This window comes from Dipteris shenzhenensis, chromosome 3 (genome assembly GCF_047967505.1).
Source record: "Dipteris shenzhenensis isolate YYH24624 ecotype China chromosome 3, Dip_SZ_1.0, whole genome shotgun sequence".
In the NCBI taxonomy this organism is placed as follows: domain Eukaryota; kingdom Viridiplantae; phylum Streptophyta; class Polypodiopsida; order Gleicheniales; family Dipteridaceae; genus Dipteris; species Dipteris shenzhenensis.
This window is the reverse complement of record NC_141598.1, coordinates 45,025,813-45,169,991: the sequence shown is the minus strand read 5'-3', so window position 1 is coordinate 45,169,991 and position 144,179 is coordinate 45,025,813. Positions and strand designations below refer to the sequence as shown.

The following is a 144,179-nucleotide window of genomic DNA, read 5'->3' as shown; positions in this document are numbered from 1 at the left end:
GCTCCATAGATCTTGAGGCACGCATGCTTTTGTCACTCATAATAGGTGCATATGAGGCTATATGGCTTAGAAAACTATTGTTAGAAACAGATTACTTTGACAAATCAAAGGCAACAACAATATACTGTGATAATCAATCGGCTCAAGCATTGGCCAAGAATCCAGTATATCACTCTAGGACAAAACACATTGATGTCACAGAGCACTTCATCAGAGAAAGAGTGTTACTTGGTGACATCACACTATAGCATTGTGATAGCAAAGATAATATTGCAAACATCTTCACCAAACCACTTGGCAAAGAGCTTTTCGAGAAGCACTGAAAAGCTCTTGGTTTGACACAGAGGAAGGACATTCCTATGAAAGGGGTGTCATGGAACATAATGCTCAGTCCTTCTTTGATTCCCTAGAATCATCATCTTGAGGGAAGGCGTACTTCATGATGTTGACCTTGAGGGAAGGTGTTGAGAAGCCATCTCAACATCATATATTGATATGTCCATTGCACTAACACATAGAGTGCTAAAAAGGCACAAGGGTTAGAAGCCCTAACTCTAATCCTAAAAGGGATGTATATATTGAAGTTTTTCAACTAATATAGTGTATAATTGGTCATTTGTGGTGTTCTCTCTAGCTGTACCCTCTCTTCTCATCTCCACTCTTCTCCTATCCTGACAAAACTAGTGTAATGCTCAAATCATGTTCACACCAAGACAAAATGTTAAAAGAAGCATCATGTCTTATATTCATTGATCTTGTTATGTTGCATTCACCATTTTACCTAAATGAAGGCAATGAGCTAGCAGATACTTCTTGTGTTTCTATCTATCCAAAGTCAAATTTTGTAATGCAAAGTCAAATTTTGCAAATGCAAGGCTGAATTTTGCAAATATAAGGAAAAAATTTTGCAATGCTCTTTCAAACTACGATGCTTAGTCATAAAACAACAAAACCAAAATGCAAGGACAAATTTCACAAGTTCTACTTTCTGAAAGAGAAATCTGAAGTGTTTTCCAGATTTCAAGAATTCAAAGCCATGATAGAAAACTAGAAAGGCAAAAAGATCAAAGTCATGAGATCAGATAGAGGAGGTGAATACATGGCTTTAGCATTCATGAACTTTTGCAAGAGTAACAACATTCGAAGACAATTCACATATGCAGATACTCCTCAGTAGGTTTGGCCATTTTGGTGCATCGGAGCCTTACAAAACTTCCTTCCTATGCCAAAACAACACCAAAATCGAGAGCATCCACAGAAATAGCCTTACTAGGATGACTGACCCTTGAATCAACACTAGATCCCGTAGTCTCCACAGAAACAATGTAACGAGGGTCATTAGCCACATCCTTGACACCCAAATTTCCATTTCCTGTATGGACCAAAGTCCACCCACCCTACATTAGATTCAATAGAGGGGGCACCTCTACCTTTCCATCACCTCGAGTTTCAACACTGGCACCTTGTGATGCACTACATGTCACTTGGGTAATTCTAGAAACACCAGTACCCTCAACATGTGAACTGGAACCCTCAACATGCAAGCCACCATTTGACAAAGATAGCTCCTAGATGGGCAACTTTTGGTGAAATGCTCTCTTTCTTTGCACACAAAACAAGCATCTCTCTGAATGCACCAAATCGAACCTATTGTCTGTGAACTAACCTATTTGACAACTAATCAAGTGTCTCCTAGACTTGATCCCATAAGATGCAAGCCTGTTTGACTTGAATACGGCTCTTGCAAACTGCAGAATGAGCAAGAGCCTGCCCAAAGCATAAGCAAGGTACTCAAGAGAATCCCTGACTTCATCAATAGAAAACAACCAACACATCTACTCCTGCAAACATGAAGCCTTTGAGGCACACGGCAAAAGGAAGAATCCCTAAGAGGCCGCCGCCCTAGGTTATCCAGCCTATTCATGAAGGCGGATTATGTTAGGTTAATATCTAACAAATCATGATACCCTAGACCAACTTTTGACAAGGGCATGGCATTTAATGGATCTGTCCCCATAGCAAGTGGTTTGCGACCTCTTCCAATCTTCTGAAGATGTTCTAGGGTGTGCTCGGGGGTACCCCTAGACCTTCTTCAAGATCTGTCATCATTGTTGTCCTCAATGCCACCCTTACCTCCACCATAGATGCGTCGACACAGCCGCAGCACACGGTCTTCCTGTCATTAGGCAAGGGGGTGCACAGTCTCCACATACGATTTGTCTGGCACAGACAAGGGGGTTTCAAGAGGGGTATGGGGAAACTGACCAGTAGCTTCGGTCTATCTGCTGGTAGCACCTTGCACAAGAGGGTGTACATCCTCGTAATTTGGGGTAGGGGGGTGGCCTCTTAGAGCCTATTCCCACGATACACCACCATAGCAAATATGCCATGGAATGCCAAGAAAAGGCTATGATTCACCCATCCCTGACTATGGCCCCACATATCTCGATGCCAAAAATGAGCATTTGCAATGCTTGGGAAACATCACTCTCTACCTGGGCATTATGGGAATCAGTCTAAAAAGGAGTCACTTACATCCAAAAAATCCTTAATAGAGAGCTTTTGAGCCACGTTGTGGGGATGGTTGCCTAGCTATGCATGGTCCTTGGGAAAGGCCTTGCCTCTCTATATAAAAGCTAGTGGGGATGGTGGTAGCATCACCACCAAGTACTCCCACAGGTATATAATCAAGGGTAGATGATGGATCATCTATTAGTGGAAATGATGAGCCAAATGTGGCTGATATGCAGGTGGGACAGCAAGCTGAAATGCCATTGAGAAGATCATCTAGAGTGCCTAGACCGCCTGATAGGTTTGTTCCAGGGGTAGACTATGTGATGCTTACTGATTGCGGGGAGCCTTCTTGCTATAGAGAGGCTATGATGCGTGAGGATGAACGCAAGTGGGAGTATGCTATGCAATCAAAGATGAGTTCACTTATGAAGAATAAGACTTGGGACTTGGTTTCTTTGCCACATGGAAAGAAAGCATTGCCATGTAAATGGGTCTACAAAATGAAGGTCACAGGTGATGATGTGCCTAGGTACAAGGCCCGTTTGGTTGCTAAAGGGTTCAAGCAAGAGAAGGGTGTGGACTTTGATGAGATATTCTCTCCGGTTGTGAAGATAACCACACTTAGATGCATGCTTGGACTAGTGGCATTAGAGGATATGGAGCTTATGCAAATGGATATCAAGACAGCTTTCATGCATGGGGATTTGCATGAGGAAATTTACATGGTGCAGCCGGAAGGCTTTGAAGAAAAGGGCAAAGAGCATTTAGTTTGCAAGCTGAAGAAGAGTCTCTATGGTCTTAAGCAAGCGCCTAGAGAATGGTATCAGAAGTTTGATGCTTTCATTCGGTCCCAGGGTTTTAGAAGGAGTGAAATTGATCACTGCCTTCACACTAAAAGGGCTAAGGATAGTAGCTAGATGATATGCTATTGGCTAGCAAGAATACTTATGAGCTAGATGCATTAAAGGCCAAGTTGCATGAGGCCTTTGATATGAAGGATTTGGGATTTGTAGGTCATATTCTTGGTATGCGCATCACGCGTGATTGGAGTAGGAAACTCCTTTGGCTTTCACAAAAAGAGTATGTTACAAAAGTATTGCAGCATTTCAATATGGAGGGGGGGAAGGTAGTGAGTACTCCATTGCCTCCATATGTGAAACTGAGTCATACAGATAGTCCCAAATCAGATGAGGAAAGGGCCATGATGGCCAAGGTTCCTTATGCATCAGCAGTTGGGAGTCTTATGTATGCTATGATAGCTACTAGACCAGACATTGCATTTGTAGTGGGAGTTGTTAGCCGGTATATGGCTAATCCAGGAAAGAGGCATTGGGAGGCAGTTAAGTGCATCATGAGGTACATGAAGGGTACCAAGGAGATGTGCATCTGCTTTGGTAAAGGAGACATGCGTGTACTTGGGTACACAGATTTAGACTATGCAGGGCATGTGGATAGTAGGAGATCCACTTCTGGTTATGTGTTCAACTTTGCAGGTGGTGCAGTGTCGTGGATGTATCGTGCACAGAAGTGCATTGCTTTGTCTACCACAGAGGCTGAGTATGTTGCAGCCATAGAGGGTTGCAAGGAGGCTATATGGCTTGATCGGCTAGTGGGAGATTTGGGGATTCATACAGGTGTACTGACATTGCATAGTGATTCCATGAGTGCTATTCAGCTAGCACGGAATCTGGTCTTTCATGCAAAGACTAAACACATTGAGGTCAGGTACCATTTCATCAGGGAGGTTGAGGACAAGCGCATAGAGCTTGTCAAGGTTCATACAGATGATAACCCTGCAGATATGCTAACGAAGAGTCTACCTAGTCAGCGGTTTGAGTATTGTCGTGTATTAATGGGCATTGGATAGTATGCTCACTGGTTGTTCTCCCTTAAGGGCACATTTTCCTTTAAGTGGGAGGTTGTGGGGGTTAAAGGTCATTGTGACTTTACCCCGGTTATGTACAATACTCAAACACATATATAAATGAATGAAAAAGAAGATTAGGGTGGTTCTGCACCCACCAAAACTTGTGTGGCTTTCTGTCTCTCTCTCTCGCTCTCTCTCCCTCTTCCGTTCTTGCTTCCGTTGAGAGCACTCTCATCTATAAGACCTTAAGTTAGATTAATTTAGATTGCCTTTTCATATTGTAGGAAAATGATACTCATATGGGTCATGAGAGTGTTGTTATGGGCACCTTTCTGAATCAGGTGCTTTGTGACTTCAAACATGTTAAATCCTTGACTTTTGATAGTTTAATTTAGTCATAATATATACGTTTTACTTAATTTTGTAAGATCATGAGAGTGTTGATGGGGATGATGACCCTAATGAACAACATGGAGAGATACGTGGATGGAAGGTATGAAAGCTCAATATTTTATGTCAAGATGTCTCATGATTAATACTAGTTTAATTTTGAAGTTTTATTAAATACTTAAATTGTGTAGGAGAAAGAATCAAGTATGTATCAAGTAAATATGAGTACCATGGAATACTCATTTCAGTTTCAGGTATAAGTATGTATTTTATTTTTAAAAAATTGGTATATTTTAAATTGACTCGAACAATATGAATATATTTAAAAACCTTGCTAATTGTAGGATGATTGTTGCTTAAGTGTGGAAAATGGGACACAATTTCCAAGTTGCGGATCTTTTTTACAACTTCTGCAAGGTGTCCGTAGTGATGGCATAGCTTTACAAGATGTTCCATATATGCATGTAAAGATTTAGTCTTTCTACATTAAGTCTACATTAAGTACACAACAAATTGTTAATAATTGACATAATGATTTCTTAAGGTATTGGTTGTTGTCATCTATTTTAGAAACAAATAACAAATCAGCAAATAGCTACGCTTCATACTTTTAATAGTAGTCAAAAGAGCCAAGGGCTATGCCAGGTGTTGTTGCCTTGACTAGTATTTTTTTGCAAGTCATGTTTGGTTACTTTTTACTAATTATTTGAAAGGTGTGTTGTTCAATATCAAAGTTCCATTCTAACATATGCTATGTTTATTCTCAGAATCATGCAGGAAAAGCAAAGCATGTCGAGATTGCTACTAGTTATGTCATTAGGAAGAGTGCACGTCCTCAAAAGGTATGAGTAACTTTTCAAATGATTTATATAAACCAAGAGAGGGGTGTTATATTTACTGAGCTATATTTTGGATTGCTAGGTAAGCATGAAATTAAAAAGAATAATGGGTGATGAAATGAAAAAGGATTCCAAGCAAAATGATTCCTACCTCTCAAAACTATGTATATTCTATCATACAAATGAATTCTCCAAATATTTGGCAATACATTTATGTAAATATTTTAACTTCCAAATAGATTGAGCATAAAAAGAGAGTTTGTCCATGACAAGGATTTTAACATTGGACCTACCAAAGAAAAAAGAAAGTTCAAGGTAGGTAATTGCTTTTAATTTCACTATAACTTTTTGGGATAATTATATTTTCAAATGTATTAATCAGTGTTTTTTTCAACTCAAATAGGATTTAAATCAGCTTGAAAGCTCCACTTTGCAAATTAATGAGTTGACACATCCAAACAAGGTGACATATATTCTTGTAGAGTTTTAAAAAGCTCTATAATGCTATTTGATACATTCATTTTTCATTAAGTGTATTTGATTTGGATTGATTTATATTTTAATTGTTGCAGGCAAGAGGTTGGAGTATAGTCAATCAAGAGACCATACTCATGAAATTCATTGGTGCTAAGACCATAGACGAAATGTATGGTTAGCTAAAAATCATTTGGAATTCCATAAAGGGCAAGTCCAAGAGTCTCTCCCATTCCTTTCAAAATTGCCTTAGTTTAAACTGTCTTCCCTCAAGTCTAGAAAAGCCTAATATCACTAGCATTCAAGGGGTAATAATATACCATACTTATTTTCAAATATGTTTCCTAAAGGAAAATATATATTTCAAAGTGAGTATATCCCTCAAATAAAAAAGTCTTGTTAGAACATTTTGGTTCACCCATAACCCCAACTTCACAATAGATTTTTCGTTTGCTGGAAAGTGAAGCTCAAAATACCTCGTACTTCCTCCCTCTCAAACTCTCCATCTATTCTCTGAAAATCAACCCGCTTAATTTTTTTGAGTATTTGAAAAAAGGAATTCATATGCGCACATTAAAATTCTTGTTACATTTCAAATCGAAGTTGCACTTCTAGTACCAGTTTTCAATTTCATATGTACATAATCAAAGGTGTGACAGGTTAATGCCATATATAACAAAAAAATTATATGTGGAAAAAGAATGGTTATATATAACAAAAAATTATGTGGAAAGAGAATGGTTAACTTTCAATAGTAACAAATTAAGAGGAAAAAATCATATGCACGAACCTACCAATTTTTATTTACACTTATCAAATCAATTATTGGCTTCCTCCATAAGCACACTTCGGATCAACCTAAAATCTATTGGAGCTTGAAAGCTCAACACAAATGTAATTCTTTATTGCTACTTTAAAGCTAGAAATATTCCAAAGGAAGGACCAAGTCTTAAAAAGCCATGGCCTGCTTCAAAAACAAAACTCGTTCAAACGTTTGGGAACCCACTTGATTAATCAAGGCATGCGGTTCTTTAATCCAAGATCTGCCTATTACTACCAGGTGGATTCCCGCGTCGAATGTGCAACTCCAGAATTGCCTTGAGGCCGGCTATCCCCCAATTCGAAAGGTGTTTCCTGTTGCAGCAATGCAAAAAGTCCTTAAAGTCTTTTATGTAGAAGTTTTTTAGTTTCTTAAGCAAGTTGACAGCAATTCCCTTGTTTGTTTCCCCTCTCCAACATTTTGAGCGAACTTATAACTACAGTGGAATCCAACCAAATAGAAGTCATGCACAATTAATCGGAATAAATACTTACCAAGTTCAAACCATGTGTCCTACCTGGAGAAAGTGATATCTTGGTTGATGTGCATTCATTATTCCATTGGTTGTAATTGAATTCGAGTTTTCCAGCCAATGTAGTGATAATCTATCTCCATCTATGAAAGAGTTTGATCGATCCTCTCCATATTCCATTGCATTGTTGCAATTAGCTTCCAAGCCCCTACATACTTTCTCACTTTTGCTTTCATCAAGCTGACATATCTTCAGTCCATTGAAAATATCAATATCGCAGCCATGATTTGAGCCTTCTATTTGCTTTTCATACGACATCAAACTGGCTTGCGAGCCTGGCATGTAGTTTGATACGTTGTGAGTACCCCTACAAGAAAAAAATAGAAAGTCGATTTATGGAGACGTGATGCATCTACCAAAAGCTAAGACTGAGTACTCAAGTTGCACTCTCGCAAGACATGCTGATAATTTGTGAATACACTTCCACTGGGAATAACACAGGACTATGCTCCTAGAGCCCAGACAGGCATGCCAGTCCAATAGAATTAAGCATCCTAAATATAAATTGCATCTCACTTTCTGCTAGCTTGCTTCCTGTTTAAAAGTAGAAGAACCAGTATTCATATACTGCTAAAATAGGTTCCAGTAAAACCCACCTCTGACTCATAGTTGAGTTGGATTCATGCTGGATTGCCAAAGGACTATGTTGCCGCAAGTGTGCTTCCCAGGTTGCTTGTGTTGATGCATCCAAGACTCCTGAATCGAATATACCCTCATGATAAGGCTGTCAAGTAAATCATCACAAAAGATTGTCATATTTAGATCCTCCCAAAAAAGCAAAAAAAAAATGAATCAGAATGTTAGACTGCACCTGTTGTCCTAGTGTTTGATTAAATGGAACCATCTGATGACCTGATTCAAGCAGTTTCTGTTCAAGAAAGAAAAATGTGTTATCAGATATTGTTTGTAAATGCCACTCCCTTATCTGTGCCATCCACATATAAAATAAGATCTATATCTGCAGGCCTGCTCACACAAAATCTGAATTCATACGGTAACCATATATGTGGAAGACACACATGTAATGACAACATACACAACCATGTCTACTTATAACAGCATAGAACTATGCTTCCATATATCGTGAGACCAAAAAAATTATCCAGCAAATGCATCGTCTGTCTTTAAAATTCAATTCCAGCATAGGAACTACTTATGAAAATAGTGTATACATATTATCCAAGAATTTATTATCCTTTCTGACACATACATAAAGGAGAACAAAACAAAGGTACACAGTTATCACCAATCAATAAAAAATTGGTGCGCACACACACACACACACACACAAGTGACACAATCCATCAGAAGTGAAGATTGAGAAAATAAATGATGCGACCAAAAATTATAAAACGAGACGTTTCCTTACATACCTTGTGTAATTGGAGCTTTTCTAGACGTTCTTGCAAGCTTGTTTTCAAGTAATCTGCCTGCTCAATTGTTTGAAAGACCTCATAGGACCTTCAAAAAGAATTAAGGCCGTCATTTACTAGAAAAGGTAACTTTTAGACTTAAACAGACTTACAAACATAACTCAGACTACTGGGGTAGTGCTTTCTATGTGCCAAAATCAGTGCCCAAGTAATGTGGAACGTATAGCTTATGAAGTGATAGCAGCAAGAGAACTGAAGAACAGCAGTTACGTATTAATAAATGGAAACAAATCGTAGCACCAAGCATGTAAAATGAAGAGTCATTAAAGCAAGTATCTCTAGAATCCAGAACTACAAGTACATAGAAAAACAAAGTCTTACTTCAAAGCACTTGCACATCAATACACAGAAGGTGGACTGTGTTGCAAAAAGGTTGTAACAACCAGGTTTTGAAAACTTTTTTCACGCATCTGCTTACAACAGCATGCCATAGATAAAGAGCACGAAATGCCCTTGAGCTCCATTCACAGACAGGCGACACACAGCCGAGTAGATCTGCCAGAATCCAAGGGAGAAATGAGCTCCAAAATCATCGCCGAGGAGCTGCCTTCAGATTCCAGAATTGGCACCTTGCATCACCAACTAATTCCATGCAACACTCAACGTGGCATTTCCTTGCAAATGGCCACATGTTTGAAGGACTCTCCAACGGGACCCTATCCACAGTTTGCTATCCACCCAACACCCCCCTCAAACTAAGGATGGGGTTGTCTTCAAGACCAGCTATGAGAAAGGACCTGCTGTCAACGAACCAATTAATGCCCAAAACAAAGAGCATTGCTTTAAAAGTTGATGCAGAAACACAAGTTAGTCAATACCAAACATTCTCACAAAAAGAAAAGTGAGATATCAAAGATATACCTTTGTAAGACTAGAATAAGTCCAATCATACAAATCTAGAGTTTTGGTTGTTCTAAAGATCAAAAATCTACACAGAAAATAAAAGAGAAAATGAAAGAGAAGAAAAAAGAGGTAAACAAAAACTTTTATGAAAAACAAAAGGAAGACATACTTAGCAAGCAAAGCAACACTTATGTCGTCATCAGTGCCCAAGCATAAGCTGCTAGACTGGGTTTCTAAAGACCTGCAGAGTCTCTTGGGCAAACCCAGTGCTTACTCGAATACGTCAAATAAACAAAAGAGAAAGAAAACAAGAAATTAAGAAGAAAGGAAGCAGGTGACTAAGCAAAAATAAACAAGCGAGTCAAGAAACAAAATCTTCCAAAACATACTCTCCAAAAGATATCCTGCCCACAAGACTATGTAAAGAAATCCTACCATCTTTTTAATGCTTGCCAAAAATAGACAGGTCGTAATGATGACAAAAGATTGCAGACCTGTAGTCTAAGTCGATTGAATTCTAACCAATAATCTAAAAGTTATTTGGGTTTGAATGTGGCATCCCTGCCTTGACTTATGGCAGCATGCTATGTGGCAGCTTGACACATGGCAGCAGTGGTTATGACGGCAGTGCCCCATGGCAGCCATGTAGCTATTCTTGCCAAATGGCAGCTCATCCATGATATATGGCATACATTAGGAGCATGAGAGGGCTTAGCTACATGTAGAAGTCCTTTGGGACACTTTGCGATGCATGCTTCAACCGCTTGTCGCGAGGAATAGACACTTGTCCCTCACTGCAACACTTAGCCCCACTACCACACACGTGTCTCCTTACCAACCACTTGGCCAGTTTCCTTCGGTTCTAAGTGGAGCTCTCGACCTCCTTCCATCTTGGGAGCCCCCATCCCTCTCCTATAAGAAGAGCACTCTTTTGCATGCTTCCACGAGCTCTTAAAAGGCTGCTCCTTCTTTCCTCATTTCTCTCTATACAAACATATCTACATTCATACATTCTATCTCTGTGTGTATATATATCTAGATGAATCCAGGGACATGCCCAAACATATCCTACGCTGTTTCAATTTCATGACAGTCATAACAAATGTGTATGTGTATGTTTGTTGGGGTGCGCAAACATCCACACACGTGGGTGTGGGTGTGGGTGCGTGCACATGCATCAGTGTGCATCGAGAGAGAGAGAGAGAGAGAGAGAGAGAGAGGAAGGGGGGGGGAGGGGGGGGACGGGACGTGTCTTCACACCTGAGGACCTATGACAAAGTACGCAGATCCAAAAGTTTCCTCCAATGATACCAATCTTTCAGGTGTTTTAATATTCTCTTCCAGATTGAATTCAAGATAATACCTTAACCTTTGTTGCAGATGGCTGTAGTCTGTTCGAAGGTCTTCGAGCTGCTTATGTAGTTCCTGTTTAGTCAATTGAAAAAAATCAGCATAAAAGTAATGGCAGTCCAGAACTCATCTCATGCATAATAAATTATAACAGCTGACTTAAAGCTATGCATATTTCATAAAACGCCAGGATGAGTGGTAAAGATAGCCCACCTCAATATTCTGATTAGTCATCCTGCTTTCAGAATATCCGTAACCCCATGAAACATAGGAATTTGTCACATCTCTGTAATTGATACAAGAATAAAGTCCTAGCATGTTCAACTACCGAACTTATTATACACCAAGTAAGGGTGTAGTTAGCATCACACGTTTTGAATCGCTCAGTTACGGTGTACAAAGTGCTGTAGTTCAACCATATATGCTAGAACACTTTAAGCTATAAAGTAAACATGAAGCATCATTCTTTGAAAGAGTGTTGTTATCTTTACCGTGTGTACTCCTCGACGTTGACTTCATGATCAAGCTTCTTAAACACTCGCTTGAGTTGCTGCAAACCATATAGGAGAAAATATTATACGTGAGGTTTGCGCCCTGAAGATTTGGAATTGAAATCGTTTACGATGAAAGCACGGTTAAGCAGACAGTAACAAGTAAGGTTGATTAAAGCGGCGTGATGTTACCTCCAAGGCCTCAAGTTTCCTGCAAAAGGAATAACAACACACACATGAGGTATACATTATGGCAAACATAAAAGCTCGTGCAAGAACCGTAAGCGAAACACGCTGAAGGTGAGTTACCTTTTAGCCCTCTCTTGAGGAGACAAATTTGCGAACCGCAAGATTACCTCCTCCGGAGGACTGCAAGGAAACAAAGCACGAGAGGTCAAACAGAGCAGCAATATGGCATCAGGTGAGTGGAGAAGAAGAAGAGGGGAGAGGGAGAAACCTTCGACTGCCATTGATCCAACTGAGCTTTCCGGCAGGCGAGAAAAGGATGAGGACGATATCGATGTCGCAAAGAGTGGCAAGTTCTCTGGCCTTCTTCTCGAGACCGTGTCGTCGTTTGGAATAAGTGACCTGCTTACCGACGGGGGTCTCGATTTTCTTGATTGCAAGCTTGACTCTCCCCATGGATGCAAGCAAACAAGCAAGCAAGCAAAGGCCCAAATCACCGCGGATATGTTTCAGAAAAAGCGACGATAAAATATGAATGCAATGTAGGTTCATCAGCAGCTTAAAAGCTTGCATGCAAAATTCTACTTTCTCATGAGAAGAAGAGAAATCGTTTTGCTTCTTCTTCTCTTCTTCTTCTTCTTCTTCTAAAGCAAAATGTATCTCCCAATTCTCATTCACAAGCTTCACCAAAACCCCTCTCTTGACCCTTTGGTTGACATTCTCATCCTCTTTTGTTATCGGGGTTGGCATTCGTTTCTATTTTTGGACCCCCCCTTCCTCTTCTCACACCCCTCTGTCACACACCCAACCACCCTCTCTTGGGCTCGTATTGACGCCCCCCCCCCTTGTACACCTAGCTACATTGCCTGTGGATGCACATCGGTTTGCGATGCTAGTTGAATTTCAGACTCATTTTAAGTGGTATCAATGGTCTTCCAAATGTTGACCTTGACAAGTGAACCAACTTTCTCAAAATTTTCAACTTTCAGCTAAGTGAAGTGGATGAATAAATTGGACGCGGGGGTGGAGATTCCGAAAGGCAGATTGTGCACAGGCTGCCAATGAGCATTGGTAGCCTCTACCTCCCGCCCTTACCTAGCCCATACCTTACATAGGCTAACAACTCTCTTGCCACCTAACCTTTGCCTCCTAATGTGTCCATCCAACGTGTAACCACACACCGCCCATCCATTGGGCAGGCACTGCACGGTGTCTAACCACCCTCATATCTTTTGCTCCTTTGAAGAGAGAGCACCTTCCACCTTTGACCACACCATTCTTGCCAATTTGCACAATCTAGACTTTGTATGGTCATATGTTATACCTTTCTCTAATGTTCCCATGCTTTTCAAACAATTCTATTATTCATCTATGGAATATGCACACCACTCATTCAGAAGAACATGGAAATTTTAGAGAAGGGGATAACTAGACAAAGTCTCTGTTGTGCTATCTTTCGTGAAGTGTTAACCTGGCTCATCAGGATTGACTTGAAGATGAAGGGCTTTTCCAGCCAAGAGAAATCTCAATCATATAAAAGTGTGCACAATGAGAGTGGATGAGAGCATTGTCAAAACAAGCATTGCAACTTTTAAAAATGAAATCAATGAGAAGCTTTACATATCAATATATTTACATATTTCATTGTTTTCTTTTTTTTCCTTTTTTTTTTGAAGCCAAGTGGCCCCCACCTGCCTATATCAAAGGTACACCCAAGAAGCCAAAAAAATCACTGTCTATCAAAGCTCTCCCTTGTCTAGTGCCTTGAGGAAGATCTCACCAGACAAAGCCTTCAGGGACTTAATGATGGCCTTAATGCATGGTACTTCATATGTGAAAATGGAAGTTTCTGTGGTCGATGGGGACTTGATCACTATGTCAAATTTCTCTTAATAGAGGACAAGCTTTTTTAATACTCCCTCAACAGCTCCTAGGAAGCAGAGCATCAACAGAAAGTGTAGCTAAGAAAGATGGGACTCTGCTCCACTAAGACCTAGCCCATGTTAGGGGACCTTGGATAGAGAAGGAAGAAACACCCCCCATAGATGGTGGCCTCTTGGATATGGTCACCCTCTAGTGCAAGGCTCACCTAGGTCCAATGATGCACTTGGTTCCTTGGGGATGTGAGGCCAATGATACACCCACTCATGCTCAATCCTAGAGGGACTAAATGGATGTCTTCACCTACTATTTTTCTTATGAGGGAAAAATTATCCAAACAATTGTGGGAGTCCAGGGATTTGCCATGAGAACCCCTTTGGCTAGAGACCAGAGAAAAGATTACCACAGGATTGTGAACCCCAAAAAATAACTTCATCTACTAGTTAAGGGAGGAAGAGGTAGAAAGGGATGGGAAAAACAAAAAAATAAAGCAGAGGGGAGGTACTGGCTGTATCCAAAGAAAAGAAACGAGAGAAGGAGGAGCTGTGAGATAGCAATATCTGGGGAAAAACTTGAGCCGGGGGCTTGAGCAAGAGAAACCTATGCACAAGTCACCACTCACACCCCTAAACCTAAGGGTTAGCCTCCAAGAAGCGCTCCTCAGGAAGCTACAATTAGATCAAGGGGAAAATACCTAGTGCAAGTGAAAACTCAATGAGGGGGCTCATTATAGGACCATCTACCTAGCACAATAGCACAGCAGGCAAGAGAGTAGGTGACTAAAGGAGCAAGATGGAGCATACAAAGGTGGAACAAGCCATGTGAATGAAGGCAGAGACACAGCAACAACGAGAGGGAAAAAAATACATGATGGACATTAAGGAAAAAAGGGAGCTCATTTTGGGACCTTTTCGCCAAAATGAAAAATCCCTCTCCACCAATCACAAGATGGCCAACGTAACGTTGAGAAAATAGAGAAAGTACAAAATAGTTTCACATAATAAGAAAAAGAGACAAAACTTTACGGATGTACAACTGTATAAACCTAACAAGGAGTCATTTTCAAAAAAGATCACGTACTCAAATATGATTTCCCTCCTAACAAGTTTTCTTGCTTGTACAAATCAAAGATTCAAATGTGCTTTCTTGAGTCTAGGATTGGGCCTATTCTCCCCCGCTAGTTCTCCTGCTTACACTTTCCATCCATGGCAATAGGCACCCCAAGGTGTCTTTCTTGCTTGCATTCCTACTTTTCGTCCTAGTTCTCTCACTTTCATTCCACCCATTGAAAGTTTGGTTCTGTTTCACGAATCATCCATGGCAATAAGCAACCCAAGGCATCACAATGTGAAGCAGTGTGTAACTCTGAGAATGCAGAAGACCAAGACATAGAGGTGAGAGTTGTTTCTCGGTGACCTACAACATGCATATCATCTATAGAGTTTGCCAATAGGGTGAATGCAGATGGTCACTGGCAAAAGATGGTTGTGTCAAAAGGAAGTTAGGTGCTAATGCAGCCAATGAGGAGGAAAAAACCATGGTCAAATAATATATTTCTGGCCTCTTAGAAAGGCAGGGTCAAAGATTTCAGAACAATAGATTGTAAGAAAGGTATTAAGGAAATACTACTTGAGCATGTATATATGCACAATGAACTTATGCTGCATGATTATCCTCATTATCTTCCACGGCACAGGCCCAATTGTGAGTTTTAAACCCTTTCAATTTCGGAATGGCAGTTTCGAACATTGCTATTTTTTGCATAAACTAAAACGTGTTTTGGTTTTCATATCTGTATCCATCATCATATGAAGAATGGTAGCCGGTGGAGTGCATTTTGGGATTCTTGGATGTCTTGCATAGAGCAATAAGAGAATTACAATATCAAGGTAGATCTGCAACTCAATTAGCGCAAACATATATCTTCTTCTATGACCATTTTTATGAATTGTTGGACAAAGCAAACACTCACGGTGTGTTGACAAAACAAGATCTTCTGCCATAGAATACAATAGACTGGCTAGTGCCCCCTAGTAGTGTGACAGAGACATACAGGGCTAAGCTATTTGTAGAAGTTCAATGATCTTTACATCCAGGCATTCTACAAGAATTGTAAAAATCAATGTATGCATGCCAATCACTGTTTTTGTTGACCTATTTAACAAGTATCCATTCAAGGTGTGCTCACCTACAAACCAACTGGAAATGAAGAGAACCTTGACTTCTTGGATGATGGTTGGGATAAATCATTATTGAGCAAGGTCTACTATGAGGTGGTGCCAAGTACAGTTACCATTAAGCATATGATTGCAAGCCATAATTTTATATTTTCTTTTTACTACAAATGTGGTAGGTTCATTGCAGATAAATTAGTTCCAATGGACCAAGACCTTATCTTGTTTGGCCTTGAAAACAAAGTATTGGAGATCAACGTCTATGAAGATGGAATATTGTAATCTCAATAGAAGAGTGTTGTACGCTAGCCCAATTGCGTCATGACATTCATGTGGAGATAGAGGACAGTATTTTGAAAGAATTCTCAGTCATTATCAACAACAAAAAAGTGCAGAGAATGTTTACAAATCGGTTCTTTATTATCTTCATTTGTTATGTTTACATGATTCATTCATTGTCTTCATTTGTTAGCACTACCCTGTTAGGGGCAGATCTCTAGCTACTAGAAAGATACTATTTTGGAAGCCCTTTGAAAGGGGGAAACAACAGTTTAGTACTCAGCCACTTAGCCACTTGGGGGCAGTGCTGTAGGCACATGTGCCACTTGTTACTAACAAAAATATTACAACAGCTCCTAATCACTCTTCGAAATTAAATTGAATTAATTAGTTTGTATCTCGCTCCTCAATTGATTAATTATGTTAATTAACCTAAGCTAACTCCCCGTCTCCCATCTCTCCCTCTGTGCCTCTCTGCTCACGCCTCTCCACTTCGCTTCTCTCTCCTCCCCTTCTCCGCCCATGCCTCCACTCTCCTTCTCTTCCTCCACTCATAGTCTCCACTCCCCTGCTCTCCTTCTCTCTGCTCCATCTATTTGCCCACGGTCTCCACTCCCTTGCTCCCCTTCTCTGCTCACGTCCTCTCTTCCTTTGCCCAGCCCCCTCTCCTATCCCACTGCCTCTCCCTCTCCTATGCCACTGCCTCTCTAGTTGCTCCCTCTTCTCTCTCTCCACTCAGCCCTCTGCCTCTCCACCCTCTCCTCTCCCTCTCCCACCTCTATCTCCCAGGACTCAGTATCTATAGACCCGATGCGATTTCTAGAGACTGCCTCTCGGGCAGCTTCTAGTAGAGACTTCCTCTCGCACACTCAAAAATATCAATTGATGTTAATCAGCACATACCTTTTATACCACTCCCCTCCCCCTATTGAATTTCCCTTTTTTCCTCATCACTAGGGGTCCCTATTGCATAGGAGGGGCACAATTCAATGCAAAAGCATCGCTAGAGAGACTATTTATATTGCTTCTCAATAACAATGTATAGGATTTCGCATGATTTTTGTACATGTATAGTACTTTTCAATGACTTAGTGACCAACAACCACACTGATCTTAGTGATTGTGTACATGTGTAGATATCTACCACAGTCCAACTCACATAGAAGACTAATCTGTAGGCTACTGCTTTTCTAGTTCTTGTTCTAAATGCAATTTTTATTGTTGGCGGCAATGAAGACTTTCAGCTTCTGCTATACCTGGACATTCCTTAGGAGGACTCTGATGCAGTTGGAGCATGTGATGCACCTGAACGAGATCCTTGATCTTGTCCTCGTGCACTAGCCCTCCTATATCATTTTCTCCTCTAATGTTTGATTCGACATCTAATCGTCATCTCTTCTTGATCTATTCAAGAAGCAACTAGAGAAGCTCTACTACTAGTCTAGCTTTGTACTCTCAATTATTGGGGGAACATACTAGAGAAGCTATCCTACTAGTCTAGCTCTAAAGCTGTATACATACTTTGAGTTGTAACATTCCTCCTTCAGTTGTAAAAAACAATAATGCAAACTGAATTTTTTAATCCTATATGAAACTTTTGTACATGAATTATTCATAATGGAAATATTATGGTTTTTACAAATGATTTGGTCTCTATCTTTGTTAATTTTACTAATTTTCCATATGCTATCTTTAAAGCCTTGTAAGAAGGTACCCTTGATTCTTGATTTGAATTCAATATTCATACCATAGACTAATGCTACATGTTATATGCACTGCAAATAAGAGAAAGAATAATTCTATGTAAAGAAATCATTGAGAGAAATCAAAACTCATATTACATGTCAATTGTATCAATACAAAATTCAATATGGGATTGTCGAGATAAATAAAAACTCATATTACAGGTATTGTATCAATACAATGAGTGAGTCATAATCAAAATCTAAAGTCCAACTATGATGACAATATGTAGCTACTCCTATGCAGATGAAGTTAGAGGCTACTATGAAGGCTACTCATCAGGCTGCTGTGAAGGATGCTGCTGATCGGGTTGAGGCCGCTCATCAGGATGCTATGAAGGCTGAGGCGGCTCATCAGGTGGCTGTGGATCCTCTGTATGTCAATGATGGGCCTCAATAAAATATTCTCTTCCACTTTGGGATTGTCCTCAGTTATGATGATTTCCTCGCCCCCCTGCTCCTCCATACAACTTATGGCGGTAGGCCCCTCTATACAACATCAGGCTCCTTGCTTTCCGAAGTAGTATCTCACTCTACGTCTCCCTCAAGGTACTTTATGAGCATAACTTAATAACTTTTCGACGACCATGGATCTATATCCATCCATACTGATGTAAAGCTATCCTCTGAAACCTGCAATCAAGAAAAATAATAATAAAGATTAGATTATATTTTGTTTCACAATGGCATTTGTACAAGAGTCATTATGAATAGATAGATTTATATACTTACCCTATCTGATTGCGGATTATATTTTGTTTCACAATGGCATTTGTACAAGAGTCATTATGAATAGATAGATTTATATACTTACCCTATCTGGTTGCGGATTTGCAAAGTAAGTATCTAGCAAATACTTGGCATTGATCATTGTCCTCCACCCACATGAATGGGGATCATCTTATTGTGGTGCCTACACAAACTTAACAACCTTAGGATATGATTTATATAATTGAGGAGGCCAAATACATCATTGAACATCCGAAAATGTCCTTACGTTTAAGTCAAAAATCGAAACAAACAAATTGTGTGGGATAGAATTTCAGTAATGTGCTTAAGAAAGCGATTTGGCCTGTTGGACAACTTCCAACCCTCCCAATCGCTTTCTTAAGCACAATTTTGCATATGTTTCTGGTTGCACATTTTGTCTTGCTCTTCTTCCTCTATAAGGCCAATAAGGACTACTTTTGATTTCTACATTGCTAGTTGTGTTATCTGGGTTGGGGACTTTGGATCAATTTAGTGGAATGTGAGAGAGAAACAGTTTATTTGGTATAGTTTTTCAATAATATGCTTAAGAAAGTGATTTGGCTTGTTGGAAAATTCCCAACCCTCCAAATCGCTTTCTTAAGCACATTTTTGCATATCCACTTGTTACAATTTTTGTCTTGCTCTTCTTCCTCTACAGGGCCAATAGGGACTACTTCTCTAATGAAGCTCTTGGTTGTAGGCTAAAAGACTATCATGGCAAGGACAAAGTAGACAATTAGGGGGTTTGGTAAGGGGCCTAAGCTACCACTGCCCCTATTGCTAGTGCTAGAGTCAAAGGATCTCATAAGAGGAAAGGAAAGTCCATGCATATCCTCAAACAGGCAAGGAAGAGGAGGGTTTCTCAAAATGTGTCAGTGCTTAGGGAGATAAGGAAGGCACAAAAGGCCATATGATATGCAATACCAAAGGCTCCCTTTCAAAGGCTTGTGAGAGAGATCTGTAATGACAATCGGTTAGGTTATTATAGATGGCATAGGCTTGCATTGTTTTCCCTTCAAGAGTCAGCTGAAGATTGGATGATAGAATGCTTCCAAGATAGCATGATTGTTGCTGCTCATACTCATAGGGTCATCTTAATGGTGAAGGATATTGAGACACTTAAGAGAGTTCGTTATAGATATGATAGACTCCTTCATCCTTGCGATTGGGTGGACCTCAAAATGAGGAATATACTATTTGTGCCACCAACAAGGAAACCAAAGGATGAAGGGATAAATATAGTGGAGGTAACACGCAACAAGGATACAAGGGGCAAGGCTGCTTATGATAAGGAGGCCATGATAGAGCAAAGGGATGCTTCCAACAGGCAATTCATCCAAGAGACTGCCCTAAGGGACATTAGAAATAATCAAAGGATAATGGAGTTGGGATCAAATATTATCCTCAAGTTTCAAGACCCAAGATTGTTTGTGAGCTTTGATGTCATGAGGAGAGTGGGTGACTGATACAATTCTTTTTTCTATTCTCAGGTTATTGATCTTCATGCTTAGGTGATGAATATGGGTTGAGTTTCTTGATTAATTGATGATATGGACTAAGTTTCTTATACACACTGATAAAACAATATTTTTACCAACATGTACAGAGTAGGGTTAAAAGAGCAGCAACAACTTGAGGTTCATGTACTTGATCCCTGCATGTCTCCATTACTAAGAAATCCAAAGTTTCTTACATGTGATCTTGTCAAGTGGTTTAAACACTATGTCTTCACCTTGATCACTCTCATCTTGTTACCTTATAACTCTAAGTGAATAATACATTTAATAAGAAGGCCAACACAGCTGAAAGATGACACAAACAACAATGTATAAAATCAACAGTATCTAAACAAATTTTAAAACATTGATTAACATAATCATATATGATTCCAACATAAATATATACTAAGAAATTGATGCCCCTACTTCAAAACAAATTGCCCTCATAACACAATTTATACATGTGCCTAAGAAAGCGATTCTAAGGCTTAGGAGAATGCCCAACATCCCAAATCAGTTTCTTGAGCACATTATACCTATTACTCCAGATTTTCACCTAGTGTTTCAATCGACAACGACCTTTTAGAAGCTTGAAGAGGATAGCATCACCAAAATTCCACATGAAAAAGTAGCTGATCCTGCTACTTCAAAACAAGCTATCCTTGGAACAAACTTTATTCATGTGCCTAAGAAAGTGATTTTGAGTGTTGAAGGGATGAGCACACTAGAGCTATGCCTCCAAATTTTCCCAAAGTGTTGCAATTTCCAAATACATTCAGAAGACTGCAGAGAATATCATGAGCAATAACCCAAAAAAAAAACTGTGTAGAAGTGTACCTAAGAAAGAGATTTGCAAAACTCATAATAGGACCAACGGACCAACATGAGCACATTTCCAATATTATCTATCAAATTCCAAATACATGTGCATTTTGTGCCCTATCCAAAGACATTTTTAATTTGTGCTAAAGAAAGCGATTTGGAGTGTTGGCCAACAGCTCAAATCGCTTTCTTGAGCACACTTTACTATTTGAGTATATTCAGAACGGGGGGGGGGGGGGACTTCATCATACCAAGCCTGTAGGTCAATCTCTGTAGCGTGGAGGGTTGACAGATGTGGAGCGCACACAGCGATGGACGAGATAGGATCAGAGAGAGCGGATTGGAGCGAGAGCAACCGCATGAGACAGTAGAGATCTTGAAAAGCAGACGACTGAGGTACCGAGAGAGTTATATGCACCCACCTCCAAAAATGGTCAGACCACTTTGGAATGCGTGTACACATGTGTGATGTAAATAGGACTCCCTATTTAGCTCCCAGGTATGACCACGGTACATGCCATAAATAGAAGGACTCCCTTTTTAGCCCCCAAGTATGACCACCGTACATGCCATAAATAGAAGGACTCCCTATTTAGCCCCCAGGTACCACCACCGTACAAGCATCATCATCAAGAATCGTGCCCATCAATGGTTGTAGTACGAACATTGGGAGTCGTGCCCGCCCACGGGTGTACAAGGCTAGAAAAGATTATTGAATGCTTCCCAATCTTTGATTCTTGCTTGCCCTCTTGCGTTCTCCCTTTTGACCTCCTACAACACATCAATACTCTCCTCTTCTCCACGATGTACTCTACCCATCGGACCGCCTATAGCATCACCGTACTCAATGCTCAGATTACACCAGCAAACATCTTTGGCTGTGCTGTGGGAATGGAGCAACACCCAAGAGGTATGCACTAACCCAATGTTTTCAAGAGTGCAAATTTATTTTTTTGATTCCTGACAATAGGCCAAATCCTTTTTTTAGCACAATCATGGGATTTGCTTAAGAAAGCGATTTGAAGGAGTGGACGCCTGGCCAATAAGCCAGATTGCTTTCAATTGTGCTTAAGAAAGTGATTTGGCCTATTGGCTAGGCCTCCACTCCCACTCAAATCGCTTTCTTAAGCACAATCTTAACAAAGTGCTTGAGAAGGCGATTTTGGGCCCTCTAGACATGGCCAACAAGCAAAATTGCTTTGTTAAGCACATTCTTGAGTTCCCTTGGGTTAGATGATTTCTTAGGCTCAGCAATCTAAATTTTAATATTTCCTTTCAGATTAAAGGGATCCATACAAAGTATCCCAACAAAGGAGGCTGGATTTCACCTCCGAGATTGTGTCCAGCCAAAATCCTATCCCAGGTAGAATCATCACTCTTTCTATTAAAAGTCATATTGCTTTGCTCATTTTATTTTGACTTACTATGTATGTAAAGCAATGTAGATACTATATAAAAAAAAGTGTGCTTAAGAAAACAATTTGTCCTATTGGGTCTTTGTCCAATAAGCTAAATCGCTTTCTTGAGCTCAATTACTTAAGTGTGTTAAGCTGCTCCTCTAAACACAATTTATGTTGTGGTTCTGCCCGCTATTTGTTGTTTATGCTTTTGAAATATGTTTTCTTGCCAGATAAATAAGATAAGGGTAAAGGGCAACAAGAAAAGACAATGGAATTGACTACTAGGGTTGTGGTGAAGGACAATCAGGTATGTTCATCATTCAATGTGTGCTTTTCAATGTCATGTGTCCTTAAGAAGTGTGGGGCCTCTATTAAATGTGGATGTAAGGAAATGTAGAAATGTGCTTAAGAAAGCGATTTTGACTATTGGAGCACTGTCCAACAGCCAAAATCTCTTTCTTGGACACACATCTTGAATATGGTCTTTCATAAGTAGATGTTTGCATTGGTTTGAGCTAGATACATTTAATGCCCTCATAAGAACTTTATCTGTTGTTAAAGTGTGCCAGTTTATCTTTCAAGGTCATATTTAGTCAAGTTCTCCTCCTTTTTTGATTGTTCATGCAGGATCTTAACATTGAAAGTTATGGCCGTGCCGTGCCATGCCATTGCTTCCCACTTTCCAAATTGGAGATATGGAGTATATTCTTCTTCATGACATTCAAGCAATATTTGACTTGAGGGAAGATTACGCACTGGCATTGATTGCCCAATCCTGCCATTTGGATTCTGAGATTATTGCGGAGGATGAACCTTTCCACAACATGGATAACAACTTCAACTCATAGGAATGTCTATCCACGTGCTTTGAGGAAGCTCATAAATGTATGGGAGACTATGACATCAATGTTGAGACATTCATGAAGATTCAAAGAGACTTTATATTTGACAAGATCGAAAAAAGGGAGGAGCAAAAGAGAGTACCATAAGATATCATAGAGAGAAGCATCTTCCTTTGGAAGGACAAGGATCTAGAGGCAGATGAGAATATGAAGGTGAGTAATCTTGTCTTTTGGTAGTTCTCCTCTCATTTTCATTTGAGTGACCTTGTATTTTGATATCTCTATTCTCATGTTGCCTTTAATGGTTTGTGCAATTGTACGTTGAAGATGATTCCTTCCTTGTGAGGTCTGGCAACTAGCATGTTTTGAAATATCATCAACAGGACTGTCTTACACCTCTGCCTTTTCATCTTTTCAACCTTAGTTGGAGAAAGTTGGTTCAGCACAGCATAGAAATCAAGCATCATATGGTCACTATTTGACCATAGTGATTGTACAAACATTGTATTATTAGTAAGCTTTCAAACTCTTGCAACGTGTAGCAACTGATTTTGTTACAAAGTTCCTAAGCTCTATCTATCCACCTATGGATCACAAAAGTCTTTGATTGTCTCCTTTCTACATGTCTCTGGGCAGTAGTTGAGTTATCCAAGATTTGTCGCCTTCTTTCTTTTTGAGCCATCTTGAATGCTAGTTTGACTTGATGTCGCCACTTTTTTCTTACATTGCAACTTTTGTAGCATACGTCGATAGAGCCACTGGAAAACTTCTTTGAGGCTATTTGCCTTTTGTGCTCCTCCAAAATGTTGTGCCTTTGAGAATCATATGGAAGGGGATTGCAAGACTTTTCAGCACTTTTGTTCGCCTACATCCGACGACACCTTGTGGAGTCGTGCTCTCTAGAGGATGTTCCAGCCACTCTTTTCATGGCTGCTCACTCCCTCGACTCTCCATGGGAGATCCTAGCTAGCATTGCAGCATGGCACATTTGGAGAGCCAAATGCACTGAGGCTTTGGAGGTTCACCCTTCTCAAATCTTAGCCAGTACCTTGGACAGATATGATACACACTCTGATGGCCATTTGGGCGACCATGCACATCTCGAACAGCCTCCTCTAGGAGAGTTACTTTTCTCAGAGATTGGAGAGACTCTCCCTTCTTTGCTGAGACTTCTACAAGGTTGAGATGGCATTTTCAGCCTCAGCCTTGGTTTCTTTCTACCTCATTCCTCTGAGGTGTTTTTTATTACATGCTTAGCATGGTGTATTTCCACACAAAGCTTGCTCTAGCGGGTTTCTTTCTTACTTGATAGAAGTCTCTTTTTTGAAAAAAAAAAAAAGTTGTGTATGTCGGAAAAATGCATTTCATGTGTAATGAGACTTCTCCATTCCGTGAGTTGACCAAATTATAGGGTATCCATATTTTTTTACAAAATATAGAAGATGGTTGTAGATAACATGTTGCATTTACAATAAACAAGAAGTCACATTCTATTGTTAAGAGATAACATAAGAAAATGCCAATAAGAAAAGAATGAAATTTTATTACCATGTAATGTGTTATCTTGCAAGTTGTCCAAGCTTCTTTCATCGACTTTCTAAAAGTCTTCAATTCTCCTCCAATGCATAGTTTGTGCAACTCCTTCTGCTTCATGATCTTTAATTGCATTGTGTACATGCCTCCAAATGCCATACTCCACTCTTGAAACATAGCGTGATTGTTTGCTTGGTTTTCTCTTGCCCTGTGGTTGTGATAAAAACCTTCTAGCCTTCACTCCACTAATAGATGGCTTGATGAGCACTTCCATTCCATTTTTTTATTTTGTCAGATCTGTTGTGATATGAACATCTCCTCCATGGAGACCAATGTCCGACAACACTTTCTTGATTGCTTGAAGTGCATCCTTCCTATGCTTTTTAGGACGAAGCTTCCAGGCAAAACCAATATACAAAAATACCAGCTTCTCGATGATTCGACCAGCCTAGGCCTTAGCCCCGAAGGTGCTTGATCAAGGTGAGATCATAGAAGGATGGAGGGTGCAAATATCCTTTAGGATGGGAGACTCTATAGCTATGAGTAGGGGCGAGGGTGTGTGCATTTCAATAGCCCATGGCTCAGTCCCAAAGGTGTTGCATCTGGGAGAGCTCATAGGAGGATGTGTTGTGTGAGATAGGCTTGAGGATGGGTGACTTCCGTATTGGAATCCTAAATAAACATATGGATCCATATGTCATTAGCAACATGCACCTTTTTGGAGATAGCTTACCAAGAGCATCTTGAATGTGGGCACTTGGATTGTTGAAGAAGACTTCAACCAAGGACAAGTAGAGGAAAACATCCTCCTGTGCAATGTCTTTAATAAAGTGCAGCACATGGAAATAGTTTACTTTTGCAGTTAGTGTTAGCCCTCTCTACTCTGAAGACTAACTCGAAACGCACTACTGCGACAGATTTACATGCGTAATCGTACTTCAGAACTGCGTATGAAAATACATAGAGTAGAACAGTGATCGACGGAATCATTCATGATAAAACAATAAGGTAGATGCAATAGAATCTCTGTATTACATTTCTCCGAGCAATACAACACTGTACTCTCTGATACATAGCACTGATCCTTGCTCCGATCCTCATCAATGAGCCTCAATTGATCCCCCTGAATGATCGCTCTCTTCTCTCTTATCTAACCGGCACACATAACTCCTTCACGGTTGCCGTGCCTATTCAGTTCTCTGCCTGCCCCTAGAACTTCCGTCTTTTCATATCTCATTAATAAACTAGATACAACGTATTAATAATAATCGAAGGACTAATGATCTAAGGACTCCCCCCCTAGCTCCTCTTTACTGTTGCTGCTTTTGCCCCTAACACTTGGCACTCCCGGGGAATCGGATTCCGGATCCGCATCCGAACCCACCGGTTCTTCGCTACGGTTCATCCTCGACATCGCCACCGTCATCGTCCGCCGCCGCCGCTGCTGCCGCTGCCACCGGAACTGCTGGAACTGCTGGAGCCGCCGGCGCCGGTACTGGTACTGCCGGAGCCGCTTGCGCCGGTCGAAGTAAAGGTAGCTGCTACGGGTTGAGAGCATGGGCATCCACAAAAATTTGGAGCTGGCCATAGAAAGGTGGTGCCGCCGCCCCCGCCTGCTGAGCTACTGCCGCCATCCGATGAATATAGCGGCATGCTGTCCGCAAGTCGACCAACAGAGCTGCTCTCTCAACATGACTCGTTCTCCGCAGCTGTTGTAGCTCCTCTTCATGCAGTCGGGTCTTCTCAGATAAAGCGAGTTCGAGATCGGTGACCCGCATAGTACGATCTGCTTTCTTCGCCACACTATCCAGTCGTTTCATTACCCGCCCCAATTCCTTGGTTTGGGCACCTGTTGATTGTTCTGCCGTAGTAGCTCGGAGCTGCAGCAAATCGGCCATGAGGCTCTTCACCTCAACTTCATGTTGCTGGTGCTCTTCTTTCCGGGCGAGCTTGAGTGCCAACAGCTGAGATCTGGCATCGTCACACTGCTGTTGCACCACCGCGACGTGTTCTTTCAGCTGCAAAAAGTGCCTTGCGTCCAAGGATTCCCCGTCCGCTGGCGCCGAAAAAGCTGCCACAAAAGCGGCTGCTGCGTCTGCTTGGGGTCGTGGCTTCATTGCGATCTCGGGTCTTTTTCCTCTGGCCTTCGCTCTTCGGAGGGCTTCTTCCAGCTCGGCGATCCGTTTGACATAGCCTTCGGCAGAATCCACCGGTCCCGCCGCTGTCTGCTTCCCGAGAGTATTTGCCGATGTAGAACTTCCACCCTCCGGTTGTGCCGCAGTTTCCGTCACCGGTGCTGGTGGTAAAAATGCTGTTCCTGCGCCCCCTCCCGCCGGATCATCCTCATCCCTCCTGGCCAACCGTCGGTCGAGAGGCCTGCAAGCCCGCTCCAGCTCTACTCGCAATTGATGTTGATGATCAAGAAAAATACCCTGCATCTCTGCGACGAAGGCTTCTGATAAATCCAACAAAAGGGCCTCGTCCAGCATGCGTGTAGAGCTAGAGGGTTGCCGGTACGCCATCACTTCTGCTTCCAACAACTGCACCCTAGCGGTCGCAGCTGTAGCCTTCTCCGTCAATTGTTCCGTCAGCCGCAGGTGTTCTTGAGTTTGGGCGACAATCGCCGTCCTTGCTTCCTCCATATCCTGCTGTCGCCGTGCATCCACCTGTTGGAGTCGTACCAACTGCTCCTGCAGCTGTTGATTGCGTTCGAGCAGCCTGGCATTTTCCTGGCGCAACCTCGCCTCATTCTCCTCCAGTTGCCCCTTCTGAAAACATTGGAGCAAGCGCTCCGCCAACCGTCGTGCCGTGACCAGATCATAGGTCTCCATCGGCGGAGATAGCTGCAGCTCACCACTCCCCCTTGGGACTACACGGGCTTCCTCTTGACCTGCCTGTCTCCCCGAACTGTCCTCCCGAGTGTGGACTGAGCTTTCCCCTTGCAAGGCCTCCGCTTCCGGGCGGGTTTTCTTCAACATGCCTCCTTCCGGCGCGAGAGCCAACTTTCTTTTCAATAAACTGGCCATGCGGCTCGATGTTGCTGAGACCGCTGGCCTACTCCTCTGGCTACCCTGTGGAACTTCTGCCGGAACCACCACCGCAGGTACTACCGCCGGAACCTCCACCGCAGGTACTACCGGAGTCACCTGGTTCCTTGGCATCAGCGTCAGAGCTCCCTCCGTTGTTGATCTCGCTGGTTCCACGTCCTTGGACTCCTTGTCCGAACCCTCGTCTGTGGACTCCTCCACCTCCACATACGATCCTGGGATGACCGGTTCCGCATCTGGTCCGAACAAAAAGAATAAGACCTGCCCCATCCGGGATGTTGCCGTGGGCTTCAAGAGCTTCTTGGCCACCTCCAGAATTCTGTCCGCTAGCAGCTTCGCCCAGGGAACCGGTTTCCCTTGCTCCGCCCTCTGGAAATAGGTAAACTGGGTCTGTCCCAGTAACTCTGCTTTCACCTTCTGCCAGAGTGCCTCTGCAATAAACTTGTAGCATATCTTCTTCGAAGCATCCAGCTTCTTCATATTGTACTCCCCCTTGCAACCTGCGCCGAGAGCTGCCTCCATGGCACTGCTGGTAAGCTTCGTGACTTTGCATGGGCCATCCACCGGCAAGTGCAAACGGGCCGCTACCAGCTCCTTGCATAAGGTGAAAGTTTTGCCATACACCACGACCTTGCGCCCGCGTGCAAGCTGCGCCAAGATATCTTGCGCCAATGGATGAACTGGTGTCGTAGCCCATAGCAAACCCGCGAATTCCACCAGACGAGCTCGTGTCAGCCAAGACTGCACAGCCTCATCCCCAACAGGTAACGGATTGATCAGATGGAAGACCACCATAGCTGCGAAAAGCTGGGATGCGAGGGAGAAGAGTTCTGGAAAACAAAGAGTTGGAAATAAGCCCCCTTTTGCTTCCAAATTGCCTTTTGGATGCCCTGGTGAACTCCTTGTTTGCATGCAACGATCAAGTGTCCCATCATCCTGATAAAAGCCCCACTTCGAAGATTCAGTAGATTGCATGGCGGCGTCCGCGCTCCGCAACACGAGGCTTTGCTCCCACCGTTTCTCGGAATAAAGTGAGTGAGACCACACGTGCGTACTAATAGCCCCCATCATCGGTTTCTCCACCGAAATGGCTACGAATGCATTGGAAATGATCTTGACAGGTGGTTTCTCCGGAAATGGGTAAGGTGGCATGGGCCCTGTATATGGTCGGAGACGAAATCCATTTACCGGCTTCTGCAACAGCTCCCCCTGTAGTGTTCCTAATCGGAACGTGCCGTCACCATAACGCTCCACCACCCAATACGGACCGCCCCACCGTAACTTCAGCTTACCCGGATGCGGACCCATCCGAGTGTTAAACAATATCACGGCATCTCTCCGTTTGAAGGTTTTCTTCTTTGAATGACGGTCCACCCAGACCTTCCGTCTGTCTTGGACTACCTGTGCAAGATACGCACTGTTGAACCGCTCCTCACCCAGCCGATCCAGCTGTTCAATCCTCCGGTCTACGGACTCGTCCCAGCCCAATTTCTCTGCCGCTGCAATCCGCAGACTCGGTACTAGGAATTCCATGGGGACCACTGCTTCAACTCCATAAACCAACTTGAATGGCGTGAACCCCGTCGCAACCTTATAGGAAGTCCGGAACGCCCATAATGCGGAGTAAAGTTTTTCATCCCAATCTGTCCGATTTTCATTGACCAGCTTTTTCAGAATGACTAGCAATACCTTATTCGAGGACTCTGCCTGTCCGTTTGCCTGAGGGTAATACACTGTGGACTTCTTATGAATGATTAGGTGCCGGGTAACCAGTTCCCGTAACACCGCATTAAGAAAATGCCCACCTTGATCCGTGACGAGCTCAACCGGACATCCGTACCGTGTCATAATGGCTTCATAAAGGAATCTGGCCACAGCCTTTGCCGAATTATCCTTCAGTGCTCTGGCCTCCACCCATTTGGTACAGTAATTCATCGCCACCAGGATATACCGGTTACCGGTCCTCCTCGCCGGCGGCGAAAACGGACCTACAAACCCCCACTTCATGAACGGTTCGAGGGCCGGTATGGGATTATGCGGCATCCGGTCCCGACCTGATGGCTGGCCCAACCTCTGGCACACATCGCATCTTTTGACGAACCTATGCGCATCCCCCATTAATGTTGGCCACCACAGACCTCCTTGGAGTACCTTCCGTCCGGTTACTTCTCCTGCGAAGTGTCCACCGCTGATTCCTTGGTGAGCCTCTTCCAGGATGACCTCCTGCTCATGTGGGTACACACCGTCGCAACACACCATCCAGCCCCTGCTTATATAATTGGTCAGCAATGATCCGGAAGTCTCTGCTCTTGAGCGCGAGCCGTTTCCGCTGGTCTCGCGACATTCCGTCGCGCACCTGGCCCGTGTCGACAAAGTGAAACATGTCATCGTACCACGTCTTTGGAGCTGCCGGTACCACCGCCTCCAGTTCGAACAGCTGGGCATCCGGAAAATCGTCTTCCACACCCATCGGGTCTTCGCCAGATTCCAATCGCGAAAGGTAATCCGCTACGGCATGTGTACTTCCTGGTCGATGGACCACCGTGAAGTCGAACTCCTGTAAAAGCAGCATCCACCGGGCCAACTTTCCAGTGAGCTCGGGCTTGTGTACCAAATACAACAAGGCGGAATGATCCACATGAAACGTGAACCGATTCCCCAACAGGTAGTGACGAAACTTTGTTACGGAATAAATCATCCCCAATGCTTCCCGCTCCGTCGTCGAGTAATTCCGTTCGGCTTTTGACAACCTGCGACTTGCATAATACACCGGTCGGAACCACTTGCTTGTCGCTTCCTGCATGAGGACACTACCAATAGCCACGTCCGAGGCATCCACGAAGACATGAAACATCTTCGTCCAATCTGGCGGCTGAACCACCGGTGCTGTCGCCAACATCAGTTTGAGCCGTCGAAAAGCTAAGTCACAAGCAGAAGACCAGACTAACGGTACTTTGTTGAGTTGGTCATACAGTGGTGTCGCCACATCCGCCAGATACCGCAGCATTCGGCTGTGCCATTTAACCTGCCCTAGGAATCTCCCGAGCTGCTTACCGTTGCCAGGAACCTTTGCCTGCCGAATCGCTTCGACCTTCGCCGGATCCACCGCAATGCCTTCCGCCGAGACAATGCAACCTAGCAGCATACCGCTTCCCACGGCGAATGCACATTTCATAGGGTTCAGACACAACCGTGCCTCCCTACACCGGGTTAAGCATTTCTTCAGATGCTCAAGGTGCTGCTCGCGACTCCCAAAAACACTGAAATCGTCCAGAAATACCTGCATAAAGATTAGTAAATAATCATGAAATATCTCTTGGACCATGCGTTGAAATGTTGCCGGAGCATTCTTTAGCCCAAATGCCATCACCAGGAAAACAAATGCTCCCCACTCCGTGATGAAGGCTGTTTTCTCTCGATCTTCTGGTGCCATCTGCACCTGGTTATACCCACTGAAGCCGTCCAGAAAAGAATACATCTCGTGACCTGCCACTGTATCCAGCATAGTATCATTAAACGGCAATGGAAATGGGTCCGTGATTGTCGCCGCGTTAAGCTTTCTGTAGTCAACACAGACCCGCAACTTCAAATTCTTTTTCGGAACAATCACTATTGGCGAAAGCCACGTTGCACGGTCAACCGGACAGATAAACCCGACCTTTAGCAACCTGTCCAGCTCCTCCTTCACCCTCTGGGCATAGTTCGGATTCATTCTATACCGTTGTTGCCGAACCGGTATCGCATCCTTCTGCAGATTGATCCTGTGCTGATAGAATTTGGGATCGATGCCGAGCAAATCTGTGTAGTCCCAGGCGAACACGTCTTTGAAGGATTTCAGCAATGTCTCCAATTTTCCCCGAAATCCTTTGTCGAGCTTTGCACTGACACGGACGTTCTTTGGCTCCTCCTCCGTTCCGAGGTTAAGATCTCCGAGCTCGTCTTCTTTGACCCTCCGCGAGCGACGGAGTTCCTGCTCGAAAACTCTTTCCGCCTCCGCCACTCCCGCTTCGTCCGGCATGTCTCCTGTGCCTTCCGGTAGACTCCCTTCGACTGGTTCTTCCGTGGAACTGGATGACTCCTACGTAGCCGAGGGAAGCTGATGCTGATATTGCTTTAAAACGGCAACCACATCTACCTCGAACAAGCTTACCAGCTCCGTATTCCTACTGAAGTAGTCATCCTCCTCTTCGACCCCCATTCCGTCCATCATATGGATACCTTCCGCCATCGTCGGTCGGAATGGCGTCCTCAGCCCTTGTTTGGTATGTACCGAGAGCTTCAGCTTCTTTTTTCCTTTCCGAATGGTGATGCGGTCGGATTGCCAGTCTTGTTTCACACGGGCCTGCCGCAACCACGGTCTTCCGAGCAATAACGGGTATGACCCGCTAATATCCTCCATCCGGAGAATCACCGCAGCGATTTCGAACTTCACGCCGCAAACCTCCATTTTCAATCCACGGAGCAATCCTAACGGCTGCACTCTCCGTTGGTCCGCCATCCGAACGGCGAAGGGTGCGGATTCCCATTTTGTGATACCCAACGGCACCAGCATTTGTTCGGACAGGATGTTGACCCCAGACCCTCCGTCCAGCAACACCCCTCCCACACGGCTGTTCTCCAGCGTTACGGAAATTACCGGGACCGCTTCATCAAAAACAGGAGGCTGTTCTTCCGCTTCAGGCTTTGCAGATCCGTCAGGCGACACTTCCATTGTTACCGCTTCCATCTCCGACTCCATCGCCCTGACTGGTTCCGTCAATTGTTTGATGAGAGAATTCCGGAAGTTGGGTACCAATGCTAACAATTGCTCCATTGTCATGTGTATTTGCTGTTTCCGCAAATCTTGCCATAAATCATATGGTTCAACACCCTCCTCACCGGGCATCAGGCTGTCCTTCGGACTTGTAGGAAGACAAGTCGCTTCTGGCTGCTCTCCTTGCAGGCGCCTTGCCACCTTCGCACCATTCTCCGTCACCAAGACCGCCTTTTCCGTGCGGCCTAGGTAACTCCGTTGGGGTTTTCTGGACCCATTCACCGACCGTCGACCGCACCTTTTGTTGTGCCTGCCAATCCAACGCCGGAGGTCTCCCCTTCTCTTGTGGGGCCTTGTAGTCCCGCACCTTTTCCTGGGATCGTGTGACCACGAGCACATCTCCGCTCGCCCTTCCTCCCACGTTGTCTTCAACAGGGACACCCGCCGGTACTTCCAGTACTTCTTCGGACTGCGGACTAGGCTCCTTGCTCTCCTGTTGCGGACTGTCATCATCGCATTCGATAATCAGAACCGCATTCACTGCTGGTGCGGACTTGCCTTCTCCGGATCCCCGGGTTGCTTCCCTTTCCGCCTTGTGGCGCTTGAATAATTCGCAATCTACCTTTCGATGTCCGGGTTGATTGCAATAAAAACATAGGAACGTCCGTTCCCCTGCTGGTTCATCTGCACCTGTTCCAGCCGTTCTCGGCCGCCAAGGTCTTTTCGCCGGTGCGGCTGGTACCGCAGCTAGTGCTGCGGCTGGTGCCGCAACTACCGCTGCCACCGCTAGTGTCGGGGCTATTCGTGCGTTATAGCGGCAGATCTCCGTGGTATGCGTCGCTGTTTGGCAAATCGCACACCACCGCTCATTCAAACCGCATTCCTCTGCTAAGTGTCCTGCATTCCGGCACCGATTACACCAAGTATCCTTGCAAACTTTTGAAGAGGACCCTATTCCACTATCCCGGCTTTTGGCTCCGGCAGCAGATCCTTCCGGAAATGACTTCCCTGCCGCTTTTCCAGCCTTCCGCCTCATGGAACGTTTGTCCTCCTCCTCATCCGACTGATCCGACTCCTCCTCAGTATCGGTATCGGAGTCTCCCTCAGCCTCCTCATACTTCACTTTTCCTTTCCTTCCCTTGGAAGTAAACAGGACTTGTTCCGCCCTCACCGCGGCTTGGACGACTTCTTCCAATGAAAGAGCTTCCAGATCCAACGATGCCAGGGACCTTTTCAATCCTTTATTCAGCCCCTCCATGAAGTAAGCATTTTGGATAGGGACTGCCGGGGTAGTTGCTGTATCGAGGCGGCGGATCAACGACCGAAACCTGGCCGCATACGCCTCCACTTCTTGGTTCTTCTGTTCCAGTTTCCCCAGTTTGGCCAGGACATGAACACGGGTCTTGTCCTCCCGAAACCGGAGCAAAAAGGCATCCCGCAGTAGATCAAACGTGGCAAAATGGGTAGCTCCATATTGCGCGATCCATACTGCCGCCTGCTTCTGCAGTGTCGGGATGAAAGTCGCCATCTTCATAAGATCTGTCGCCTGCACTGGTGGAGCCGTATTCACCATCCATGCCATCTCAAATGACAGTATATGTGCATCCGCATCCTCCTTATCCCGTCCCGAAAACTTGGGGTACTTCACCGTCATCCTGGATACCAGTGGTGGAATAGCCGCGCTGCTTACCGCCGGAACTCCACCCCCGCCTCCGCCTCCACCGCCTCCACCTCCCCTACCGGGATCTGGTGACGGACCTGGGGCTCCGCTTCCTGCAGGCACACCACCCTCCCGTCTCCTGGGACTCGGTGGTGGGGAATTCCGCAACGGTGACGCTTCGTCTTCCGGAGGAGTACCTGTTAAATCGAACGGGCTACTGCGTCCGGAGGATTCGCCTTCCTCCTGAACACCGGAAACGACTGGACCTTCCTCTCCTGGGATCAGCGGAGGTGTGTCAGAGCGGCTACTACTCTCACTATCCGTGAAGAAGCCGAAGAGAAGATCACGTTGAGCCACATATCTGTCATGCCGTTCCTCGCGGGTTGTACGTGCCGATACTGGAGTTGCAGGCTCCCGAGGCCGTTTCGGAGAGCGCGATGTTCCCCCTGGCTCACTCCCAGCGTCATTCATGCGCTAGGCCTCGCACCGAGGAATCAGAGTGTTACAGATGGGGAGCATCCAACCTCTCCGGGGGAATCCACCGCGACGAACATGGAAATCTTCCGTGGTCGCCAAAGTGTTAGCCCTCTCTACTCTGAAGACTAACTCGAAACGCACTACTGCGACAGATTTACATGCGTAATCGTACTTCAGAACTGCGTATGAAAATACATAGAGTAGAACAGTGATCGACGGAATCATTCATGATAAAACAATAAGGTAGATGCAATAGAATCTCTGTATTACATTTCTCCGAGCAATACAACACTGTACTCTCTGATACATAGCACTGATCCTTGCTCCGATCCTCATCAATGAGCCTCAATTGATCCCCCTGAATGATCGCTCTCTTCTCTCTTATCTAACCGCGGCACACATAACTCCTTCACGGTTGCCGTGCCTATTCAGTTCTCCGCCTGCCCCTAGAACTTCCGTCTTTTCATATCTCATTAATAAACTAGATACAACGTATTAATAATAATCGAAGGACTAATGATCTAAGGACTCCCCCCCTAGCTCCTCTTTACTGTTGCTGCTTTTGCCCCTAACAGTTAGTGGCCAGGATCCCCAGCAAGAGGTGTAGTTCTCTAAACTCTGGAGTAGCCTTTGTTATTCCTTGGGCCAAAGGCATCATGACAAACTAATTTGGAGACTAAAGATACTTTACATGGGGGATGCTATGCACAAAAGAGGAGCCATGAATATCTTTGCAACCATGACAATATTTGACCACTCCCCAATTATGCTTCACTTCAAGCAACCCATTGAGGACTTCCTCAAAAGGGGATCGGAATTCCCCATGCATTGCTATAAGAGGAGGTTCAACATACCATAGCATGGATATGAAAAAAAGGGGAGGACTCCCTGGGCCAAATGAGTAGTAGATACTATTCAAAGTAGTAATGATGAGTTACATACAACTGCTTCAACAATAATAGTCTCTACAAGTGTGGGAGAAATGATTGAGATAGGACTGGACCTCCATAGAAAGACTTAAGCAATAGGACCCTGCCTTGTAGTTGCAGACAAATACAAAGTGCACAATTTACCCTCCGAGCTGTGGAAATCCAAATGGTAGAGTTCTCATATCACTCCTCCAAGGTGCGATCGATTAAATAGGGGGATTTAATGACAAGGTAGTTCTTCTAGACCACTAGTCTGTACTCATCAAGGACTCAAGCAGTGCACAATGTTACACACAAACCAAGGTCACAAATACACCAAATAAGAGTGCAGTGCACTAAGGGTTACAGATCCTAACACACTAATATCAAGCACCTGCTTGTAAGAAAGTATATCCTATAAAAATGCCCTGCCTAACTAGCAACTATCATCAAGGTATAGTAAACTATGCATAGGTTACCAAAGCATCAAAGCTATCTTGACATTCTGTTGTCCAATTAAATTCATGCACAATTTGTTAGGGTCCTTAATGGCCTTGGAAAGTTGGGAATGAATATTTTATAATAACTAATCTTCGCAATCAACAAAATCGAGTTATTATGGGATCTAAGAACGGTAATGTCCTACTAGCCACATAAATACAACACACACGTGCTGGTTCTTATGTTATTCTTGTATTCCCTTTCTTTTCCAATAACTTTGTGTCTTTTAAACATAGATAGAAAAAATCTTTAATAGCCTCCCTTTATTTTATGCATGTCCACAAATGTACTTACAATATCATCTTTTAAAACCCCTTGCAAAATGGAGATTGATTTTGATGCTTCTCCAATGATCCAAATAATTCCACAACCCAAAAGTACTTTCCTTGTCAAACCAATTGATTTCTATTTATATTCCAAAGGTTAAGAACTCATGGGAGAATGGGCTCTGTGGATAGACTTGAATTGGTCTCCAGCTATGAATAGGAGCTTCGAGCAAAGCTGTGTGCATTTCAGTAGCCTAGGCCTTAGTCCTAGATGCCTTCAATTAGGGTGAGCACATAGGAGGGGAAAGGCTTGAGGATAGGAGACTTTAGGATTGGAATCAAGAATGTATATCCGTATGCACCTTTCTAGAGGTGGCTTACCAAGAGCCTTTCAAATGCAGACTCTTGGATTGTTGGAGGACACTTCAACTGAGGACAAGTAGGGATAAGTATTCTTCTCAGCAATGCCTTTGATCAAGCATAGCACATGGAAGCACTTTAAAATTCACGGTTAGCAGCTAGGATCCCTAGCAAGAGACTCACGTTCTTTTCTCCTTCAGCCAAAGGTGGCATGACAAACTACTTTAGAGACTAAATAGATTTCATGTGGGGGACTTGGCTACACACAAAGTTGGAGCCACGAATATCTTGGAAACCAGGATGATGTTTGAACACTCCCTAGTTGTGCTTCACTTGAAGTATCCCATCAAGGAATCACTCAGAAGGGGTACAAACTCCCCATGCATTACTATAGGAGGAGGAGGTTCAACAGGCCATAGTAGGGATATTTCTTAGATAAGTAGTAGATGCTATTTAGAGTAATAGTGATGAGCTACAAACAAGCACTTCAAGCAACCACAATCTCCACAAGAGTGGGAGAAAGCGTTGAGATGCAACCCCTTGATAGAGAGACTTAAGCAGCAAGACCATGCCTTGTAGTGGCTTGCATACCAACACAAAAGTGCACAACTTGACCTCTAGACCATGGAGATGCATAGGGCAATTTCCCATATCACTCCTCCAAGGTGGGATGGGTTTGGTATGGAAATAAGATGACCAGGCATTTCTTCTAGATGATTAATCCATGCTCGATATGGACTCATGCAATGTACAAGATTACACACGAACCAAGGTCACAACTACACCAAATAAGAGTGTGTTGCACTAAGGGTTAAAGAGCATAATACCTAATACACTAACACCGAGGACAAGCTTGCAAGAAAGTATATCTAATAAAGGTTCCCTACTTAATCGGCAATATAGTAAGCCACTAACCTATTTAGCATGCATAGGTTATCAAGATTCATAGCTATCTTGAAACTCCGTAGTCCAATCAAATTCATATGTATTCTTTTCAATCATGTTGGTTTAGGACAATCACATAACTCATGTTTAACTTGATCCAGCTCGGTGATTTATTGCATAATGTGCCCTAAACCACCGCAATGGTTTAGGACACATTAAGTCCAAGCCATCCCAATTTAGAAATTAATCAGTGTAGGACCCAAACCACCCAAAAATTAAACTTAAATAATGTTTAACTACTAGGAAACATAACAATTTCAACCACCGGGATGGTCATCAATCAGACAATAAAAATATATTATTGTTTCTTTTTGTTGCAAAATATATTGATCTTCAACCATGTTAGTTTAGGACAATCACGTAGCTAGTGCTTGGCTAAACCAGCACGGTGATATATTGCATGATAGGGGTCTTATTAGTAAACAAAATTTGGGAATGACTATTTTATAATAGCTAATCTTTCAAATGAACAAAATTAACTCATTACAAAATCAGGGGCCTTTAATACAACATACACATGTTGGTTATTATCTTATTCCTTTAATATCCTTCCTTTCCAATGACTTTCCCTCTTTCAAATATAGATAGAAAACAACCTTCAATAGCCTCCCTTTAGTATATGACTATGCACAAATGTATTTTCAATATCCTCTTCCAAGACCTCTTGCAAAAGGGAGATTGACTTTGATGCTTCTTCCTTTTATATACGAAAGGTTAAGAGCTCTTAAGGTTTGATTGAATCAAGACTATGTAAACATGGGAACCAATGTATAACAAGATCTTTCAATCAAGACTATGTAAACATGGGAACCAATGTATAACAAGATCTGAGGACAACCCAAACGGTAGAAGCGTTAAGGTCTTGCAAGGAAAGTTTCGGCTTTAATACATGTGCTGAATAGTGAAGTTCTACACTTTTAATCACACATTCTGACTAAACCATGTTTTCACCATACCAATTTCCAAGTGAGCCACTCAAACCCACTTTATGAGCCAAAATATAGACATCTAGATTGTCTTGCAGGTCATCTAAAAAAATAACTTATGTTAATGATCCAAATGGGTCCCGAACTAATAGTCCTCCCAATTTATTATGACTTTTATCACAAACCACGCTATTCCACAACTTTGGTACATCCACAACCTAACTAAAAGACCTACCACAAGGAAACTGTTAAAAGACGTTCCGACTGAATAAGCTAAATGAATGCCACAAAACCCACTGGCCACATCATGTCCTATCCAATGAAGAGTTGTCCGAACAGTATGGTTTGCAGAATGGTCCAACACAACCACAGACACGTACACTGCACTAATGAAACTCCAAACTCATATTGCACACAAATAGACTATGAAATCATAGACCCGAAAAATACTGACAAAAATGAGACACACCAATCCATGAGACCTCAACACATAGAATGACAATCGATTATTACAGTTCAACTGCCTTTAATAGTGATGAGTAATTGCGCTAAGCCAACAGAAATGGAATGAACTTGATCTTAAGACTATGCTTTAATGAATTGGTAGAGTAGAGCCACATGATAACATAAACCACAAAAAAGAGAGAGAAATGGATAACATAACGAGCTCAAATCAATGAAGTATATTCAATTTCCAACATTGTGTACTTAGTAACACCAACGACAAAACGGTTTTGGACTCATGTCCACTGATGCAACAACTCTAACTCACCTAGCTACCTTTAGCCACAGCCAACTCACGAGCTAAATGCCTTCCATGGATCTTCAAATCTTCTGATAGACTTCTGTCAAACTCAAATCTTCCGATGGAATTCCGTCAAACTCATATCTTTAGATCTTGCAATGGACTTCTGTCAAACTCTGCTCAGACTCACTGTAACTCGCGAGAAGAAGCCATGCACATTCCTGCACTTACACTCACAAGATGGAGCCATGCACATTCACCTATTGCGCTTGCACTCGCATGAGAGAGACCATGCAATTTGTTTTGAGGTGATGATGCTTAGCTCGCTTGAGTGAGCTGGTTCTTTATGTCATCCATTGGATGGCTTAGTGTTGCCATTTATGGTTTGGGGATTCATGGTCTATATTTAGAGTTCCAAGTGTTGAATTATGGTTTGGATATTACAAGATTTTAGAGAATCTTGTTCTGATCATTTTTTGTTTCTAGATCACTTTGATCCGAGTTACAGACGAAAAGTTATGGTGGCTATTTTTTTCGGTTCTATAGCTTGTAAGGTTGTGCTTACCTCAAGTTGATAGGACGCTCGAAGTGAGTCAATTTACCTTGGTTTTTGACATTTTCAAACCGCCTGCAAATGGCATGGTATCATTGGTTGATTTGATGAGCTTATTGCATTGGGTTTCCTTCAACTCATGGGAAGGGTCTTCTTTCCTCAAACTTGGAAACCTTTGGAATCTCTCTCTCTCTCTCTCTCTCTCTCTCTCTCTCTCTCTCTCTCTCTCTCTCGTGTGCGCATGTGCGCATTTACTCTGACTCAACATGAACAATGGTTGACACGGCCTTATGCAACGATGTGAATGGAATATTGTGGATTCTTTCAAAAGAGTAGCAAGCCAAGGACTGCCGTGTATGAGACACGAGAGTCTAAGTAGCACATTGCATTGGTATTGCTGTGCCATGTTGGCTAGAGGGCTCTGATTAACGAATGAGCATGGCTTCACACAAGTGAGAGCATCAACACAAGTAATCCATTCAGGCGGATTGGGACCATCTCGTGAGTGTAAGTGCAAGAATGTGCATGGCCTCACATAAGTGAGTGCATTAACACAAGTAATCCATTTAGCCGATTAGGACCCTCATGATTCCATTAACACATGTAATCCATTTAGGCCGATTGTGACTCTCATGAGATAAATCCTCGTGGAAACAATCCAAACCATAACCACCTACAAAGAACAACTTCTAATCCACTCAACAGTCCATTCCCTACCTCAACAACAAAAACAAACTCCACTCCAGGACTACTTACCATTACTCAAGCAAACACCCAACCTATTTCAACAAGCACTCGCAAGCCTACTAATAAGCAACACTCCATATAACAAGTTTACAAGAGAGACGTGCCTTAGCGCCCAAAAACAAGTGATTAATACCCATATGCGCCGGCACTAATCAGCATAGCAAACAAATAAACACAATCCAAACATAGAGTGAGAAGGGCAAGTGATAACTGAGTGATGAACTGTAACGCTCATGAGCTATGCAATCTGTGGAAATTATAAGCAAGCAAACAAGCCAACCCTCTCATCAAGTCCGGTGAGGCTCTAGCTCACTATACTCTATTATTTTTGCTTTCACATTTTATGTTTATAATTTTGGATATTTTTGTCGTCAAACATTGAGTGATAATTTTGGAAAGAGCAATAGGTATGGGATGATATCTATTTGGAAAAAAGACTATATGAGAGAGTTGTAGATCTCTCAACCGACTACAAGTTTGATACTTTACAGATTTTTTAATTCATCCATCTAGTTGAAGAAATAACAACTACAAGATCAAGAAAAAGCACTTTGGACTACTTTTTCTATGTGGATTTACGATAGGATTTTCAAATACAGATTTGAGACCCAAGCTGGCAAATTTTGACAGAGATTGATGAAGACTAAAGTCGTATGGAATTGAGAGACGGTTCAAAGCCATCCAATTGATTGTTTCTAAATTCCATACCATTTGGGAGATACGGGCCTCCAAATATGGCTGATTTTTCAACGGAGCAGGAGGCTCTTTTGCGAAAAAGCAGCCTCGCACTTCAAAAATATCATTTATTGAAGACGAAAGAGATTCCGAAAATGCAAAGATTAACAAAATAGCTCCTTGCGCGCGAATTTCGAGAAGGATTTTTTAGAGAATCAAATTTTTACTTTTGAGCTGAAGATCCCGAAAAAGATTGAGATTGAGATTGAGATGATATCTACCTCTAACTGAGATTGAGATTGAGATTGTGATTGAGGCTGAGATTCAAATTGTGATTGAGACTGAGATTGAGATACTACAGGTAGGACTGAGGGGTGGTTGTGCAGAACTTTCTTCTTGCAAAAAATATTTCCTTTGGAAAGGATTTCCTTCGAATAAAGATACTCTTCCTCTTCAATTCGAATTGCTTTTTTATGTGAGATCTGTAGTTCCGTGACTTGGAGCATCTCAAGTCCTCAACGCTCAATCGCAACAACAAACATAACCAACAATGGGACATCCACCACCCTCTCACATTCTCAACTAGATGATCATGGCAAACACAATACAAAACCTAAACGTAGAGATACCCACTCCATGCTTGGTCAGAAAGAAACCACCATAACAATTAGCCATATAGCTCACTCCTACTAAATTTCAATATGATCTACTGACACCATTGCCCCATTCACATAGTCCATCTTTAGTAAGGAGAAATAAAGCTACAATGATGGCAATACACTCTAATCACCCACCAGTAATGACCCTCATCCCTATGAATGACATATTGGTATCCCAAGCAACCATTTTTCCAAGCTCATCAAACTCTCTATACTCCCACTTTGACTCTAGCTGAGGAATAGGTCTACCCATAACCCCAAGAACTTACCACCTTACCGTGCAGACTCAAGGATGGCGAAACCACACCAACTACTTACTTGCAATGGTTAGGATATAGTCCAAAAAATATGACAAGGAATGGTTGCATTTGATTGCCGTGTTAATTTCTGTGTATAAGTAGTATTGTTCTCTGCTTTGATGGTGGTAGGATTTTTCTTTGTGAAAATACCTGTGCCAGTACAAACTTCGCATCGCTAATACCCAATGCAGGTACATGAGAACATGAGGAGCACATATGGAAAACTTGAGGAACATTTAACAGCTCTGGTAGGAAACTAACACAACATGGTTCTGAGGCTGCAAACCGTCAATACCACAATGTTGAGTTCCCAAGTTCTCTAACGCATCAATCATCAATTTGCATAGAGGGGAAAATAGGATTAAGATGTCAATACAAGCAACTAGATGTTGAAAGGAAAAGGATTGTAGACCAAAAACAAGCACAAAGGCAGACACAAATGAGTGATCAAGATAAATGAACTGGTTTTGGTGCTACAACTGTAGCTGCCTCTGCAAGCATTCTGAGGGATGGAGGGATAGGCTGCAAGCACTGCAGCAGTACATCCATCAGCTCAGATGCCAAGGGTGCTACTGCGCCACTACAAAAACTGTGCAGCATGCCCTTAGCTGTATGGCGTGCCATTCCTGTCAAAATCTGACAATACAGATGCATGGTAGATGGAAACTCATAGTTGATAACAGTTCCCAGTGCACCAATGTCAATTTGACCTATGAAATCTTCACTGGATAGCAGCACTTCCACTTGCCCTTTCCTGATCACAACAGAACATGGTTGAAACACAGCTTCAGTACTTTCAATACAAACAACCAAACACCACATTCATAAACAATAATCATAACCTCATATATTCTTAGTCTCTGTTTTTCTTGGTGTTTTATGTCTGAGCTGTAGTACGTTTATTGTCTCAACGCAGGACAGCCACTGGCCAGGTGTAAAAAAAAAATGATGAGTCGTGACAGAGGTTACTGATTGCCTGTGGATGGTATAAACGCTGTCATTTTGTATGATCATTTTTCATGGATGTTTTGTTTGATTGTGAGAGTGAAAAGGCAAAGCCCCATCGTAAGATGCCCATTAATTCGCAGGCAAACATAGGTGACCCACTGTCCTAAGCAAAATCCATAAAATAGCCCATCAGGAGGCTTTGTAATGCCATAGCAAGAATATGAGAACATCACTATCCCAAAACCTAAAGAATCGCATGGCTCTATCTTGAGCTGAACACTCAGTTTGTATGACCTCCAGCCAAATATTTCGCAAAATAGCTTGACTGCAACGTGCACACCACATATCCTCCAGATAGTACTACTAGAAAATATTCTACAGTAATTGGCTGCTGATTTCTAATTGTTAAGCTGTCCAACCTACGGCCTCAGCATCGTACAGTAGGGTTGGACTAGTGGGGCATCTTCAACGACAACTTCTCTATGAAAAATGGTGTTTGGCTGTCAGGAATAAGGCAATTAATCTAAAGATTCCTCCCCAACTGGTCCTCTGCTGACTGCAAGATGCTTTGCCTTTTTGCTGCTACAAGATAAGACTAGTATGCATCACAACCTGACATGACCAAGTAGCTTAGATTGGGGCTCACAATCAGATACCTTAAGCTTGGGGTCCTTCACATATGTGCACAGGTTTTCCTTTGACCAAAGAGGGTCCTTTGGCACCAATTTATGAGTCTCCACATGCAGGAATTTTCCAACATATAATTCAAAGAAGGCAACCTAGTAGAGGCCCCCTTTAACGGAGATCCCTACTGGGACAGCATGAAGCAGGTGGAAATGAGAAAACAGCCGTCTTGTATGATAGAACTCTCACAATCAGAGAGGGACAGTAACAAAACATGAGTGAGAAATATTCACATGATCAAGATGCACCAAGCTGATGGAATTACAAAATTAGGTTTCTGGACCTTATGACAATGTGGCCGTGCCATATGACAATGTGGCCGTGCCACGTGACAGGTCCAAAAATTTATCGGACCATTTCGAAAAATAAGCTGCCATGCTGGTCAGATTATAAAAACAACCACTGGTTTGTCCAGAAATGACATCAGCAAGCACGCTAATTGAGCATTAATTTCTAACACTCCTCAAGTTGATGTATTGCAGTCCAAGTATGTCCCTGCACCATTCAAACTTCTACCACCCAATGGCTTTGTGATAATATCAGCTACTTGCTGATTTGTGGTGAAAAATATGAGATCATCTCTCATGATATGACTTTCTCCCTGAGAAATTGAAATTGTACCTCAATGTACTTAGTAGTTACATGAAAAACGAGATTTTTGGCCAAACATTTTCACTTTTGGTTGTCAAAAAACATAGTTGTACTATCCTTGTACTTAGCTTTAGTCAAAGACAATGCAACTGTCTGTTGGCTTTGCTCCAAGTGACTGCCCTCAAGCCAAGAGAAAACATATATCCTACTATTATCTCCTCTCACCACTAAACCAGTTCACATCTATTCTGGCATACCATGCCTAGGGTGTCTGCTTTAAGCGATAAATAGCCGTTTTAAGTTTGCTCACAAGCTGTTGTCTCCCTTTTTGGACAAAGCCGTCAGGTTGTTGCACATAAACCTCCTCTTCTAGATAACCATTCTGATTTCACATCTATCTGAAAGACTGGCCAGCTGGAACAGAGCAAACTGATCTGATGGTACTGAGTTTTGCTACAGGTGCAAAGGTTATAATCAATACCTTCAAGCTATTAATACCGCTTTGCAACAAGCCTTGCTTTCTATTTCTGTATTTTACCATCAGAATCCATCTTGATCTTGTAAACGAATTTAGGGTCTATTACTGATTTACCATGTGGTAACTCACATAACTCTCATGATTGGATCGTCATGATAAAGTTATCCTCAGACCCATGGCATCTTGCCATTTCTGGCTTTTGATGCTTCTACAAAAGACAGCTTCTTGCCAATCGCAGCGCTCCGCAAATGATACATGCTGCATCTCATCTGTAAAAGCTACATTCATTCAACTTCAACCCACAAATATTTTGGTACGTTCTTATCATTGAGCATAGCTCTAATTGATTCTTGTACTCTTCTTTCAGCTCTCCCATTTTGTTGAGCAGTATGAGCTGCTGTATATTGTCTCTGTTGTGAGAGAATGGAGAGTGAGAGAGAGCAAGAGAGTGAGAGCTGAAAGCTTGGAAGATGAAGCTTAGTTGCAATAGAAGAGTGTGAAGAATACAACTCAATGAGTGAGAGATAAGGTTTTGTCCTAGTGACAAAACCTTAATAGTCACTAACCATAGTTAGTGAACTAACTACGGTTAGGGGGAAAAACCTCTTAAAGAGGGAAAAGTGCCCCTAACTAGCTTATTGTATTACATTGGTCACTGCTGAATTATATCTATAATTCTAACACCCCCCTACAGTGCCAATGTCATGTACAAGGCTGATCAATCACCAAATGGATATAAGTTCAGGGCACTGCAAAATGCCTCAAACTTTTCACGTGGTAGTGCTTTGGTGAAAATATATGCAACGTTGTCATGTGTGGACACAAAGATCATACTGATCTCTCCTGCATGCAACTTCTCTCTGACGTAGTGATAGTGAACCTCAATGTGCTTCGTGCGAGCATGAAACACTGGATTCTTTGCCACTGCAATGGCACTCTGACTATCAGTGAGAATTGGAGAAGGACCCTCCAAAGACAGATGAAGATCAGCAAATAGACGTCGCAGCCAGACACATTCAACTGTTGCTGTGAAAGCTGCCCTGTACTCAGCTTCACATGATGAGGTAGCCACTGTAGATTGTTTCTTGCTCAGCCACGAAATGCAAGATTTACCCAAAAAGAAACAATTACCACTAGTGGACTGCCTAGTGTCATAATCACCAGCCCAATCTGAATCACTGTAGGCATGCATCTGCAAGTCACCCCCCCTGGGAAATAGCAAGCCAAAGGACTTCGTGCCTTGCAAATAACGGAAGATGCGCTTGACTGCCCGCCAATGCATAGTTTTTGGGCTGTGCATGTACCTGCTCACCTGAGATACTGCAAACTAAATATCAGGTCTAGTGTTGCAGAGATATGTGAGGCATCCAACAGCCTGACTGTAAAGTGTGGCATCAACTAATTCTCCTGCTTCATGCATTGTGAGTTTCAGCCCCGGCTCCATGGGAGTGGCTATGGGCTTACACTCATGCATGTTAAATCTGTCCAAGAGTTTCTGAACATACTTGGACTGAGACATAACAGTGCCACGTCTCTCATGAGAGAACTAGATCCCCAAATAAAAGTGAAGCAGCCCCAAATCTGACACGTCAAAGTTGGTCTACAAATCAGCTTTGAAATCTGCAATTTTGTCTTCATTGGACCCTGTGAGCAGTAAGTCATCGACATAAAGAAGGATGACTAAAATTTCCCCCCCATCCATCTTGATGTAGAGGGTGCTCTCAGTAGGACTATTGTGCAGCCCCTTGCTGGTCAAAAAGGCATGGATCTTGGCATACCATGCACGAGGGGCCTGTTTCAGCCCATATAAAGCTTTGTTGAGCTTGCATACTTGAAGTGCATTTGCTGTAATTTCAAAGCCCGGAGGTTGTTTGACATACACCTCTTCCAGCAAGTCCCCATTTAAGAAGGCTGTTTTTATGTCCAACTGATGAACATTCCACTCAAAATGTGCAGCCATTGCAATAACTGATCGGATAGTGGTCATCCGGGATGTAGGAGCGAATGTCTCCTCATAATCTATGCCCTTTTTCTGAGCATAGCCTTTAGCAACCAGCCTTGCCTTATATCTGTCAATAGAGCCATCTGGCTTCCGTTTGACCTTGAAAACCCATCGTGTGCCAATGGCATGTTTACCCAGTGGCAAGTCTACAACATCCCAAGTTTGATTTTTTGCAATGGACTGCAACTCATCGTGCATGGCATTCATCCAATGCACATTGTCCTTTGCCTCTTCGAATGTGGCAGGCTCCGCCTCATCTAGAAGAGTACCTGCATATGCTGATTCCACTGAATTAGCACCTTCCATGTGTCTTGCTGCACTACGAGTCCTGCCAGGTAACGGAGCATCAATTTTACTCTCCCTGAGAGTCTGTAACAGCCATTTTGGGACTGTTTTTGCTGCATGTATGTCTGCAATTTCTTGCTGCACCACCTGTTCCACTGCCTGTGGAGGGGGCAAGACATCCTGTGGCGGAACTAAAGCATCTGGAGGTTGCTGTAAATTCTGATTTGCATCAGAAAAATCAGCAGGGGAACCCAAGGCAATGGGTAGCAACCCCTCAAAGACATCCTCTGAAGACGAAGGCATTTGAAATTCAGCATGAGTGTGAGCTGAATTTTCAGAAAATATCACGTCTCTACTGACTATGATCTTGTGTGTAGCAGGATTGTAGAGACGGTATCCCTTGCTTTCTGCACTGTACCCAACAAATATGCACTTAATGGCTTTATCAGACAATTTGTGCCTAAATTCAACTGGCACATGAGCATAAGCAAGGCATCCAAAGACTCGGAAGTGATCCACTGAAGGCTTCCTGTCATTCCAAACCTCACAAGGAGTTTTTGTTTTTAAAGCCTTAGTGGGAGCCCGATTCAAAATGTAATTGGCACACATCAAACCCTCAAGCCAGAATTTGTGAGGCATGTGTTTGCTTTTCAGCATACATCTGTCCATCTCCATGAGAGTTCTATTTTTCCTCTCAGTTTTGCCATTTTGCTGAGGGGTCAGCTTGACTGTGAGCTGATGCACAATACCCTTGCCTTTCATAAAAGCATCAAATTCTGCAGACAAGTATTCCCCACCTCTATCTGTGCGTAATGTCTGTATCTTGAGTCCGGTTTCATTTTCAACCATGGCTGCAAAGTGTTTAAACACCATGAACACTTCTGATTTGCGTTTCAGCCCAAAAACCCAAGTGAAATTGGAGTAATCATCAATAAATGTAACGAAGTAGAGATGACCACCCAACGATGGAGTCCTCATGGGACCACAGACATAACTGTGTATAAGCTGTAATTTGCGGACAGCTTTAACTGAACCATCCTTCTTGAAGGGAAATCGATGCATCTTGCCCAAAATGCACCCTTCACAGGCATGTGGAGGAGGTATCTCAAGAGGTGGCAATGCATCAACCATGGAATACTTTTGAAGTGTCATCAAGCGGTTGTAATGCATGTGGCCATATCGGGCATGCCATAATTCTGCATTTTGCATGGCAGCTGTAGGGGTAGAAACTGCAAGAGCATGGGCTGTTCTTTTCTCAAAAAGATCAAGCTGAAAAAGCCCACGCAGCAGAGTACCAAATAACCGTAAGGCATAGTCATCTTCCCTGTCTCGGACAGCACATTTGTCATCCTCAAAGATGACCTGAAATCTAGCTCTGTTAAGAGTGGACACTGAAAGAAGATTTTTGGTTATACCAGGCACATATAAGACATCTGAAAGTCTGAAAATTGAGCCATCAATGGCAATGAGCTCAGCATCTCCTGTGCCACGTACTGAATATGATGAGTTGTTGGTACAAGTGACTTTCTTACCAACGGGAGGTGGATGCAAGGAAGTAAAAAGACACTTCGTAGAAGTGATGTGCTTGGATGCACCGCTGTCAAAATACCAAGTGTTCAGTGTTTCATTGACACTGAAAGCAGATGCATCCGTAGAAGAGTCATAACTGCGAGTCAAAAATGCATATGTATCATCATTGCAAGTGGCTGGACTATCCCGAGCATCTGGAACAGCCAGCCTAGAATCTGAAATGCAAGATAAAAAGGCATAATCCTGTCCAACAAAGTTGGCTGCAGCATCCCCACTGTCAGATGCATGAGGAGCTGAATCTGAAACAGCCATTCGGGAGCTGTTTTTCTTCTCTTTGCAAGCCTTTTCCTGCATTTTGCAATGTGATGACTTGGCTTTTTGCAGTAGTGACAAAAACCCTTCTTCTTGGGCTTACTTGCATCATTTTTAGCCTTTTGTGAAGGCTGTCCTGACCCACTGGAAGACTGATTTACTGATGTCTTTGCCTGTCTTTTGTTTTTTATTTAAACTTTAAGAGCATGGCTTGTTCACCTGCACGTGAAGCCAAATTTTTCCTAGTCTGCTCTTCCTGAAGCAGAAGTCCTATCAACTCATGAAAAGTGAGAGGATTTGCACCCCCCCTCAATGATAAGTTCAGCGAGGTATGAAAGCTGAGATAAGACTCAGGAAGAGAATTCAGAGTGGTTGTAATCATCTCTGAATCAGGAATAATTTCATCTATATTTAACAATTGCTCTTTGAGATCCTGTAGCTTTGTGAGGTGGACTGACATGGAGTCACCCTCTTCCATATGTGTATGACTTAACTCTCTTTTCAAGAAAGATACCCTTGCATCATTCCGAGCTGCATACATGCTTTCTAAAATATCCCAAGTTGCCTTGGAGGTCTTACACGACCGGTTATGTGGAATGATAAATCTTTTCACTGAAAGAGAGATGCATGACAAAGCTAAGGCATCCCGTGAATCCCATCTCTTCTGATCTGGAGTAGTGGCCATGGTTGCACCACCAACTTGTTCTGCAGCTGCCCCTTGTGCACGACCTCTTCCACCTCCTTGCTGAGGAGGGGTATTAGGTGCCATACCTGCTGGTCGGATCTCACCCCCATTCACATAATCCCATAAATTGCGAGAAATCAGAATATTGCGTACCATAAAACTCCAGAGGGAGTAGTTGGTACCATCCAACTTGTCTTCCTGTGAAAGACCACCGAACTGGAAGTCATTCTGATTTTGCTAGGCCATATCTGAAAAAGAGATTTAAGCAGATACAAAACTGAATTCCCTTACTGGGAATGAAATGCACAACTCCCAAAAAACACAGCCAAGCACCGGCTGTAAATGCAACTGAGATTTCCGTACTTGGGAGAGCTCTTGCGAGCTTCCCCTCCCCCGCCGTACCTTTACCTCCCCCTAGCCCCTCCTTGCCTCGCCCTCTCCCGCCCCTACCCCTCCGCCCTCACCTCCCCTCACCCGCTGCTGCCACCGCGCCCTCCCTCGCCTCACCCGCCCCTCCTCCGCCTCACCCGCCCCTCCTCCGCTCTCACCCCCCCCTCGCACCTCCGTCTCTCCCCCCCCCCTCACCGCAGCCCCCCCCGCCTCACCCCTCACTCCCCGCCTCACCCCCGCCTCGCTCCGCCCCCCCTCGCCACGCTCCACCCCCGCCCCGCTACCCCCTCCGCTCACCCCCGCCCCGCTACCCCCTCCGCTCCACCCCGCTACCCCTTCGCTCCACCCCGCCCTCCACCGTTCCGCTCACCCCCGCCTCCCATTCCGCCCCCTCACCCCTCGCCTCCCGCCCCGCCCCCTCCCGCCTCTCCGCCCTCTCGATCCACCCCCGCCTTCCCCTCCCGTGTTCACCCCCGCCCCCCCCGCCCATTCGCTCCACCCCGCCCCCTCCGTCCCTCCATTCCCCCCGCCCCCCGTCCGCCCCCTCGCCCCCGCTCCGCCTCTCCCCCGCCCCCGCTTCCGCTCCCGCCTCCCCACCTCACCCGTTCCCTGCCTCCACGCCTCCACCTCGCGCCACCTCCGTTCCCGCCACACCCAGGCTCCACCCTCCCGCTTCTACCCCCCCCTTTTTTTGGGTGGCAGCCTCTTTCTCATCGGAAGCCTTGCAGTTTGTCTCGGCAGTATGGCGGCTCCCTGCCCGGAACCGGAGGCCCAGACGGTCCCTCCCTCTCCAGATGCCTACCGCGTCATCCTGACAGAGCAGCAATCATCTCGGGTTCAGGAGGTTGCCAATGACTTTGCCCTTACCTCTGTCTATGGCAGAGTCATTGGACATTCCCCCTCCAGATCAGCCATCAGGGACTGGCTCCAGTCCACTCTCATGCTAGAGGACAGCCATATTGAGGAGGTGGCCCTTATGGGAAGGGGCATCTTCTGGCTTAAACTCTCCAGTGCGAAAGCTGCGAGCAACCTGATTGCTGGCTCCCCCACGTCAGTGGATGGAAAGATTATCGTGATAGTCCCGTGGTACCGTGGATTCAGCGCAGCACATTTTGATGCTCGGTTCCGTATACCTCGCCATCCAGTGACGCTAGTTTTTCCTGGTCTTGCTGCTGAGCTGCGGCCGATTGTTAGGGACCTGGGCTCCCACTTCGGCTGGGTTATGCATGATACTTTCGCCGATGCGGTGACTACGGCAGGAGCCCCCCGAGTCCGTGTGGCTGTGGCGGATCCTGCTAGTAGTCACCGGACAGCCAGAACAGTGTCTGAGGTGTCACGGCTTTGGGCACCTGGCGGCTGTTTGCCCACGCTTCGCCAGCTCTTCTCGGCCTCCCCCGCCTCCCCCCTCTCCGCCCCCTCCCCCCCCTTCTGGGCAGCCACGCCAGGAGGAGTAGAGGCAGCCGGAGCCCGGACCAGAGATAGCTGGCGGCTGGACTGAGGTTACAAGGAAAAGAGGAAAGAACAAGAAGATTTCTGATAAAGGCAAGGAGGCAGAGGTTACCCAGCCTGTAGCTGCACCTCAGAGACCCGACAGGCAGCCGCCCCAGGGACATGGGAGAGCATCTTCTTCGACGGTAGCCCGCCCTCCACAGCCTCAGGTCCCCCTCTCTTCCTCTCCCCAACCTCTTCCCATTCAGCCCCAGCCCATCCGCCAACTGCACCCCATGTCTCCTGACCCGCAGCTTCAGCCCCCTCGTCCTCCTCAGTCTTCTCCCCCTCCTTCTCAGCCCCAGCTCCAGATGCAGCCCCATCCCTCCCCCCCCCCGCCTCTTTCAGCTCCCCCGCAGAGCTAGCTACTCCGACGGTTCCTCAGCCGAGGGCAGCCCCCGCTCCCCCTCCTTCTTCTCTTCCGCTAGCCGCCCCTGAGGAGCCTGAGCTGCCTTTTCCCCAGCCTCCTCCCCCTCCCCCTCCGCTGGCAGGACACCCTGAGTCTACACCACCACCGGAGCAGGCTTCTTCGTCCGCTAGCCCCTCAGTGGCAGACTCTGACGGGCCTCAGCTTCAGGAGAGAGAGCTCCCCCGCGACTTTTACAGATCTGGCCCCTGGGACTACTTGGATGTGGCCGACCTCGGGACCTTCCTTGCTTGCCTCGACATCAGTATCTTCCTGCTCCGCAAAGGGGCGGATGGGAAGATAGCCGCCTTGGCCCCTAGGGATGGCCCTAGCTTTGCTTTCACGTTCCTTAGCGACGGCACCGAGACCTGGACAGACGACTCGGTCTGGGAGGCTCTCAGGCAGCAGACGCATGCTCAGATTTGCTCCTGGATAGGCCCGTCCGGTGGGCACCTTCTCGAGACTCAGTGGTCCGAGGGTGACGTGCGCCTGCGGTGGCACTGCGCCGCCAAACGATTCAGACTGATTGTGATCCTCAGGCCCCCCTGTCTTGGCCCCTCCCCCAAGATGTCAGAGCCTGGACTCCTCAGAAACTCCGTGCCTTCTACGGGATGTCCACCTCAGAGATCTCGAGCTGGCTCGAGAAAGCTTTCATTCATGGTACCAAAGGCCTCTCGCCTGTAGCTGCACCTCAGAGACCCGACAGGCAGCCGCCCCAGGGACATGGGAGAGCATCTTCTTCGACGGTAGCCCGCCCTCCACAGCCTCAGGTCCCCCTCTCTTCCTCTCCCCAACCTCTTCCCATTCAGCCCCAGCCCATCCGCCAACTGCACCCCATGTCTCCTGACCCGCAGCTTCAGCCCCCTCGTCCTCCTCAGTCTTCTCCCCCTCCTTCTCAGCCCCAGCTCCAGATGCAGCCCCATCCCTCCCCCCCCCCGCCTCTTTCAGCTCCCCCGCAGAGCTAGCTACTCCGACGGTTCCTCAGCCGAGGGCAGCCCCCGCTCCCCCTCCTTCTCTTCCGCTAGCCGCCCCTGAGGAGCCTGAGCTGCCTTTTCCCCAGCCTCCTCCCCCTCCCCCTCCGCTGGCAGGACACCCTGAGTCTACACCACCACCGGAGCAGGCTTCTCCGTCCGCTAGCCCCTCAGTGGCAGACTCTGACGGGCCTCAGCTTCAGGAGAGAGAGCTCCCCCGCGACTTTTACAGATCTGGCCCCTGGGACTACTTGGATGTGGCCGACCTCGGGACCTTCCTTGCTTGCCTCGACATCAGTATCTTCCTGCTCCGCAAAGGGGCGGATGGGAAGATAGCCGCCTTGGCCCCTAGGGATGGCCCTAGCTTTGCTTTCACGTTCCTTAGCGACGGCACCGAGACCTGGACAGACGACTCGGTCTGGGAGGCTCTCAGGCAGCAGACGCATGCTCAGATTTGCTCCTGGATAGGCCCGTCCGGTGGGCACCTTCTCGAGACTCAGTGGTCCGAGGGTGACGTGCGCCTGCGGTGGCACTGCGCCGCCAAACGATTCAGACTGATTGTGATCCTCAGGCCCCCCTGTCTTGGCCCCTCCCCCAAGATGTCAGAGCCTGGACTCCTCAGAAACTCTGTGCCTTCTACGGGATGTCCACCTCAGAGATCTCGAGCTGGCTCGAGAAAGCTTTCATTCATGGTACCAAAGGCCTCTCGCCTTTGCTGAAGGTGTTGAAGGACGGGATGGACGACCCCGCCTCCCCCTCCAAACCTTTCCATAAGCGCCAGCGCCTCCACTCCGAAATGTCAGCTTCTTCTTCGACCTCGACCGCGAGCAGACAGTTGTTCGCTGCCTCCCAGTCCTCACCATGAGCCTACACCTCGTATCCTGGAATGTGAACGGGTTTCACTCTTCTGGCACCCGTGGTCCTAGGAAGCTCATTTTGAGACAGGAACTTCAGCCAGCAGTGATTAGTCGTTTGGATGTACTTCTGCTCCAGGAGCACAAGCTTTCGGCGGCTCACTCCCGTAGATGCGGGAAGATTCTCCCTGGTCGCTCTCACACTTATTGGGAGCCCTCGATCGGCGCACTGGGGAGGAGTGGTGGTGTCTATACTTCCGTGGGAGAGCAGCTAGCCCAGGGAGTTTTCGGTCATGGCACGTTGATTCCAGGTCGTGCCCTTTGGGTAGGCCTGGAATTGGAGGGCTCCAGAGTTGGAATCCTCAACATTTATGCTCCCACAGATCTCCGTTGTAGAGCCACCTTCTGGAGGACACTTACAGGGATTCTCCCCGACATGGATTCTTGGATTGTTGGAGGTGACTTCAACAATTTGGAGACCTTGGAGGACCAGCAGGGCAGAGGACCGGAGTTTACAGGTATGTCTCAGGCAGAGCAGTCCGCTTGGGACTCTTTTATCTTTGCGACAGGAGGAAGGGACTGTTGGCGAGACCCGTCCTTCTGGCGTTGGCACGGGAGCTTGGACTTCTCGTGGGGCTTCCGCAGGGAAGGAGGCAGACTCCTGGAGAGGCTGGATAGATTTTACGTTAGTGATTGGGCCATCAGCAGAGGCGGTCAGGCCGGTATAGTTCCAAGGATGACACTCTCCGACCATGCGCCTGTGCTCTTATCATTAGATTCGGCAGCTCAGGCCCTTCCCCCCGCTCATGCCGGATTCCCGACTCCATTTTCTCGAGGGAGGACGTGCGCAGCAGTATTTGCAGTCTTTGGGATAGAGACTGGGGCGAGTGCGCGGATCTGGTTGATTCGGTGGCGCAGGCTTTGCAGGAGTCCAGCCAGATCTGCCAGCTCGCAGCCCTACAGGTTCGACAGGAGTGGTGGGGTAGAGAGAGAGCTCTTCGGAGGGACCTCGCCTCCATTGAGCGGCTCCAGCAGGCATCCCCAGGCTCGGAGGAGCTTCGGATCCAGGCCCTTCGAGCCAGAGCCCTTCTTGAGGAGACACTCCAGCGTCGCTCAGAGTTTTCCTATCACGCCTCTCTCTCCTTTTGGGCTCGGAAGGGTGACCGGATGTGCAGGGAGTTCTTCAGGACACATGGCCAGAGAGCCGCAGGTGATCAGCTTCGGAGCCTCAGGACAGCGGAGGGACACATCGTTACGGATCCGGGAGAGGTCTTGGGATTGGCCACCGACTTCTACAGGACCCTTTTCCAGCAGGAGCCGCTTGCTCCTCGTACTCGTCGTGCCCGTGAGGAGGTGTGGAGACACACTCCTTCCTTGGTCCAGCCTAGCATGCAGGCGACGTTGTTGGCACCGTTTACCACGGATGAGATGCTGGAGGCCTTGATGGCCATCGATGGACAGAAGTGCCCCGGTGAGGATGGGCTATCCCGGGCATTCTTCACCTCCTTCTGGGACCAGATCCATCAGCCCCTCCTAGCAGCTCTTCAGAGGATTTTCAGCAGCGGTTATATGCCAGAGAGCCTCTCCTCGGGACTGATTTGCCTCATCCCGAAGGGAGGAGATAGACAGGAGATCCGTCAGTGGCGCCCGATCAGTCTCCTTACCACTGCCTACAAAATCCTCGCCAAGATGATCAGCGCCAGAGTTCGGCCTCTACTTCCAGACCTCATTCATGACACTCAGACAGGCTTTGTCCAGGATCGCAGTATCCTGGATAATGTCTTCACCTTTTCAGAGGCGGCGGAGTGGGCTCAGCACAGCGGATCACACCTTGCCATCCTACTTCTCGACTTTGAGAAGGCCTATGATCGGGTGGACTGGTCCTTTCTGGAGGGGACTCTGGAGCGGCTAGGTTTCCTAGCAGGTTGGATTCAGGGTATTTCAGCTTTGTACAGGACAGCTTTTAGCAGAGTCATCATTGGAGGCAGGATGGGTGAGCGTTTTAGCTTGGAGAGATCAGTGCGTCAGGGCTGCCCCCTTGCTCCTTACCTGTTTCTCTTCTTCGCCGAGGCTATGACTTACTACCTTCGAGCGAGGTCTACAGGGATCAGGGGTGTTCGCCTTCCCCTCTGGGAGGACACGGAGCTCTTGGACTCGGAGTACGCGGATGACACAACCCTGTATGTCCAGGAGGATGAGTTGATGCTGGAGAGGGTGAGGATGGCCCTGGAGGTCTTCTGTTCGGCTGCTGGTGCGAAAATCAACTGGAACAAATCAGTTGGTTTTCTCACAGACCCCGGGGCGCGTTCTCAGTGGGGGAGGTTTTTGGGTTTCAGGTGGATCCCGCGGGGACAGACAGCTAGATACCTGGGTTTTCAGGTCGGCCTTGACATCACGCCAGCTCAGCAGTTTCTCCCGGTGCTAGATTCCATCCGACGGAAGCTGGCTTTCTGGAGCACTGCTAAGCTTTCCCTTGCAGGTCGTGCCTTGGTAGTCAACCAAGTCCTCCTTGCCACGGCTTGGTATGTGGCTTCCTGTTGGTGTTTCTCGAGATCCAGTGTGGCACAGCTTAGGAGGCTGGTTCGGAACTTCCTTTGGTCCGGGGAGGATGGCCTCAGAGATACCAGAGCCAGGGTTGCTTGGCAGACAGTTATTCTTCCGCAGGCTGAGGGAGGCCTGGGAGTCATCGATCCAGAGCTGCAAAGTCAGGCCTTGTTAGGCAAGTTAGTCATCTGTGGTTTGACCCCGGGGGGGCAGACGTGGAAGATGCTACTTCAGCAGGGGGTCGGTTCTTGTGTCCCGCGCCGAGGTGGAGAGTGGCTCTCGTCCCTCAGGTGGATCTTCACTTCCTCCCCGCTCACTCAGCCCCGTTCCCCACTCGTTCGTAGCCTCCTCATGGTTTGGAGGCGGCTCCGCCTCAGTCTCATTCAGTCCCCTCCCCGCTGTCAGGAGGAGATCGATCGCCAGCCGCTTATCCGGAATGATCAGGTCAGAGATGCCGAGCCTTCAGTTGGGGGAGAGATCACATATCAGGTGGGATGGTTGGATGAGGGGGCCAGCCCGGTCCCTTCGAGTTTGGAGGGACACGTACAGACATTTGGAGACGGCTGATCTCGCAGACGCAGCTGGAGGTGCACGTGGAGCCCAGGCGAGACGCACGGAGATCGACGGCGCGATCCCAGCTGATTGGTTGGTTCCACCTGAGCCTCAGATCCTCATGCCTGGTGACGACCGTTGGCTAGGACAGTTCACCCCCCGTGGCATCCCACTGGTGGTCGCAGGACGTATGGACGACTCCTCTATTTCCTTCTTCGCGGTTATGGGGGATGGACGACTCAGGAGAGAGGATGCACTCATCGACCCCCTACTCCCATGGCAGAGGGTTCGGATCGTAGGCCTTTTGGGGAAGGTCTGGCGTACCGATCCTAGCATTGAGCAGGATCAGATGCAGCTTTGGCGACTCTGGCTCTGGGAGGGGCGGGCCTTGTCAGAGCTTGATTGGGACCCAGGAGAGTGGAGTTGGCCAGAGATTGTGACAGGACAGGGGCCGACCTCCTTCTTTGCCTACAGCACGACTTTGGGCAGGCGAGTTCTTGGGAGGATGCAGAGCCACCCCCCCACCCAACGGCCCAGCTGGTATGCACAGGGTATTTCCAGATTCTTTTTGCAGGCCTTCTGGAAGGCCTTGTGGGAGAGCTGGCGGCCGCGGAAGATCTCCTACTTCCTGTGGTTTCTCGCCCACAAAGGTCTTCCGGTGGGGAGCTGGTTGAGACAGATAGGCCAGGACGGACGCTGTCAGATCTGCCATGAGGTTGAGGAGTCACCAAAACACGGCCTGTGGAGCTGCACTCGCGCCCAGGAAGTGTGGAGGTGGACTTTCGGGATTCTCACTCGCGCAGCACCAGAGCTAGGCTTGATCACGTGGGGCGCGTTCTGTTGGTGCAGCACCGCACCTGGTCTACATCACTTATTCGAGGCATGCCAGCAGGACCCCACTTTCCTTATCACACAGGGTACATGGGGGCCGCTCGAGGGTATCCCGCAGCACCTAGCAGAGGCAGATACAGGAGTTCAGGAGAGGCAGCCAGTCTGGGAGATTATGAGCAGCATAGCAGGGTGGCACATTTGGACCTCGCGTTGCGCGCAGATCCTCGGTGGCACCTCCTTATCGACTGCCCAGCTCATGACTAATATTTGGTGCGAGATTATTCATACCCTCAGAGGCCAGTGGGACCAGATTCAGGGAGATTCCCGGTCCGGTCAAGAGAAGCGGAGACGCTTCCTCCGGGCTTGGAACACTCAGGGCCTCTTCTTCGAGCAGACTTCGCAGGGCCTTCGGTGGCGCTACTCACCACCCCGATGGCTGTTCATTCACACTCGCCTTATCCCGCCGTGAGAGAGTGATTTATTTTGTTACCTTTTAGGGCTGTGTCCGATTTGTGAACGCAGCCCGTCAGCTACAAGCTGACCTTTTGTATCTTGTTCTCGAAGTAATATAATTAGCACTGTTATTTCGGCAAAAAAAAATATTTCCGTACTTGCGCTGTCAGAAATCTGTCCAAGCGTCAGAAACTCTCCAGAATCTGCCAAAAGTGCTGCAAAACACTCCAAGAAAGGCAGTATGAACTGAAAACTCCAAAAATTGCTCTCCCAACACAAAAGCCCCAAAATAGGCCTGAAATTGCAACCGAAAAGGGGCAAATAGATCAAAAGCCCCAAATGTTGCAAGAATTGCGCTCTGTCTGCAAAAGCCCCAAATTTTACTGCAAAATTGCAGTGTAATCACAAATCCCCGAATTTCTTCATGAAATTGTACTGCAGAACTAAAAGCCCCAAATTTCGAGCTTGAAATTGCAACCAGAAAGGGGCAGAAGTACAGAAAGCCCCAAATTTTGCAATTTCAGCAAAAAGCCCCAAATTTCAGACCAAATCTGCAATGTTTGCTCCAAGTGTAGCTCCAAAATTTCTTCCAAAAAACTGAGCCAAACAATGGCTATCTGCAAACAATGCCTGCCAAAAAACTAACTGCTCGAGTACCTACAGAAATAAAAATCTGCACAGAAGGCCTGCAACAGAAGTGTACGGACACTGAGCTGACAGTACGGAACTATCAGTGTACGGTCTTGTACGAAATTCGTACGTTGTACGGATGACCGTACGAAGGTACGGAGTAACGACTGGAGCTGTACGGAGTACGGACGACGGCACCACATGTGGTGCAGATCTGTACGGCGGTACGACGGCGTTAGTACGTACGGGGCTGTACGGCGATGAGCTGTACGACTGGTACGGCACTGTACTGCTGGTACAACTGGTACGGTACAGTTGCGATGTACAGCGAGCAGGAACAGTACAGTGCGAATTTCGAGTCTGCAGGTGCGAAACGTACGGATGGAGCTGGAGCAGTACTACAGGTACGGACGTGCAGAAACCGAGTGCAGGTTCCGTACAGTCGTACGGACTGTACGGACGATGTGTAGCAGCGAAGCTGAGTTGCAGCTGGAGCTCAACGGGGAAGTCGTAGGAAGCTGGATCTAATGCTCTAATACCAAATGTGAGAGAATGGAGAGTGAGAGAGAGCAAGAGAGTGAGAGCTGAAAGCTTGGAAGCTGAAAGCTTAGTTGCAATAGAAGAGTGTGAAGAATACAACTCAATGAGTGAGAGATAAGGTTTTGTCCTAGTGACAAAACCTTAGTAGTCACTAACCATAGTTAGTGAACTAACTGCGGTTAGGGGGAAAAACCTCTTAAAGAGGGAAAAGTGCCCCTAACTAGCTTATTATATTACATTGGTCACTGCTGAATTATATCTATAATTCTAACATCTGTATGCCACATTTTCTGCAAGAAGCCATAAAGGCTGCAGATTTATATTCTCCAACACTGGCAAACCCGAAAATCTTAATCTTTTTACTTGTTTCATTCTCTAATAGGTTCTTGAACAATTTGAATACAATACCCAAGTCTTTCTGGAGTAGTCATCAATGAAAGTAGTATGCCCAAGAGAGGGCTAAAAGTGAAAGGTCCAAGAGGACACATGGCGCCACATGTAGGCAAAGGAGGGGCACTCTACGAAACCGTGCTGGATGGACAAGGTGCAGGGCCCTCTGTTGTTGAAGATGTATCACATTGGTATCAGAGCAGTTGATTAAAGGCGCAGTTTTGCAACAAATGAAGAGGGCAGAAGGCTTGCTCACAAGTGTAAGAGAGAGTTCATTTTGATGGGCTTGTCAGAGCATTGGCTGGTTCTTGGTTGCTCACGGTGTTCTTAGTGTGGGCTTCTCCCACTAAGCTTAGTGGTGGTTTCTGCGGTTCTTGCTGATTGAGCCGTGAAGGGAGACAAGGTGTGGTTGATGGTATAAGCGAGCCCTTGTGCAATTTTTGCTACGTATGATATAGAGGCAGCTCCATGATTGAATTACGAAGGTAGATAATGTGATTATCACTGGATGATCCAGCGAGACAGCTACGCAATTAATCCGCAAGTGAAAGGGAGTTGCAGAGGCATCGGTGCCCTCTTGGTGGGATTGTGGGAGCTGAGTCGAAGTGCTTGCTTTTGTGGTAACTCTGTGTTTTGATGATGAATCATGGCATCTCTTATCTACTATAAGTCATTGAAGGTCTTGGGGACATGCGTGAATCAACTGTGGCTCTTGAGTGTATTTGTTCATTGCACTGTGGATGGCGGACAATTCCGTGCAAGGATGAAGAGGAAATGTTATTTGTTTGCTTACAATCTGAGGCAGGTTTCAGTAAGGAGACAATGTAGAACACTGTTCTGTATGGATGGGCATGATTTGAAGGATGGTTCAGAAGAATACAAAATAGACACAGGTCCAAAGGTGCAACTTGCTGGTCGTTGAAAATTGTCACGGTGTATGATCAAATGATGGTTTCAGGCAATCAACAAGAGTGGAAGAGTTGTCATTAGAATTTGCGGCGACTACACCTACGACTCCACCTGCAAAAGAGAACAGACTTGAAGAAGGCCACGTCATCTAAGGTTTAGAAAACCTTAGGGAAAGCCACATCATAGTTCTTTTATTACCCCTTTCCCTTTTTAAGGCTCATTTTTTATTTTCCTCTTCTTTTTCAAAGCCTCCAAGGTGCATTACCCATAAGCTTTTAAACTCTTTCGCCTCGCCATAATTAAAAGCAGAGGATCGTAGTTCAAGATCGAAGAAAGCGAAAGAGTGGGATCAAAAGGCAAGAACAAGAATCAAAGAAAAGCGTGTCAACTTTGAAGATAAATCCAAAACCTCGAACAAATACTAGGGAAGTGGACATCGTATTTTTCTCTCTATTATAAAGCTTTTCGCTTTATAAATTTTTTAAAAAACTTGCATTTTAAAATAACGAGTCCAGAAAGAGATGAGACGATCAAGGAGAGAGAGAAAAAGGCTAGAAAAGGAAAAGCCATAGTTGAAGAGAAAACACATGAGGAAGAGCATAACAAAATTCAAGAGGATACTATGGAAATGGAGGATGCTAATTATGGAATTCCGTATTTGGAATTCATTAAGCTAGAAACTTGAACACAAAATATAGAAAAGCAGTTAGGGATGATTAATGATACATTTAAAACTCTAGCTAAAGCCATATCTAAGTTATTCGATTCTCAATCGGTAACTTCTATGGCGCAATCACCGACTCCTCCTACTCAAGTTAAGAAGTCCACCTCTCGACTTAAAAGAAACCTCTAACATTCTTAAGGACTAAAAACCATCAATTTTCAATGGGGAAGAAAAAGAACGTAACAAGGACGCGATAAATACGTTCTTGCAAAAATAGTAAAACTTCCATCGACTCAGGAAAATCCCTCTTGAAAATCAAGTCATGGAAGCGAGTCTTTCCCTTGGAAATAAGGCTTATAAATGGTAAATGAGCCTTAGGAAAAATGATAGGATCCCTAGGTATTGGGCTGAATTTAAACAAGTCTTCTTGAAAGAACTTTTACCTGGAAATGAGTTGGAAAGAGCTTGGGAGGCTTGGGACAATTGTAGTATGGGTGAGAACACTTTAGTCCAGTACATAGCGAACTATAGGGAGGCAGTCCTTAAGTTGAAAGGAATCGACAAATTCCAAAAGATAAGGGGTTTTGTGAGAGGTCTGAAAGACACCTATAATGTTGAGGTGAGAAGAAATTCTCCCAAGACCTTTCAAGAAGCAATTAAATATGCCCAAATATACGAAGACACGACGGAAAAATCTAAAGCTGGAACTTCGAAACAAACAGGTTTTGCTCATAAGTTCAACAAATTTTCCAATTTGAAAAGAAAGGGACACTTCAAGAAGGCTTCTCGGGCACCACTAAGAAACCTCAAACACAAAGAATACCTCTCCTGAAGAAAGAGGATTATGAAAAAGCCAAGCAAGAAAATCTTCGCTTGGCCTAAGATCATGCTACTTGGAACTGCCCTAAAAAATAAACAGGCGGGAGCTAGAGTCCCAAATAAACCCCCACAAAAACAAGTACACGCGGTGCAGGTGTCACCGCTTAACGATACTGAAAAGTACACTGAGGTAGAGGTTTTTCATGAGGACAACACCCACGTGTTGCCCATCATCAGCAATGTGGAAGCAAACCTTTGATCCTCATGACTTAATGAGGATGCATGGAAAAATTAAGAGACAAAAAGAGTTATGGTCGATGATAGCACAACACACAATTTCTTAAACTATTCACTAGTTAAGAAGTTGAAGTTGCCAAAGAGTCAAAGTGCCGTTAAATATGTAGTCTCTCTAGCAAAGGGCAGTGATAAAAAGGTTTCGGACACCATGATTCATGGTATAGAGGTAGGTATAAAAGCTTATAAGGATGCCTTGGATTTTCAAATTATGCATCTCGATCGAACAGCTGTTGTTCTTGGTCAAGAATGGTTGTATAGTCTTGGGCATAGCTTGCAGCGGAGTTATTTAAATAAAACCATTATGTTTGAAAAGGATAGTAGAGTCTTCCAAATTCAAGGAGAACATGATATGCCCAACTCTCCCCTTATTTGTTCAGTGGAATTGGAACACCTTCTACAACATCAACAATGCGAGGTATATCTCTGTGAACTTTCTTTCATTGGTGATTTTATTTCTGCTAAATCTGAAAAGAATAAATATTCTCTTAACGTGATTAAAAAGTATGAATCTTCGTCTAATGATTTAATGGTTGAATTTAAGGATTAAAAAGAATAAATATTCCCTTGACGTGATTAAAAAGTATGAATCTTCATCTAATGATTTAATGGTTGAATTTAAGGATGTTTTTCCATGTGATTTGTTTGACGGTTACCTCCTGAGAGAGATGATAATTTTACAAAAAGGGTAAAAAGTTAGACCGTGCCCAACAGAATTACTCCACATATGAGAAGGAACTGCATGCTATAGTCTATGATTTGAAGAAATGGAGGCACTATTTATATGGTGCCTAATTTGAGATCATTTTTTATCAAGAAAGCACTAAGTAGATTTGCAATCAGCCACAACTTAAAGGAAGAAAAGCTATATGGACTAAAATATTGCAAGAGTTCAATATCCAATTGACATATTGAAAGGGGAAGTACAATGTGGTAGCAAACTCCCTAAGCCGTATGTCAACTGTTAATGAATTCAGTTTTACTCAATTCAAAAAATGAAGAGGTTAAACTCTAGAACTAGTTAGGCTATTTGTGGAGCATACTTATAAATTGCATGGGCTACCAACCGGTATTGTTAGTGATCGGAATAGCAAACTTAACAGCCATTTTTGTAGGGCTCTGTTTATGAGGTTGTAAACTTCTTTAAATATGAGCACCGCGGATCATCCACAGAGTGATGGTCAAACTGAAAGGGTCAATCAAGTCATTGAGGATATGCCTGGAGCATATATTAGAAAACGGCAAACTAATTGGAAACAATATTTGTGCATCTTAGAATTTGCATATAACAGTGCTAAACATTCAGCCACAGGTTTTAGTCCATTCATGATGATGTATGGATTTCAACCTAGAGCCCAATTGTAGTAGGACTCGAAAAAGAGAAGGTTCAAGCAACAATAAAGTCTTTCTTGAGGACATGAATCAAATGCTTTAATTAGCTAAAGATAGCATCAGAAGGGCTCAAGATAGAGCAAGAAGTTATGCAAACCCACACCGTAAAAGCTTGGAGTTTGAAGTGAATACTTGAATCCTCAGAATCCCTAAAGACAGGCAAATGTCCAAAGTTATCTCCTAGGTACTGTGGAGCATCACAATACTTAAGAGAATTGGACAACTTACAAGAAAAAATAACGCGACATACCACCTGGCAAGAATGTCTGGTAAAGTGGAAAGATAGACCTGAAGAGAGTTCAACATGGAAAAGGGTAAGCAATCTCCTCAATAGGTTTCCCAATTTTGTTTTCAAGGATGCAAACCATTCTTAAAGGGAAGGGAATGTTGCGTCAACATAATTGTGGAAACCCATAGCGTGGGGAAACCAAGAGGACTTGACAGTGCTTGCAGATTCGAAGTCCAAGACCTAGGGGATCCCTATGTCTAGGCATTAAATTAAGGGTGCACTAGTAGGCCCAAGAGAGGGCTAAAGGTGAAAGGTCCAAGAAAGACACATGGCACCATGTGTAGACAATGGGCTAGGAGGGAGGTTTCTGGAGAGAGAGCTCCAACTGGAAAGAGAGAAGGAACTCAGAAGGAGTTCACATAACACAGGAGGGACACTCTACGATACCATGGCTGGGTGGACAAGGTGCAGGGCCCTCTATTGTGTTGAAGATGTATCACAAAGCGGAAGGAAGTGGCAGTACAGGTGTGATACTTGCTTGAAAAGAACTTCATCTCTCATAGCACTTCCCCTTTTGCCTCCCCAATGCTTCTGATGAAGAAGAAAGATGGATCGTACCGCATGTGCATTGATTACAGGGATTTAACCAAGGCCACTATCAAGAACAGATTCCCAATCCCCAGGGTCGATGACATGTTGGATGAACTCAAGGGTGCTCAGTTTTTCATGAAAATCGATTTGAGATCTGGTTACCATCACATCAGGGTCAAAGAAGGAGATGAGCACAAGATGACCTTTCACACAAAATGGGGTTTGTTTCAGTTCAAGGTGATGCCTTTTGGATTAACTAATGCACCGGCCACCTTCCACAGGCTGATGAACAAGATATTGCAGCCACTTGTTTTCAAATGCAGGCTCGTTTTCTTTGATGACATCCTCATTTACAGCAAGGATAGGCGGGAGCACATCCAGCATGTAAAGCAAGTGCTGGAAATTCTGAGGTCGCATCAGCTTTATGCAAAGGCCAGCAAACGTAGTTTATGACCTAGCCTCAAAATTGATTAAAATTATAAAGGACACTTCAGAGCAATTAATTCCATGGGCCAAGGCAAAGGATCTGAGGGTTAGAGAGGGGTAAAAATCCAATAACTTGTAGGGCAAGCAAAGGCAGCTATTCTTGGCTCAAGTGGATTGGGGGCTAAGCCAGGGCTGGTTCAGCTCCATCTAAGATCAGAATCAGCTGTCCACACACCTTCTAGGAGCCGATTTCCATGATCTGCCACTAGACAGAAGCCCTGCCAGGTCCCAGCTTGCAAAAGCGCCCTTCCTAGGAGCTGTTTCATTAAGTCGCAATCCACCAGGGGCCTGTTCAGAGTTGTCTACTGCCTCCCAAGATAGGCGTTTCCTGATTGCGTACTTTTCCAGGGCTGTTTCAGCTTCCAGGCTGGGCGTTTCGCTGTTTCGCATGCTCCCGGTGCTGGTCTAGCTGATTCGCAGTTCCGCTTCAATAGCTTTATAGGATTAATAATGGATTTGATTTCTTTGGACTGCATCTCTTGCCTATAGTCTCTGCTGCCACAAGCAAAGCTTCCTTCATAAATAACTATGCCCATTGGGTTCTTGCAACTAGTCAATCTTACACTTCCCCTCTCAAGCCATGCAAGGAACTTCTCACAGTCACGGACTCTCCATTGAAAGCTACCTGGTCAAAGCCTCTCTAATCAGCCTTGTAAGCTATTGAGTGCTTATGTGATGACTATCCAAAGGCCATAAGCATGCTGCTGCACCCGCCTTATCTTCTTTCTTATAAAGACTACCTCACAGCTTCACAGCTCATACAGCTCATGGAGCTCACTTACCTCCTTCTAAAACCCATACAGCTTGCAAAATGGCGACACCTCTCTTTCACGTGATCGTAGAAGCCTCCCTATTCCTCCTGCAAGAAGCTCCCAATCCACGTATAAGCGATGTCTTACCTCTGTCGAGCAGACCCCAATCTCAAAGCTCATCAGCCTATGTAGTCGAGACCACGGCCCAGCCTAGCATCTCACCACAAAAACAACAGCCCCCCTCGTCATCACGAACCTCCTGCCTCTATCGTCCATATGGTAGCGACGCCCATCCAAATTCAAGAACGAGCCACCGTCAACTCTTCAAGCAAGACCCCCATCATCCTTTAGAAAATACTGCCTTCCGGCTTCTCCTCTGCACACAGAGCACACGCTTCCTTTGTCTCAAGAGCTCCCAGCCAAGCAAAGTAGAGACGCCATGTCAAGTCCAGCCACGCCTACGTGCTGATCAACCTGCCTCTCTGCTGCACCACTCTTGTCGGCCGTCACCTTCACGTGATCAGAGCACTACAGCTTCTCTTACTCACGACTCTTGCAAGGCTCTCCCACTACACAGTAAGCACACCATAGTGAACCAAACTAAGAAGCTCTAGATCTCCATGGAACAGATGACCTCTCCCAGCCAAAGCCAAACTCACTCAGCCTGTGTGATAGTGATGCCACACCAAGTCTCAAGGTTCTTCCTACACAGTAGAGATGCTACCTCTGTCCAGCAGCCTCACAACCAATGTTTCATCCCATAGCCCATCCTTCAAGAAGCATCTATGTTGCTTGTCTCGCCTTCTCACGGACTCACGGACTCATGTCACCTAAGGTTCTCCAGGCCTTCTTCATAGCAATGCCCTCGCCATCCAAACCGCTTCTTCCTGTCGCCCACGATCCTCCAGACCTATAATAGCGATGGTCCCCTCCAAAAGCTCTCCCCCTCCATAGTTCAGACACCCTCCCTTCATAGTTACGTGAGTCCTCCTTTCCTTCAGAAAATCCTCCACGTGATCGATCGGCCTCCAAAGTATTAAGAGGAAGAGAAAGAGGAGAGAGACGACACAAGAGTTGCTCCCAAGAAAGTGATTCTATTCATAGATCATAGGCATATATATAGTTGAGGACTAGGCTGGGTTAGGGCAAGCTATATATAGCTCTAACACCCCCACTCAAACTAGGCCCTCTAGCTACAGATGAAAAAAACCCTTGGGGAGTACAAGGGAAAAACCCGATGTTGAGAGGAAGAGAAAGAGGAGAGAGACGACACAAGAGTTGCTCCCAAGAAAGTGATTCTATTCATAGATCATAGGCATATATATAGTTGAGGACTAGGCTGAGTTAGGGCAAGCTATATATACCTCTAACACAGAAAACTCCCCATTCCTTCCTACGTAGCCACTTTTGCATGAGCAGGATGCCTTCCCAATCAGTCCAGCCACCTCATCATAGCATTTTACCACTCTCCATTCCCTTTCCCCCAAAACTTAGTCCAAGGCAATTAATCTTCAAACCATAGACTTAGTGTACACAACCTTCAGGCAAGCACTTAATACTTAATTGCCACAAATGACCACATATGACAATGGAGACACATGACACAATACAACAATGAAAGACATATGTCATCCCGGAATCAACACACCGTCACATTGGATACCAAGTACCATGCAGTGCCTAGTGCACCCAACTGTACTCATCATTTCCCCAAAGTCCCTGTAGAAGTATCTACCATCTCAAGAAAATATCTACATGAGTGTAGAGTCTTTTATGAGAGTGTCCACAACTCAAAACCACCACCTACTAGCTATGTACATAGCTATGTGCCTACTCATCAGCAGTGGAACAAGTAAAAAACATATTTACAATTTTATCCACACAACGGAAGTGCCTGTAAATGGATTATTCAAGCTGTTTTTGGACTGACGCATGACAGTGCTTTCCTTGTATTTGGATGCCTTCTAAATAAAAGATAAAGAAATACCAAAAGAGGGGCTAAGTTTAGGGCCAATCTGGTGTCTGGTGCGGGACGAGAGAAATCTAGCTCTTGGGGTGTTCTAAGCTGTTTTGGTTTGCTGTGGAAAGTTCTAAATGGATAGAAATTGATTATTATCTGTTCACTACCCTTTGGAGATTCCAAAGGCTGGTTTCAGTGGTTCCGTTGCCAGGACATCGCCATCTTCTTCAAGAAGGTGAGCTCATGGTTCTATTCGGGTGAAGACTATGTGCTATAAAAATTTGCAGCCTAGAGAATTTTTCAGCCATGGCACATAGCACTGATGGTGAGGAGAAACCGGGGTCTTTTGATTATATTGCATGGTGGGAGGAAAATGAGGAACAGCCCGTTCAATCAGAACATGCCACTGAGGGTTCTCGACAGGAAGAGGAACAAGTTGAGAAGCCAAATGCAGATGAACAGTTCACGGCATAGTTGCAGAGAACCGCTCAGACTTTTGCACAGTTGATCAACACTTTGCAGAGTTTCTAAATGCCCCTTTTGAAGCCTAAGAAGAAGAAGAAGAACACGCAGCAGCCTGGCGCAATACCTCTTGCATCTAATATGGATGGAAATCCCCAGAGCTTTCCATTTTTCAGTTTCAGACAGGAGACTTTCCCTCCATCTTCTATGCCCACACGTTATTTCAGAGGAGGTTCAATATTCAAGGCTATGGTTGGATAGCCTGAGCAAGGCATGGGGATGCCTGGAAATTTCCCTTTTGGATTTCAGGCTAGCATGCAAGGCTATCAAGGATAGATGTTTGGAGCTATGCCTGCTATGATGCCTAACATGATGTATGGTAACATTGGGATGCAAACTACTACCTGGTATGATGGGAAATTTTTCAAGAATGCCTGGAATGAATGCAACTGGTCCAAGTATGGTCAATCCTGCAGTGAGTAATGCGAAGAGTGCCACTCATCTTGGTAATATTTTGCAGCCTCCGTATTTACATCCACCTGCCTATGATAATCTCACACCCAAGGGGAAGAACAAGGACTATAAAGAGGGTGGTTCAGCTGTAAAATTTGACACTTTTAATGGGAGTAGACAGGTTGAAAGCTCTTACTTTTATTCAGCAGTTTGATGCAGCCTATTCAAGTGGGAATTTCACGGAGTCATCAAAAACTAGAAAAGCTGCCACTTTCTTGAAGAGAAATGCTTTGCAATGGTGGACAAATCTTCTCCTGCAAGGGAGAGCACCCACCAATTGGGTGGAATTTAAGCAGGTCTTTTCAGCTGCATGGTTGACCACTACATTTGAAGTTTACATCATGACAGCTTGGCATAAATTGGATGCAAACAGTTGTCGCAATCTGGAATAATATAACAAGAAATTTTGGGAAGCCATGTTGCCAATTAGTTCCTATCGGCATGTTCCATTGTCTAAGCAGGTAGAGAAATATTGATGTGGATCGCCGAAGGAAATTCAAGACTTTTCCATGAAGTCCAAGGTGTCTAGCATGTCTCAGTTGATAGAAAATGCAAATACAGCTTATGATTTGCTATAGGGCAAGACCAGTGGCTTTGAGGGAAGCAAGAAAGAAGAGTTCAAAAGGAAGGAGAAATTTGGTAAGCCTTCAAAAGCTACTTTGGTTGCAGGACATTTGGTAAGCCTTCAAAAGCTACACTGGTTGCAAGATGGGCGTGTTCTCAGATCAAGACCTACCAAATTGATGGAAGAACAGAAACAAGCACTTAGAGAGAAGAATAGTTGTTTGTACTGTAGGAAAGAGGGCCCGCACAAGAAGAAAAGAAAGCAGCCTTTGGAGGATAAAGATGAACATAAGGTGGAACCCAAAGCTGATCAAAAGAGCAAGAAGCAAAAGCCATCTACTAGCCTTGTGCCTGATATGATTACTGATAAGAAACATGAAGATGACACGCAGCTTTATAGAGCTTGGAGCAAAGTTCGTGACTAGACAGCTCTATTTTTCTTTGACCCAGGTGCTACAGCAAATTTTCTTTCCTCTGAGTTAGCAGGTAAGCTTGGTATACGCCCAGAAGAAATGGGTTCACTTGCACAAGCAGTCATGGCTGCCACAGAGGCTGAGTACATCCATCACTCCGATCATTGGGAAGCTCCGCCTTCATATCCAGAGTTATGTTGATACTGAAGAATTTTACATCATGCCTCTAAATGGTTGTGACATGCTTTTGGGCATTCCATGGTATTATCGTCTTCGGTTACCCTAACTCACAGGGGAAAGACTCATGTGATTGATGTAAAACTCAAAGGAAAGTCCATTCCGGTTGTATCTACTTCTGCAATTACTTCAGTAATGAAAAAGCATATTTCTGCGTATTTGATTTTTGCCCAAGAAAAAGAGAGAGAAGACGACCAGCCGCCTCTTTTTGGTTTGGATAAAGAGCAGACAGATTTCTTGTTTCAGTTTCAAGATTGTTTTTCTAAGTCTTTACCAGGGGAACTCCCATTAGAGAGACCTGAAGACCATGCTATAGATATTACGCCAGGTAGTGGCCCACCGAATATACCACCGTACAGGTTCAGCGCAGCTCAACGGGAATAAATATTGAACCAGGTAAATGAATTGTTGCAGAAGGAGCTGATTCGGCCCCGTTTCTTCCCATACTGTTGACCAATTCTTTCGGTACAGAATAAGGATGGATCTTGGCAAATATGCATCGATTACTATGCACTTAACAAGATCACAGTGAAGAATAGGTTTCCCATTCCTCAATTTGATGACATTCTAGACACACTTGAGGGGTCTTCCATTTTCAGCCGCATTGATTTGAAGAGTAGGTATCATCAGATCCGCATACAACCAGATGATGTACACAAGATTGCTTTTAGGATCACTTTTGGGCTTTACGAGTATCTTGTCATACCATTTGGGTTGACCAATGCTCCTGCTACATTCAATCCAATGATGGACAAGATTTTTAGGGAACGCAAGTCCTTTGTGGGCACTGACATTGTTTTCTCCAAAAGTGAAGCAAAGCATCGAAAGCATCTAGCGGTCGACGTTGAAGAGTTAAGAAATCATAAGCTGGTCATTAATGCGAAGAAAAGTGAAATCTTCATGTCAGAAATTCACTTTCTTGGGCATATCATATCCAAAGACGGGGTTCGAAAGCATCTGGGAAAGGTTGAAGCAATCAAGAATTGGCCACCACTCTAGAACATTCATGAAGTACGAAGCTTTCTTGGGTTATGCTCGTACTTCAGGAGGTTTATTTGTTACTTTGCTGAGATTGCTTCACCTCTGCACGCTTTGCAAAAGAAAGGAGTATCTTTTTGCTGGACTTCCAAAGAAATTGCAACTTTTGAGGATGTGCATATTTTCCGAGTAGAAACCTATGAGCAAAAAAGGTCCGAGCAATAATGTTTGACACCAACCATGCTAGTATATTTCTCAAAGGAATATACAATTCTTTCTTAATTTCTCATTTATGGAACCATATACTTACTTATTTATCATTATAACCCTGATTTTAGAGAACATCATCTATATATGAACAAATAGTGAACACTTTAGAAACTCCTATAAATCCCTCCCTACCATACTCTCTTTTGAGAATTATGGTAATTCAATCGATTTAAAAGGGTTTCCCTTAGCTTTAGCAATCCCATATTTGAAATATTGAGAAGCTCTCATGTAACAATGTATACCATATTCTTTGGACGAGTAGGAAAAGAATATTGACAATCTCATAATTGAAGCCATTATTATCGATCATAAATTAATCTCTAATACATTATCAAATATGGGAAGGCAAGGGAGGTATTTTCCGAATATTCCCAATTCTCCAAACCTAAGTACTTTTAAGGAAATGTGGTCCCTATTGAACCCCTTCCTACCATGATATGAATTAGGAAAAAGTTGTAACTCTCATATACATCTTGAAATTTCCAATTTATAGCTTCTATACCTATTATAATTATAATTTTCAACCTACCATTGCATAGATCATGAAATTTTGAATATTTTTCCTTTTTACAGCTCCTCAATTTGAGCTAAGGAGCAAAAGTTATGACCCATTCTTTGTAGGCTCTCCAAGGGTATTCCGCCGGCGGAATAGCGTTGGGGCAAGCTCTTCAAACCATATTCCTCTAGCAGAATACATTCAGAGGGTCTATTAAAAAGATGATATATATTTTTCTTAGCTCATCCTGAGGAGCTGTAAAGAGGATATTTGCTCAAAATTTCATGATCCAACCAATGGTGAAAGGAAAAGAAAGGATATTTGAAAGTCATAAAGTAAGTCACCATTTGGACATTATATATATATACATTATATAAAAGTATATTTATATCTATCTCTGTTCATCAATATTTCATATTTACTTAATTTCTTGAAATAATTTGAAATTTTGTGCTCCATAAAAATGACTTGAAGCCTATATATTTTGACCCCTCCCACCTTTTGTCCGCTCGTCACTCAGAGGTTTTCGCTCGGAAAATGGAAACCCCCCAGCTTTTGAAGAGCTGAAAGAAAAGTTGTATTCTGACCCTATCCTAAATTTGCCAGATTTCAGAAAGCCCTTCATTGTCCAGTGTGATGCATGTGGTAATAGCATTGGAGTTCTTATCTAGGATGGAAGGGTCATTTCCAGATTTATGACAAGAAGATGCTTGCTGTAATTCATGCCCTCTCACAGTGGAAGCACTACTTGTTGGGTGAAGATTTTTACGTTCAGACGGATCCATTCTTCATTGAGGTATTTTCTCACACAGAAAATTATCTGAGAAGCACATGCGTTGGGCCAATTTTTTGTCTATGTTTCATTTTCAGATTGTGCATGTTCCTACAAACAAGAATGTGGTTGCAAATGCACTCTCCATAAGGCTAGTGTATGTTGTTGTATCAAAGAAACCACAGGTTTTTGCAGTTTCTATTGCCTATCATGATGGATTGATCATTGGATGCCATGAAAGAGCAATATGCTACGGATAATGACTTTGCACGAATATATGATCAGTTGTCTGAGGGACAAAGAAATGATCATTATGCTCTTCGAGATGGTTTTCTCTTGATGCATGGCCGTTTGTGTGTCACAAAGTAGTTGAGGGCCAAGGTGATGGCTGAAAGTCATGTTCCGCCTTATGCAGGACACAGAGGGATAGACGCAATTGTGAAGGCTGAGCACTTCTTTTACTAGTCAGCTTTGCAACGTGATGTTGAAGACTATGTTAGGACATGCATCACTGTCAGAAAGTGAAGTATGACAGGCAGAAAACCCTTGGACTGTTACAGCCACTTGCCATTCCGAATAGACCGTGGCATAGCATTGCTATGGACTTCTTTTTTTATCTTCCTCGTACACCGTCAGGTCATGATGGTATCTGGACCATTATTTGCAGGTACAATAAACAGGCTCATTTTATTCCAGTAAGAAAGAAAATTACAGCCGACCAAATGGCAAAGCTTTTCATGTCTCATGTTTTCGAATACCACAGCATGCCGCGGTCTATCCTCAATGACAGGGACCCGCGGATGACAAGTTTATTATGGAGAGGATTGTTTAAAAATATGGGGACCACACTGAATTTCTCATCCACAGTCTGATGGGCAGCCCGGAGGGCAAATTGCACCGCCCTCAATCTCTTGAACTGCTATGTTTCAGAGCACACGGAAAAATGGGAGCAATATTTGCCACTGATTGAGTTTGCCTATAACAACACAGTGTATACTTATACCGGAAGAGCTCCGTTTGAGATTGTAGAAGGATACAGGAAAGTTCCACCCATTTTGCACACCAAAGATAAAATCTTTGAAGCGATCGCTCTCCAGAGATCTCAGAAAAAGCAAAAGAGAGTAACCAACTATCATCGTCGTGAGCTGAAATTCAATGAAGACGATTGGGTTCTCTTACGTTTTCAGAACACGCGTTTGAAAAAGAAGGGGAAAGACAAGCTGTATGTTAAGCTTGCCATGAGGTATTATGGTCCATTTCAAATTCTACAAAGATAAATGATGTAGCTTACTGGCTGAAGCTACCAGACCGCCCTCAATCTCTGAACTGCTATGTTTCGGAGCACAAGGTAAAATGGGAGCAATATTTGCCACTAATTGAGTTTGCCTATAACAACACAGTGTATACTTGTATACTTATACAGGAAAAGCTCCGTTTGAGATCGTTGAAGGATACAGGAAAGTTCCACCCATTTTGCACACCAAAGATAAAATCTTTGAAGTGATCGCTCTCCAGAGATCTCAGAACAAGCGAAAGAGAGCAGCTGACTGTCATCGTCGTGAGCTGAAATTCAATGAAGATGATTGGGTTCTCTTATGTTTTCATAACGCACGTTTGAAAAAGAAGGGGAAAGACAAGCTGTATGTTAAGCTTGCCATGAGGTATTATGGTCCCTTTCAAAATCTACAAAGATCAATGATGTAGCTTACAAGTTGAAGCTACTGGATCATTGGAAGATTCACAATTTGTTCCATGTGAGTCTTCTGAAACCATTTCAAGGAGATGTGTCAGAAGATATGCCTCTTGAAGAAAAGCCTAAAGTTGAAGAATTGGATGCAATCTTGGTTCCGGAACAGATTCTAGGACACAAGGAACGCAAGGTCAAAGGTATAGTTATCCGCCACTATCTGGTTAAATTCAGAAATTATCCAGCTATAGATGCGAAGTGGATGAAGAAGGGTGAACTGGCAAATTCACCTCAGTTGTTGCAGCTCTACCTAGAGGCATTTCAGCTTGAGCCGACTTTAGTTGGGGCTCACTCTGGCTAAGCAGAGCATGTGTCTGAGCATTGCCTGATGCTCAAGAGGGGGGTACTGCCTCCACTCCCTTGGTTTATACCGCTCCTGATATCTAGACGTCGCTTGGTGACATTGTCGGTCTCACCCAAGGTACCGCTTGCCGACAGTATATCTTCTGCGAGACTTCTGGATCAGTGTACTAGTCATTTTCAGCTTCTGTTTATATATCTGGAATAGCTGGTTATCTCGAGCTCTACCGAGCCATACCTTGTATATATCTTCTATTTTTTCTATGCTGTTTATTAATTTTTGATGCTTCAAGCACATATCTGAACAGGTACTTGTAATATTGACACAGTCTGCCACTCAGTATTTTCATTTTTCTGATTTTTTGTGCTTGCTGTTTTGAACCAGAAAACGAGGACGTTTGCTGTCTTTCAAGAGGGATCTCTGTCATGGGGATTTCTAATTTTTTAGGAATTTACGGTGACTGACCTGGCCTCAAAATGATTAAAATTATAAAAGACACTTCAATGCAATTAATTCCATGGGCCAAGGCAAAGGATTTGAGAGTTAGAGAGGGGTAAAAATCCAGTGACTTGCAGGGCAAGCAAAGGCAGCTATTCTTGGCTCACGTGGATTGGGGGCTAAGCCAGGGCTGGTTTAGGAGCCAGTTTTCGTGATCTGCCACCAGCCAGTAGCCCTGCCATGCAAAAGCGCCCTTCCTGGGAGCTATTTCCTCAAATCACAATCCACCAGGGACATGTTCAGGGCTGTCTACTTGGAAGGGCCTCCCAGGAAAGGCTCTTCCTGATTGCATACTTTTCCAGGGCTGTTTCAGCTTCCAAGCTGGGCGTTTCACTGTTTCGCATGCTCCCGGGGCTGGTCTAGCTGATTCGCAGTTTGCAAGAGCCTTGCCAGGGCTGATTGTTGATTCGCAATTAGCCAGGAACTCTCTTGGTCAATGGCATTTCAGGTTTTCTCCCTTCTAGGCTGCTCTGGTGACTTCCAGCAGGACATCCATCTGATTTCATTTGCCAAGAGCCATCTAGGGCTTCTAGACTTGGTGATTTTCTCCGACAGGTTTCCAGGGTTGCTTTTGTTGATTTTAACTACTAGAGTGCCAAAGAACTGGTCCAGGCAGATTCATTTTCATGCTTGCTGCTGTTCCAGGGTTTCCTGAACCTTCAGTTGATTGTTTTCTAGAAGCTTTCCTACTGCCTCAGAACAATCTGATCCTATTGCTTTGTTGCAGCTAGCCATTCTGTTTGCCAGGAACAGCCAGGGTTGGTTGTTTTGCTGGCCTCTATCGTGCTAGGACTCCCTTGACAGATATCGGAGCTGCCAGGACAGACTTGGCTGATTTCTCTCTTGCCATGACTCTTTGACGAATATCATAGCTGCCAGGTTAGAACCCTTAGTCAAAATCGGAAGAAGGGCTACCATGGGATATGCATTGGACTGGGATGCCTTTTTGTGATTGCATAGCAAGACAAAAGTGCCTATGAACGGATTATTCAGTTGGCTGTTTTTGGGCTGGTGCATGGCAGTGCTTTCCTTGTATTTGGATGCCTTCTAAATAAAAGATAAAGAAATACAGAAAGCTAAGTTTAGGGCCAATCTGGTGTCTGGTGCGGTCTGCAATATTATTAAGTTGGCTGTTTTTGGGCTGATGCACAACAATGATTTCCTTGTATTTGGATGCCTTCTGAAAAAAAGATAAAGAAATACACAATGGGGCACTAAGTTTAGGGCCAATCTGGTGTTTGGTGCGGCTTGTTGCGGGACGAGGGCAATCTAGCTCTCAAGTGTTGTGTTCTAAGTTGTTTTGGTTTGCTGTGGAAAGTTCTAAATGGCTGGAAATTAAGTATTTGCTGGTTATTATCTGTTCACTGCCCTTTGGAGATTCTGAAGGCCGGTTCAAAGTTGAGTACCTGGGGCATATTGTGAGTAGACATGGCATTCGTGAGGATCCTAGAAAGGTGAAATACATTAAAGATTGACAGCCACAAAACGTCACCCAGTTGATAGGGTCTTTAGGTCTTTCTTCTTTCTACATGCGCTTTATTCCAGAATTTGCCAAGAGGGCATCTCCTCTTACTGACCTCCTGAAGAAGGATGCTTTTATGTGGTCAAAGGAAGCACAATGCAGTTTCAAAGACCTGAAATTTGCTCTCACTCATGCACCTACCTTGGTATGCCTTGATTTTTCACGTCCTTTCACTATGGAGGTAGATGCCAGTGGCGAAGGATTGGGGGCTGTTTTGAGACAGGAACACAGGGTAATAGCATTTGAAAGCAGAAAGTTTGATGCCAAGGAACTCATCTACCATGTTGATGATCAAGAGATGTTAGCTATCTTGCATGCTTTCAAGAAATGGCACACTAGCTGTACGGGAACAAAATTAAGGTGAAAACGGATCATAGGTTACTCAAATTCTTCCTCACTCAGTCAAATTTGTCACATAAGCACAAGAGGTGGTTGGCTGCGATTCAACCCTATGATTTTGACATTGAGTACAAAAAAGGGAAGGAAAATGTGGTTGCAGATGCCTTGTCCAGGATGTGGGCTCACCATTTGTCTGCTATCTCTACCATATGTCAGGAATGGATTCATGGTATTCAGGAAGAGTATATGCAAAAGTCTAAGGCAGCTCCCATATTTTCAGATTTGCAGCAGCCTTCTAGAGAGGATCATCCGGAAATCAAGTTGCATAATGGGCTGTTGTGGTAAAAGGACGATTTTTATTTAGTGCCACACTCAATATGTAGACAGCTGGTTTTGCAAGAAATGCACTCCTCTCCCATGGCTGGACATGCGGATCTCACTAAGACATATGAGAGAATCAAACAGAGCTTTATCTGGGAAGGCATGTAGCGGGGATGTGGTTAAATAGGTGGCTGAATGCTGCCTTGCCAACAGAATAAAGCGGACAGCAAATTACCCGAGCGTCTCTTGCAGCCATTACCCATTCTAGAAGGCAAATGGACCACATAGCGATGGATTTCATCACATGATTGCCTTCTATAGAGCAGGGATGGGACAGCATCTTTGTTGTGGTGGATAGAATGACAAAACATGCAAATGGCTCCAGTTAGAGTCTTTAATGAGTCATTAACAAACTCCGATTGAGTTTCTATATCAAGAGTTCAATTTTCTAATTTTATGAATTCCAAGTAAGGAATTCTATAATCGCCATAGTCTACTTCCTCCAAATTTATAGACTCAATTCTCTTCAACAACCACCTGTACTTTCCTCGCCCTCTGTACAATCTGATGTCATAATCAAAGTCTCTTCAAGGACGGGTTCAAACCCCTCTCCAGCCTCTTGTTCCACCCGAACCAAAGACGTCTAGCGACTTTCATTCATGACACCATACGACAAAGAGACCATCTGCTCAGGGCTCAGATGAGATTAGGGTGCTCAACCAGATTCCACTCAGAGTGTGATCATTGAGTTTTGCTAGTCGGATAGCATGAACCAGCAGGCCCCAAGGAGACAGCAAAGCCAAGGCTTGGAGCGACGAGAGATACGACTGACCCTTGAGTGTGCCAATGCACAAATCAGTCTTCCCTCCATGTCACCACCAGATCACAAGCACAGCCAAGTTGTGTGACAATGGCAATTGTACGAAGGAGGGCACGTGCAGCTTGATTGCTTGTCGAGGAAAGTTTTGAAGGGAAGGGGCTTACTACTAAGCAAAATTAATACAGAGTATACAAATATAGAATGAGTGTGCAAATATGTAGGAAAAAATAACTAAAATGTAGAAAAAGTAGGCCTAGGCCTATGTGTGTGTTGTTATTGTTAGGGGGGGTTTATTAAAATTAGATTTCTCAGAGAGGAGAGTGTGTGTGTGTGTGTGTGTGTGTGTGTGTGTGTGTGTGTGTGTGTGTGTGTGTGTGAGAGAGAGAGAGAGAGAAATTATTAAGCACAAATAATGTGTTTGTGTGTGTGTGTGTGTGGGTGGGTGGGTGGGTGGGTTGGGGGGGGCGCGGGGTGGTGGTTTGTGTATTCCTCTCTTTGTTATTGGTTTGTGGATTCCTCCCTTTGTTGTTGTTGTTATGTTTACACATTCCCTTCCCCATTCACCCCGGTCACGTCTACCCTCTCATCTCAACCTATCTTCCCCTTCTTGTGGAGTAACATTGAGAGAATCCGAAGACTTTTGAAGGTGACATTTGAGGATGAGTGAGAGATAATGCACCTAGGTTGGTGGAGTGAAGATTGAGCCCCTCACAAGCATGCTTCAAGGTTCCCTGCGGCACTTTGAAGGTAATTCAACACCTTAACATTTGTGTGTGTGTGTAAATTTATACTTACAAATTTAATCTATGAAACCCTTACGATGACCTTGCAAGTAATTGAATCTCCCAAGGCTAGATGTATAATTAATGATTGTGATTTATGGTGAGCACACCAAAGCTTGCGTGTAATCTAAGTATCCCTTATGACGACCTTGCAAGTAATTGAATCTCCCAAGACTAGATGTATAATGAATTATGATTCTTATTTATGGTGAGCATACTAAGCTTGCTTGTGAGTTAGGTACTTTTGGTTGACCAATATAGATGCCATAAATACATGATAACTAGAGGTCTATTGCTTTAAGAGAATAAAATTATTTACCTCCTAAGTAAATAAACACCTTGCCACTTGCGCGGTGTCGCTTGTCATCACCACTTACGATCATTCACCAAATGTAACCACTTGACTTGCAACATGTAATGAAGGATTGATCCAAGTCTTGTACTGGAGTCTTTGTAATTGATACCAAACTTTTCTTGAGAGTCAAAGAGTTTGCTTGACTTGCAAGATCCTCAATTTTGTAATCTATGCACCGTTCTGTGTGAACAATTTCTCCATAAGCTAAAGCTCCCTGTATAGGTTATCGCTCATGCATTGTCACTGTGCTATCTATTTGCACTAGATAACCATGTTATTGCAGTCTTTCTTGCACGAGACTAACTGCTTTGTTTAAGACTTTCGCTATGCGTGCGTCAACAGCATTTTACAAGCCCGCCCATCATTGAAGACCTTCACCGTCACATATTTGCTCTATGCTACATGTTGCTTTTCTAGGATGTATCTTCTCCATTCGATTTAAAGACATTCATTCAAAGCTCAAGTACGTGTTTTGCTAAGTTTTGCTCTGACAAACGAACACCTCCAGCCGAGCCCATCACATGTTACAATGATCGCTGCATCATAATCGTCTCCCCTCCATGATTAACCACCTACCTGATGTTGCCATTCATCACTCAAGGAACATCCATAGAAAATCCAACCAGATGAACCTCCCCTCTAATACCAAATGTCAAAGAAGCAAAGCCACTTCACAATCACAATTAGCACTAAGCGATAATCTACACCTCCCTTATCACAAACAAGAACAAAAGTAGGTGTGCAAGAGTCAATCACCGCCCAGCCAATTCCAATTCACGTGAGCAGTCCCTCACTACCTGCATCTACCGCCTGTGTATCTTTCTCCAAAAAAATACCTTTCATCTCTTTTTCCAAAAAAGTACCTTTCACGTGGGTCGACCCCTTTTACTATAGAAAGTTCCTAACCCATCCTTATCTTAGGGTCCTTAGTGACCCCCTTGTTGCAAATAGAACTAATTGCCATGCTCATTAATTACCCGTAGGTGACATCATATAGCAATCATATCCCCATGTAGAAGGGAATCGTATGAACCTTGCGCCCCTCATCAAGAAGGTTTGACAGTTCTAGTCCTTGACCATTGGTTTGATTGACCTTGTAACCAGCAAAACAAAAAAATAAACTATACCATGGTTTCAAACATAAAACCAAACAAATATGTAAATCAATTTACACAACCAGATTACAACCAAACTATCTTACAGTCTCTCAACTCTTTTGTCAACTAGAGCTGTTCTGCATCACCAAATTCACACATGTGAATTTTCGGCTGCATAATATGCCTTTCCGGTCCCAAAAACACCTCGAATTTCAAAAAAAGTGTGAAATTTATTGTCAAATTGTTCTCTTTATTGCATATAAAAATTTCATGATCCAACATGAGTTTGATGTGCTCTACAAGGCTCAACATTGCCTATGCTATAGGGTTACCAAGTCAAATTATGCATTGTCCCACAGTCGTACATTGGAATACAGCCGAAGGGTTCTCAGATATGTTCACGCTACACTCACCTTTGGTTTGCATTATACTCAAGATCGTGGCATTAACCTTCATGGGTACATAGACTCTGATTGGTTAGGTGACATTGATGACAAACGCTCCACTTCTGGCTACATGCGCATCATTTGTGTGCAGGTGAGGTATGATTATATACCTCTAGAATTGGAATGTGGGAGGAGGAGCTACCCTTAGGTACACCTCTCAGAAATCCAATTCTAGAGTCTGGTAAGCGATTAAAGCTCTATGATCTGCACAAGAGGAAGTGAAACAGACCTCTATTGCAAAGCAGACCTTCCAACTCTTCGCCAAGCTCACTCAATGGATCACTACAGTAAAGCAAGAGCGAGAAAGTAAGGTCCAAATTCACCTTGCCATATTTGCAGGAAGAAAAGCCAGTTATGCCAGCAGCATACAGTCATGAAGTGGAGGCTTCTTCGTGCTCCCAAGTAGTAGGACTGCAGATGCTCTGGGCTTTCAAATGATTGCACATATATTTTACATATGAAAAACACTGAGATAACCCTCAAAAGGCAAAATACAACTGCAGCACTTGCAAAATTCATAGAGCAGTAGACCTCTTTCTGTTTACCTGAACTGCTCCAAAACAGTAGAATTTGACTTGCTTCCAATGTGTTCAGCAACATACCCTACTGTGTATCCTTTGGCTTGTACAGCAGCTTTTAAACTCGAGAGAATTTCTGGTTGCCAGAAAAGAACTAATGTCCCTCTTAAGGTAGCTCCATCTTGCTGCTGCCCGAAATGCTGGCTCAAGATTTTAGCAAGCTGTGTTTCCATAGGGAATTCCACATCACAATACATCATAGAAATTTGATTATGAAAAGAAAACGCAGACATTCAAAGTGGAAGTAGACCTTTTGTAATCTTCTGTCTTCTGATACAACAACAGAGACATTCTGTGTTATACATGCACTGTGTTCCACCAATGAGGGGTTAGATATGACTCTAGATATGGGATCCTTCAGCACTTGCCGACATATAATGGATGCTGCATGGGACATACCATCACTTAAGACAGCTGTCTGCACATTGGCATCCACAGACAAGCTTATTTTCTGTAGTAGCTCCCCAAAGCCAGAACATATCAAATTCTCCAGTCCATCCATCACCTGTACGAATGTCAACACCTAGCTTAGATAGAAACAAGAAATATTTTTAGTGAGCATTTTCAGAGACTCTTCATTTTTACATGGATAAAGACCATCTGCTTCCTTGATTTTCTTTCACAATAAATTTTGGAATACAATATGAAATCTTTGGCCTTGAGGTTGCTTACATTGACAAAAACCCTACTTTCCCCTTCCAATCATGTTATAACCAGTGAGTCCAAGTTTTTTTTTTTTTCAAAGAAAGGAACCTTCTATTAATGCCAGTGAGTCCAAGTTAGAAAGCATAACCTAAACATAGAGTTATGTTATAGTAGTGTCATTCAGAACCACCATTAACCTTGCACCTTCATGCGAAATGAGACCTAAGACAAAACAAGAGCCCATTGCAAGTCCACAAAGGCCTCAGGGTTTATGGTAACATTAGAACACAGCCTACTGATACAGATTATCCCCCCCTCAAATCCTCTTGGGGCCACACAAAGCACCCCCCAACCTTTGAAGTTTGCAATAAGCTTGACCAGACTGAGCTGGAATGTGTATATACCTTTGTAAGACTACAATAAGTCCAATCATACAAATTTAGAATTTTTGTTGTTCTAAAGACCAAAGGTCTACACAGAAAATAAAAGGGAAAATGAAAGAGAAGAAAAAAGAGGTAAACAAAAACTTTTATGAAAAACAAAAGGAAGACACACTTAGCAAGCAAAGCCACACTTATGTCGTCATCAGTGCCCAAGCATAAGCAGCTATACTGAGCTGTAATGTGCACCATTTCCATGAACATGCCAGATAACAGCCATAAAGATTATTCTTTAGTCAAGAGCCTCAAAGAGCTCTAGCAAACATCCTGATGCTTAAAAAGCAAACGTTTTCTGTCATGGGCATACGCAGATGTGGTAATCTTCTTCCTAGCCTTGGTAGATTCAAATATTATCCCGTCCCCAACAATGGGTTGAAATAGAGGTCCACGCTTCTCACTTGAGTCAACTATAGCCCAAGATCCTTAACCAAGGCAAGCTGATTGTAAGGAGAGTAGTATGCCTCGGTCTCAAGGATGTCAATCAAAAGACAGGGATCCTAAATGTGTATGGACCAGCTTGTTGATAGTAGGAGAGCCCCATTTGGAGGTATCTTCAACAACAATATTGCCTAGGTAGAATTTTGGAAAGTAGGAAGAGACTTCAACAATCTAGAGTTCATGGATGATATACTGGAGATGCCACTTTTGGAGGCATTCCCCTATCTGAGCGAGGCCAACTCCCCGCCTATGAGCCCCTAATTCAAGGACGACAAGTGGCAATCGAACCAGTAGGGAGAAAGAAAGAAAGAAAAGTTTATTAAAGTCTTCAAAAGACCGATGGGTCTATGAGACTGTGAGAAACCTGATACAACAAGCTGAAAGGGTGGAGCTACTAAACGAGCATCAACACCCATGCTACATGCTACATGCTAGATGAACACCGATATAGAGTCATAACATAACATCAATGTGACCCTCCCCATCACCACTATCATCATATGTCATCAAAGTACAAAGCAGAATCCAGACTAATATTAAAGATACAGGAGCCTCCCCCCTAAAGGAGGAAGTATCATGGCAGACCCAGTGACAAATGGGACAGTGGTAGTATGAACTCAAAGATAGAGTGATGTCAACTATTTGTGGGCACTGCCGGGTGCTGTCTCTTGGCAATAGTGGCTCTACGCCGGACTAGGGCTACGGTGACCCCTGTCACCCCTGATCGCGTTCCAACCCTCAACATGGAAGGAATATCTCCATGTGTAATTTGTGTGTCCATCCTTTGTCGATTATGTCGTGTCACTGGCTCTGGGTCACACCCGTGTCAGAGTCTCGCAGGATGTAATCTGTGTGGTCCGGCTGAAAAAACTCTGTGATAAATACTCTGAGAAGAGTTTGCTAGTGTGTCCCGCCACTGTCTCTGTGATTTGGAGTAAAAGCTCCCAGTATCTGACTTCCTCATGGATAAAGGCAACCAAACATCTCTAGTCTACAAAAGCGAGAGCAGCCCGAAGCTATCTCTGAAGAGACAATAAAAGTGGCTGTCACATGCCCCCCCGCACTTGGGTGCAAGGTGACACACCGGCTACATCGACAAGTGTATTATAGTTCCCAGATAGGAGATTTTGTCGTATGCTGTGACCCCTTTGTGAGCCCTTGTCCACGGACAGTCAGGCACAAGCTACGTAGGTCAATCTCTCAGCCTTAGGTCAAGTCAGTAGTCAGTTCTTGTTCACTAGTACCCACTGGAGATCAGTAGGTTAAGTGTTTCCATCTTATAGTTTAGGTCTTAGCCTAGGTTAGGAGTCCCTTTAGGAGGTAAGCAGGGAAGGCAGCCTGCAAAGGCTGCCCAAAAACTCCCCTGGCAATGAGCCAGAGAGGGCTTTTTATAGGCTGGTTGTAGGCCAGCCAGTCTGTAAAACAGACTGAGTCAGTCTGTTTACAGACTGGGTTGGCTCAGTCCAGCCCTATAAAAGGGCCCTTGGCTGCCCTGTTTTCTCATTCAGTTTGCTCCTGCCTTCAGTCCTCCTGCAGCTCCACTTCAGCCTCCTGTGCAGCCCCTGAGATCCTCAGATCTGGCCCTGCTCTAGCCTCAGTCCCTTGGCCATCAGTTCAGCCTGATCTGAAGGTGACCACGCAGCACAACAGTCAGAGGTTTGGACCAGCAAACAGAGAGAGGTTTGGACACTATTTCCTCAGCTTTCTCAGCTCTCTTTTATAGTTTACACAGCTCACTCTCAGCTCTATATTTCCGTCATCTCTCAGTTCTCTCATAGGATCTATCACTTCTAGCTTTTCACTCTCTCACTCACGCAGTAACCCTGCATTCCGCTAGACAGCACAAGCCTCTTCCTTGCCTTGCAGAAGCGTCCTACATCGTCAATGTGGACAGCATCAAGGTCTCGGTATTGGTCGGCGTTGCCTCTCAAGTCTTTGGGTCTGCTATACGTGTGCGCAGTGAGCTCTTCAGAAGCGTGTTCCGTGCTCTCTTGAAGAGTGTTCTTTGTATTTCTCAGTTCTCCAAGTATAAAGCAAATTCTCCCCTGATTGGGGGAGGGGGCCCTCAGTGGGTACAGGGACCCAATCAGTTGTCGACTCTACTCTCTCTCTACCCTCATCTCCTTCCTCTCTCTATGGTAAACAACGCTCATTCCTCGCTAAAGGTTTAAAGAAGGTCTTGCTGTGAATTACACGATCAGATAACCATTGCATGTTACATTGGTATCAGAGCTTCAGTCTGTATCCAGCTTGACTACCGCGAGTGTATGGTTGTGCTGAGATCCGGAAAGGACACACAATCAAGCACCATGGAAGGGTCAGGAAAAGATTCAACCGCGAAGACTTTGAAGAGGAGAAAGACTACCAACAAGATACGCTTCTGCCAAATGCTCAAGAAGTGATGGCAAACCTTCTAGAGCAGAATCGGATCCTCCTGCAGCAACTCGAAGAACATTCATCCCAGCTGGAAGAAAGCAGAAGACAGCTAGACCAAACAAAACAACGTCTGGAGGAAAAAGAAGCAGAAAAGCCGCTGGAAGAAAGAAGAACCACAGATTTTGAAAAACTGCTCTTGTTGATGCATGAGGAACGCAAAAATGAGGAGGCACTGCGACGCGCAGAGCTCGCCCAAGCAGAGAGGCAACAAAAGCTAGACCGAGAGGCGATGCTTCTCCAACACAAACAGATGTTAGCCGCTATGCAAGCAAGTTTGAGCGCAGCGGCCGTCTCCGCCACAGCTTCGCCATCGACAAAGGTAACACCACTCACTCGGTCCACTCCAAATTTTGTTAAGTATGATGGTAAGTGTGATCATTCAGCAATTTTGCAATTTATTCATCAGTTTGTAGCTCATTTTTCGTTAGCGCGGATTCAAGATGAGCAAGATAAAGTCCACCTTGCAGCCCCTCATCTTACAGGTGAGGCAGTGACTTGGTGGCAGCATTGGGCTAGTAAGCATACTGACGTTTAAGACGAATTTCGTTTGGTTTGTGGCCGACCTCAAAGCCCGTTTTCTCCCACCCCAATATATGCTTAACCTGGAGGATGAGTTCGCTCGTCTCTCCCAGAATGGTTTGCCTGTGTTGACATACAGTAATAAGGTCATCACACTGGCGCAACAGTTGGGCGTGACGGAGAGCGCCAAGATGAAGCAATTCATTCGAGGTTTGGACACGAACATACGTTTTACCATTCGGAACTTTGACCCGCCAGATTACGAGCGGGCGTTGACTCTCGCACAAAATCAAGAGATGATGCTGAACGGGGGAAAGCCCAAGTAGGTCCAGAGAGATTCCAAAGCCCCGCAGCAATCAAACAACACAGCGGGTAAGGATCAGAAGAAGGACAACCAGTTCCTAAAGAAAGACGGCCAGGCATCTGGTCAAAAGAGGGAATCCAAGCCAAAGATGACTCCGGATGAGAAGGCTAAAGCGGGTATTACAAGAGGCTATCTACAGCCCGACGAGCAGAAGCGATACCACCAAGAACATCGCTGCTTTCATTGCCACCACATCGCTAGGCATGGCAAGAAGGATTGTCCGAAGTGGCTTGCCAAAAAGGATGCGAAAGCACCTACTTCGTCCGTCGCTAATGTATTGGCTCTTCCAGCTCCGCCTCCATCCTCAGCTACGAATGCCGTCTTCCCTGCTTTGAACCCCGTTCCTACAGTGGTCTTTCAAGGTAAGAAGGAGGGCGACTTCTCAGATCAAATGAAGGCGCTCATTCGAGCGTACGGCACAGCTAACGGGCATCAGTTTATTGTCCTATTCGATATGGGGAGTTCAGAGGATGCCATCTCCCCTCAGCTTGCCAAGACAATGGGGTGCACCTTGGTGCCTCACGAGCTTGCAGTGGACAGGTTCACGCCCGGCTTGCGCACACACATCACGCATAAGGCCATCTAGTTCACTTTTTCAATTCAGAAGGCCATGTTTACGCGGGATTTTATATTGACTCCTTTGATGGGGTGCGACATGATCCTCGGGATTCAGTGGTTCCATGAGCATGTTCCGACGCCTGATTGGCGGCAGGACACCTTCACGATTGTGGAAGGTTTACCTGAGCCCGCCGTGATACGCGGTGATCGGAGCATACCAGGGATTCCATTAATCTCTCATATTCAAGCAGGTCGCGCCGTCCGCAAGGGTGCAATGTGTGGACTTGTCTATGTCCAATGCCAAATCACTGCAGTTCAAGCCGCTCCTCCGATGGGGCAAGCAATGGCGGATCTACTCCAAGAGTTCAATGACATCATGCTCCGCAACGATCTGCCACCCCAGCTACCTCCCAACCGACCGGAAGACCATCGCATCCATCTACTTCCGGACTCGACACCTCCAAGTAAGTTCCCTTATCGACTTTCAAAGTCTATGGAGGGGGAGTTAGAACGTATGCTCATTTCCTGCAAACAAACGGCCAGCGCTGAAGATGTAGCTCGTTTGTTTATCAAGTATTGGTATCCCACTGGAGGGTTGCCGAAGACCATCACATCCGACAGGGACTCTAAGTTTACGTCTAACTTTTGGCGAGCCTTGTTTGATAATTTTGGTACTAAGCTGCAGATGTCCAGCGCTTTCCATCCGCAATCGAACGGCGAGACGGAAAAGTATAATGGTATGGCATTTGATATTTTGAAATCATATTGTCATGATGCTCACGGAAAGTGGGAGCAGTTTCTTCCGCTTGTGCAAGCCATTTTGAACGATACCTATTCTTCAAGTATTGGTCGCACACCTTATGAAGCGGCGTTTGGACAGCGATTTACCTCACTCCTCACCCGGATGGTGTCTCCATCTCTTGAAGCCAACAAAACCATCGAATCCATGGCAAAGATTATGGAGTCCGTGAAAAGCCACATCGCCAAAGCTCAAGCATCGTATACACACCAAGCTAATAAATCCAGACGAGATGTCCAGTATAAAGAGGATCAATGGGTGTATTTACGCATTATCAAGCAACGATTGAAGCAGGTGGGCAAGCGATGCCCTAAGCTATCCTTCACGAGCTTCGGACCATTCCCGATTATTCAAAAGATCAATGATGTCTCAATGAAGTTACGCCTACAAGACAGTTGGACTATGCACAACGTGTTCCATGTAGCTTGCTTGAAGCCATATTTTGGGCCTCCTCTTTCAGAGATTTCCGACGAGCAACAACCTGAAGTTCTTGATGAAGCCGAAGTTTTGCAGCCAAAACAGATCCTTCTTCATAAATTCAAGTATGGGTCAAGACGAAGGATCTAGGAGTTTTACACCAAGTTCCGTGACCGAGGTACCCATGAAGCGGTGTGGCTGGACGAAGATTTTTTACAGGAGTTTCCCCAGATATTGGCGCAGTACTTGGAAGCAATGAACCTACCGCCAAGTTAAGAAGGAGGGAATGTCACATGCACCCCTGCACTTGGGTGCAAGGTGACACTGGCTACATCGACAAGTGTATTATAGTTCCCAGATAGGAGATTTTGTCATATGCTGTGACCCCTTGGTGAGCCCTTGTCCACGGACAGTCAGGCACAAGCTACGTAGGTCAATCTCTCAGCCTTAGGTCAAGTCAGTAGTCAATTCTTGTTCACTAGTACCCACTGGAGAACAGTAGGTTAAGTGTTTCCATATTATAGTTTAGGTCTTAGCCCACGTTAGGAGTCCCTTTAGGAGGTAAGCACGGAAGGTAGCCTGCAAAGACTGCCCAAAAACTCCCCTGGCAAATGAGCCAGGGAGGGCTTTTTATAGGCTTGTTGTAGGCCAGCCAGTCTGTAAAACAGACTGAGTCAGTCTGTTTACAGACTGGGTTGGCTCAGTCCAGCCCTATAAAAGGGCCCTTGGCTGCCCTGTTTTCTCATTCAGTTTGCTCCTGCCTTCAGTCCTCCTGCAGCTCCACTTCAGCCTCCTGTGCAGCCCCTGAGATCCTCAGATCTGGCCCTGCTCTAGCCTCAGTCCCTTGGCCATCAGTTCAGCCTCCTCTGAAGGTGACCACGCAGCACAACAGTCGGAGGTTTGGACCAGCAAACAGAGAGAGGTTTGGACACTGTTTCCTCAGGTTTCTCAGCTCTCTTTTACAGTTTACACAGCTCACTCTCAGCTCTATATTTCCGTCATCTCTCCGTTCTCTCATACGATCTAATGACATCGTGCACATTCTGCTTGATCGGATGAGATGCATACGTATCTTTCTTGTCCCATTTTGCCTGTGCTCGAACAATGGCAAGATCTGCTATAGGTGCAGAAATTGTTGGTGTAGCTAGAGATCCCGCTGCTGGTGCTGTAACAATAAGTGGAGTAGAGCTACTACTGGCTAGATAGTCCAATGGTCTAGGTGTAGATCCATCGATATACTCCCATTTGTCTCCTGAAATATAAGAATGGTCTCCATTCGGTATTTCCATGTGCCGTAATTGGAGTTGTCTAGCTTAGCAGATGCCTCCAAATTGAGGTTGCTAGTCGTAGACATGATGCAAGAAATGTACTCAAAGTGTCTGTGAAATCACTGTCTGAATCGACTGCAAAACACTTACTGTGTCAAGTGAAATCTGAACCGTCGATGAAGATAGAACTACAAAATATAATCCAATATCTTACAAGGCTTGTGACAAATGATGCCACGAATAGCCAAGAGGCTTTACAAGGTAGATAGCCCACTGAACTGTGAAACGTTAGGTTTCATGTAATGTGATGACGTGAAACCGCATGTAAGCACTGGGACTGACTCGGAGTAGGAACTAATTAGGAAGTTTTCGACATGGCTTTAATTGGCTGGTTTGGAGTTCTCTCCGCTATGGATGATCTAATCTACTCTGAACTAGATCTAGATCAATCATGGAACGATGAAAAAACAGCTTTGTTCGTTTTAGGTGCTGGGTCAGATGCGTCGATGTAGAGACTGATGTGCATGTAGGAAGTGGATTTGTCGCCGAGGCTCAAACGTGTGTGATACTTGCGCCGAAGTATGCGCGCGATGTGACGAACGCGTAGAGCACAAAAATCGAGCGTTTTTTCTTTTTGGAGCGCCTCAAATTCTTCCTGGATCAAGAGATACGGCTTGATCTAGGTAAAGGGGCAAAAAGGGTGCAAAGTGCTCAATGATGATGTGACAGGGTGAGTCACATGCAGTGATGATGTGGCAGCAGTGCTTAGCAAGGGGTGTGCCTGTGAAGCCCTGTGTTGAGGTGGCAAGTGTGGTCACATGCTGTGTGCTGTGTGCCTTACAAGAGGTAAGAGTGCTTGACTGGGAACTGCCACGTGGCGATGATGAGCTGGCAGTGTGACTTTGACTGCTGACGTGGAGGGTATGACGTGGCAGATAACGTTGACAGTGGATGTTAGCCATGTGACATGGCAGGCTGACATGTCTAATGATGTGACAGAGGACCCTGGGCTGCCTCTTGACCAAGGCTGACTAACCCAATACAACCCAAGGTAAGATTGACCAAACCAGGGTTGGCCTATCTGCCACGTAACAACTTGTTGACCAAGCCCAAAGGATGGGGTGATCCTGGGTGAGGATAAGACTAGCCACGTGTCACGCTACGGACTACCGAAATCTTTTGAGGATATGCCAAAATCTTTTGAAGATTCTATCGCCTTCTACGCATAGAGAGTTGGACGGCTATGGAGAACTGCAGATGCCGTTTGGAGCCGTTTTGGATAGCCTTGGCTATGGTTGTAGGAGCCACCTAGCCGAAAGTCGCTCAGAGGTCGTACTGAGAGCTGGAGCCGTCCGTTGCAGTTCAGCGCTGGCAGAAGGTGGTTGAGTGCTAGCTGGCTGTTTGGAGAGGTCTAGAGAGAGTCAGAGGCTGCTGTCAGGTGTGGTGCTTGTCGGCTGTTAGCGCAGCTGGATAAACTATTTGTGATGCATGCCGAGATAGCCACGTTGGAGCCATCCTGGAGGCACGTGCGCTAGTCGCCTTGGAGTCGATGGCGTCGACGGGCTGTCTGTAGAAATAGAGTCACAGGCATCTAAGCAACCGCTGTGGAGGTTCTACTTACTGTGTTGTAGGACGAGGAGTTGAGGTAGGAAGTCGAGTCGTTGTAGAGGTTGTAGAGGTCATTGGCGTCTATGAGTCCCAGCTTTAAATAAGCCGAGTCATGGGATTTACTTGGAGGTACAATCATATGGAGAGCCTCCCGTGAGCCGCTGCACATTTGCATTCGGGTCGATTGTTGGAGGCGAGTCGTGGCTATGGTCTTCCGGAGCTTGTGTGTTGTGGGCAGCGAAGGAGCTATTGTCAATGTGTCGCTGGAGTATATAGGTTTGGTGGCAGTACATATTAGAAGGAGCTGTAGAAGGAGCATACCAAAGGTACTGCTGAAGAAGGAGCTGCTGGCCGAATGGCTTGCTAGAAGCCTTCTGCTACCCGCAAATTCTAACATCCAGCATCAAGAACTCACTGCAGTCCCATCAAGAACTCATTGCAGCCCAAGAACTCATTGCTTGGGTGGTGCAGTTGTTCAAACCTTTCATGTTGTATGTTGCCTTTTCCAAGCTCTACTTCTCTCTCAGAATCAAAACCTAGCACAAAGATCTCTCTCAATCTACCTTTCTTTCTCTCCCTATCTCTTTCTCACACACAAAGAAAGAACAATGGACGGAAAATCTCTCTTTCTCAATCGGATCTCTCACAAACTCTCAAAGGAGATAAGCGGAACTTTAAACTCTCAAGGACGGAATTCTCTGACAGAAACTTCTCTTTCATCAACGGAATGAAAGCACACTCGATCGCTTTTGATCTCTCAATCTCTCTCGCGCTAATCGCAATGCCTCAGCGGAAGGCAAGGGAGCTCTGATACCATGACAAAATATGAAGAGGGGAGAAAAGAAGAGTGATGATGAGGAGAGAGGGCATAGCTAGAGAGCACACCACAAATGAGTAACTATACACTAGATTTAGTTGAAAATGTAGAAAATATACAAACCCTTTTAGGGTTAGGGTTAGGGCATCTAACCCTTTCCTTTATAGCACTCTACTGGGTTAATGCTATGCACATATGATCACATGATGTTGAGCATGGTCTCTCAACAAAAGGTACCTAGCTAACCTGCAGGAGCATAAGACGGAGCAGAGGGTAGCAATAGGGACCTAAGAGAAAAGGCTATGACCTCACGGAAGGCATCAGCAAAAGTATGGATCAATAAGGGATAGAAGCGCACAAGTGTGGGCAGATCAAGGAGCCAGAAGAGGGCGCAGCAGAGGCGGGACAGACCAGCACATGGGTCGGCCAAGAGATTGGGCTGCTTGGAGGCAGCCAACCAGGCCTTATATAGGGCAGCCCTAGGGGCTGATCCCTTGCCTTGATGTGAGGGCCAGTGCCCTACTTTTATGGGCCAAGGGCCCCTAGTTTTCAGCCCCATAAGGGCCGCTTTTAAGGAGCTGCTGAGTCGGCTGTAGGGCAGACTTAGTCGGCCAGTTTATGGCAGACCAGTCGGTATTTTCAAGGGCCCCTTGATGGCCTATAAAAGCAGCCCATTGCAGGGCATTCACTTATCCAGCACACCAGCGAGTGTGGGAGCAAAAGGAGCAGCAGAACTCATATCCTCAAGTCTACTTCCAAGGGGCAGAGGAGTGCCATAGAGGCTGCAGACTGAGCTCTACTAGGGCTGGGACTTCCGCTGTGTGTACCTCTGCTGGTCGATTTCTAACATGGTACCAGAGCCGAAGTAGGAGGCTCACAAGTGTGGGAGTTTGAAGGCAAGGACCTTGCTGAAGGACGGCCTTGATTCACTGGCTCTTGGGAATCAACTCCACGACTGGAAGATAGAGCCCTTGTGAGAAGGAGGGTGACTCAGGTTCAATCAGGTGCGTATAGAGTTCTGGTCTACAGAAGGTTGAGTTTGCTTTTCAATTTTGCTGTGTGGATTAGCAACACAGATGCTGACAATGGGAGAAGAGGCGAAGCCGGAGGATGTGGTGGACAACAATGGGAGGATACTCATACCAATAGATGGAGAGGAGCTCGAAGCATGGAAGATAGAGATGCCCACGCCCTTGTCTAGATCATAGGGACTACGGCGGACTCTGTGCTTGCTCACATCCAAATGACCAACACGTCAATAGAGGCGTGGACCATCCTGAGGATCTGTATGAGACAGATAACACATCCCGGATCTTGCTTCTTCAACATCAGCCCTACAACTTGGATATGGATGAAGGAGATTTGGTAAATGACCTGTAACCGGCCTTTAATTGACAAAGGGCAGTGTAACTGACTCTACTATCTCACAAATCTGAAATACAGCCAACTTGAAACATTGCCATTGTCCACAAACACAACTCAGAGCATATAACTTCACTGCATAGCATCATTGAACCATTTAAAGCAAGGGAGGCTAGAATGCCCCTACTCAAAAGCATGACGAGTGACACCTGTTGGTTCCAACACTTAGCGCCCCTTGCAGTATTTATTTAATTACTGGTTAGCTCAAATACAAAGGGACTCCCTTCAAGAGCTCACCTGCAGCTACAACCCAATACAATGCCAACCCGTGGCTCTACTAGTGACCAACTCCCAATGCTATTCTCTTGGTTCCTTTCAATAGTCATGCATAACGCAAGCAGAACAACCTGGCAGCATGCCAAGCAATGCTTCACATATATCCAAGCCATTACTGAGCCCAAGGCTAGCCACTGCTCCCCCAGGAAGAGAGCATCACAACCAATGCCCCAACCCTCTCCTGGGCCAACCGCACAAACTCAATAAGAATGGCAGTAGCATAAAGTAGAAAGAGAAGATGAGAATCCAGCCAACAGAAAAGACACTGTTTCAGCCCGAAACAGCTCCAAAAGTAGGTTGAATAGCAGACAGCAAAATCTGGTAGGAGGGAGCTGCCTATGAGTGACTTCTAGCACCAGAAAAGATCAAGAAAGAGAGGGTTCAGCAAGCTGAAACAGATCCACCATGATTGCAACCACCAGAATGGTGATTCTAGCCCACCAGCAACTCCAGTGTGCCTTGCACCAAGCAGGAGCACGAAGAGAGGCGTCCAAGAATATGGCTTCAGAATCAAGAAAGGAAGACTTTTGCCACGAAGAAAGTTGAGAAAAGCTCCAAAAGTGGCCCAGAATGGAGGCGTCCAAGTCCAAGAAGCATGCCAACAGCAGAAAGCAGCAAGGGGAGGAGAACTGTTGCGAAGAAAGCTCGAAAATCAACTTCAGCCAGCAAGAGGGAGGCTGCAAAAATCCGCCATCTTCACAATGAGGCTGCTCTGGTAGGGAAGAAGACTCAAAACAGCAAGGAAGGGAAAGGAAGGGCTCCAGGGGCTTCCAGGGGTGACACCTAGGTGCCACAAGGCAAGCACAGAGGCCACACACTGACACATGTACAAAATGAGGCGTGGGATTTTAATGCCCCTAGGGGAGTCAGATGCCCGTAATGCTTGGGAACCAATGACCCTGGTTTGTAGGATCTCTAGAGGGTCAATTTTTTAAGAATGACCCCATCGAACCAAACCAATGACCTTAGAATTGAAACCACTCTAATAGCACTAGGAGTTGCACTTATCGCACATGAAATCATAGGTACCTTTTGGGCATTAACTAAGACCCCTAGCCTGGTATCCTAGGCTAAATTCAGTGACAGTTAGTTTAGACACTCACCATCACCACCACGTCCCGTGACATACCCCCCTCTTGAAACAGCAAACTATCTTGTTTGCTGTCCCAAAATTACAGCAAATAGAAAAGGGTGTCACAATAGGCATAAACAGCCCATAATCAATAGTACACCATCACATGAAGTACCAAAAATACAATGTACATACAACAGGACTGCAGATCCATCTGTATGGCGGTGTATCAACCAACTGGAGTGTCATGATCACTCATCATAGAAGTCTCATGGCAAAAACACTGTCAGCATCAGTGCATCGGGTGAAACCGCAGTGTCACCAAGCGACCTCTAGATATCCTGTGAGCCTCTCTGCACTGTGGGTGCGGAGGTGCTACCCCCCCCATGAGCATCTCGTAATGCCCCAGACCTGTGCTCTGCTGAACCGGCATGAGTCACTACCATAGTAGGCTTGAGACCAAATGCCTCAAGGTAGAGCTGTAAAACCTGTGGTGAATCTACCGATTCACTCTCTTCCATCCAGATCGCATGGTTCGTAGGATAATTCTTGCACTTCACTCGATAGCATCTGGCAACTCTACCATTAACCTTCCGATCCTTATGTGTCACAATCTGCTCAGGAATCAAGACCTCATCTTGCTCATCAACTTCAGGTTGCTCTTCAACTGGCATATCCTGTGGCACTTCTCCATGAAAAGGCTTCAACAAGCTAACATGGAAAGCATTGTGGATGGTCCACTGCTCACGTAACTGAGGTGATGGACAAGGTGTATTGAAGCCAGAAGAGTACTTCCATGAGAACTCAGTGAGAGTTCATGGTCCGGGATTTCATTTCTCAAGATGGTTCTTTTGTTGCGGACCTTACCAAAGGAAGGACGGGTTGAACCTTTAGAGCATGACAGGTTGAACCTTTAGAGCATGGTGCCTGGAAGACTCCAGGTTGTTTACTCATTATGAGGGGGACAACCGGAAGATCATGGCGTCTAGATTACTCAAGTTCAAGCATGGGAACGTGATTGAAGGTGGTGATGCCATCAGGTGCTACCGTGGATGGACCTATGTAATAGGATGGTTTGCTTGTGCAGGACCAGACCTGGAGGAGCAGGAGCCACTACTTGAAAAGCCAAAAACCGGAATCGACACCAACTTGTGCCAGAGGGTTTCAGCATGGAAGTTGTTGGGGTAACGTCATCAACGTGTTGGCATTGGGCCGAGATGTGTCGGTGAGAGGGGGTGTTGTAAAGGGCACCTCCCCAGCTGTAAGCCCCCAAATGAGGAGAGCGTGGGGGAGGAAGACCTAGGGCAGCATATGCCCAGAAGAGGGAGAAGAGAGGACAATGGTACCTGGCTGACCTGCAACAGCGTAAGGCGGAGCAAAGGGCAGCACAACAGGGACCTAAGAGAAAAGGATATGAGCTCACGAGAGGTGTCAACAGATGTAATCAATACGGGATAGAGGCGCACACGTGTGGGCAGATCAAGGAGCCAGAAGAGGGCGCAGCAGAGGCGGGACAGACCAGCACATGGGTCGGCCAAGAGATTGGGCTGCTTGGAGGCAGCCAACCAGGCCTGATATAGGGCAGCCCTAGGGGCTGATCCCTTGCCTTGATGTGAGGGCCAGTGCCCTACTTCTGTGGGCCAAGGGCCCCTAGTTTTCAGCCCCAGAAGGGCCGCTTTTAAGGAGCTGCTGAGTCGGCTGTAGGGCAGACTGAGTCGGCCAGTTTATGGCAGACCAGTCAGTATTTTCAAGGGCCCCTTGATGGCCTATAAAAGCAGCCCATTGCAGGGCATTCACTCATCCAGCACACCAGCGAGTGTGGGAGCAGAAGGACCAGCAGAACTCATATCCTCAGGTCTACTTCCAGGGGGCAGAGGAGTGCCATAGAGGCTGCAGACTGAGCTCTACTAGGGCTGGGACTTGGCTGTCTCCTAGGGCAGCAAAAAGCTGAGATCTCTGAACGGAGAGTCTACATACGCTCAAGGTGGAGCACGCAGACTCAGGGTTTTAGAAGAGACTAGCAGATAGAGAAGGACCTTTGGTAAGATCAGAGGACTACACGTTGGTGGGATCCTGGATCTATCTCTTTTGTTGAGTCCATAGTTTTGGACGGAAATATATTGTTTTGGTGGATTCTATACCTGGCTTCCTGATCTGCACATATATGAAGCACATAAGTTTAAGAAGTTTGTGATTCCACTCCCCACACACACTATGTGAGCTCCTAGGCTATTCTTTCTGTCTTCAGTTGTGCGTACCCTCTATTGGTCGATTTCCAACTGATATCCCCTCGTGCAGAGGGTGGAATGTGACAAGAATATGTTTTTCTCTCTATATGCCCCCGTCCAGAGGGTGGAATGTAATGGAACAGAAATATGCATCTTTTGATAAAGTAATATAAAATTATACTTTTTTTGTTGCCCAAAAACAAAAGGGGAGGCAGGGTTCAGTGAGGGTGGGGGGTTGGGTTGGTGCGATTTGAAGGGGAGGTAGGGTATTGGTGTTGGTAAGATGTAATCGCTAGTTATAAGAATCCAGAACAAAGTACTACCTTGCATAGTCCATACTTCCAATCTTTCTAAGCATGCACACCGCCGATACATTGATATTCTTATGCTCTTAGTGTCTCTAGCTCTACCTACTCTCTTCATCGCATCTGCACCACTACAATGTGTCTCCATTGTTCAAGGTTGTGATCTCATGCTTGATGCACATCCATGTTCAACTTCTCATGCTCATCCACACTCATGTTCTCAATTTATGTGATGAGTTATGATTCATATCATATGTGACAAATCAGCTCTCAATTGTATTCATACTTGTAAGATGTATTGAGTGTTATACTTCTCCTCTTACACTTCTTAAATTTAAGAGTCTTTAGAGTCATGTACTCATGTACTCCATGTAATTCTTATAGCATGCCTCTTATCACTACAGGCCAAATCCTAGGGCCATCTATTGTGGGCCTTGTGCCCTATGAAAGGAGACCTTCTTGGGGCAGTTCACAGAGCAGGTATTTAAGGGCACCACAGTGTGCATACCTACTATCAATAGAAGAGCGCATAGACATGGAGCGAATTGCACAAAAAGAGCTCATCCTTGAGCAGCTACTTGACCTACTTAAAGGTACGTGGTGGATTGGAGTTCTACAGGGATAGGTGCATCAACAGTGTTGAAAATTAGATGGTCACCTTCCCGGTTGTGAGCCTCTATATGAGGACAGCATGGGGGAGGTGGATCAGAGTAGGATAGGGCTGCGACATGGGCAGCACATTGGCTGTCACATGGGCAGCAAACTTGCCCAGAACATACAATATAAGGGGCTGCCACATCAATAGTACATGGGCTGTCATGTGGGCAGCAAGCACACACAGAAAACACAAGGAATGTGGCTGCCACATGGGCAGCAAAATGGGCTGCGATGTGGGCTGCACATCCAAGAGATGAGGATGCTAGGAGCGATGGAAGGAAATTGGAATACAAGGAGACAAAAAGCTGAAGGAAGTGAAATGTATTTGCAAATGGATAATGAGAAAGTACAAAAGATGGCCAATATAAGGGCCCAAAGTCAACCAAAGTCAACTTAGTACTAAAATGTCTTAAGTGTACTAGTTGTCCCATTAGACCAGTGTCCTAGGACTAAATATCCTGACTAACCTACAAGGCCATACCAGGGCTAAGTGTCAACAAACCCCCTCCATGATATGGCTGAAGTATCCTGGATACATCTCAGATATACCTGGAAGCTATATCATGGTTGCACATATGATGAATATAGCAACTTATGATAGTTCAAGGAAGCAAAACCACGTGACAAATGGTAACAAGAGTGAAGCTTACTGAAAAGATTCAAACTTAGGTCATGGTAGAGCCTTCGTGAAGACATCTGCTAAGTTATTGTCCGTGGGAACGTAGGACAACTGTATATCTCCAGTTGACAATTGCTCTTGAACATAATGATAGTGCACCTCAATGTGCTTCGTATGTGCATGAAAGACAAGATTACGTGCAAGAGCCAAAGCACTCTAGCTGTCAGTATAGATCATGGTAGAGAATGCCTGGCTCACATCAAGATCTGCAAGTGCCTTGCAAGGCATGTCCCACTCTACAGTGGCTGTGAAGGCTGCCCTATACTCAGCTTCACAACTCAAAGTAGCAACTGTAGGCTGCTTCGTGCTGAATAATATATGCATAAAGAGCCAAGCATGAAACAATTGCCACTATGGGACACTCTCGTGTCGTAAGAACCTGCCCAATCACTGTCTGTGAATGCATGCAAAACCAGTGAAGACTAATCACCATAGAACACTTCAAGTAACAGAAGACCCGCTTCACTGCCAGACAATGCTGTGTGATGTGCTTGTGCATGTACCTGCTTACTATGAAATGGCATACTACAGATCAGGCAGGGTATGACATAAGTAAAATAAGGCAGCCCGCAGCGTGCTCCTATCTCCAAATGAAAAGGGCCAAGTATCCCTGATCTCAGTATTTGACAAAACAAGCTAGATCACTAAAGCCTTCAGGGAAGAAGCAATGGGACCATCATCTGATCTCAAAGTCAAGGCTGCACCTGAGAGAGAGGAAGATTCTCTAAAATAAGGCACAATTTTAGAAACACAAAAAAAGAAAAGAAAGAAAACCACTTAATAAGCAAAGCAATACTTATGATCTCAATCAGTTTGCAAGCATAAACTGCCCTGTGAGTTCATAGAGCTTGGGGACAGGAAAAACACCGCAAAGCAGACAATGCAACCTGATCTGTGAAGTGACTTGCCATGAAAGAGACGTTTGAGATGGAAACTGCTTTTACAGCAAGTAATTCACAAAGTCTATCAGGAGTCGCCACCAGAATCTCAGGTAAACTCGAGCTCAACCTGAAAAGAAAACAATTTAATCAATAGGAATGATAATTCTTTAAAGCTTGTGACTCAGTCAACACTTCATTCTACGTGGTAAGTGGACAGTGGACAACGGTTCTAATAGTGCATTTTGCATGCTAACAAGGAAAGAAAGCACACACCCTTCAACTTGATGCTGCAGAGAGGTCCCTGTGTGCAAACTAACTGAATGTATCCTTAAAGCTTGCTTTAAGTGTTTACAAATGTTTCTGACCTGAAAGGAATAAAAAAGCAGCTTAAGATCTCACCATTTGTTGTGCAGCTTGACACCAAACCTGACAGATTCACTGACACTATACCAAAGATTTTGAGAAGTGCTGGTAAAATATATACCTTTGTAAGACTAGAATAAGTCCAATCATACAAATTTAGAAAATTTGTTGTTCTAAAGATCAAAAATCTACAAAGAAAATAAAAGAGAAAAAAGAGAAAATGAAAGAGAAGAAAAAAGAGGTAAACAAAAACTTTTATGAAAAGCAAAAGGAAGACATACTTAGCAAGCAAAGCAACACTTATGTCGTCATATTATAGTTCACATTATAGTACAAAATTCCTTCCATTGGGATTGGAAATACCACCTTCACCTTGAACAGCACCCAGGGGTGCTTTCAAAACTTTGCAACATATCTGTCTCAAAATATTAATTCAAGGTTGCATGAGACGGAACTGTATCTCATATCTACCTATGTTCAAAACTAAAGGTTAAACAAGCAGCGCACACGTATCTGATTTCAAATATCAAATTACTTTCAGGAATGAAAAACGTATGTATGCAGAAAGACAGGGTCACCAATTTGCAACTATTTGATATCCAATGTGGCACGAGTGGGAACCCTTTCATGTTCAAAACAAGGTATGGCACACAAACACAGAAATGTGGATTGCTTTGAGATACTTGATTGAGATAGAGTCTGCAAATTTTTCAACAAAACTCACCTGCACAGTTTGCTCTTGGGACTCTAAGATAAAGAGCACAATTGGATTTTGGCAAATAGTATTTTGGACCCGTTTTGCAGAAATGTGCACTGCAGCAGCTAGCACGTAATCCGCTTGGCATGACAATGAGGTGGCTCTTCCAGTGGCAATTACATCCAAACCAGCTCCACATGCCTCCCAGAATTTCCAATCCCAAGCGCTACATATCATCCTCTTCTTTTTCTCAACCCTAGATCCTTTGTCATCAAAAGTTGTGCCTGTTGAATTGGCTAGGAGACCAACATTGAGAGCGGCACACAAAGATGATTCAAATGCATCACCTTCCTCGGCAACCCATACCTCACCTTTTTTCAAACACCTTTCAATATTTGGTCTCCACAGGACCTTTCCTGTCTTCAGCCCACGTGGATTCTCATCTAGTTGCACACTATCAAAATTTATTGGCCTGCCAACAGTAGCTTTGCTAGGTAATACTCCTATTTGTTTTCGTTTCAATCTCTGGCTTCCACTTTGTTCATTTGACTCTTGACCTCTAGACCCTGGAATGTGTCTCACAGAACCAGAAATGGTTTTCATATGCATTGACCTTTCAATAGGATTTTTGGACAACACATTTTTGTCATTACCACCTCTGTATAGTTTTTGCCTTTTTTCCTTATGACTGTGTATCCTGTCTATTTCACTTGTTGAGTTGACCTTATCTTTGGACCCCTCAAGAACATGTTCCTCCTCCTCTTTTTGCAGCTTGCTTGTTTTCCCCTTTCCTAACCTCCTTAGATAAAGGTCATTGAAAGGGTCATCAGGAGTAGGAAGAGTATAGCACATTCCCTGCAAAAAAACGTGTACAGGCATCTTAGACCTTACTGAAAACATAAAAAGCACCAACCTTTTGGTAAAAGCAACCAAAGAGCTATGTATTTTTGCTTTCAGTGTACCGTTGGAACCTCATCGAATTCAGCCAAAAACTAGTTATGATTTCTTGGAAATTCTCATTTTACCCTAACACGCCGATCCCTCAATACTTCATTCCAATATCCAGTATCTAGACTAATTGCTATTTGTGCATTATTGCAAAATAAAGTAAACAAGCTTTGAAGAGCAACAGCAGCAAGGGAAAAGCTACTTCAAAATAGGCAGTAGATTGAGAAACACTTTAGAATCTTCCACCCAGCACGAAGACTTTAAAACCAGCTCTTAAAGGCAGTAATGTTGGAGCTGGTTGGCAAACCTCACATGGGACAAGGGTCAAATCTGCATATACCTAGATGAATCCAGGAACATTCCCAAACTCATCCTCTAAAAACACAACATAGTGCAGTTTCAATTCATGATAGTCACTCACAAGGTTGAAAACCATGAACTCCATCATGCATAGCAGGGACTAGCTACTATGACATCCCCACTGACGTCATCAGCGCCCAACAGTGGGTGTAGACCATAGTATAACAATATGCTCTCACACATACAAATCCACACACCCACACATACTTGAGCATCCATTTATACAAAGTCTTCGTACTAAGTTTCTGTCGGCACTCCGGAGGTGAAGGGCAGACTCAGCCATGATGAAGGCTAGCACTAAAGGGTCAAATCTGCATGTTGGCGGACAATATTTCAGGGCTATCACAGCCACGATTCCTGCTCACTCTCAGAAGCTTGCATGGCACCATATTCTCCAGAGATATAACTGATGATTACCTTGATTCTCTGCTATGATCTCAGCTGCTGTTAATCTGAATCTCGTGCTCTACCATCCAAGGCTCAACTGTATGCATATAACTCAATGGCTTGTTGTGGTGGTGTGTGTGGAACTTGACAAGCTGTGTAGGACTCTTCGACTATCATTTTGTAAACATTCAGATCCTCCTACAAGCCCAATACAGATGCAGACGATCTCTATGGTCTTCTCTTACATTGCGTACAGTTTTTTGTATTAGCAAGCTTCTTATGATAATAAAGTTCTAGTAGTTTTTGTCTTTCATGATTTAGTCTTGGAATTAGGAATTGTCTCTGAAATTTAGTCTTTTACATGAAAGTCTAGGCTTGAGTAGGAATTTCACAAATAAGACAAGGGTGTGGGTATTTGTACAGAAAGCTCAAATTTGACCTATGTCTGTTGATGTTGTGTTAAAGCAGAGGACTTCTTAACCGAATCTTCTATGATGCTCAGCCAAAAGTGTTACTTGGCCTTTGCTTGGATGCATCAAAAAGTATCCTTTAACATCGTCGGTTGCTGTTGATAAGGGGGCACTACATTGGAATCCAATAGTTCGATCCATTCTAGATTGCATCCTTGCACTTGGCATCCAAGTGAGCGAAACAATGCAGCAGAAGAGGTCCCTCAACCTAGAGCGAAAGGGTTATGTAGCTTAGGAACTCACATAGTGGTATATATTGGAATCCAAAACTTCTTTCCTTAATGTGTACTTAGCATATGTGTGCAGCAACTAAATGGACAATCCACTAGAGAGATGTAGAACCAAAAAAACTTATATTCCCGTCCAAGATGGACACGTTACACAATCAATGTCTCTGATGGGCATCCACAGCCGGTGGCCATGCTAGACTGCCACGCAGGCAGCCAGCTCAGCACCAGCCCATGCAGGCAGCCACATCAGCAGCTGCCACGTAGGACTACCAGGCAGTCTGCCAGAAGGGACAGGGTGCAGGCACAGTCGCAGCAGAGGGGCCAGCTCAGCGGTGACACATCAGCAGCCAGTCGGCTGCCACGTGGCCTGGTCGGTGCCACATCAGCTCCAGTCGGTGGTGCAGCACCCTTGGCAAACTGAACATCGAAGTGTCTAGGGCTCTGATAAATCTCCAGACAAAAGCATGCAGCTTTGCTATCCTAATAAAGCCAGAAGATGACATGCTGCAATTTTTACCAAATTCCAAAGCCTGCATTGTTTGAGCTATAAAGTCCCATTGGATGGTGTCAAATGTCTTTGCAATATCTACCTGCAAGATAAGCACATCCTGCTCCGTGTACTTGGCATACTCAATCCCAACAAAAGCATTGGCAATATTATCAGTAATATGCCGTCTTGGAATAAAGCCATACTAAGCTGGATGCAGACCATCATGTAAGTATTCCTTAATCCGATCAACCACCATTTTGATGATGATCTTGTAAATCACTCACATCAAAGTAATGGGCCTCCAATCAGCTAAGGACTCACAAATGTGCTTCTTGGGAAGAAGTTTGACCAACTCTTTCTTCCAAGAATCTCGCAGATATTGATTGTGCCAAGTAGTATTAATCATTTGCAGCAATGGCAATTTCAAAAAATCCGAAAAGCCAATAAATTTTTTACCATGAGACCATCCCAACTAGAAGATTTCCATCTACACCAAAGACTCTGTGATTCCTAGCTTTCCAGAGAGTCCAGAGTGCCCTGTAGCGAACCCAAGTAAAGAACAAATCAAAGTCCTGTCGCTTAGATAGATTCCAAACAACCAGAAATGCTTGCCAAAAACAGCCCGAGAGAATCTCATTGTCAATCTGTGCCAAAGGATGCCCAAGAAATTATGTCTCAGAGCAATGCCAAAAGATACGAGATACAATCTCTTGATTCTGTGCGAGAGTCAACGCCCGCCGCTCGTAATCCGGCGGGTCGAAGTTCCGAATTGTAAAACGTATGTTCGTGTCCAATCCTTAAATGAAGTGCTTCATCTTGGCGCTCTCCGTCACGTCCAACTCCTGCGCCAGCGTGATGACCTTGTTACTGTATGTCAACACAGGCAAGCCATTTTGGGAGAAACGAGAGAACTCATCCTCCAGGTTAAGCATATATTGGGGTGAGAAACCGGGCTTTGAGGTCGGCCACAAACGTTGCCCAAACGAAATTCATCTTAAACGTTGTTAGGTCAGTATGCTTACTAGCCCAATGCTACCACCAGGTCACCGCCTCATCCGTAAGATGAGGGGCTATGAGGTGGGACTTTGTTACTGTATGTCAACACAGGCAAGCCATTTTGGGAGAAACGAGAGAACTCATCCTCCAAGTTAAGCATATATTGGGGTGAGAAACCGGGCTTTGAGGTCGGCCACAAACGTTGCCCAAACGAAATTCATCTTAAACGTTGTTAGGTCAGTATGCTTACTAGCCCAATGCTACCACCAGGTCACCGCCTCATCCGTAAGATGAGGGGCTATGAGGTGGGACTTTGTCTTGCTCATCTTGAATCCGCACTAACGCAAAATGAGCTACAAACTGATGAATAAATTGCAAAATTGCGGAATGGTCACACTTACCATCATACTTAACAAAATTGGGAGTGGACCGAGTGAGTGGTGTTACCTTTGTCGATGACGAAGCTGTGGCCGTGACCGCTGTTGCGCTCAAACTTGCTTGCATAGCGACTAACATCTGTTTGTGCTGGAGAAGCATCGCCTCTCGGTCTAGCTTTTGTTGCCTCTCTGCCTGGGCGAGTAGTTTTTTGAAATCTGTGGTTCCTCTCTCTTCCAGCGACTTTTCTGCTTCTTTTTCCTCCATACGTTGTTTTGTTCGGTCCAGCTGTCTTTTGCTTTCTTCTGGCTGGGATGAATGTTCTTCGAGTTGCTGTAGGAGGACCCAATTCTGCTATAGAAGGTTCGCCATCACTTCTTGAGCACTTGGCAGAAGAGTATCTTATTGGTAGTCTTTCTCCTCTTCAAAGAATCTAGTACCAGCAAACTAGGGAAGTGATCCATATCTGTGAGTGATGATGTTGGAAAGGTCACCTCCCCATCTGTAAGCCCCCATATGAGGAGAGCATGGGGGAGTGAACCAAGGATCTGAGAGATGCCTACATGGGCAGCATGATGGCTGCCATGAGGGCAGGGATCAGATGAAGAAGAGAGAGATCATGTACCTGGAGGCATCAAAGTGGCTGCGACAGATGTTGCCTTTGTGCAGGGGAGGTGGCAAGGGGCAGCATGGCTTGGATCTGCCCTGGCAAGAGGATTCTGATGAGCAGCAAGATGGCGGGGTATCCCGGGGTGCAGAAGCCTACTGGCGAGCTATTTGGAGAGGTTTGTGGGCAGGCACATGGCCTGCAACATGCTCTGGAAATGGCGCAATGAAGGCAGGTGTGCAGCAGCAGGGTCGGCCTGTGTAGACAGGCTGGTTGGGCTGGGTATAGCCAGCCAACCAGGCCTGGTTATGGGCTGGCGAATGGACAGGCCCCTGCATAAGCAAATGGGCATGGCCCTTCCCTTAAATAGGGCTGCGCTGGCTTGTCGGCTGGCCAACCAGGTCGACCAGCACACAGCCCTAGAGTGCCCACAGCCCTATAAATAGGGGCTTGTGGGGTCGGTTTTTTGGAGCAGACTGGTTGGCCACTAAGGGGCTGCCAGTTGGCTATGTCAAGGGGCCCTTGGGCCTATATAAGAGGGCCATTCAGCCCTCAGAATTTATCCATCAGATCAGCAAGAGTGAACAGCCAGGAGCAGCCAGCAAGCCTCTCCCTTGGGTCTGAACACTAGAGGTGAAGGTGAGCCAGAGGTGTGCTGCAGACTGAGTTCACAGGGCTTAACCTTAGGCTGTCTATCAGGGCAGCAAGAAGCTGAGATTTGGACGGAGAGTCTACATACGCTCGATGTGGAGCATGCGGGCTCAAGTCTAGAGATATCCGGCCGATAGTAGAAGTACGTGGTGGTAAGATCAAACGACCACGCTTTGGTGGGACTTTGGATCTATATCTCTTTTGTTGTGTCCATAGTTTTGGACGGAAATATATTGTTTTGGTAGCTTCTATATCTGGCTGGATTATTGTCTATTGATGAGCCTGCACATCTATTTGACGCACATAAGTTTGAGAAGTTTGTGATTCCACTCCCACACACACACTAGGTGAGCTCCTGGTCAGTCTTCCATTGTGCATACCCTCTGTTGGTTGATTTCTACCAGATAATCTCCTCTGTAATCTCCTGACATCCACTGAACCAGTCACTAATACTAGACAACCCTTGAGAGTGCCATCGTGCCAATATCGAAAGGAGTTGCTTGGCTAACTCCTTCCTCGTAGATGGGACTGCATGAATGAGAAGAGAGACTTATATAAGTCTTCAAAATTCCGAATAGTCTATGAGACTGAAAAAACCAAATATAATGAGCTAAGTGGATGAGCCACTAAGCGGGCATCTACTGTTGGAAATAGAGGATAGAATCACTCACACCTCACACTCCCGATCTTGGAGGATAGAATCACTCACACCTCACTCCCGATCAAACAACACTCAAAGGGACGGAGAGAGAGATAGCAAAACTCAGATATATTCCTCCACAATAGTGGGCAGACAAAAGCTCAAGAGATGAGCATATACAACAGCCAACAGATGCTGTCCAAGATGCTGAGCCTACTCCTCTCCCTGCGCGCTTGCCTGTGCAAGGCTTGTCTGTGCAGGTGATGAGAAAAGTGTGGGGGGGAGGGGGTTTATATAGGAGGGCAGCCAGCCCCTAGAACTGGCCGACTTTTCCAGTCGGTTCGGTCTGTAGAAACTGACCCCCAGAAGGGCCTAGATGGCTGCCTTTTGGTCAGTATTCTGGGCCAACCTATGGCCTATATAAGGCCCCATATGCAGGGCCTTTTGGGATGCTGCTGGTTGCTGCTGATGTGCTGTAGATGCCTCTACATAGACCTGGCGCAATCCTCCACGCAGGTTGCTGTACCCTTAGCTCTTTTTCCCTACAGCCTCCTGCCCCCTTGTCCCCTCCAATCGGGGGCTCACAGGTGGGGCAGTGACATTCCTAACACCCCCTCCTATGGAATTAAATTTCCATCACTTGACTATTAAGTCATTAGAGAGAGCATATGTCCTCGAAAGTCCCTACTATGGCATTGGCTTCATGAAAACAAGCAGACTTTAAACTTGCAGGCCATGCGTAACTAGGGCTGGCATCGCAAATCCCCTCACAGACTCTCCTCACAACTTGTTTCGAATCTTCCGCCGACTTGTAAGCATTCAACAACTCTTCTTTTCTCTCTTGGCTTTCCTCATCTTCACCATTTTTTTCAATACAGCTTCTAGCCACCGCCATATCTTGTACGAAAAATGTACCTCGTTAGCATAAGAATTACGTGATTAAAAGAAGCAAAAAAGAAAGCTAAGGATATTCACCTCTTCTGCTATGCTTTTTTTTAAATGTACTCTAGTTTTTTTTCTAATTTGATTTTTTAAAATCTTACTTTTTGTCTCTTTTAACAACATGAAGTCCTCTTTTTTTAATGTATTCTAGTTTTAATAACATGTCACGTCATTTTTTCTAATTTAATTTTTTAAAATTTTAGTTTTTGACTCAAAGTTTTATTTTATAAGAGCCTCTTTTTTTTAAATGCTTTATCCAAAATTATCTCACAAAACGAATTTGCACAGTGCATGAGTATGTGGTGACCCATGTCCTTATGTCACTAGGGGATGAAGAAATTTATTGGCTGAGAATGTAAAGTGAAGGAGGGTGAGAATTGCTCTATAAAAGAGACCTCTCTCCTCCCTCTCCAGCATTTGGTTCTTTCCTTTGTAGTTATGCCATCACTCGTATCTAGCTTTGCCTATCTTTTCCCTTCTCCCTAGAGCATTAGTCTCTCCACTCTCATCTTTTTGCAAAAGACAAAGATGGTGGATGAACCTCCACCGATTGCAGGGGCAATGATCGTGTTTGCAAGGCTTACTTGAAGGGCAAGCAACAGAGGGACAAATTCCCACAGGAGGGCTCATCACGGGCCAAGAAGTCGCTTGAGTTGATTCACGCCGACATCTGCGGTCCAATGTTGACAAATTTATTCGCAGGTTCATGTCATTCTCTTTTATTTGTGGATGATTTTAGTCGCATGACGTGAGTATTCTGCTTGGCCAAGAAGTCTCAGGCTTATGAGAAATTCAAAGACTGGAAGGTCAGGTAGAGAGCGGAAAGGTAATCAAAGCTTTCCGCACCGATAGAGGGAGAGTTCACTTCTACCGAGTTCAATGAATTTTGCAAGAAGCACGGGATCAAGAGACAGCTCACTACAGCTCGCACATCTCAGTAGAATGGAGTTGCTGAGAGGAAGCACAGGACCATCACAGTGACAGGGTTGACCATGTTGCAAGGGAGGAATCTCTCAAAAGCTTATTGGGGTGAAGCTGTGAACACTGCCGCTCACATCCTCAACAGAACCAAGACCAAGGCTGTTGATGACAAGACTCCATATGAAGCTTACTATGGTAAGAAGCCCACGATATCTCATTTACGGGCTTTCAGTTCTAATGCATTTGCTCATGTGCTAAAGTTGAGTGGACGAAACTTGATTCCCATAGCCGAAGATGTATCTTTGTGGATACAGTGAAGAATCCAAGGCCTATCGCCTTTTTGACCCGGAAAACAAGAAGATCCTTATCAGTAGGGATGTGATCTTTGAGGAGTCCGAGCCACAGCTTGCAGAAGAGGTTTCTGAACTTCTGGCATTATCCCCACCCAAGGTCACCATCCAAGAGGTAGAGACGACTGAAGACCCCGAGGAGGAGGAGGAGAAGGAGGAGGAGCATGCCATTCTAGAGCCAACTCCCAAGGCAACTCCATCAAAGGCAATTTCATCAGAGAAGAAGCTACCTCAATGGTATATGAAGACTTTAGCAGACTCACGGGTCACGAACATTCCCGAGAGCAGTTCTAGAGTGCGGCAATCCCAACGCAACACGAAGACTTCCTTCGTGAACTACGCTTTAGTGGCTCAGCTTGCAGAGCCCCGTTCCTTCCAAGAAGCGAAGCATATTTCAGAAAGGTAGGAAGCCATGCCGGTAGAGATGGATGTCATTTTGAAAAATGACACCTGCGATTTAGTGCCCAAACCAACCAAGCGGAAGGTCATTGGGACTAAATGGGCGTACAAGCTTAAGTTCAAGTCAGATGGGAGCTTGGACAAGTATAGAGCAAGATTGGTGGTAAAAGGCTATGCACAGTCAGAAGGACTTAACTTCGACGAGACCTTCGCCCCCAAAGCTAGGATGGTGACTATTCAAACAGTCATTGTCTTGTCTGCTCATCACAGTTGGCCTATTTTTTAGATGGACGTCAGGTCTGCATTTTTGAATGATACCTTGGAGGAGGAGGTATTTGTGGCACAGCCACCAGGATTTCAGATTCCAAGATCCCCATCAAAAGTCTGCAAACTGAAGAAGGCCTTATACGGGCTGAAACAGGCTCCCTGAGCTTGGTACCAGTGGATAGATGTTTTCTTTCAGAAGTTGGGCTTCAGCGGAGTCCATCAGAGGTAAACCTTTATCTCGACACACAGGGGGATTTGCGGCTGGTATTGATTCTATATGTGGATGACCTCATCATTACAGGGGATCATACGAAGAAGATTGCTCAGGTCAAGAGACTTCTCAAGAAGGAGTTCGAGATGACTGACTTAGGCATACTTCACTACTTTCTTGGGATTGAGGTGAAGCAGGGAAAGAGCTGTATCTTTTTTTGACACGAGAAATATTGCAGGGAACTGCTCAAACGTTTTCAGATGGAAAATTGCAAAGCAACAGTGACTCCCATTGAAACGGGTCTGAAGCTAAGTGTGTGTGACCCATCTCAGCCGGTTGATTCATCACTGTATCAACACCTGGTGGGGAGTTTGCTTTACCTCACCAATATCCGACCGGATATTTCCTACGCAGTTGGATTGCTCTGTCAGTTCTCCGCCACACTCAAGAAGGCCCATTGGGACGTAGGAATGAGGGTGCTAAGGTACTTGAAGGGTACCTATACCTACAACATCACTTATACAAGAGGCATTGAGTTGGGAGGTTTCTGCGATAGTGATTGGGTAGGTGATATTGATACCCGGAGATCGACCTTTGGATATTGTTTCTTACTCTCATCAGGAGCTGTGTCATGGCTAAGTAAGAAAACAACCTACTATTGCCCTTTCATCCACAGAGATGGGTACAACGGCATGCGAAGCATTGTGGCTCAGGGGGATCTCGGAGGACATGAATGTGGCCCAAGAAGATGCGATGGTGGTTATGTGCGATAACCAGAGTTGCATAGCGATCGCCAACAACCCTTTGGATATTGTTTCTTACTCTCATCAGGAGCTGTGTCATGGCTAAGTAAGAAAACAACCTACCGTCGCCCTTTCATCCACAGAGATGGAGTATAGGGCTGCTTGTACAGCGGCATGCGAAGCATTGTGGCTCAGGTGGATCTCGGAGGACATGAATGTGGCCCAAGAAGATGCGACGGTGGTTATGTGCGACAACCAAAGTTGCATAGCGATCGCCAACAACCCCGTGTTTCACGCATGGACAAAGCACATCGAGGTCCACTGCCACTTTGTTGGAGAACTCATCGATGAAGAAGTGATAGAGTTGATGTACTGCCCGACCAACGACGACATCTCATATGTTTTCACGAAGACGCTTCCCAGGGAACAGATGGAACACCTCATTCGACGTATGGGGATCGGCCCACAGTTGTGTCATTACAATTTGGATCTACCATGGTCCCCGTGCACCAACAGAGCGTTGAGCCGATATAGCCCATGCTCCTCCACTCCTTGAGTCACCACCTTTCCATTTGCCTGGATGTGACAGTGACTTTGCCGTGTCAAATAAGACTGACATATTGTGCTTGTCCATCTGACTAACTGACAAAAGGTTCTCGCACAAGGTCGGTACATACTATACACCGGAAATCAGCTCCTCGTTTTGAGATCCGCCTTCTTCTTGCGGCACTCTTTAGCAGAATGACCAAGCTTCTCACAGTAGAAGCACTTCATCTGGCTCTTTTTCTCTACATCCACGGTCATGATGTTGTTCTTGGAGTCTTTGAACTTACCCGTGCCGGGCTTGTCCCTTGCCACGAGAGCCTTATCGTTTCATTGAGTAAATAGCTTTTCTCAAGCCTCTTTCTGCAATAGTAAAGGGCCAAGCTAAGAGGCTTGGTCCTCTGTCTTGCAGTGGCCGTAGTTACGAAACTCTTGAAACCGCGAGGTAGATGACTTGAGTCTACCTTCTGACCAACTGTCGCAAGCTGGTCCCTTACCACCTTGACTTTTGTCAGATGGTCATGAACATTGTACAGTTGATGTTGAAGCATCAGAATACAAGACGTGTTGTCTATTTCATACAGATCCTTCAGAATAGCCCACACCTCTACACACGCTCGGCCATCTAGATGTGCAGAAGAACAGAGTCCGCCGTGGTCCCAATGATTAATGCTAGGAAGTGGACATCTCTGTCTTCCCAATTCTCAAGCTCTTCTCTATCTACTCGAATGAGAATCTCCCCTTGCTGTCCAGCATATCTTCCATCTTTGCCTCGACCCCCATTGTCAACTTCCACAACTTCTGAGCCACTAAATGGCTCCAGATTTTCACCTTCCAGATCAAGTAGTTGGACCCATCTAGCTTCCTTGACTCTCCGAAGTTCGGGATGGTGGATGAGAGAAATCTAGAGGAGGAGGAAGGAAGACAAGGGGCTGAAGAGGCAACAGTAGAAACCTTGTCCTCCATCCTTGCTGTAATAACGAACAGCAAACTGAAAACTGAATTTGCAATAGACAAATTGACCACGCAGCAAACCTGAGTGTCAATCGGAGTCGCCTACATGTTGGAAATAGAGGATAGAATCACTCACACCTGACACTCCTGATCTAGCTCATACAACACTCAAAGGGACAGAGAGAGAGAGAGAGCAAAACTCAGTATATTCCTCCACAATAGTGGGCAGACAAAAGCTCAGCGTATGCAACAGCCAACAGATGCTGTACAAGATGCTGAGCCTACTACTCTCCCTGCACGCTTGCCTGTGCACGGCTTGTCTGTGCAAGTGATGAGAAAAGTGTGTGTGGGGGGGGGGGGGGGGGGGGGGAGGGGGTTTATATAGGAGGGCAGCCAGCCCCTAGAACTGGCCAACTTTTCCAGTTCGTTCAGTCTGTAGAAACTGACCCCCAGAAGGGCCTAGATGGCCGCCTTCCAGTCAGTTTTCTGGGCCAACCTTTGGCCTATATAAGGCCCCATATTGTGAGAAACAAGGAGAGCAAGAGTGAGCTAGAGTGAGAGCTGAACGTAGGTCTACTCAATAGATGAAGTGAGTACAAAAGAGAGATGAGGCGTTTTGTCTAAGTGACAAAACCCTATCTTATCCACTAACCGTAGTTAGGGATTAGGCTGTGGTTAGGGGAAAAAACCTCTAGGAGGGAAAAGTGCCCGTAACCCACTTATTACATTACATTGGCCACTACCTAGAATATCAGAATAATTCTAGCACCCCCTGCAGTGCCAATGTGGTGTACAAGGTATTGATCAATCACCAAAAGGAGATAAGTTTAGGGCACTGCGAAATGCCTCAAACTTCTCACATGGAAGTGCTTTGGTGAAGATGTCTGCAACATTGTCATGTGTTGATGCATGTTGAACCTATCCAAGCGCTTCTGCACATACTTGGATTAAGACATAACGATGCCACACTTGTCTTGTATAAACTAGATGCCCAAATAAAAATCTAACATGCCCAAATCTGTCATGTCCAATTCAGCTTTCAACTCAGCTTTGAAATCTGCAATTATTTCCTCATTTGACCCTGTGAGCAGCATGTCATCTACATAAAGAATGATGACCAAAATATCCCCCCCATACTTCTTGATGTAGAGGGTGCTTTCCGTGGGACTCTTATGTAACCCCTTACTTGCAAGGAATGCATCAATTTTGGCATACCATGCACGTGGGGGTTGTTTCAGCCCATATAAAGCTTTGTTAAGCTTACAAATCTGAAGTGCATTGCCAGAAAGTTCAAATCCAAGAGGTTGTTTGACATACATCTCTTCCTGCAAGTCCCCATTAAGGAAAGCTGTTTTTATGTCCAACTGATGGACATTCCAAACAAAATTTGCAGCCATTGCAATAACTAACCGTATGGTGGTCATCCGGGATGTAGGAGCAAAAGTCTCCTCATAATCTATGCCCTTCTTTGCATAATAGCCTTTGGCAACCAGCCTTGCCTTATACCTATCAATGGACCCCTCTCGCTTCCTTTTCACCTTGAAAACCCACTTGGAACCAATGGCATGCTTACCTGGTGGAAAATCCACAACATCCCAAGTCTGATTTTTCTCAATGGACTGCTATTCATTGTGCATGGCATGCATCCAATGCACATTATCATTTGCTTCTTCAAAAGAGTCAGGTTCTTCTTCATCAAAAAGAGTACCTACATAAACTGTCTCAATTGAAAGAGCCCCCCCTGCGTGCCTTACTACACTACGAGTTCTGCCAGGCAACGGGGCATCAAGCCTACTCTCCCTGAGAGTCTATAGCAACCAATTCGGGACTATTTTGGCTGCGTGTATCTCTTGAATCTCTTGCCTGACAACTTCATCCACACCCTGTGGAGGTACAAAATCAACCTGTGGCTGAATCGGGGCATGTGGATCAGGAGGAGGTTACTGTAAATTCTGATTTTCAGCATGAACCTCAGCTGAGGAACCAAATGCTATAGGAAGCATCCCCTCAAAAACATCATCTGAAGAAGCTGGAATATTAAATTCAGCATGTGTATGTGCTGAATTCTCTAAAATGAAAATATAACATCTCTTCTAACAAAAATCTTGTGAGAAGCAGGATTGTAGAGACGATAGCCTTCGCTTTGTGCACTATACCCCACAAAAATGCATTTACGTGCCTTATCTGACAGCTTGTGTCGATAATCCACAGGCACGTGGACATATGCAACACAACCAAAAACTCTGAAGTGATCCACTGAAGGCTTTCTCCTATGCCATGCCTCACAGGGAGTGATTGTCTTCAAAGCCTTTGTGGGAGCCCAATTCAAAACATAGTTTGCACACAGGAGGCCTTCAAACCTGTGAGGCAACTTTTTACTGGTAAGTATGCATCTATCCATCTCCATAAGAGTTGCGATTCTTGCGCTCAGCTTTACCATTTTGCTGAGGTGTAAGCCTCACTGTAAGCTGCTGCGTGATGCCTTTCTCCTTCAAAAATGCCTCAAACTCATGAGACATATACTCCCCCCAATTCGCCTGCAAAAATTGCAAGCAAAACCACAAAGCCCCCAATTTCTCTGCAAAAATTGCAAGCAAAACCACAAAGCCTCAATTTATGGAGTGGATCTTGCAAACTGATTGCAATGTCTGCCAAAGCCAAATGTACTCCCAAAAACTAAGCCAAACAATGGCTATATGCACAAAAGCCAGACAAAAAACTCCTTGCAATGTCCACCTGCTAAGAAAACCTGCAAACAAGCACCAATAAGAGCTAGGGCCTGGGCATCTCTATCCTCCCATGCTTTGAGTTCATATTTGTCCACCGGCATGAGAATCCTACCCTTGTGATCTATAACACCCTCCGTCTTTGCATCCACTCCCGTCGTGAGCTTCCACATCTTCCGGGCTAAAAGATGACTCCGGATCTTTAACTTCCAGATGGCGAATTTTTCCCATCTAGCTTCCCAGAGTCTCCAAAGTTAGGGATGGTATAAGAGGAGACATGACTAGCGGAAGGAGTATGAATAGTAGTGGCAGAAGAGGCTTCTAACTTCGACATTTTTTATGTAAATTTCACAAAGCAAAGAATCTCCAAATAGAAGTGTGGTAGATGAATGGAACTCTACAAAGCTGGTTCGAATTAGAGTCGCTTTCCTTAAGAAGAACTCCTTCCTTCAATGTGAGCATCTACAGCTGAGAACCTGCTTTGATACCATCTTGGAAATGAGGGATAAAATCACTCTAACCTCGCAACCTTTGCGGAATAGGAACAGCTGTATCACTCACTCAATGATGCAGACCACGCACTAGAACCTCACTCAACAAATAGAGTATGGACATCATATACAAGAGAGAAAGAAAGAAAGAAAGTTTATTGAAGTCTTTGGAAGACCAATGGGTCTATGAGACTGTGAAAAACCTGATACAATGAGCTGTGGTAGTGGAGCTACTAAACGAGCATCCACACCAATGCAGAATGCAAAAAATGCAAAATGGCAATACTAAGCCCTAAGTACAACATAGTCATGTCGATAGTCAACTATATATCAATCTCAGCATCATCATCATCATCATCAACATCATCATCATCATCAGCAGCAACAACAGCACGACATCAAGATGGATCAGGCAATGGAGGCATGGATCAGCAATAGAGCATTGTCGGCCCCTCACGAGTGCAGTCCTAGTATGTCTCCTGGTCATAGCTATGCGTCTAACCAGGGCCACTGTGACCCTCGTCGGTCAGGCTCCAATCCTAAACAAGGAGGGGATGTCCCCAAGTATGATCTGTGTGTCAACCCTCTGTCTGAGCTGTCGAGTCACAGGCTCCGGGTCACGGTCATGTCGAGGTCTCATCTCATGGAGATCTATGTGATCTGGCTAAAAGAACTCCATGATAGAGCTCCGAGAGGTATCAGTCGAGGAAGAAGTCTGCTCCTGTCTCCGTGCTCGGACTATCCTCTCGCAATGTCTAACCACCTCATGAATGAAACCAGCCAAACACCACTGGTCTGGGTAGGAGAGGAAACCGGCTAAAACCCCATAACTATTTATGAAGAGGCAGTAGAAACACCCTCAGATCTCATAGTAAACAGGACACCTGAAGATGAAATGCTCCTCTGTCTCAACCTCCTGCATGTCACACAATGTGCATATGCACCTCTCCCTGGGTAACCACTCTGCACTGCCACTCTCGATACAAAGTCTGTGTAAAGAGACCCAAAACTGCCCAAGAGAGATCCTCTCTTCCAGTAAAGTTGGGCTTCTACAGAGATCACTTCTTACATATCACAGTGGAGGGTTTTATTGATCCACCAAGATACATACAAATTCACCTACCCTACTCGCTTCACTCGGGCCCAACCAAGTCCAAAACGTGTGTAGCTGTAGTAGATACTCACGGATAACCTAGTTGACCTTGTGTGATAGGAGGGGAGAGAACGGAGCATCCATGCTGTACTGGCATGGAGGTAGTCTATCTATGTGGAGCCCTAGTCCCTCAAGTCATCTCTCTGTACGTGCACACCAACACCTCTAGTCTCCCCCTGCTGCAAGTGCCATAGAAGACGACAATGCTAGCCATGGTATCTTGCTACACCCAGAGGTGTAATCCCCATACTCCCTAACTCGGTACAGATACGTGATGACCTAAAATGCAGCATCTAGCTGTAATGGGGGTGACCCAAACTCCACCCAAATGATCTGGTGAGGAACGGATGGCTTACCACGGATCATCCGTGATAACATGAGAACCTGTAGCCACTCCACCCTGACCCACTCTGTATCCAATAAGTCTGGCCTCCAGCATGGACTGCCATACATCCCTGCTGGACGGACCAAGGAGTCAAAAAGCAACCCTTTGGTCCATGGATCCTGAAAGTGAGAGCAGAAGCGCTACCTCTCTTGAAGCATATCCTTTGCTCAGACGTGCATGCATCGCGGGTCTCATAGTGAAGATGGGTCCGAAAAAGACGACCGCAAGATAAGTGTATGATGAAACTACCTCAACAGCGGACCCATCAAATGCGAACTGCTCTTGGCGCATGACGGCTCGAGACGTATTGAAGATCATAACCTTGGTTTTACCCAAGTTGACCTTCAAATCATGAGACTCACAAAAGGATTGTAGTGCGTCAAGGTGTCTCTGGAGCCCCTCTGCTGAGGAAGACAAGAGAGCCATGTCATCTGCGTAAAGTAATATCTGGATCAGCGTGCCCGCAAGAGATCAACCTACCCCCGGTGTCTGCATCACTGTCTCAAGCTCGTCAATGTGGAGGCCAAACATATGATAATGGACACCCTTGTTTGACCCCGATAGTGCTCATGATCTCGTCTGTCCATCCAAATCCTGTCCGAACTCTACCTGAAACTCGATCATAAAGTGCCATGATAGCCCAAATGATCTCCTGGTCGTAACCCAAACCCTGTAGGCGTCATGAGGCGGGCTCTCAGAACCGTGTCAAATGCCTTACGAAAATCCACAAAGCAACAAAAAACCCTCTGCTTCCGTGCCCTCGCCTCCTCAATGATACATCTAAGTGTGAGAATGTGGTCCATGGTCCCATGATCCCGCCTGGAATCGACCTCTCCTGCTGCTCTAAGTCCTCGACACTCCGCAAATCTGCTGACCTCAGAATCAAGTATACTGATGCATAAATCTTGGGAATGACATGTCCAATCATAATGGTCATGTAGTTTTCCGGGCTCATGGGATCCCCTGCCTTGTGAATGAGTGAGATAGTGTTAATGGTCCAGGTGCGTGAAAACCCCAAGCAAACAGCTTCATTGAATAGCTTCAGATGTATTCCTCACCAGATATTAGCTCAAGGTGAGCACAAGATATCCACCAAGGGGCTGGCCACGTTCTGGAACTCTCCTGGAAGACTACTCTTGATCCGCGCTGCCTCTTGAGGTCTTCAATGGTTGCTGTGGCTGATGCTAACATGAGGAGGGAAAGGGCCCCTTATATAGTGAGTGGGCTGGAGGCCCCCTATATTAGCCGACTTTCTAGGTCGATTGGCAGGCTACTAGACGACTTGCCAGTCAGCCTTGTTTATGCCCCAACCAGACCCCCCTAGGCCCTATATAAAGGGCTGCCAGGGGGGTCCACTAGGGATTGCTGCGCCTACCCTTTATGGCCCTCTTCCAGCCTCCAATGCTGCTGGTATGCAGCCCAAAACTCTCCCCTCCCCCTCACAATCATACGCCCCTTTGTCCCCACAAATCGGGGGCTCACAAATGGGTGCATTGCTCTCTAACAATTACTTAGGTTTTTATATAAAGTGAAAAGATAAGCCAAATGAAGGAGAGTTGTTGACTAGGAAAAAAACTTTCCTAGGACGTAAATGTCTGAAGGGTAAAAATGTTACTTCCCTACTAACCAAGTTAGCTAGTGACTCACGTATGGGGTTACAGAAGACACAAGTAAATAGAGTTGGTGAGTTAGCATGGTACATATCTAAAAGAAGGTCTAGAAGGGAATGGAGCCCACATGCGATATTTATCCATAGCATGAGGCGATATATTGACATGGGGGCTTAAGGTTGAGACACACTAATCAGTATTTGGACAATAGATCTTGATAGTGGCATGGGATTCAAATTAAGTGTAGGAATAGCTGAATGATGTAGATAAACATATAAGAGAGGCAATGAAGGAGATGTATGAAGAATAAAGTAGAATCTATCGCAGAATCAAACTTCAAAGGAGGGAACATCAACTTCTCATTAAGAGAAGAAGGTTCATCAAATAAATCAACATCAAAACCCCAATCCAGATGGGTTAAAAACTAGTGGCCGAAGCAAAGGACTTGGTCGATAACAAAAGTAAAGCATTAGTCATCGGGGAGAAGGGGTATTTTAGAGTCATAGTAAAAGTGTGTTACATGGAAGTGTATGTGTGCTTCTATTTGATGAGCGCAAATGCTCTAACAAAGAATCCAAAAAATCATGTAAAGGCAAAGCACATAAATATTTCCATATCATTTCATTCCACATCAAAGTGAAGAGGAGAATTTTCTATCTATCCTCTGTAAAGATCATACCTATTTACCAAGGCATTGCCATAGCAAAAATTGTGATAAGGTCCAAGAACTCCTATGTATTATAGAGACTAAATCTTCAGCCAAAGGGGAAGCGTTAGTGGGTAAAGAGGATACGTGGATGAGGGGATTTCGACTGTATCTCCCTCATGTCTCTTCTTCAACAAATTGCCACTAGACATTACAATTATTATACTGTAAGCTGGAATTATGGCGAGACTCCGATTAGGTTAGATGGTCCTAAAAGATGGATTCAATGGCCTGAAATGCATTTTGCAGGTTATTGGAGCCCAAAGTGAATGAGGTCCATAGTTTACAAACCTATCTCATTGCATTCATTCAGCTTCATGCTACAAACCTATTTCATTGCTTTCATTCAGTTTCATGTTACATGATTATGAAACTTTACATTTATCCATGTTGGTATTAGGTATAGCAAGGGATAAAACACTTGTTAAAACAAAAGAGGCGTCAACCCTGCCTGTTTGAAATGCAAAAACTAACTCGGGGTGGAAGTCGATTTATCAAACATCAGACGGAGCAATGTGGTTGGTGGTAGCAAAGAAATGGCAGTAAGGTCAACGTCAAACCGGAGAGAAACGAATATGTCCTCGAGGACATCCAACAATGAAGAAGCAGTGTTCGGATTACCTCGCAAACGCGACGGCGGCCAGCTTTGCGCCTACGCTTGGCAGCTTGGACCCCATGGGTAAAATCGACCGTGTTCTTGAGGCGCTTGCGGATGGCTTTGTTGCGCTTTCTGGCGAGGTATTCGTCTCCCTTACCCATCCGTCAGCAGCTTCAACTGACCTGGGTTGTACTGATAGTACTGTCTAATTACGTCGTTGGAAAAGGTAGTTTCCACGATCCACACATTCGTGTGTGTGTGTGTGTGTGTGTGTGTTGTCTTAAAAGTGTGGGGGCTGTGTGTGTGTGTGTGTGTGTGTTTCCACCATTTGAGAGCGTTCCCTCAAGCGTCTTTTTGGCCTCCCATCGGTAGGGCTTAGTGAAGGTTGTGGTTTTGAATAAAATCATTGTTATTATTTATGCTCGGTTGGTGCACTTGTTGGGTGGATTCATTGTTCTTTTGGGTGTTCAAAATTCCCAGTGACTACTCCCAACTTATGGCAGAGAGTATTGATGATTTGGGGTCCCTTGTATGACTTTTGGGCCATTCACATTTACTCCTCTTGCACACTCTTAATCTCCTTCTTCCTTTCACCCTAGGGCCTCCAATTGTATGCTCTCCCTTGCCATTTCACTCACGCATAGGCAAGCCTAATGAATGATAGATATATCATTCACCTTGTTAAGACTGCCTCCATGCGGGCCACTCTTGGTATTGGCATATATGCAAGTTTTCTAAAGGTGTAATTGCTCTCCTTCTTGGAGACAACTTTTATTAATATAATTATCTCCATTTCACATAAGTATATCCCAATAATATTGAAAAAATGAACATTCCTATTAATTTATTTTGGGAAAAAGAAGAGGGGTGAAAAGAAAGATGGAAGGAGGGAAGGAGTTTCAATTAAAGAATAATGGAATTAGGGGGAAGCCACTGTGAGGTGAGATTGGGGAGGGGGAAGGAGTTTCAATTAAAGAATAATGGAATTAGGGGGAAGCCACCGTGAGGTGAGATGGAGGGGGGGAGGGACCACTTATGAAGGGGGCACTAAAGAGGAAGGGATGTGGAGGGGAAGGAGGGACCATTTATAATATTATAAAGAATTCCATTAACTAATCAGTGTGCCCCCATCCCGGTTAAAATTTAATGCAGTAAGCTAATTGAATATAGGGCCCCAATGATTAAATTTGTATTAATCTCAATTAGTTGGCCCATTCATCTCCCCGCCAATAATCAATTTCCCTACAACTACCATCCCCTTCAGATCCCCTTGTTGGCAACAGCTTCTCTGCTTGGCTTCTCCTCCCTTTTTGGCATCTCCTCCCCTCCGTGGCCTTCCCTAGCTCTCCCGCTTCTCAATGGTTCTCTACCCTTCTAGATCCACTCCTCCCTTTACCACTCTCTCCTTTTATACTACTAACTCTGGCTCTCTCCCGTTCTAGAAAATATATACCAGTCTAGAGCTTTTTTCACATCCTTTACTTCTTCCGAATTGTTCTCTCCTTGTTGCCCCGTCCCACTCTCCACCTCTGCCTTCTCTCACCTCTCCTGCACCCGCCATCACCTCCTCAAAGTCCTCACCTCTATCTCTCTTCCTATCTCCCTATCCCTCTTTCTCTTGATCGATCAGCTTCTACCTCCCTAAGCCATATTAGTTGAGCCTCTGAGTCTATACCATGCTCACTAGCCTTTGAGCCATGCTCACTTGCCTCTGAGTTAGCATGGGAGCCATGTCTAGTTTTAGACCGTCATTGCACAATTTGATGACCATCACTATGATGTTCTATTCTTGGTTCCATTCTAGTAGTCACTCACCTTTCCTCCATGGGGTAATGTTAGGAAATGGAGTCGAGATGAGTCTGTTTGGTGTGTTCTAGTGAGTTCAAGTGTGATTGTGTCCTATAGTCCTACGATGTCCTACAGTTGTGTGGGTGTAAATGTGTCTAGCAGGTGAGCAATCATTCTAGCTCCTAGAGTTAGGTGACTGAGGTGGAAGTCTAGTGACCTCACCTGTGATGTCAGAAGAGAAGGCTACCCAGTCTATAATTGAGGCACCTTGTACTTGCTTATAAATCAATCAACATCTATCCACAGTTGCCTCATCTTGTTTCCATCATGTGATTGATGTTCGCTTCTCTCACTTTTACCCTAATTCCAACAGAAATTAGTATTGAAGTCCCCTAGAATATATATTTTTGTGTGTTTCCTAATTACGAAGAGCAACTTTTGAAGCATTAGAGTGAGTCTTTATGTTTTTTTTGTTGGTGATTTATAAATGTTACTATAGCCGGGAGCAAGCACTCCACACCTTCTTTGTGGTAGTAGCTTGTGCTAATGTGATGAACTTTGGTGGTGTTGTACATGCCAATTCATTTGGTTTGTGATATGTGGTTTAACCCTGGGAGTTGTACGCTTTCTGAGTTTGTCACATGTGTTTCTTGCAAACAAAGTATCAATGTTGAAAGCACACATTCAGTGGACAATATGTCTGCCTTGTAGTGGTGGAATGATTGTGTGTTTAGTGATTGCAAAGTAGAGTTGTTGTGGACTTTGCTTGAAGTAAATTTGCATAGGCTTCCATGCACATTGTGTCATTAGGTGGTCAAATTCTTGGAGCATTGTTTGGTCAACCCTAATGTGTTATGGCTCTATGTTTTTAAGGAGGTAGATGTTGGAATGGTTGCACACGCAAGATAGTTCCATGTATGTGAGGCCATGCAGCTTGATGTTGGAAGGATTAAAGGCTAATTTGTCCATGGAAAGGCCTTGTGCTCAATGGCTTGTCCTTACATGCAAATGGCTGGACAGGGAATTGGATATGGCTAACGGTGTTGAGGTGGTTTTTTCCTATTTGGAGCTCGCATTTGATTTGTAGTAGAGGAGTCCATGTGCGAGGTGTATCATTGTTGTTACTGCTTGTGTGCCTTTTGATTCTATTATGGAATTCAATCCAAATGACATTTGGTTTCTTATGTGTTTCAGAGTATTGGAAGATACTTTCAGCATCGTTTACAAGGCCAACATCAATCTCAAGATTCACAGAGCAAATCTCTACCAATACATCAGGCTTTAAATTTCATTTGGTGTGCAGGCTTACTGTGCTCTTTGGATCCTTTGGTAGTCTTATTGTTTAGCTACATATTTTGTGCCTAATGTCCTTAGCTTTATGTGTGTGCAATGGTGTAGGTAGAATGTGGAAGACCTCGTTGATGTGTATGTCTTTTGAGGTGAGCAAATGGTATGCTTTTGTGGTGGGAGTTACATGTAGGAATTGTTTAAGTAGTAGGCGAGTTCATCCTATAAATGTTGCCCAACATGAATTTTGTGTTGGTTGGTTTGATGCATTCGTTTTGTTTCATCTTGTGCATATGCAAGTCTACTACCATGAATGTGTTTTGACCCAGGAGAGATGCCTCATTGAACACTATTAGCTTGATGTAAGCTATGTCGTTTTGCAAACACTTCTTCTACCTCCCATCCTCATCTATAGGGACATTCCCAAGGTCTACATACCCCCCATCAACGTCCTTCTCCCTCTCACCCCTCCCAACCTCCCATTCGACAACCCAAACCTGCTCTCTTAACAATATCATGGCTTTCTCATCACCGGCCACAAACAAACTTTTCAACCCTACTACCTTCCCCACGAATCATCATACACCAAGTCTAGTTACCAACACTGCCTAAAATTTATGAAATGCCCACCACCCTTGGCTTTGGACACATCTCTATCTATTCCTAGACATCTATCAAAGTCTCCTATATTGGATGCTTAATTGATGCTAAACTCCCTATTGAAGAAGGGCATCTCCTTTAAGCTATGATGCAAGCTGTATCGTTTTACAAACGCTTCTTCTACCTCCCATACTCATTTACAGGGACATTCCCAAGGTCTACATGCCCCTTACAATGTCCTTCTCCCTCTCAATCCTACAACCCAAACTAGCTCTCTGAGCTACATCATGCCTTTCTCATCACTGGCCACAAACAAACTTTTCAACCCTACTACCTTCCCCATGAATGATCATACACCAAGTCTAGTTACTCATCTACAGGGACATTCCCAAGATCTACATGCCTCTTACAACATCCTTCTCCCTCTCACCCCTGCCGACATCCCATCCTACAATCCAAACCTGTTCTCTGAGCTACATCATGCCTTTCTCATCATCGGCCACAAACAAACTTTTCAACCCTCAATACCTTCCTCACGAATTATCATAAACCAAGCCTAATTACCAACACTATCTAATTTAAGCTACCAAAATAAAACCAACACTTCCTTGATTTCTTGCTCCAAGACCAGAGAGGTCTACAAGCTCGATCTGACTGCCCTAAATTTTGAGACCTCACACACACACACACACAAACTCTAGCTTTCATTAAATAAGTTTTTTGTTAACTTCAAATAGATAGTCTCTTTTTTTCTTTATGTCTTCTAGAACACACAAAAAGATTATTTAAAAATACTAATCTAACATACAAAATCTGAAATGACTAAGATTCTTGTTAACTTTAAATAAATAGTCTCTTTTTTTCTTTATGTCTTCCAGAACACATAAAAAGATTATTTAAAAATACTAATTTAACAAATAAAAACTAATTACATTTTTCATTTATAATTTATCTATATATTAAAGCAAATGCAAGTGGCAAGGAGAAAACATCACCTACCTCACCAAACAAAAGAAGGTCCTAGTCTGGAGCGCTACTGCTCATAGCTCAATGGATTGCCTGCCAAAAAATAAATAAATAAATAAATAAAAACAATACCTTTATAAAGAATGCTTGTTTGTTCTATCACAAAAGACACACACACAACACACACAACCAGAGAGGTTTGCAAGCTCAATTTGGCTACCCTAAATTTTGAGACCTCACACCCACACACCCACACACACAAATTTTAACAACATCGCAAACTATTTCTACAAATAGAGAGATTTTAAATAATAATCTTTGTTTCTATTTTTGCAAAGAGAGATTTCAAATAATATTTTTTTGTTTCAATTTTCATAATCTTGAGAGAGAGAGAGAGAGAGAGAGAGAGAGATACGCACTTTTTTTTTTGGTGTGAAACACACACACACACAACACACACAACCAGAGAGGTCTGCATATAATAAAGAATATAAAAGGAAAATTTTGTTCAGTTTATCTCTCCTAGCAAACCAATCTAAAGAGGAGGGTGAGACTGTGAGGATAGTGGGAAAGAGGGAAGGAGTCTCACTTGTGGCTTTCTCACATACACAATGGGGGAATACACACACAGTTGGAGGCTGAAAATAGTTTTCCTCTTCTTAGTTGTGAAAGCCAAAAGAACTCTAGTATAAAGAAATAGAAGAACCCTATATGTGGGTCTCAAACCAAACTCAACTAACTAAGGTGGCATACTAACTGAGCCACGAACTAGAGTAGATAAGGATAGCTATCATCCAGCTGTTATTCGTGGGCAGTGTACCAACCGCATCTGCAGCTAACAAGTCGGTGACATACATGCACAACGGTCACCCTGGCATATCACGAGTGGAGCTCGATATCTCAACACTCCCCCTCGAGCTCAATCCCAATTCTTGCACACCAACCAGGTCTCTGAACTTGCGCAGCTTCTCTGCGCCCAATGCCTTCGTGAATATGTCAGCCATCTGATCCTCTGTGCTAACATAAACTAGATCAATAAGACCTAGTAAAACCTTCTCTCGCACATAGTGATAATGCACCTCAATGTGCTTTGTTCTAGCATGATAGGCTGGGTTATTTGCCAAGTGTATACTACTCATGTTGTCATAATAAATGACAACTGGCCCATCTGTAGATTGATGCATATCATAAACTAGCTTATGCAACCAAGCTACCTCACATGCAGCCATTGCTGCACCCCTGTACTCAGCCTCACATGCACATGGGAAGAAAAGTTTGGTTTCTCATTTAAAGAAAAACTGAGCTACATCTTATGATGTCGAGGAAAGATATGGAGTAAAATGAGGAGCCATGGAATGCAAGCTTCTCTAAGAAAGATATAACTTCTAGCATGGTTGTGGGAATCACGATGGAACCAAAGAGACCATACTTATATATTTTTGTGAAGTGTTTACAACCTCATATTGGGGGCTATCATTTTATCTTATCAAGAGGTCTAAACAAGTTTGCAATGCCACCTCCTCCACCTTTAAACTTTACTGAATTACAAACTCCATTAGAGGCTCTCATGGATGTGAATAGAGTACATTTTCGAGTGCAGAGGCAAGTAGGTTTCGTCAAAAGATTATGGTTGAGTACTGTAAGACATCTTCACTCAAGATAGACCATGAATTCAGTCAAGAGGAGGGCACAAGCAGGATGAGAGGGATGATCGTTTGGTTTAGAGGGATGCTAGTTTGGTTTAGAAACAGAGAATGCATGAGAAGGATCAGATGGATGCTAGTTTGGTTCAGAAACAAAAAGGACACAAGCAAAATTAGAGTGATGCTAGTTTGGCTCAAAAGCAGCCTAGACAAGGAGCCCCACATCAAGGGTTTGCACACAAACTCTTTGAGATAGAAGCAGAAGCAGATGCTACATTCAAACAGAAAAATGAAGAAGAAGCCCCACATCAAGGGTCTACATGCAAACTCTTTGAGATAGAAACAGAAGCAGATGCTACATTCAAACAGAAAAATGAAGAAGCAACACAACTATTACATACTAAAGAAGTACAAAAGATAGAAGAAGAGGAAGAATGAGCCACGACCATGTTGGTGCAGCTTATCAAAGGAAAAGAAAGACACAAAATAGAAAACATCAATATTGCAAGGGCCATAGTTCCAAAGGCTACTTTCAAATAGAGACAATGTTCCTCTACTCAAAAACTATAGGTAAAAGAGAAAGAGAACACAATTCCAAAGCCTACTTTCAAAAAAATATAATGTTCCTCCGCTTAGAAACTACAGGTAAAAGAGGAGGAAGAGGACAGAGAAAATAAAGAGGAAGAAGAGTCAAATCAAGAGGTTGAGGAAGATAAACATGAGCTCATGTCAATAAAGAATCTTGATCTATATCTTAATGAGACGATCACAAAAGATGATGTCAGATATATATGGGGGAAAAAGTCCTATGCTGTGAATGCTCTAGATGTGGAGTCTGCAACTATTTTTACCAACAACAGGACTCTTGATATATCTTATGCAACGCAAATATTCAAGGCTTTGGTGGATGGCAAGAAACCCATGATCTCTAATGTAGTCTTACATCCAATCATGTTCTGTCCAAATATAGATAGCCATGACAATGGAATTATGTTTGATGGACCTACGCATTTTGAGGAGACGTTTACCAAATTCTTCACGCAATACCTTCAAAAAATTCCACATGAATAGGGTGAAGAGGAAAATTCCGAGATAATTTTGAAAGAGGCAAAGAGAAATTTCTTGCTGCATTGTAAATTTGAGCCAATTGATGATCAACATTATGCTTATGCTTCTATAATGAACTCGCTAGAAAAGCAATGGACTCCAAAAGACTGCTCCAAAGCAAATTTCAAAGGTTCTTCCTCTTCAATTTTTATATGGCCACAATATGTATTTTTAAGCAACCAACAAATTATTTGATTGAGTCTGAAAGACTGAATCATGATATTTTTGCAAAGCATAAGATCATCTCAACATCAAAAATCCTAATGAAAGCGAGGTGTCGACACTTGGTTCTCTAGCAACACATTTGAAAAGAACTGCCACAAAAGTAAATGCAGACACATTGGTCAAGCTTTATACATGTTTAAGTGTACTTGTGCCAAGGGGAAATCAAGAATGGGAAGAATCTCTCACAAGATTCAAGGTAGCGAGAGATAGGTATGCAGACTACGCAAGTATAATTTTCAACCTGATGAGGTGTTTGAGCAAAGTTATGGAGTGTGACATTACGTATGAAGGTCCTTTGTTACTATCACAAAAGTCAAAGGTTCAGAAAAAAGAGGTGACAACAAGAATGTGAAGGCCCATAAAATATTTTTCGGATGGCTATGTAACAATGGCAACAGAGAAACTCATCAAGAAAGAATGTTTTTTAGCAAGGACAAAGATCATTGCATGGAGGAGTACATCAACATATAGGTGAAACGTGATGCAGTGGATAGTGTGATTAGATATTTGCTCGTAGAAAAAGATATCCATGTTGGTCAATGCAATATTGGCTCTAGTATTGTGAAGCATATAGCCACTTTATCCACAGCTAAGGAAAAGGCATGGGCACATAAGTGGAGGAAGAATTAGGAAGACAAGTCCGAAGTAGTCACCTCATTCATGAGAGCCCAAATCCCACCACAAGTGATTGCATATGTTGAGAAACTTGTGAATGAGCATAACATGAGAATATCAAGGGATGTCAACCACAACTTTCAATTCAATATGAACATCACTTCAGAATCTAGAAAGGTTGTAGTGTATAGGGGCGTTTCAGATGAGGACTTTTTACTTGATGAAACAAGTTGGGATAAGCCCCAAGTACTCTTTATCAATGAGGTTTCTTCCAATGCTATTCGCCAATTCATCAATAGAATATTATATACCAACATTAGTAGAGTTGGAATTTGCAATAATGTCATTTTTGTCAATAAAGAAAACAAGGAAGAGATGCATAGCACATTGGAGAAAGTTTATGCCTGTGATTTCAAGATCTATAATGGTGTGTATGCAACCAAGACAAGCAAGAGAGAATGTGGATTAAAGATTCAATGCCTCGAATCATTCTTGTTATTATGCATGTGAAGTCCATATCCTGACCACTCCCTACAACATAACATAAGGAGGACTACCAAGAGTTTGCATCTCATGCTAGAGGAGAAAGAAATCCACAAGTCCTCTCATCATCACGTGCACTCCAAAATCTATGACTGTCCAGCAAAAAGTGGAAGTCTTTTGATTACTATGTTGGAATACTTGCAACCACATAAATGGGAGGTCACCTTATTGCGGATGGGATATCTTTTCGAAGATCTTCTCAAAAAAGGATATTCCACTAATATTATTAAAAGAAAGGCATGCATGGTAGATTTTCACTTGCAAGCTAATCTAACTATTAGCTATGAGAAAGAGGTGGACCATAAGAGGATTAGAGATCAGGACATGGATGATCTCGATGGCTCCAAGGATAAAGAATACACAAATAATGACGAAGAGGATGCATGTAATGATGCAGAGATGATCGCAGGCAATGACATGGATGATCTTCATGGCTCACAAAATTACGCAAAGAAATCATGGATGGATATCCTGGTATGACAATTTATGTTTCTTTTACAAGCATTATATTTAACTATAACCTATCAATCTCACAAGCTTTTGTTATTTTTTATAGATGGCAGAGGGGAAGGATGAAGAAATGATTGCACATGGATCTAAAGTCAGGAAGGCCACAATATTCCCTTCAAGTTTAATCGATATGGTGATTGTTGGAAAATTTGAAAATGAAATATTTGAGATAGTAAGAGGATCACCGAAAGACTTTCCTAACATGGAGACTCAACTACTTGGCTTATATGGAAACTTGGAGCATATGAGTATGGCGTAGCTAATGCTAAAGAAATTTGAAGATTTTTCTAAGCTACAAAACATGGGAAGCAACTTTGATGTTCAGGTTCTCACTGGACAACAATCTCAATATTTATCATTTGGTGAAGAAGAGATTCAAATCCTCAGACATCGAGAGAAAGAGGTCAATGGTAAAGTTATAATGGCCACACTCAAGTTTGATACAAACTTTATCTTGGATTAGTATTTATATTTTGATTAAAATCTAATGAGCTAATATTCGCTTATTTTTTGATGCAGTATAATTGTAGCTTAGTTTCTGATAGTTTTTGGAAAATGTGTATAGGTCATAGATTCCATGCTTTCTACATGGCTCAATAATAATAATAAGTCAATAGGAGATATTTGCACCCGACTGTAATCTCTCAATATGGACAACATATGAGTTATCATTTTGCCATATTATGAGGAGTAAGTGACACCACAACCTCATATTTACTTTTGCCAGAAGTAAGATGTAGTCAAGTAATAAAGATTCTTAATTGGCCATGTAGTTCACATTGAAGTTTGGTGACTTTGGACCTTCAGGCCAAGAAATGTTATTTCGCCAATTCAATGGCAAGATATCATGGCAATGTGTTAGCGAAAGTATACTCTTAATGCATTGTAACTTTCATGGTATGTATCTTCTGCTGCGATGCACTTATTCATTCCCTTGTATGTTATGCTGGACATGTCTACATGAAGGTTAATAAATGCAATTGAACAAGTCCCAAAGTATGATGGTGACTTGCAGGAAGCAATGGACTTACAAAGATGCAAGGTTATAAAGCAAAATGATGCACACAATTGTGGGTGGAGAGTGTGCTACAACTGCAAGTTGCTCCTTGATGAAATATTTGATGTGAAGGGCTCACAATCCTCAATGTCTACATATTTTGATGCAAAACTATATACATTTGTGGCTCATACCGTTCGATACATAATTGCTCAATCTACAATTAAAGTAAATGAGACACCCAAATCTGCATCAAAGGCTCTCGAGGAAGTAGAGACTCAATATACTCCCAATGCATCATAGTTTTTAAAGGATTCTACTCCCAAAGCATCACAACCGAGTCCACGAGCAAAAGTAGAGATTCAACATATTCCCAAGGAGTCTAAACCCAAAGCATCATAACGGAGTCCACTCGCAGAAGTAGAGACTCAATCTATGGCCAAAGCATTACAAACATTCAGAGGAGTCTATGCCCAAAGCATCCCAATAGAGTCTGCGAGTGGAAGCAGAGATTCATTCATTCTATGCCGCAAGCATCACAACCTCCCGAAGAGTCTATGTTCAAGGCATCATAATCGAGCCCACTCAAAATCAAAGATTCAATACATTCTCAAAGAATCACAACCTCCAATGGAGTCTACGCCTAAACCATCATAACTGAGTCCACACTCGGAAGTAGACAAATTCTATGCCCGAAGGAAGAGTCCATATATGCCAAAAGCATCAAAGCCTCAAGAGAAAAGAGTCTACTCCCAAATCATCACAATGGAGTCCACAGCTAGCATCAAAGTCCACTTCATTTTGTGAAGCATGTAGATGAGTTTATTTTGAAGTAGGAAAACTTTATTAGCAAGTGATGCATGTACAAGTGCAAAGTTGCAAAACTTTGTATTTGTTGCTTATAATGTTATTTTGGAGTCATGTTCTCCCTCTCTACATCGGATTATGTTGAGGCGTGTATGGCGCACTATTTTGTGATGTTTTATCCCATGCTCTTTCAAGTACCCTTCAAAAGCATGTGAAGTATACTCTACTCTCCCCCATTGTCAGAATTAAATGTTCCAATCTTAGAATTGGTTTCGTTCTCAGCCACCAATACACTTCAAATTTGCTTTTCATGAGAAAGAGCCAAGTGAACATGGAGTAATCATCAATGAATGTGACAAAATACAAATACCCTCTATGGGTTGTGGCATTCATTGGTCCACGAAATCCTTTTCTAGCACTCTACAATGTAATGACCAGGCTTCTTGCAATAATTACATTTGCCTTTCTTCACCTTTGCACCTTTATCTACATTCCCTGCATTTGTGTTTTCATTCCCCTCCTTCCTGGGCTGATAATAATGGCTGGTCTTTTTCTAAAATTTACCATTTCCATGAGTGGCAAGTGCTTGCTCACTTTGACCAGAGAAACAAGCTGAACTAGAAGCCCTTGTTTCTTCCTGTAAAAGCAAGCCAACTAACTCCTCAAAAGTGAGTGGTTTAGCCTTGAGCATAACAGTCAAGGAAGTAACAAACATATCATATGAGGGTGCCAGACTATTGAGGGTGATAGAGACCAATTTCTTGTCTTCTATATCTTCATCAATAGCTGCCAGCTCATCCTGAATGTTAGTAATCTTTATAGTATGAGTTGACATAGTTTGACTTTCCTGCATGGACAAGTCATTGAGCCTATTATTCAAAGCAATGCTTCTTGCTTCATTCTTCACATTCCACATACTTTTCACTTGATCGCAAGCTTCCTTTGAAGTATTGCAAACATTATAGTGGATTTAATGTGTGTCTTCACATACAATGCAATCAAAGACAAAGCTTGGGCATCCCTTCAATCAAACCTCCTCTGATCTTCTATGGGAGTGACATGAGTAGTGGCAGTAGAACTTTGAGTGGTAGTGGAAGATGCACTAGAGCTAGGTGCACCAGGTCTAGTCTCATCCCCATTGACAATGTCCATAAGCCCTTTCCAACCAAGATATTCTTGAGTGTAAATGACCATAAAGCATAGTTGGGTCCATCCAACTTTCTGCCTCAGTCATGGTACCAAAATTCTCATTGAGAGACATGATTGCAAGCTCAAGAATAACTTCAAGTGTACCTACAAAGGAAAAGATAGCAAATGGATAATTGAAAGACCAGAGACTTCTATGCAATCACTACAATGGCATTCACTGACAACAGTGACTGCTCTGTAATAGCAATAAATCTACCCAAAAATTCAACAAAAACCTCAATCCCTTCCGAGATACAAAATGCAATCATGCACAATATTTCTGCCCCAAAAAGTTGTCCTCAACCATAGCCAAACATTGGCTCAAATGCTATGGGCTTCTACCCCAAAAATCAGCATGTATCTCAGCCAAACAATGGCTCACAATGTAATAGCAAAATCTTGCTCAATAGGCATCCAAAAGTGCATCAACTTATAGCCAACACTTGGCTTCAACAATGAATAAGACTTGAGCAATGAATTGCACTCAATGTGCAGCTAAAAATTGTCCCAAATGCATTGACACCTATGCAATGCAATCTGCAAGACACCCCTGTGCAATGCTTTCGCATGAACCAATTAGAAGACATTGAAAATGAGCTAAGGCAAGGATGTCGAGTTAGAGCAAGAGAAAAAGTTGAACCACCAAGTTGGAATCCAAAGCAAATCCGGAGCTGGAGATGCAAGTGGTGATTTGGAGAGGCAACGGGCAAGCGAGCAAGTCAAACGGTGAGGTGGAGAGGCAAACTATATGAAAATCAGTAAAAATTAGCAAAATGTAAATGATATTGCTAATATCTTCTAATCTATTGCTTAGAATGAAATTCTAAGAGCACGAATAGCTCCGAAAGGGCGGGGGGGAAACCTAGTTTGATGGCTCAAAACTCCTTTAGGTTGCCCGATACAGCTATAAAACTTCCGGTATCCAAAATTGTCTGGAAAACATGCACGTGATGCAAAATGAATAGCTCTGAAAGGGGAGGGAACTACACTTTGATGGGTCAAAACCCCTCCGGGTTTCCCCACACAAGTATAGAACTTTTGTTATCCAAAATTTCTTGAAAAAAAAGCACGCTTGATGCAAAACAAAGTCGGCCAGCTAAGGAGTGCTTCTTGGTGCAAAATCTCGCAACAAAGCTAAAGCTCAAGATAACATGAAGATTGTGGGAGCTCAAGACAGCCAAGAGAGAAGTCAACCAGCAAGAACTAACTTCTTCTCTGTGATAGAAGTGCAACAGGAGCATGCGGGAGAACGGGGAAGCAAGTGACAGGGCTGGAAGGACTAGCTTACCACATGTAGGAACAAGAATGGATAAGGATTATGAACACAAGAGAATAAGAAGTGAACACAAATGAATTCCAACTGAAACGTTCAACCAAATGAAGTACAAGTACTTGGTATATACAGTCCAAGTACTAGAGCACAAAAAAACTCTAAAATAGACTAAGTCCTAGTCTATCTTACACCACCATATTATTGTTAGCTTTAGTCTTCTTGAGGGGAAAATTTTTAACAGTGTGAGAAGAATCCCGCAAAGAAAGAAGGAATTTGGAAGGTTCTTGTACACTAAGGCTATTCCTTATAAACCTCACCATTCCTGGTGACAACCATAAGTGTATCTGTTAGCTCTTTAGCCACATCTAGTTTCACACAAACCTCCTAGTTGCCTCTAGGATTTATGAATTACTCTTTCTCTACACCTCCCCTAGACTTCTACATAGATTTGTAGCTTGAGGTACAAGGGAGAAGGTACTGAGTCTAGTAGTTCTACCCAAATAGGGATAGATGTCGACCTGGGCCTAATTGGATTGAAATCTTCATATGAGTATTCTAGATATAGGGGTTGGTTTTCATAAGACATCTCTTCTTGTTCAAAGAGGAAGAAATAAAAACCTTTTCTCAAGAACCTAACACTAGTGACTATCATTCCTCTCCTTCCCTAGTTGGTTCTAATCCAAATTTATAGGAAAGCTGTGGGGGGCCTAGGACTAAGCAAGAAGCCAATAAGTGCATGAGTGGTAAACTAGTCTATTGACTCTTCATGTAAATCTTCATCGAGAAAGCATTGAATTTACCTTTAGGCCAGCTGTGAGTTCAAGCATGTTGCTGGTGTAGCCCTGGCCTAAGTAGGATATCTTTGTAGGATCTAAAACTCGTTGCTTTGAGGTCCTTTGGAATCATTGCATGGGGCACGCTTTCACTTTTGTATGTAAAATTGTAAATGAAACATGATAACCGATGCAAAATAAAAAAGGTCTAAAGTTGAAAATGTCTCCTAATTGGAGGAAAGATGTTGAAAATGAAGCATGGCTCCTAATTGATTGAGACACAAAGGTTTGGGGAAGATGTAGAAAATGTCTCAATAATATGAGCCATGCTTCAATACGTAAGATAATGAGAAAGATTGGTCATTTGAAAATTCCTTTCATGAATTGTTAAAATGCTATTTGCTCAACATCCAAACACAAGAAAGATAGTTAGCAAAACTGGATGTGGTTGGCTTAGTTAAAATGCCATCAAGCATGGTGGTGACATGTTTTGAGTGGGGCCCATCACTGTTGAAGATCCACATGAGAAATGTGCTTCATTCAAAATGCTCCTGACCCTTAGCAAGATGTCAGTGGAATGAGTGGGAAGAGTAGGAGCCTTGCAATTAAGAGTGGTTAATATATTGCTACTTAAAATGATTAATGGCAAATTTGAAGGTAGGATAAGAGCTAGATTGTAACACTTTGTCATTTCAAAGTGCAAAAATTTGTTTAAATATCTCTATCTCCCCTTGCATTCTCCTTAAAACGCTCTCCTCTTTCCTCACACTATTAAGAACATTGATTGAAAACTCAGTGGTACAAATATGGATAAGATATTTCCATTTCATTATGTACAAAGACACACATCACCGAGAGGCTCAATTTGTTCAGCTTATTCTTCAAAGGGTCTAGGACAATTGGCCTACTGTTGTCTCTGCTCCCTCAAATAGGATTAGCTAGCTAGGGGGATTCTAATGGTAAGCAATTGTCTAAGTTGCGTTTACATTATTTTGATATTTCCAATGTTCCATTGGTAGTGAAGAAGTCTTTGCAGCATTGGGCACCATGGGATTCTTTGCGGGTATGGGTTCATAGGCTGCGGTCTGTTTGGAAAGCTCCACCCTCTATGCGTTTGAATTTTTTTATGTGGAGGGTGATTGTTGGGAAACTCTCTAGGAAGGATAGGTTATGTAAATGGTAGCCTTTCTCTTCTCTCTATCCATTTTGCCATGTTGCTTTGGAGATGCATTTCCATCTATTCTGGCAATGTATTGTGTCTCGAGGGTTGTGGGGGAGACTCCATGGTTGGCTTGGCAAAGATCAAATTCATGTGGATATTTAGTGGAAAATTGCTCTTTTGGGTGACAAAGGGCCACTGTCAGATTCATAGCTCCATCTCTAGAGTATCATTCGTGGTGCGCTTCTTAGAGAGATCTGCAAGTTTCAGAATGCCTGTGTTTTTCACGATTTGAGGCCACCTCCAGATTTCTTTTGCATTTTTCAAGTTTATACCTTGGGAAAACATCGAGAAAGCACCATGTACCAATGGATTCTAATAATTGTTGGAAATACAAAGATCACTGAAATGTATAGAGATCACAATCTCCAAGAGACCATCAACATGTAGATAGAATCCCTTGTAGGATCACATAGAACCTTGCTTGCCGAAGACCGCCGACTGGATGCCTTGGAACTCGGATGGAACCTTGGACCTCTGTATTACATGTCTCAACTCCCTTTCTCTACCTTGTGTTTATCTTCACTATTGTAGATCACACTTATGCCTAATGAAGAAGCCTTTCTTGTAATCTTCACTTTCCTTTATATACTATCACCCATGCTACTGTCACAAGCCACCAATATATACTGAGTTCTCATGCAGTGAACCGTACTAGATCTCCACGTAATTGCTCGCAATAGTATTCTCTTCTATGCTTTCAGCTTACTATAGCCCTTCGAATTACATATGGCCAAAGTAAGGAATGTATTCAAACACCTCGACTTACGTCCTCTCTATCATCCCTTAACCTACACGGCCCTTGAGCAAAAACCAGTGACCAAGAGGCTTCATGTATTGCCTTTCGACCTTCAGAATACAGCTGGCAACACTAACAACTACAACTATTTTGCAATCCTTATGAGAAACAGTCGTGCTAGCCTGTAGTCTACCTTTCATATCCCATCAAAAGGCATGATATCCTTGCAACAAATAGTCTCCTCTTTGATCCGCCGAGTTCCATTGTTGACGTGGATTTGCATGCACTGTTCACCTTCACAAGTGGCTTCCCTTGGTTTCTCAAGTGCAAATCCCACACGATCAGCTGTTGTCAAATGAAACTTTCTCTACCAACTTGGCCACCCTTTAGAACTGAACCTACGACTTGAAATGCAGCAAAACTTTCCCTCCTTTAGGAACTATAAATGTGCAAGAAGAAGACTCCCACAACCAATCTACAATAGTATTAGCCTCCTTGCAACCAACCATGAGCTTCCTCAAATGACCAAAGACCTCTGGAATAGCAAAAATGGCAACTCATGATCAGTTGCCTCCACTAACTCAGTACCACAACTATTGTTGATCTTTGTGCGCCATTGTGAGAATCGAGTTCACTACTCCAAAAACAAGCATGCATTTAGTGGAGCTCCTGTTGAGCCACCCTAGAATGATGAGCAAACTGAATAGGCAGTCTTAGGATCATCATGAACTTCGTGGGAGCACCCATGTATAAAACACCATGAGTAGCTAAGAGCCCTCATAAGGTCTTCAAGATCCTGATCTCAAATGGCCACAAGCCTTCTGAAAAACCAATTTCCTTTGGAAACACCTTGAATGTTAAATTGTGACAAACAACAAACTAAGCGATAGAGCAATCAGCTGCTCTTGCCAACAAGTGATTCACCAAAGCAAAGCCAAGCAACTAGAAACACAAATTGGTCAGCTTTCCTGACCTCTCTCAAACTAAGATGGGTGATTCCCACCACAACTGAAATGAGCACAAACTTCATGAAAATGTGATCAACTGCTCTCTATAATCCTGACACTAGCCAGAAGATAATCTGAACCAAGGCCGTCCACCCTCCTTATGGAGATCCAACCAGTAGTTCCATTAACCCATGTCCTTCTTTTTCCATGCAAATCCTTGGCCATCGATTGGCTCCTTTTATCTCCAAAATTGAGAGCCATCCCTTTAATTTCCTTTCCTTGTGGCCCACTCTTTCGGTCTGTGGTCGTGCAAAGCGCTCCTTACTTGTAATCTTTAAGGAAAGCACTGGTCCTTCTTCAGTGCCTTAGTGACCACTCACTCCATCATCCATTCCATGTGCTAGTGCAAGATCCAAGGTCCACATCCAATCTCCATGGGTCATCCAATCATCAATTTCTTGCCATCATTTCTTGCAATCAGGGTTCTTCATACAAGCGCATAGTTATTTTCAAAATATATGTTCAATACAAAGTATCATCTCAAAAAATAGAGGAGGCCAATGTCATAGTATTTTCTAGTTACTATCTTCTACCCTATCCCTGCTATCTACATGTGCACCTATCAGTGCTACTATCTCCTACACATGAGTGCTCTTATCTATGATTTACATAGCATTTCTTATTTGATACAAAATGATACCAGTTGCACAAAAAAAACCCATCACATTTTGCCCTCCCCCCAAATGCTGGAGCATGCACATGCTCAGCAGCACATGTATTGTCCTCCTGTTGTCATCCCGGATGAAATGGGAAAGATGCACTTGACCATTTCTTTAGATTGCTAGAAGAGGTGGACCCTCTAGGATCAAAGACCAGCTTAGTTCCCTTAACACCTTCATGCTTCCAACTCTTCCCTTCGTGATGCCATATTCTGCCATGCTTCACTTCATCTTCAATATGTTCGTGCATTGAGTAACCACTTGTATCTTCTTTCTCAACAACATCAAGATATCTTTCTTTATCTGCTATATTGTCTTCCTTAATGGCATCTTTTGAGAGACTATTGCATTCTTGAACATCTTGCATATGCTCCACCTCTATTTCCTCCACTAGTTGCATGAAATCAAACCATGAATCATCTTTACCCTCCAATTGTCCCACGCTATCCTCAATTTCATTCTCACTTTCTGGCAACAGCATACCCACTTCATCGCCACTTGAGTGTGTGATGTCACTTTCACTTTCACTCTGTTCTTCACTCCCACTTGAGCTGGCTTCACTTTCTTCTCTTTCTTCTTCCTCTTCTTCTAGCAGCTTCCTGTCCACCATGCTAAATTTTTTCCTTGGCCCTTTTCAATCCAGGAGAGTAAGCATGCCCTTCCCCTAGTCCTGTACTGCTTTTACTAATCTCAACCATGGCCTACCCAAGATTATGGAAAGGCTCCCATTCCAGTTGGCATAACATGACAATCAACCTTTACATCAATCCCAAAAACCCTCACATCCAAATCATTCAATATTCCCAAACATTTTACCTTGGCATGATTTGCTAACCGGATCTTGTAGCCTGAACCACAAGCTTCTCCTATGGATTTTCCTTTATGCCAAGCATCAATCACAGAACATATATCAGGCAATTCTTCCAAGGATTGAACCCTTACCATCTTCTTTCTCTCTTGCTTAGGTGGGTTGACTAGTCGCTTCCATTCTCTTCTTAGCCGAGGGCAAAGCTCCATCAATTGACCATACGAAATATCCACTTTCTTACCTATCAAATCCTTCAAAGAGAGTAATTCCCCCAAGCGGTAAATCCCCTGTTTGAAAATGCCTTCGTGGTCTTGATTTCTTTTTGCTTTAAATAGACTCCCCTTTCTTTTATTTTCCCTTCTTTGCATTACCATGTCCATTCTTAGGCTCTTTTTCTCTTGCTCTTTTAACCAGCATCACTTCAGGATCCTCTAGGTGTATCGGTGACACATCAGGCTGTCTTTCATCTATCTACCCCTTCCCTTTTTTCTCTGGTGCCAACCCAATTGTTCCAGGCATTCCCCTTATCTCTATTCCATAATCATTTGCATGATTATTCAAATTTCTTGGCAAAGGAAACACGTCTCCTCCTCTATGTGGAGGCTTATCACACAATTTGGACTACTATGGCCCCAATCCCCACAATTGTAACAATTATAAGGTTCAAACCTTCTCTGATTAGCTCCTCTACCTGCTCTTGGATCCTGTTTGTTCCCTGGATTTTGGTACAGTGGCTTGGGCCCTCTTCCTTGTCCTCTTCCTGCACCTCCCAAAAGATTGAGACTAAGATTTTTGAACATGTCAACCACCTCATGCATTTCTTTACACAAACTATCATTCTCCGTATTCTTTGTTTCTCCTGGTGCAACCAAAGCACCCTTAGAAGGTTGTTCCTCCCTCCTCGAAATTTGTTGTACTCCCATGGTCAATTGTTCCATTTTGATTATCTTCCACTCTTTTTCCTTTGCCAACTCCACTGCTTCTTGGAAATTGGCTACAAGTTTCAGTTCCAGCTTCATCCGCAAAGGGCCTCTACGTCCTGAAATGAATTTCTCCTTCTTTAACATGGTATGTGGTTGCTCGTTCCCTAGTGACACACACCAACGATCTCACAAGCAGCTAAAATCCTGAATATATGCATCAAGGGGACCTCTTTGCACAAAATTTTGTATTTCATGCCACAACTTATTCGGATCCTCTATCCTCCCATAATGCTGTAAAAAAGCATCCCTTGCCAATTCAAAAGTTACCTCTACTAGTGGATTATTTGCTGCTTGAGCGGCTTCGTAAGCATGAAACCATCTCCTTGCTTCATCTTGTACACAATAAGTAAAGATCCGTAACATGAAGGCTGCATCTTGGCGATTCTTGATCAAACACGTAATTTCCAACTGTTCCATGGATTTCTCGGCATCCTCGCCTGCATCCCATGAAACAATGGGAAGTCCTGAGCCATAATTTATGATGATTAAGCACTAATGATTTCAGTCTTGTAAACTGAAGGTCCAGCGATCCTCCGTGGAGGCACAAAAAATGTGATGAGGCTGGCAGAGCTACATCGAAATGCCTTTATAGCTTGATGAACGGTCACATTTGCGAACACACTGAGAGGAAACACAATCTCAACACAAACTCAAAACACCATAGACTGGAAAAACACCGAGAAAACACCATGTACCAATGAATTCTAATAATTGTTGGAAATACAAAGATCACTGAAATATATAGAGATCACAACCTCCAAGCGACCATCAACTTGTAGATAGAACCCCGTGTAGGATCAGATAGAACCTTGCTTGCCAAAGACTGACTGGATGCCTTGGAACTCGGGTGGAACCTTGGACCTCTGTATTAAATGCCTCAACTCCCTTTCTCTACCTTGTGTTTATCTTCACTATTGTAGATCAAACACTTATGCCTAATGAAGAAGCCTTCCTTGTAATCTTCACTTTCCTTTACACATTGTCACCCATGCTACTATTCTCATGCAGTGAACCATACTAGATCTCCACGTAATTGCCTGCAATAGTATTGTCTTCTATGCTTTCAGCTTACTGTAGCCCTTCGAATTACATATGGCCAAAGTAAGGAATGTATTCAAACACCTCGACTTACATCCTTTCTATCATCCCTTAACCTACACGGCCCTTGAGCAAAAACCGACGACTAAGAGGCTTCATGTATTGCCTTTGGATTGCAGCCGGCAACACTAATAGCTATAGCTATTTTGCAATCCTTGTGAGTAAAATAGTCGCACTAGCCTATAGTCTACCTTTCATATCCCATCAAAAGGCATGATATCCTTGTAGCGAACAGTCTCCTCTTTGATCCACCGAGTTCCATTGTCGTTGTGGATTTGCATGCACTGTTCACCTTCACAAGTGGCTTCCCTTGGTTTCTCAAGTGCAAATCCCACACGATCAGCTGCTGTCAAACGAAACTTTCTCTACCAACTTGGCCACCTTGTAGAACTGAACCTACGACTTGAAACACAGCAAAACTTTCCCTCCTTTAGGAACCATAAATGCATAAGAAGAATGTGAAGATAGTGGGAGAGAGGGAAGGAGTCTCACTTATGGCTTTCTCACATACACAATGGGGGAATACACACACAAAGGTGGAGGCTGAAAACAGTTTGCTCTTCTTCGTTGTGAAAGCCAAAAGAACTCTAGTACAAAGAAATAGAAGAACCCTATATGTGGGTCTAAAACCAAACTCAACTAACTAAGGTGGCATACTAACTGAGCCACGAACTAGAGTAGATAAGGATAGCTGTCATCCAGCTATTATTCGTGGGTGGTGTACCAACCGCATTTGCAGCTAACAAGTCGGTGACATAAATGCACAACAGTCACCCTGGCATATCATGAGTGGAGCTCGATATCTCAACACTCCCCCTTGAGCTCAATCCCAATCCTTGCACACCAAGCAGGTCTCTGAAATTGTGTAGCTTCTCTGTGCCCAATGCCTTCATGAATATGTCAGCGACTTGATCCTCTATGCTGACATAAACTAGATCAATAAGACCTAGTAAAACCTTCTCTCACACATATAGTGATAATGCACCTCAATGTGCTTTGTTCTAGCATGATAGACTAGGTTATTTGCCAAGTGTATACTGCTCATGTTGTCATAATAAATGACAACTGGCCCATCTGTAGACTGATGCATATCATAAAGTAGCTTATGCAACCAAGCTACCTCACATGCAGCCATTGTTGCACCCCTGTACTCAGCCTCTGTGCTCGACGAGGCAACTGTAGGCTGTTTCTTGCTGCTCTAGGTGACTACAACACTCCCAAAAGAGAACACATATCCACTGGTAGATTGTCTATCAGAAGTACTACCAGCCCAATCAGCATCAGTGTATCCATGCAACTGTATCTGAACCCCAGCCTCATAAAATAGTCCATACTGCAATGTGGACTTCACATACCTGAGTATGCGTCTAGCTACATCTAAATGTGGTTTCCTTGGAGCCTGCATAAACTGACTTACCAATCCAAGAGCATAGCTTAAATATGGCCTGGTAATGGTTGTATAAATCAAACTTCCTACTATGCGTCTGTACATAGTAGGGTCTTCCAGAAGCTCACCTGCATCTATGCTTAGCTTCACATTCTGCTCCAAAGGAATTGAAATAGGCTTACAGCCTGTCATCCCATATTTGGATAGCATGTCCAATCCATACTGCCTCTGCAAGAGCTGTATCCCACTTGGTGATCTAATCACCTCAATGCCCAAGAAATAATGCAGCTCTCCCAAATCCTTCATCTCAAACTTCTGCTTCAATAGCATTTTCACATGAAGGATATCTTCATCATTATCACCTGTGATGATCAAATCATCAACATAAATGACAAGCAACATAATACCTTTCTCTGTTTTTCTCACATAGAGTTAGAAATCTGCCTTGGAAATCTGAAAGCCAATAGTGACAAGATACTGTCCTATCTTGTCAGACCATGCTCTAGGTGCTTGCTTCAAGCCATACAAGGCTTTCTTCAACCTGCAAACAAACTCAGGATGAATAGCATGAACATAACCTACTGGTTGCTCCATAAAGACCTCTTCTTGCAAATCACCATGCAAGAAGGCATTCTTTACATCCATCTGATGTAAAGACCATCCCTTTGATGCAGCCATACCAATGATTGCTCTTACAGTTGCCATCCTTGCAACCGGACTGAACGTTTCTTCATAATCAATGCCATATGTCTGTGCATACCCCTTGACAACTAATCTTGCCTTGTATCTATTCATAGAACCATCTGCATTGTGCTTGATCTTATAAACCCACTTATAGCCAATTGCATTCTTGTTTTTAGGCAAAGGCACCAATTCCCATGTAGCATTTGCTTCCAAGGCATCCATTTCTTCATCCATGGCTTTCTCCCATTTTTCATTTCCCATGGCTTGCTCAAAAGAAGTGGGTTCTGGTTCCTGTATCACTTTGACCATATAGGCATAGTGAATGGCTATAAATCCATCATATTTCAGCCTATCCACAGGATACCTAGCTTTGGTAGACCTGCACAAAATAGGCTCACTTCCAGGTGCTCTCAAAACATCCCTGGTCTTCCTTACTCCAAGTGTAACAACAGAAGGAGTACCCAACTCATCATCAATGCTCTGTTCTGAGCCACTGGATTCACCATCCACATGAGAGTGACCTGGATTCACATCAAACATGGGCTGATCTACCTTCTCTTTTCCTTTTCGTGATACCTGCGTACCACTATCTGCATTGCTTTGAGGAGATTCTCCTGATCTCAATCTACCTGTCCATGGCGAAGTAAGTGAACCATTGCTAGAGGACACTGCAGGTCCACTGATATTTTGTGACTGCTGCATTGAATTCTGTGCAGCATTACCATTTTGTGCATCTACATCAATCATCACATTTGCTGGTTTATACCAACTGCCATCTCATCAAAAACAACATCTCTGCTCACTGTAAACTTACGAGTAGAAGGGTTATAGCATCTATACCCTTTCTGCTGCAGAGAATAACCAATAAAGACACACTTCTCAGCTTTTGGATCCAACTTGGACCTCAACTCATTTGGCACATGAACATAGGCAATGCAACAAAAAATTTTCAAATGAGAAATGTCTGGTTTCCTACTAGTATACATCTCCTTTGGCGTCATGCCATATGTTGCTGCAATGGGAGTCCTATTCATTATGTAAACTGCCGTAGCAACTGCTTCAGCCCAATAATAATCTGGTAGATCTTTTTCATTTAACATGGCCCGAGATACCTCTCCAATATGCCTGTTTTTCCTTTCTGCAAGTCCATTTTGATGTGGGGTATGACTGCATGAATATTGCTGCTTTATGCCATGCTCTTGTAGGAACCTTGCAAACTCATTTGAGAGGTACTTTCCCCCTCCATCTGACCTTAGGCATTTTATTTGTAGGCCTGTTTCTTTTTCAACCATAGCTTTAAAAGGTTTGAAGTGCCCATTTCTGCTGAAGTCATCAATAAAAGTGATAAAATAGTGACAGCCTCCAATAGATGCAGCTTTAGTAGTCCACACATCAGAGTGGATTAATTCCAATGGCTTTTTACTCTCTTGAACATGCCTAGGAAATGGTTTCCTTGCCTGTTTTCCAAATTGATAGGCTTCACAAACCTTATGCATTTTTGCAACCTTGAATTTAGGCAATCCTGCAATAGTATTTTGGGCTTGCATTGATTTAAGTCACTGTATATTAACATGACCAATGCGTTTATGCCAGATATCAATATCTGCAACTACACTGGTCCCATGTGCAAACATTGCTGCACTCAATTCAGGCATGTCCGCATCCAACGTAAACATCCTGCCCTTCTTCTTTCCTTTTGCTATCAAGCGACCGTTATTTTTCATATCCTCAACAAAGCATCCATGAGAATTAAATCTGACCTACAAGCCCTGCTCAACCATTTGACCAACAGAAACCAGATTCTTGGTGATGTTCGGGACATGAAATACATCAGATAGGTATTTCTTTTTCCCATCCAGCATAGACAAAGGAATTTTA

The 144,179-nt window shown here is 44.2% G+C and overlaps 2 protein-coding genes across 4 annotated transcripts; both read right to left on the bottom strand.

The window, feature by feature from the left end:
* Window positions 1-6,872: 6,872 nt before the first annotated feature.
* On the bottom strand, window positions 6,873-12,450 carry LOC147903873 (agamous-like MADS-box protein AGL66). Of its 2 annotated transcripts, none has more exons than XM_087372624.1 (11): window positions 12,011-12,450; window positions 11,863-11,922; window positions 11,746-11,764; window positions 11,554-11,612; window positions 11,276-11,300; window positions 11,076-11,137; window positions 8,810-8,897; window positions 8,248-8,304; window positions 8,033-8,160; window positions 7,422-7,743; window positions 6,873-7,218 (listed from the first exon to the last, which is right to left on the bottom strand). In XM_087372624.1, the coding sequence occupies exons 1-11, from the start codon at window positions 12,310-12,312 to the stop codon at window positions 7,138-7,140; spliced, it is 1,203 nt and encodes a 400-aa protein (XP_087228750.1). In that variant the 5' UTR covers window positions 12,313-12,450; the 3' UTR covers window positions 6,873-7,137. The 2 variants fall into 2 exon arrangements, with proteins under 2 accessions (XP_087228750.1, XP_087228752.1); XM_087372626.1 differs by having other exon boundaries at window positions 11,276-11,297.
* Window positions 12,451-42,253: 29,803 nt separating this feature from the next.
* LOC147903872 (P-loop containing nucleoside triphosphate hydrolases superfamily protein) lies at window positions 42,254-119,665 on the bottom strand. 2 transcript variants are annotated; one of them, XM_087372607.1, is made up of 7 exons: window positions 119,419-119,665; window positions 100,270-101,097; window positions 99,456-99,547; window positions 99,210-99,309; window positions 81,604-81,858; window positions 81,321-81,514; window positions 42,254-42,936 (listed from the first exon to the last, which is right to left on the bottom strand). In XM_087372607.1, the coding sequence occupies exons 1-7, from the start codon at window positions 119,554-119,556 to the stop codon at window positions 42,630-42,632; spliced, it is 1,914 nt and encodes a 637-aa protein (XP_087228733.1). In that variant the 5' UTR covers window positions 119,557-119,665; the 3' UTR covers window positions 42,254-42,629. The 2 variants fall into 2 exon arrangements, with proteins under 2 accessions (XP_087228733.1, XP_087228734.1); XM_087372608.1 differs by lacking the exon at window positions 42,254-42,936 and adding an exon at window positions 80,784-81,057.
* Window positions 119,666-144,179: the final 24,514 nt, after the last annotated feature.

Coding starts and splice junctions, on each gene's coding strand:
- LOC147903873 (XM_087372624.1), bottom strand. CDS start 12,312: ATGCAAGCTTTTAAGCTGCTGATGAACCTACATTGCATTCATATTTTA. Junction 11,138..11,275: donor TGACTAATCAGAATATTGAG/GTGGGCTATCTT, acceptor TTGACTAAACAG/GAACTACATAAGCAGCTCGA. Junction 7,744..8,032: donor AACTCAACTATGAGTCAGAG/GTGGGTTTTACT, acceptor TTTTTCTTGTAG/GGGTACTCACAACGTATCAA.
- LOC147903872 (XM_087372607.1), bottom strand. CDS start 119,556: ATGGGTAAGGGAGACGAATACCTCGCCAGAAAGCGCAACAAAGCCATC. Junction 101,098..119,418: donor GCCGCCGTCGCGTTTGCGAG/GTAATCCGAACA, acceptor GTTTTTTTGCAG/GGAATGTGCTATACTCTTCC. Junction 81,515..81,603: donor AAGACAGAAGATTACAAAAG/GTCTACTTCCAC, acceptor ATGGAAACACAG/CTTGCTAAAATCTTGAGCCA.